At 39.3% G+C, this 144,179-nt stretch overlaps 3 protein-coding genes across 3 annotated transcripts; 2 read left to right on the top strand and 1 right to left on the bottom strand.

Annotated features, from left to right (window-relative positions):
• The first annotated feature begins 71,619 nt into the window (after window positions 1–71,619).
• On the top strand, window positions 71,620–97,918 carry LOC118809125 (cadherin-20-like). Its single transcript, XM_036572113.1, has 12 exons — window positions 71,620–71,736; window positions 82,277–82,577; window positions 84,547–84,841; window positions 85,001–85,120; window positions 86,883–87,050; window positions 88,344–88,531; window positions 90,647–90,900; window positions 92,159–92,295; window positions 93,355–93,476; window positions 94,429–94,546; window positions 95,163–95,414; window positions 96,941–97,918. Exons 2-12 carry the CDS (start codon window positions 82,371–82,373, stop codon window positions 97,459–97,461), a joined length of 2,382 nt encoding a protein of 793 aa, XP_036428006.1. The 5' UTR covers window positions 71,620–71,736; window positions 82,277–82,370; the 3' UTR covers window positions 97,462–97,918.
• A 5,355-nt stretch (window positions 97,919–103,273) lies between these two features.
• Window positions 103,274–108,299, bottom strand: buc2l (bucky ball 2-like). Its single transcript, XM_036572112.1, has 5 exons — window positions 108,264–108,299; window positions 107,831–108,111; window positions 105,093–107,099; window positions 104,884–104,985; window positions 103,274–103,422 (listed from the first exon to the last, which is right to left on the bottom strand). Exons 2-5 carry the CDS (start codon window positions 108,075–108,077, stop codon window positions 103,394–103,396), a joined length of 2,385 nt encoding a protein of 794 aa, XP_036428005.1. The 5' UTR covers window positions 108,078–108,111; window positions 108,264–108,299; the 3' UTR covers window positions 103,274–103,393.
• A 16,130-nt stretch (window positions 108,300–124,429) lies between these two features.
• kbtbd2 (kelch repeat and BTB (POZ) domain containing 2) lies at window positions 124,430–139,235 on the top strand. Its single transcript, XM_036572111.1, has 4 exons — window positions 124,430–125,115; window positions 130,287–130,936; window positions 132,949–133,114; window positions 134,442–139,235. The coding sequence occupies exons 2-4, from the start codon at window positions 130,761–130,763 to the stop codon at window positions 136,005–136,007; spliced, it is 1,908 nt and encodes a 635-aa protein (XP_036428004.1). The 5' UTR covers window positions 124,430–125,115; window positions 130,287–130,760; the 3' UTR covers window positions 136,008–139,235.
• Window positions 139,236–144,179: the final 4,944 nt, after the last annotated feature.

Here is a 144,179-nt window from a genome sequence, read left to right as displayed (position 1 = left end):
TGCAGTACCCATTTGTTGTCAGTATTACATATTGTTCCTTTAAGTTTGTTCCCAAACATGGGACTGGGGTGCCCAAACTTTTGCATTCGACTGTAGCAGTGGCAGTAAAAATTTCATATTTTACAGAACTGGGTAGGTCTGAAAGAGTTTTACAGGAGCATATAAGGTCATCTGTTTGTAAGCTGAATAAAAAAGCAGAGCAGGGTTATGCACAAGGACAACGATGCAAAACGCCCATATAAGTCCATAGGATAATACTTCAGTGTGAAGAATTCTCACATTTTCAAATGACCTTGTGAATATACAGGCTGATGTGCAATTTATAGCCATAAAAAGCCCACAAATCTCACTGAGTTAGAACAGTTCTGCATGGACGGGTGCCACATCAACAAAAGGCAAACACACCTGAGCTTGTGATTATCCTGACAGGAGAAAAAGAACGGGCGAATTCCAGCCACTCCATCGTCTGTAATTAGGGGAAATTATCTCTCAGTGTTTTGGCAGCAGCTCTCCTGCCTCTGATTCGTACTTGCTGGCAAAGAGCTGCCGCAACACCATAAATAACCGCGATGGTGACATCCATAAGGCAGTTATAGGATGAAGCGGTTGGGGTTTTTTTTTGAGAGAAATATGAGGCACTTAACAGTACAGGAAAACTCGGTGCAAAGTGACCTTGGAGAGAAAGTATAAGTGAAGAGTCGAGCACCACACCTGGCTGATGGACAATGAACAAAGAAAAAATGAACAGATGGAGAGAAATGAGAGAAAAAGTGTAAGAAAAAGGTGAAGAGAAAAGCAAAGGTAAAAAAGAGAAGTAGATGGACAGGGTGTCAGTACTCAGTCCTGACTCATACAAACCTTTGGTGTCAATGTCCTGTTCTTTGGTCAGTAAAGCCCAAATTAGACAACAGATATAGGTTCTTCCTTATTCAACCCTTATTCAGTATGACCCACATTAGTACATAACTGAAGGTTTGTTATGTAAACATCACTGTAAAAGAGACACTGTCGGTGTCTTCTGTCAGGTTTGTTTTCTAATTTCTAATTTCTTTCTAGGAGTGTTTACTTAGTAGATTTGGGCGCAATCCCATTTCACCCCTCGTCCCTACCACTTAACCCTTACCCCTCCATCTTGCACATGCACGTCTAGGGGTAGAGTGTCACTATTTTTGGTGAGATGGAGGGTTGGGCGAAGTGATAGGGCTACATGTCCCTCCAAACTGAGGTTTTTCAGAGGCACACTTCATACAGAGTGTTATGAGAAAAAAAAGAAAAACCAGCAAGATGGATTTGCAATCGACTAAACAAACCCACAAATGTGTGTATTTTTACTATTAGAAATTACAAGAACAATTGTCGTTTCAATGTATTACAGTCCTTTTCTTCATAACAAGCTAAAATATTTGGCAGTAGTATGCTGATGTCTCAGTAGCTAGCTAGCTAAATTTCCCATTCCACCTTAAATGGTGCAGCAGTTATATTTTAGTGCTTCAGGCATCAGAACTGCTGAATCATTTAAGGTGAAACAGGAAAATCCAAACAAGAAGCTGGTGAATAGCTGACTTCAGCTTCATATCACTGAAGAATTAAGCGTGGGTGATAATAAACAAAGCCCAGCAGCGAGGTTGCTGAACTTTACCCTCCTCTGCTATCACTGCAGACTGGCAGGGTCGCCTACAGAGCAGCGCTAGTAGCTGTTAATGAAATAATGTTCTTTTTATTTGAGGGTCCCTATTTCATAGTGGAAGATTTCAACCACTACCCCTTGTTACTCAGTTCCAAGGGGCAATGTCACACTTAAAAACAAGAGGTATATTATATTTTAATTTATATTGTTATTATAGTTATTATGTTGTTTTTACACAACAATTATTGTAATACAGTGTTATTATATGGTCATTACTTTGTCATTATATTGTTATTACTATTATGTTCCCTTGAAACATTCACAGAAGGGTTCCTGGTACATTCATAAAAAGGCTAATGTAGTCTAATATGCTGCCAATTTAGATATTTTACTAACAATATAAAAGATGCTGCCATACTCTGTATAATTAAAAAAGGCAAAGAATTTAAGAAGGATATCAACATGTGTTTTATTGACTACAGCAAAATGGTCAATTCTGTCAACCATGTACAGTTGTGGAATGTTTTCACCACAGCATCTCATTGTTCTAATGAATAATGTCTACACCATTGTTTCTCAACTCTGATCCTGGAGGCTCAGTGCCCTGCATGTCTCAGTGTTTTCCCTGCTCCCAACACACCTGATCCAGCGAATCCCATTATTGAGTTAAAGTTGGTGTGGTAAAGCAGGACAAGCAGTAAAATGTGCAGGGCAGTGGGCCTCCAGGACCAGGGTTGAGAAACACTGCTCTACACTGGTGGGTCAAGGCCAACCCCTGAAAAACACCCCATCGCATTATTGCTCCTCCACCAAGGTTTACGCTTGCCACAATGACGTCAGGCAGGTAATCTTCTCCTGGCATTCGCCAAACCCAGACTCGTCCATCAGACTGCCAGAAAGAGAAATGTGCAGGGCAGTGGGACTCTAGGACCAGGATTGAGAAACACTGCTCTACACTAGTTGAAAAGCCAAAATCATGATAGAAAATGGACAAACAAACTGCAACGGAGTTACACACCTACACACTATCTCCATACTTTTTTGTCCTGTGGGCTCAACATGTGATAAGAGATGCAGAACTGGAAGAAGATGATCAAAGATTCAAGACTGGAGAAACATCAATAACCTTTGATTTATAGCGAACAAGGTAGAAGACCTGAAGGTCTAAGAATATAAAGAAGAGAGTGAAAAGATGGGACTTCAGCTCAATATGAAGTATACAAAGACTAAGACAATGAAAAAGACTACAAACTTCACTACTGAAGGTGAAGATATAGAAATGGTGCCTACTCGGATCAGTTATTAACAGCGAAGGATCCAGCAGTCAAGAAATTAACCTCTTATTTTGGACCTATTGTGAGAAAAATCAGTTCACTGGGAAAAATAATTCTGTTTAGGACAGTTAAAGGTAAAAGAGGAAGAGGAAGGCCAGTGACACAAAGCGATGGATACGATCAGAGGAGTCATGAAGAAGCCTGAAGGCCTGAACAGAAGACATGGCATTCTGGAGAAACACTGTCCATGTGGTCACTAGGAGTCAGAATTGGCCTAATGGCACTTAATAATAGTAATTAACAAACTATTCAAATTAGAAGAATGAATAAAAGGATACCAGCATGAAGTCAGCAGTGTCATTAGTCAGTAGTGTTATTGTTGGCTTGGCCGCAAGTAATTAGCAAACAATTCATCCAGGAAGCTTATTGTGCAGAAAAACAAGCCTGTTCTGTTTGTTACTGAGCATTGACAGAAATAGCCACGTCAATGATGCACGGCAAAGACGGTCTCTGATTATAGTTGGATTTCTCCATGGAAATTGCACAAAGAAGCAGATCATGCTTAATAATCTTGCTCTCACAAACATGATAGGTCTGTTTTTACTTCATTGTGGAAGCACATACCTGCACATTAATTCATACAGCCTCTCCAAAACACTTTCAGAAGAAACTTACTAAGTTTGCTCTGGCTCCATCTATTTAAATACTGGAATCTCTCCATTTTTCTTTTTTACTTACTGTCAACATGTTTTCAATCCACCTAGGCTACCTTTCCTCAGGTGTATGCTTTTCAAATATGCTTCACTCAGCTGCCTGGCTTTGTGTTGTTGGTTATAGAGGCGCAAAAGAAAAAGCTTCTTACTTGCTTAATGAAACCAACATGCGTTTACATTAATCTAACACCAAAATTCTGGGGGCTGCTATCAATAATGCTTCTGTTTTGCATTCTTTCTTTAATTTACTTTTTTTTATTGCTTTCACACGGTTGCACACTGGCGCATCTAAAGCTCAGGTGTTTTTTACTTGTGTCAGCACAGCAGAACTCTGGATACATTTTACTGCATTTCTTTCTCATAAACACTTTTTTTTGCAAAGCACTACACACAGCTCTCCACTTCCAACCACAAATTTCATGATAATCTCTCCTGAAATCTTTTTCAAAGAAAAAGCCAGAAAACACCAACATTTGGAGATTACAGAGCTCAGATTGCAACAGGACAAACAACATTACAGAGCTTTTCTCTACACTTGTGCATCAAAGATAAAGTGTCATTTGCCATAAATATCAAAAAATATTATTAATATATTTTGTGGCAAATGACACTTGTAATATATATACATAATGGCAAATGACTTTAACTTTGATAAGTGTCTGGTAATGTATAATGCATGTACGCATGTTTTACTTTTTGTAGTGAAGCCACGCAGTAATGTTTTGTATGAACTGGCTACACCTGTCAGCATTCAGCCAATGAGCTTGAAAACAGCAATAGACACATGAATAAAAAAAAAAGAGCTACAGGTACTGCACTGCTACCTGCTGCATGACAAAGCACGCTGAAAGAAGGAAGGATGAAAAGAAGTATGTAGGGACAGAAAAGGAGAGGAACAGTATAAGACTTTTCATTCCAGGACCAACTAAGGCTCTGATTTACACCTCCCACCATATTCATGATACAGAGATGATTATTAAAGTTCCGGAGTAGAGTGTTATGGACTGACGATTAACCTTTACCAAAGTGATAGAAAGTGCAAAATGTGGAGAAAAGCATACAAGCTCATCAGTCAAGCATGGTGGAGGTAGTATCATGGCATCTGGAATGGGATCAGTAATCTTTTTTGAAGACGTAACTCAAAGCACAATGATGAGGGACAGTAGCAGAATGAATTCAGAAGTCATGTATCTCCATATTTTTTATTTTCATTTTTCTACATTATTTGATCACAGCACCTGCCCTTTGCAATGTCTGTAAAATTCATGGTGAATGCACCAACATAATGCTTAAAAATTGCTGGAAATAAAATTTCTTTAAGTGAGCTTACATTAGAAGTAAAGAACATTTTTGCCTTTTTCTGAAAAGTTGCCATTTTCAAGATACTTGTTTTTGTCTTGGACAGTGACAATATGTACCATACTGAATTGAAATGAAGTCAACACACTGTAGCATCCATTGTACAAGTGTTTGAAAACATCAGTAGGTAAGTCTGCAATTAAACCATCTTTACAAAATAACAGACTTACCTACTCACTTACCTACAAATACTGTCTCTGGCCTCACATAAACCCTCTATGGTTAGCAAAAGAGAACACAAGGTACTTTGCTTGCCACATCTGGTTAAAAATGTGCGTGAATGTCAAATATGATTGGTTAAAAAGTAATAACTTTATTATCACAGCATATCACTGTTCTTGGAACAAAACCTTGTATCTCCAAAATGGTAACTTTACATGAGAAGAAAAAAACCTACTGTACTTTTAATGTAAGTCAATGGAACCAGACTTTTTTCCAAAGTCATTTTGGGTCGTTTCTTTTGGTCCATTCATCATGAAATTTACACACAATGTAAAGGCCAACATGCATTTTAAAATTATCTCAAAAACTGAAAAACGACAAAGATGTAGATATGAGGTTTTGTTCCAAGAGCAACGATATGAGGTTCTGAATGTGGAATACAGTTGGCTGAAAAGTAGTAATGTACATTCTTCTGAATGTCGAAATTAGAATGGTTAGAACACAATAATTTAATTTGGTTGTTGTAGCAGTAATTTCGTTTTTGTAGCAGTACTCATGCTTATACGAGTAGAATGTGAATGGTTTAAAAGAAAAATAATATTTGATATGTTAGTACAATGATGTACGATCTTCTGTTATGAAGATCTGCCTGTTGTTGTTATTATGTTTTTATGTCAATCAGACTATAGCAAGAAAAAGAGAAAGAAAGTATGAATAGAATATTGAATTTGGCATATTTAAAGTATGTAAACTACAGCTAGATAAACCTTTTGGGAAGTATTTGTACACCATGTATTTGAAACTCATTCGCCATAAAGAGGCAGAAGAGACGACACAGTGGAGTTTGTCATTTAAGTAATCCCCTTTTACAGGGCTATTACATCATGACAGTTACCAGTAATGGTAACAAGTCACTGTTGTACTACAGAACAGAATCATATGACACCCTTCTTGATATGGTAATATCAATCTTATGTAGCAGATAAAGTGTTCACTTCTTTTTTTTTCAAAAAATGAGAGTTTTCTGCAATATGAGCCCTATAAAATATTCTTGTTGCCCCTGGTGACCCTACCTACATGATGTAACACCAAAGTAAACCTCATCTTAAAGTTCTTTGAAAGGCAGTGTGCTGGTATATTCTCTTTGGAAATCAGTTTCTAATCCTTATTTTGCTGCTTGCATGCTTGCCAATTGAATCCCCATTCAGGAGCACTATAGGGGGACCAAAGCAATCTTCTTAAACCCTGTGTGACACACACACACACACACATACACACACACGCACAAATATATGGCAAGAAGCAGAAGTAGAGTTGTGCTCAGTGGCATGTCTCAGGGGGCCATGGGTGGCAAAGGTCCCCACAGAAACTTGATTGGCCACCACGGGTGCCCCCTGCTGCAGCTGCTAGTTGGAAGGTTATTAGGTTGTCAGTCCTGCACAGGGTTGGGTGTTTTTTGCTGATGCTTATTTATATGGATCAAGAGAAATTGGCTTGATTGTACTACCAGTTCCTCATTTCACTTCTCTGCATGTGTTTAGATTCAAATTGTATGACTGTAATCTATAACAAGGGGTGGAAATGGACAAGTTTTACCAGGGGAACTTTAGGATTTTATTCCTAAAATACCTGTTTCTGTTGCATTTTGACACTGAAATATATTTTTAAATTGCCTTTTCATTCATGTATTTTTGTAATCTATCAATCAATGCTTAAATCTTGTGCATTAAAAAGTAGGACATTTTGAGAGCTGAATGCTGGACTTTTTTAGTTTTTTAATAGTGATATTTTGCCTTCGCATTCCTTGCATATACCTCTCCTACATGAATAGAAAAAATACAGTTTAGGCCAAAATCATAAAATAATGTTTCAGACAAGATAAACAACATTGAGTCCACAACAACATCAAGGCTGAGAGAAGACCGAGACTAAACCCTGGTAAAGTCAAGACTGAGTCGAAATGATGTGGAGATTAAGCCAAGACCAAATCTAAATGATGTCAAGCTCAAGACAAGACAGGGTCCACATAATAAACATAATAAACTTGTGAGACAAGACCAAGTTTAAACAATGAGAACATTTACATGCACTCAATAATAATCCGGTCATAATCAGATTCCTGCAGTTATCCGATTGTTCAAATGGTCGTGTAAACAGGATACTCCGATCTAGAAATCTGATCTAGAAATCGGATTAAGACATCAGATAAAGAGAGCTGGATTTTAGGTCAGTAATCAGATTTCTGCATGTAAACTTTTACTCTGATTTCTTTCAGATTTCTCAGTCTGCGCAAGTGCACAACAGACAGCTGTACTGGAAAATAAGCGAGCAGTTCCCACGAGATGCAGCAAAACATTTTTGGAGCGACACTGAAACCAAATACATTTTCTATGAAATAAAGGATTTAAGCATTCTTCATCTTCTAGATGATGTATTTAAATGATGTCAAGGTCTAAATGATTTGAAGATCAAGACAATACAGTTTAAACCATGTGGCAATTGAGACAAGACTGAGTTTAAACAATGTTGAAATTGAAACAAGGCCGAGTCTAAATAATGTCAAGATCAAGTCAAGACTGAGTCTAAAAAATGTCAAAATCAAGACAAGACCAAGCTTAAGTCATATTGAGAACAAGATAAGAGTCTAAACAACGTAGAGATCGAGACAAGGCTGAGACTAAATGATGCAGAGACTAAATGGTGTAGAGACTGAGACAAGACTAAACAATGTAGAGACTAAGTCTAAACAATGTCAAGATCAATACAAGACAGAGTCAACATGATGTGGCGATCGACACAAGACCAAGTCTAAATGATGTGAAGACTGAGACAAGACCGAGTCTAAATGATGTAAGGATTGAGACAAGACTGAGACTAAACGATGTAGAAACTAAGTGTAAACAATGGGAAGACTGAGACTAAACAATGTAGAGACAGAGTTTAAATGATGTGGATATTGAGACAAGACTCAGACTAAACCATGTTGAGATTGAGTCAGGACCGAGTCTAAATAATGTCAAGATCAAGATAAGAGTCTAAATGATGTGGCGATCGAGACAAGACCAAGTCTAAATGATGTGGAGACTGAGACAAGATTGAGACAAGACTGAGACTAAACAATGTAGAGACTAAGTCTAAACAATGTGAAGACTGAGACTAAACATTGTAGAAACAGAGTCTAAATGATGTGGAGACTGAGACAAGACTGAGACTAAACAACACTGAGACAAAGATCAGACTCAAGTGCTACAACGTTCATGTGAGCAAAGTGCCTCTGCTCCAGCTCATCTGATTCTGTGCCCCACTTGGTCCCCCACTCTAAAATTGGCCTGGAACACAGCACTGGTTGTGTTGTATTTTCCTTGGCTCTGTCCCCTGTTACTGCTTTTGTTTCCACACAATAAACCTCTCCTCATTTTCATCCCTCCCTCACTCTCCTCTCATCACTGTTTCAAACCACCAGCACACTGCATCTGAGCCACCACAGGGGAATACTACACTTTTAGAACGAAAAAGAAAGAATAGAAAAGAGAAAAAGAAAAGACTCCAATTAAAACCTGCTATGATTCAATTCAATCTCAAACAACTGAGGTACAATAGTGTAAATGAAAGGGAGCAGAAACACAAACAAAAGCTGGCCATTTTCTTGAGCACTAGGTCATATCTGAATTTTGTACTATGAGTAATGTGTGTTTTTCATGTACCTCCAAAAAGACTGCGGATTTGATCAAATGAAGGATTTCCCAATAAAATGTTGTAATGAAAACTATAAAGTAGGCAGAGGTCAGAGACCACTCTTCATTTTCTTAATTTCCAGTCAAAACAGCGCAAATATTCGTCAGGAGATATTTCTGAGATTAGATATAAAATAATCCACTTGCATAAGGAAGGAGAAAGTCAAAGTAAAAGGGGTTTCCAAAGCTGTAGTTCAAAAAATGTTCCAAAGATGTAGAAAAAATGGGACACCTAACAAAGAACCCAACATAGTGCAAAACCTGGTAGGCCATCAAAACTCTCCCCATCAGATAAACCGTACTTAAAGCTTTCATCTTTGAGAATAAGGGGAGGGTTTCAAGCTTTACTTTTGCTTCAGATCTGAAAAAATCCACTGTGAGAAGACGGATCAACACTCCGATTAAAGCACATTGAATGTCGTTTACAAGCTTGAAAAGGTCTGTGCTTAAGACTTCAGCACTAAGACCTTCTCTTAGTGCTAACATAGTATTGGAAAGTCCATAGGTCGCTAGCAGAAAGCAGCATTACCACAAAGGTGTCTTGTTTTGAAACTTATGACCCTTTTGGGGGCAGTCATGAGCTGGAGGTTAGGGAACCAGCCCTGTGACCGGAAGGTCACCGGTTCGATCCTCTGAACTGACAGTACATGACTGAAGTGTCCTTGAGCATGCACCTAACCCCAAATGCTCCCCGGGTGCCGTGGATAGGGCTGCCCACTGCTCCGGGCAAGTGTGTTCACTGCCCCCTAGTGTGTATGTGGTGTTTCACTGCGCGGATGGGTTAAATACAGAGGTGAAATTTCCCCATTGTGGGACTAATAAGGGTCACTTAATCTTAATCTTATGGCTCAAACTGAAGGCCAAGCTCTAATAGCCACAGCTCACCACTACTTTGAGGTGTGAAACACTGAAAGCATTTCAAAACCCCCCTGTTAGATTAGTGTGGTCAAAGAATTCAATGTTGCTGTAAAAACACACTTCATTAAAAGCTTCACTCTCAGCTGTGTGTAAAAATTTCACCTTCCACTATCAAGCCTGCCATTACACACCCACGAAGTCTGAGAAGAAACTGCACTCTTTCTTCTGCCATTCTTCTCCTATTCCACTATGCAGTGCATTAGCGTGGCATTTGATCATTCATCAGAGACACGGAGACGTAACAGATGACCTTTAAGATCCTCACAGACTTCAGCTGCTCTGATCTGACTCAAAGAGACGTTTCTTTAGTCCTGCTCAAATTCATTTGACATGAAAAGTAAATAACAGGTCCTGCATCTCATCTGAAAGTTCCTTCAGGAGAAAGAGAGGAACTGAGAATCATCATGAGCTTTGACATATTTGCTTGTGTTTTGTTTTTGCTCCATATTTACTTTTAAAAACCTGGTCAATGTGTCTGTCAGAGCATTTTCACACTTGGACTCTTTCAGCGTTTCAAGTGGCTTTACTATACTGCTGGGTCATGGTTACAAATAAGCCCAGAACCCTCTACAAAGACCCATGAATGCACCTCAGAAGGTGGTCTAAGCAGAGAATTTCTAGTGAGTAGAACTGCCACTCAATATAATGCCTTCTAGGTTTGTCTGACACTAGAGGGCGCTTCCGAGTGAGGTAAAAATGCATGGGTTCCTATGGAGATTTTGTGCAAAATCATTGATTGTAAATGTTTAATTATTTACAGAAAAATGCAGTTTCTTAACATACACTTTTTCAACATTGCTGTCATATTTTAGTATTTTAGGTTCTTTTTAAAAAGTGCCTTATGTACATTCATCATCAGTGAGCATCAGTGAGCACGAGACAATGAGCTGATCAGCTCTCTAACCAGTCAGCACTCAGAAGCAGTAATGCTAGCATCCTACTGCTCAAAACCTGTTTGGCTGTAGATTTCTCATAGAATATATCCTTCTATTTTGTGATATTACAGGAAGTTCCTGTCTAAATGGTAAGAGGTTTATTACAATGGTATCAGAAGTGGGATGGCTTGACCAATACACAGGAGGCCTATCTCTGAGCAGGCCTGTCGCAGCTATTCCTGTGTTTACACAATGGAACTAATGTTATTGAATGCTATTGAATAATAAATACATGATGAAGCTTATTTTGTTTGCTCATTTAGCTGTAACAAAATGGAAATCTTTCTTCAGGGTCAAAACTGAGGAAATAAGACAAATGTGAAATCAAAATTAACTACATAAAAATGTAAAGCGTATCAAGCAATAATTTGCACTTTATAAGCAATACTTTACGTTATAGCGCCTGTATCCTAATTTTTTTGTGTATTGTATTCTTCTCATCTGAGGTCTACTAATAATGTTTGGGTTCATATGCAAATGACCTCCGTTATGATTGGCTGCCCTGCATTGTGCCTCACAGTAGTCCAAGCTGAAACATTTCTTATAATTTCAGGGTATATAGGCGGGGCTAAACTGCTGTAGGCTTAATCCAACAAAGACAAAGTACTAACAAAGACATTACCAATCCAGAAAAGGTATTAAAACACTTTTTTTTTCTTAAAAATAGTACATTGAAAAAATTTGAGTACTAAGCAATATATCTGAATGCTTTATATTTAAGTCAGATATTTTATTTGATTTGTTGCTGTAGTGATAACAAATGAAAGCTGAAATCTAAACTATTGAGATTTTCACTGGCCTTATCATCATTGCATACTAGCACACTAAATAGTATGCAAAAATAGCACATACATCATTAGACCATTAATGAAAATTCTTATAATGTGGGAATTGGTCATAAACATTACACATGTCCTGTAGCAATCCGGCACCCATAGAAAACTAATCCCATCAGAATAGGACTTTTGTTGATACATAAACCCAGAAAATGGACCACAGGGGAAAAATAAAAAGAAGAAAAACATAGAATATGGGCCCGTTAAAACAGGCATGTCAAACTGGGGACCTTCCAGGCCAAAGTGCCGCAGAAATTAATATTTACCCTCATCTAACTCTCTGAATTCAGCTCATGAAGGCCTTGCTAATTAGCTGATGAGCTAAATCAGGTGTGTTTAATGAGTCAGTGTGCTGAAATCTGCAGTGTTTTCGCCTGTCAGGACCGGAGCTTGACACATGTTTTAAACAGTAATGAAAATATGCCACACCAACTGACAATGATTAACACTGTTTCATTTCAGGTATGAACACAAGACTGAGAAATATCTACCAGCAGCATTCCTTCGTGCAGAGAAGTGTGTGTGTGTGTGTGTGTGTGTGTGTGTGTGTGTGTGTGTGTGTGTGCAATACAGCACACCTGTCTGCAGTCCTGTTGGTGATGGCTGCTGATTTTTTTTGGCTTTTATTTGCCCTGCATGCTCTCTGGCCTTAAGCAGGTGGAGCCTGCTTGCAGAAACATTTCCACTCAACCTGAACATATTCAGGTCAAATCTAACACACACAGATTCTAACACGGACTGACAGACAGTGGTGTGCGTGTGTATGTGTGTGTGTGTGCATGTGAATATGTGCATACATGAATATAATGTGTGTGCACATATAAAGCTGTGCCACCTGAAAATAACATCTAATACTCTTTACCTGCACAGTGAATGTTAAATTGTTGGAACATGCAAGGTTTTTAATATGTGTTTCATATACAGTGTAAATATTGTTAATGTTTCCAAATATTGTTGACATTTCATTCCCCAATCCATACAGTCCACATGTGGAAATTAAGCTATAAAAATAGCCCATTTTTATGATCTCACAAAAAAACTACACACATACATACATCTGCCTATTTAGCCTGTATTGTGCCTTCTTCAGAAAGCAGTCCAGGCTGAAACAGTCCTGAAATGGATACAAATACACTGCCTGATGCCTGAGACGTTGTTTTTTTGAGGCATAATTTGGGCCTAAGTGAATTTTTTAGATTATTTATGGCAGAGAGGGCGTTAATAATGCAAAGTAGCACCCAAAGAAACCCTCTTTTTCAGATTTATCACTGTTTACCATTGTCAACATTGTATAAAAGTTCTGTAGACACATATTGGTTCACTGGTCATTTTAGATAGTAAATAAAATGGCTATGTTTGTGTTGTAGACATCACAACCCCTGGTTCCTATCACCACCACTGTAAAGCGATCCCATTCGGTAAGTTTCTCTACAATGTATTATTTCATATCAAACCACTCTGAATGACCCTGTTTACATCCCAATGACCAAATTATTATTGAAAAATCAGTGGAACTCCTCTTTAATGGAGTAATTCATTCATATCTATGTGTGTTGTCATTGATTGTGATTGGACCAGCCAGGTTAAGAGCAAACACAGAACACGTTCTTTCCAGCTCAGTGACTATCTTTACAATCTCTCGCTTTTGCTTTTGATGATGCAGGAAACACTTCACTTCTGTGGGAAATATCAGCGAACGGTGCTGAATAAAGAATGAAAGACGCTTTATCAGAGCCAGTCTGCGTTACATTCCTGCAGATGTGTTGACATCACGGCTGTTCTCTGTTATGGCAGCCCTCAGTAGCTTTAGCTCTCTTAGTTATGATACTGCTGTGCTTCAGGGCAGATCCTGTATTAGTTTCTAGACATTTTCCTCCATACTCGTGTAAGTGCTTTTATCACTGAGCCCTATAATAACTAAGATAGAGCAGACTGAGGAGCAGGAGCTTTACTCCATTCAGAATTACAGCGTGTCCGTAGGCTCTTTCAGGCCTTCCCCGGTTCGCTAAAAACCTGTTATCCACAGCTGGAGCCACAGGAGACTGGATTCAGTGTACATGGAGAAGAGCACATTGTGAACTTTGCTAGCGAATCTTAAACGCTATTATTAATGCGTATTAACACTATTTAAGGACTTATGTATATGCATATGTAGAGTTTTATGCTATAGTCTGAGCACTCCTGGCCAAAATAGTGGCTTAGGGTTGGACAGCCTACTAAGTCAGAAACACCCCTGTTGGCTGCACACACAATTAAGTAATACAGAGGTTAAGTTTACTTACTTAAAATCAACAAAGTATGTCATTTGGCCAGAGGTGACCAAACTTTTGCATTCAACTATACTAGGATACCATTTTTTTGGGTATGAGTACAAGTTTTTTTAGGTACTCACCATAACCGATGCCAGTACCTCCAAAGTTCGACGCCGTAATGAATTACCTACCTAGAATTCACATTTACAGCATTTGGCAGACGCTCTTATCCAGAGTGACTTAAAATTTGATCATTTTACACAGGTAGGTGAAGGTCGTGTGAGGAGTCTTGCTCAATGATTCTTATTGGTATAGTGTATTGGTATAGGGTGCTTACCCAGGCAGAGATTGAACCCCAGTCTACAGCATAGAAGGCAGAGGTGTTATCCACTACACTATACCAGCCACTTGATTGGAATTTAGTGTAAATGAGTGCAATGTACACCTAACAGTTAAACCATTACACTCAGATTTTAACTGATTTTAAATTACATGCATTAGCTAGCTATGCTACATTAGTTACATTGAATTGTGTAGCACCACAGTGGAGAAGAGTGGATTTTTTTTCCAAGTCATCCAAAGTGCATGTGTACAGCTGTAAATTAAGTATGTTTCATAGTTTTGATCCCTACTCCTCATCCATCTCTTTCAACAACAGTCTCTGCACACTTGAGCAAACACACTTAGCAACTGAGCTAACGTCTTGTCTAACCTGTGCACTGAAATATACTTGGTAGGATGATACGTGCACTGAAATATACTTGGTAGGATGATACGGTCTCTCTACAGCCTGTTTACAACCAAATATAGTCTTTACAAATCACCACATTAAAGTTTATACCCTTCAGTTCTATATACGAACATCGACCTTTTCACCTCCATTTAGCTAGCCTACATGTCTCTACTCATATTGAGGAAGTGGTTGTGATTGTGAGTCGGGTTTGACTTCCTACCTGGCATATGATGCTTATGATAATGTCCACATGCATATGACGGGGCCATTCATAGCCTATCCTCCTCTACTCTTCCTTAATTTTCCTCCATCTTTCCTCTGTATCCAACTTATTTTCAGGTATTTTCGCTGTGTTTTGTGATTGTGGCTGAAATATTCGGGAACAGAAATGCTGTTCGTTTGGCAAAGTCAAGGAAAGTGTGCCTACTTTTTAAGTTATTGTTTTGTCTAATTCATTGTCTGTGAGGCATTCTGGGAGCTGAGTGAAGATGAAATTATGGCAAGAATAGTGCTACAAGCATAAACAACACAGAGCTTCAGCAGATATGAATCTGTGATTCATTATGACTCAGTGTGTCTATTAAATGCAATTAGATGATAAACTGCCAGTTGAACATCACTATTTGCTCCTAACATGTTGAATGTTCTTTATAACTGGATATATTCTGCCCTCAATAGCAGGCTGGACAGAAAGCTAGCTGGCTAACAATTTACAATAATAAAACACAGACTTCAAGTTTAAGCCTCTAAATAAAGCATAACTTAAAGACAGAGACATACAAAGTACAGAATGTTACTTAGATGTCTGTTATGACCTAAAAATGTCTGCCTTTAAACTAGAGCTGACATAAAAATCTCAAATTGCGCTAAGCTAAACCCCACCAGCTTGACATTAATATAGGTAGTAACTACCATGGTGAAACTACAAGGAGAATTAGTGAAATCCTGGTTTGAAAAACAGATTTCTACATTAGATATTGCTGTGAAAGAGAATACTGTCCCTGACTCTCACTGTAAACACAAATAAAAAGTCTAAATAAAATGACTTCATTAGTGTGAATAATAGTAAAATTGGCTGTAAACAGAATTCATTTGAAACCGTTAATGTAAATTGTTACCCACTAATACAAATTACGCAATAACTAGTATAAATTATTCAGTAACTAAACTAGTGCAAATTGTTCAGTAACTCTTATAAATTACTCAGTTAGTGCTGTAAAATTACTGTGTACATTATAAACTTACAGTTATAAGAGTGAGGAAACGTGGACCCAAATATAGATCCTTGGAGTTCATGGAGTTCAAGAAGAAAGTACTTTGAAAGACTGCTAGAAAATAACACAGTCTTTAATCAAACGTATTAAAATAGTTGAGCGCACACCACATCACTAAAGTCCCTTCATTGTTTGCTCATGTGGAAATTGTGGATGTGATATTTAAAAAGGTATTATCTATTTTTATAAATAGCAGCCAATATTTTATGCAGTAGATGTGTGCAAAATTATCACAAGAGTATTATATTTATACTCCCTGATCACTTTATTTGAAACCTCTGTCTTGTAGGTCCACTTTGAAAGTGTACAGTTAGAGACTGTAGCTCATCTGCACGGCACCATCCTCTAGCTCTTCATCTAAAGTCAGTTTCTGACATGTGTGAAAACGCCAGCGAGACAGCTGTGTCTGTTAGTATATCTATTAGGTAGGTGGGACTCATAAAGTGGCCGGTGAGAGGAAGTATAAGGCTGGGGTTTCTAATAAAGTGGCCAGTGTGTGGAAGTATAAGGTAGGGGTTTCTAATAAAGTGGCCAGTGAGTGGAAGTATAAGGTAGGGGTTTCTAATAAAGTGGCCAGTGAGTGGAAGTATAAGGTAGGGGTTTCTAATAAAGTGGACAGTGAGTGGAAGTATAAGGGAGGTGTTTCTAATAAAGTGGCCACTGAGTGGAAGTATAAGGGAAAAGATTTTAATAAAGTGGTCAGTGAGTGGAAGTATAAAGCAGGGGTTTCTAATAAAGTGGACAGTGAGTGGAAGTATAAGGGAGGGGTTTCTTGCAAAGTGATCAGTGAGTGGAAATATAAGGAAGGAGTTTCTAATAAAATGGCCAGTGAGCAGACATATAAGGGAGGTGTTTCTAATAAAGTGGACAGTGCGTGGAAGTAAAAAGGAGGTGTTTCTAAAGTGGTCAGTTAATGGAAGTATAAGGAATGGATTTCTAACAAAGTGGCCAGTGAGTGGAAGTACAGGGTAGGGGTAGTGGATGGAGTTGCGTAATATCCTTACGACATTCCATGTAGGTTTGTTTGTTTGCCCCACTGGAGCCAGGTAAACATGTCCACCACAATTGCATCATATATTTGCTGCTCACATGTGAATAATGCAGGCAGTGGCCTATAAACATTTTTCACTCAGCAGTTAAAGGAATACTTCAGGGTGTTTCCAGCCTAATGTGTATCAGCACCATCTGTAGCATACGACCCATTACCAAAGACAATCATTTCAGCACATTTGAACTTAGAAAAGAGTAGAAAACCTGTAAAATGTACTTATAAATCAAGCCAATGGACAGTTGCTAAATTCTGTGAATAAATGTTTTAAAATACGTGTTTATATGACGTAAATCTGAAACTGCAGCCAGTACAGGTGTTGGGACAGACTAAGAGAATGTTCTTATGACATTTTATTTAAATTTACACCACCGGAACAACACCTTAGGCTCTCCCTACGGCTTTCTGGTGCCCATGACGATCAGGCAAGGCCTGTGAAAACTCCACCCACACCACTACACTGATAACAAGCTACCACAAATTGTTCCCCACTGGAAAAAAAAGTCCTATCTCAAATTCACAGCTTAATTTACAAATACCTTTGGCCTCATTTTTTTGTGTGGCTTTATGTACCAAAATCATAATTCATTTCTATATGAATATTTTCCAGCCTCTCTTTAACCTTTATACCTATACTTGTTGTAACTGTGCCTTTAAGATTGATATATGATATAAATTAGCTCTGTTCTGTTTGGTTGCCCTGTTTGGTGCCTTGTTCAAAAAGCAGTCCAAGTTGAAACACTCCTTATAGCTTCAGTTTGAATGGGTGTGGCTAAACTGTTGTAGGCTGTAGAGGTGGATATATCAACATGTGTCGGTTCTACAAAAACAATGAATTCAAAATAGGCTATAAAACTGTGTCAATTAAATTTTTAAACAAACTATTCTTTTAATTGTGCTAAAAGAAGAGGCCACTACTGCCCATGACTCTGAGGGACTTAGGGTGGATTGAATGTTAAAGGAGTAGATGGGTGAAAGTCCAATTTACATCATTTTACACTTACCTAAATGTAGTCAATCAGCCAAGACATGTTTGGTGTCAAATTTTTTGCTCCATTATTATTATTATTATTATTATTATTATTATTATAAGCAAATATACTTTCTCTAGATAGACAAAGCACTTTTTGTAAGTCGCTCTGGATAAAAGCGTCTGTTAAATGCTGTAAATGTAAATGTATCATTATTATTAGGTTTGTATAGGTCATCACAGTGACCAAACACATACAAGTATAATTTAAAAGGTGGGGTTTTCATGCCAGGACCCGTATGCAGAGGTGGTGTCCTGAGACCCACAAAATATTTTATGAAGTAAAATAAGACATGAACCCATCAGAAAAAAAAGGAACGATCCAGCTTCCTCACAACCCGCACACTGGGTGCCATACCGTGTCCCCGCAGTGGATCATGACCATTGCTTTGAGTGGAGAATGCCGCCCCCACACTTGTTCTCAAAAGAAGTGTGTGCTGGAGAAGTTCTAGTAGCAAGAGTCTTGAGACATTCATGTCATGGCTTGCAGTCTAGGATTACTTACCTATTACTCAAACTTAAAGCCTTTTCCTGCTAACAATATTAGCAATCGGATACTAATTTTAGGGTTTGGTTACTGTGATTACAGCTATGACTGTATTATTATTATTATTATCATTATTATTCTTATTCTTATTATTATTCTTATTATTATTATTATTATTATTATTATTATTATTATTATTATAAAGGTTAACATTATTTTAATGGATAGATGGTAATGTGTATGATTGGATTTATGGGGAATATCTGTAGTCTAGACAATCCAGTCACTGTTTTTAATTGTTGTAGCCTAGACATTTGTGGTGCATGTCTATTAAACATAGTGAGATTATCAATATCCATTAAAAATAAGAATTAAATCAGAGAATTCATAATTTAAAGTCATAAAATCACAGATAGCCATGAATTTCACTATGTTTGTTCGTCTTAGAAACAAATTTCAAGCAGGTGAGCATCAGCCTGTAGATAGATTTTGAAAAAACTGCTGCTGTATTAATTCAAATATAAAAATGTTAAGAAAAGGAGTCAGAAATGTGATTTTCTGCCCAAACAAAAGAAACCAGACTGAGCTTGAGAATCTAAAAAGAATTGAGATCATCAGTCATTCACGTGTGAGTGTAAAAGCATGTTTGTGTTAAAACAGTGTGTTAGCTTTAACGTTAGCATGTGAAATGGCATCACACTCTGGTCTCTGCTAAAAACAGTAGCAGCCTGAGTTCTGTCTGTACTTCAGCAGTTAGGCAGCAAAATGTAACTACTGCACCATTTAAGGTGGAATTGGAAGTCGGCGAACAGGATAATTCACTTTTGAGGCAACCTGTGTTTGTTTTGAGCAACTAAAATGAAAAAAAAACTGTCATGATCCAATTTTTGATTTCAAAACGGACATGGGTTATACAGAAGATGCATGGATTAGAAACGATCAGTAAAATTACCCCTGCAAAATCTCCATGTATGCTTATTTCTGCAGAAAAATTTGGTTCTCAAATTCATAATCAGATATTGTATTGATTTCTGAGTACACTCGCTTAGCTTCTCTACCTATGTTAGCCTACAGTGCGTCTGTGTTGTGAATTCCTTTGTAGCCTTATCTTTGGTCGATATTAAGATACCAATTTGTGTTCAGGAAAGAAGGGGCCCACTGTTATCTTAAATGGCTGCCCCTTCTTTTAGCTACACAGATAAGATTATTTTTCATTTTTATAGTTTATAGTGAGTTCCACTGTATTCTAAGCCACATTGACATGTCCTCACAACCTGATCTAAGACTGGATGCAGTTTGAATAGGATTTTGCAGATGCATTTACAGAAAGGTTTGGGGTGACTATTGACTTCCATTTTTTGTTAGCAATGTTATCCTTGTAGCTCCAGTTCTCAGCATGTCTTGGCTGATTGACTACAATAAGGAAAATCAAGTGAATTCAAATTATCACCCAACTATTCCTTTAAAATCTACACCAAGCTACAGTTGCTTGTTGCCTTCAGCACAACATGATGGCGTTGATCAATTGGGACCAGATAAGATTCAGCAATGCTGCAGTGGATTAAGGCACCCATAGCAGTAATCTCTCTTGTACTATGAAAGCCTTTGACAGACTGAAGGTGTTATGTCTTGAAGGTGATGGGCTTCTGAGAAAGTTTTACTCATATGAAAGTCCCGTACACCAACCCCTCAGCACTAGTGTTAGCAGGCCAAATCTACTCTTCTCTGTTTGCAGTGTCCAGATCCTCTTGTCAAGGCTTCACATTGAATCTAGGGCTTTATTTGCGCTCTCTCTCTATCTTGAGAGAGAGTCTCTAGTTCAGATGATTTGCCAGTCTGCCAAGGTGTTACCTATCTATATTCATAAGACACCATCACTTGGTCTTATGTGCCATTGTCATTTGCTTGGAAAGCCTGCAGTGATATCTCATCTTTTGTCTATCTGTGACAAATTTGGTTGTCTGGATTCAAAATGAAGTGGTCAGGTACAGGAGGATTTAGACAGATGGATTTGCCTCCTCAATTCTTTTCAGGCCCATATTTCCATTGTAAAAAAGAACGTCTTCCCCAGAATTAATCTTGTGAGCTCTGTGGTCCTTTTCTTTCCTCCAACTCCATCCTGCTGTTTCTGAAAATATCTGGATTTGCTCTAACTGTTCAAACTGGCCACTCTTCAGAGGAGGAGAAAAAATGGTGGTCAGACAGGACCTCATTTTAAATTCTACTTTTGGAGGCAATAACAATAGATTTGACCCTCTCTTGTGCATTAGAGAAAAACATGGTACACTCATGGAAACTTCAAGAAAATGTAAAATATGTTTCCTGTGAAGATCTTGTGCTAGTGCACTGCTAAAGAACCAAAAGCTTGACCAGAATGGCAACAGTTATGTACCAACAATAAAGTTTGGTGGGGGAGGGATAATGAGCTGGGGCTGTTTTTTAGGGTTTGAGCCCCTTAGTTCCAGTGAGGGGTGATGTTAATGTTACAGCATACAAAGACAATTTTGACAATTATATGCTTCCGACTTTGTGACAACAGTTTGGGAAAGATCCTTTCCTGTTCCAGCATTACTGTTTCCCTGTGCACAAAGCGAGCTCCAGACATGGTTTGATGAGTATGGTATGGAGGAACTCCAGTGGTCTGCACAGAGCCCTGACCTCAACCCCGCTGAACATTCTTTGGATGAATTGGAACATTAATTGTGAACCAGGCCTTCTTGTCCAACATCAGTTCCTGACCTCACAAATGCTCTTTTGACTGAATGGGCACAAATTTCCACAGATTATCTTCCAGAAGAGTGAAGGCTGTTATTATACCAAAGGGGAGGCAACTCCATATTAACGCCTATGGGTTTGGAAAGGGATTACCAACAAGCTTATATTGGTGTTATGGTCAAGTATCCACATACTTTTGGCCAATTAGTGTCCAATAGCCTTACAGACTTCAACTAAAACTTCAGAACATGTCTTGCCTAATCAACTATATTTGGGATAAATTTGAATTGAATTGAAATGAACTATTCTCTAGAAGCCAGTGCCAACCAGGCAGCTCTAATTCATGCCCAGGAAAGTTAATCCCTCAAGGCCTTTCTGGAGAAGGCTGGGCTCCACTGGGGCTGACCTCAGTCCATCTGCAGATGAGGCCCTTGCAGTCAGGGAATAGGAGAGAGGAAGCTTCTATAAATGTGATGCGTTATTTTTAACACATCTGTATGTCCAGCTAACATCTAATGTTCATATTTTTAAGACAAACGTGTATGTAAGAGACATGCTGTGTTGTTTGGAGGGAAAAAGAGAGAAGACAAAAACAAATTTCAATGTAGCTCCATTTTATTTTTGTGAAAAGTAGATTTACTTTTATGGAAAACAAAAAATTGTGTTTTATCACAATATTTATCACAAGTTTTATCACAAGACAAAAGTGACCTAATAAACATGTAGTTAAGACAAAAAGTGGCCCATTTAACATGTAGTTAAGACAAACAGTAGCCTAATTAACATGTAGTCTAATAAACAGGTAGTTAAGACAAAAAGTGGCCTAATTAACATGTGGTTATTGTCAGCTGGGGTGCTTTAACCTGCTTATGGGCTCTGGGGCTATAGGTGGTCAAGGGCCCTATGGGTCTATCAGTATAACTCAACATCTGAGTTCCTTCTCGACTGATGTGAGCAAATTACAGCAGCTTTGGGACAGCGGTAGGACATTTTGGGAATGGGAAAGTAGTAGGACATTTTGGGAATGGGAAAGAAGTAGGACATTTTATGGAATGGGAAAGCAGTAGGATATTCTAGGGAATGGGACAGCAGTAGGATATTTTAGCGAATGGGAAAGCAGTAGGACATTTAGGGAATGGGAAAGAAGTAGGACATTTTAAGGAATGGGACAGCAGTAGGATATTCTAGGGAATGGGAAAGCAGTAGTAGGTTTTGGGAATGGGAAAGAAGTAGGACATTTTAGTGAATGGGACAGCAGAAGAATATTCTAGGGAATGGGACAACAGTAGGACATTTTGGGAATGGGAAAGAAGTAGGACATTTTAGGGAATGGGACAGCAGTAGGATGTTCTAGGGAATGGGAAAGTAGTAGGACATTTTGGGAATGGGAAAGAAGTAGGACATTTTAGGCAATGGGACAGAAGTAGGATGTTCTAGGTAATGGGTCAGCAGTAGGATATTCTACGGAATGGGACAGCAGTAGGATATTTTAGGGAATGTGACAGCAGTAGGCTATTATAGAGTACAGGACAGAAGAAGGATTCTAGGGAATGGGACAGCAGTAGGATATTCTAGGGAATGGGACAGGAGTAGGATATTTTAGGGAATGGGACAGCAGTAGGATATATAAGGGAATGGAACAGCAGTAGAATATTATAGAGAATGGGATAACAGCAGGAGTTTGTTGGGAATAGTACAGCAGTAGAGTGTTCTTTCAAATAGGGCACTCATAGGCATTTGTTGGAAACTCAGTGAGCTATGTGAGGTTTGTACTCATGGCTGTAAGTCATTTTTTCATATGTAAATTTGCTGAAAATTATTAGTTTCTGAGTTGTATCACTTTTACAGCTGTTCTGTAAAAATACAGATCACTGTATTTTAATTACAGCTTATTACTGTAAGGGCACAGCAGAATGATCTTGTGGTGCAGGTGACTGTGAAGTCACGATATGCAGTTGCTAATTTACTGATAATTACCATTGATCTGGTATAGTAGATTATCAGTTATTTTACACTGATTCTTTTTACAGTGAAGATAATAACAATATAAACAAAGTGTGTCTGTAGTAACATTATATTTTTCTTCGAGATTAATTAAGTTTCTACCTTCCTATCAAAAGGCGTGTTCTTCTGCCAGCGCTCTTTGCTCTGCATGTGTAAGTCCAGGTTAGTGAGAGCTGCTTACAAGCACTACACAGCCGCGTGTAGGACACACACTGTTATCTCCTGCTGCATTCTGCACGCGTGACAATCAATTACACTATCCCTAATCCGCTTCAGCCACTGCAAGCCTGCACACAAGTCAGAACAAATCTCCTCTAATGTATTCTGTGGTAGCATAGCTAATATTAACTAATGTCTGAGAATAGTGCAAAGCAACAGCCATCTCAGTGTGAAGAGGAAAAAAAAACAAACTCAGAGAAACAGTGCAGCTACTGGAGAAGCCTGGAAGGGAAAGAAAATCTTCATTCCATAACAATACAACACTTATAATACATAATGGAATATATACTACATTTCATTACGTATTAACTAGTACAAGCGATGCAGAGTACAAATACTAAAGTACTATTTTTCAGGATTGTTCACAGTGGTGGTAATAGGAACCAGACGTCTGAAGAGTTTAATGTCCCTAAAAGCTCCTTCACAACAATCTACTGCATGAAATAGTTACAAATACGCTGCCTGAAATGTTGTTTTGTGACGCTTTTGAGATTGTCTTTTGGTCTAAAATGAATTTTTTTATTAGACCATTCATGGCAGAGGGGTAGAGGAGTGTGGGGAACAACCTAATGTGGGGCACAGTTTAACACAGGCTTTTTATGTTGTTATACAAGGTCAAGCAGCTTGTGCTTCTGGCCACATTATCACATTTCCTAGCCACAGTCTCTCACCAAAATTCAAAGCGATTCATCAGTGTTTTGCAGAGATCTGTAAGCTCAGAGCTTTTTCAGGGCATGTAAGTCATTTTTTTCAACACGTTTTTTTAGTTACTGAGCTGTTTTGTGTAAATCAAAAATCCAACCTTGTATTACTTTAATTTCCATCTTCTTGCCTAAAACGTTACACCGTTTTGAAGCAGCTGACAAGCTTACAGCAAGTGTTAGGTGGGCTTAAGTACAGCCTCCATACTGTGGGGTTAGCTGTAACACAGTGTTACAACTATGCCATCTTTAGTAAACAAAGACAAATAAAGTAAACATTGTCTTTTTGTTTCATATCTTTACACAGATTCCTACACTGGACAAAGAATACATTTGTCTTTGTTTGACAGACAGTCTCATGTGAGTTTTCATATATAATTTGAAGCATTTGTGTATCTATTAATTGAGCTGTCTGTGTGTATTATAAATAAATAATGTATTATGCAGTTTGGTTGGAAAATATATGTTTCTAACAACACAGAATTATATTGAATTAACTTTGTTTGCACTAATTCATCAGACTTTTCTAGCAGGTGTTAAACTGACCCTCTGTCAGTTACAATCAACCCCACCCATAGGCTGAACTGTAACATTGCGGTCCCCATCATTTTCATTGGAATTGTACTGAATGGTAGGTGCTAGAAACAAAGTTCAAGTGTTCGTTTGTAGCAGAGATGTTTATGTTGCTTGTCTAAATACATGATTATTCCAACTTCCATATTTTTTTAAATCATTTTGCAAAAAAAAAAACTTAATGTGTTCGTGGTCGTGCCCCACACTTCCCTATATGTTGGACGATGGCAAAGGCAAAATAGTTCCCTATGAAAACACAGTGTAACGTGATCTAGTTTTTTTGGATTTACCACTATTTATTTACCACCATTTAAACTCAATCCACTCTGAATAATTATGCACAAAACTGAACAATTGAATTATGCAGCAATTTTGAAAAATCAGTGGCAAAAAAATCACCAAAAATTGTAAGTGATTCAAATACGTGCCCCACAAAATTTCCCCTAAAATTTGAGTAATGTCCATGAATATGAATTCTAAATACTGTAAAAGAGCTTTCTCCAATAAATTTCTAATAAAGTGAAAATATTTGCATATGTGTCCGGGTTATTTTGTGTAGAATTCTAAGCCCAGTTCACTAAATACAGCATGATTTAATTTAAAGTTTTCTGGGACTTTTGGGTTGGGTCACAACCCACCTGACCCCCTCTTAGATGTGCTCCTGTGAGTTAAATATTGTCCGTTTTACAGAGGATATTTGGAAGTGCTACAAAGTTGTTGGGTCCAAGCTGATTCTCATATAAAATAGTTCAGATAAAATGGAAACCTCGACAGTTGACAATGCTGTCTGTTCATGGTTTGAGGAAGTATCAGTCTTTCCTGGAGTCATCTTAAGCTGTCTGAGAAGGTACGATAACTCTGAGGATTTTGGAAAACATACAACATATGGCCAAATGTATGTGGACACCTGACCAACACACCCAAATGAACTTGTTCACGTCTCATTCCAAAACCATGACCATTAATATGGAGTTGCCCAACTCTTTACTGCTATAAAAGCTTCCACTTTCCTGGGAAGGCTTTCCACAAGAGGTTGTAGTGTGTCTGTCTGAATTTGTGCCCATTCAGTCAAAAGAGCATTTGTGAGGCCAGGCACTGATTTAGGACAAGAAGGCCAGGTCAGGGCTCTCTGCAGGCCACTGGAGTTCCTTCACACCAAACATGCCAAACCATGTCTTTACAGTTCTCACTTTGTGCACAAGGGCACAGTCATTGAGGAACGGAAAAAGGCCTTCCCTAAACTGTTGCCACAGTTGGAAGCACATAAACATCTAAAACGTCTTTTAATGCTGTAGCATTAACATCACACTTCACTGGAACTAAGAGGCCCAAACTCAGAAAAACAGCCCAAGCCCATTATCCCTCCTCCACCAAACTTTACTGTTGGCACTATTCATTTGGGTAGGTAGTGTTCTTCTGGCATCTGCCTAACCCAGGTTCATCACTCCAGAGAACACATTTACACTACTCAAGAGCCCAGTGGTGGCATGCTTTACACCCCTCCAGCTGACACCCAGCACTGCACATAGTGATCTTAGGCTTGTGTGCAGCTGCTCATCCATGCAAACCCATTTCATGAAACTCCTGATGCACAGTTCTTGTGCTGATGTTGCTTCCGGAGGCAGCTTGGAACTCTTTAGTGAGTGTGAAACTCCATAGTGCGTTTACTCACTATGGCATCCTCGCTCTATGAGTTTACATGGTCTGCTGCGTTGTGGCTAAGTCTTTTTTCCCCCAGACTCTTCTAATTCAAAATAATAGCACTTACAGTTATTAGGAGTGTTTTAGCCTGGACTGCTTATTAAATGTGGCATAATACTGAGCAGCCATTATTTTGAGTGTATTTTGAAATAATTCTGAATTATGCCATAACATTTCAATACAATTGTGGTGAAATTTGAGATTCTGTGATGCACTGAATCATTTACTACAGAGTTGTTGGTCAGAGATACACACTACTAGTGTAAATATAGACTATATGGCCAAAAGTGTGTGGACCCTCCTAATTATTGAGTTCAGCTGTTTGAGCAACACCCATTGCTAACATGTGTATAAAATCAAGCACTTAGCCATGCAACCTCAATAGACAAACATTAACAGTAGAATGGGTCATACTGAACAGCTCAGTGATTATATGTGGCACTGTCATAGGACGCCACCTTTGCCACAATTCAGTTCATCAAATTTCTACCCCTGTCAACTGCAATAGGAGTGGGTGGAGCTAAACTGCTGTAAGCTGAATAGGCAGTGTATCACAAAAACACTTGATTCAAAACGCTGTTTTCGAAGTTGAGTTTCTATATATGGGATGGATAGTACAGTTAAAAACTTACTATCCCTATTATTTTAAAAAGCAAGGATAATTCACATTAAATAAAAAAACCAAACTAAAGACCCAGTCTAGTGAAAAGATATGACTAAATCTTGAAATTTTTCACTTAAAAAAGTACAATTATACTCCATTTTCTCATGAATTGAAAATAAATGACACACAGCTCACCTAATTCACCTTTGTTTAATGTGTGCAAAATTCAAGAACTCAACCAAGCAGCAGAATGAACACTGCTTTGTAGACCTTGAATGAACTCAGTGCCCGTATGAATAGCTTTGAGATTTCATTTGCTGTTTGAATGGTTTCTTTCTTTGTAAGTAAGAGTGAATGTAAAATGTATTTACATAAATGGCTGAAACTCCAGTTTGGTTGGCCAATCTCATTTATCCTCCAAAAAACTCTGTACTTCCCTTTCAAACAGTGTTTGAATGGCATTGGTAGGTGAAAGCTTCAGAAAGTAGTGGAACGGTCCATTTAGTGCATTAAGTGTTGGCCCAAAGAGTCTCTCTGGGCCAGTTTCCCAGTCTTGGACTAAACTGTAATCCTGCTGGTGATATGCCATTGAAAATCCCTTTTAGTCCAGCCTTAGGCTCAATCTGAGTGTGGGAAATTGTGGTGGTTACAAGTTTGAAAAAACCCTTTGGCATTTTTTTTAAAAAGCCCTTGCCATTCAAAACTTTCTGTTCTGCTAAAAATGATTCATGCTAAAAATGTCAGTAATTATTTTTCAGCATTTTCATAAACTCAATAACTTCTGCAATGATTATTCAGTGTTTAATGATCGATGAAATACTGATATTTGACTGGAAAAAACTGCAAGACTGACAAATTTGAAGTAAATAGAGTTCTGTGGCGACAACTCCCTCATAAGGGGAAGGGTCCGACCCTGGACTACTGTCATTTAACAAAGGCGGAGATGTTCCTCAGCTCAGTTATTGGTACGCTTAAGATGTTAATGTTACAGTACATTTCCATGACAACCTCTATAAAAATGGATGGCTTTCGTAATGAAAGCAGGACTACACCGATGAGCCAAAACACTATGGCCACTCAGAGATAAAGTGAAGAATGTTGATTATCTCATAACAGATGTGCATGTCCAGGTTTTGGACGTATTAGACTGTAAGCAAACAGTTGGTTCTTATGGTTGACATATCGGATGTGGGAGAAATGAGCAGGCGTGAAGACCTGAGTAACTTTGGCAAAGGACAAATCATTATATCCAGACGACTGGGTCAGAGACTACCTTAGACGACAAGGCTTGTGGGGTTCTCCCTGTCAGCAATGAGAGTGCGTACTGACAGTGGTCCAAGGAGGGACAAACCACGAACCAGCGACAGGGTGTTGGGTGCCCAAAGCTCTTCGATGCCTGAGGGCAACGGAAGCTTTTCCATCTGGTCCAAATCGACAGGAGGGTTCCTGTGGCACAAGAATTTTTTAATGATGTTTACAGGAGAAAACACTCTGCTGTGCATGGGTAGCCAGAGACCGATCTGAGTTCCCATCTGAAGCACTGTCCACCACCTACAAGTGCCTACAATGGGCATGTGAGCATCAGAACCGGACCTTGCAGCAAGAAGATCTCCTGGTCCAAGAGGCCTGTTTTCTATTATATTCCATGGGTAGCGGGGTAAGTGTGCAAAATTTACCTGGGGAAGTGAAGGTACCAGGATGCACTGTGATAAGAAGACAAGCCAGTGGAGGGAGTATGATGCCCTGGGTGAAGTTCTGCTGGGAAACCCTGGGTCTGGGCATTCATATGGACATCAATTTCACATTTGCCACTTACCTAAACATAGTTGCGGACCAGGTACACCTGATGGCATTGGCTTCTTTCAGCAGGATAATGTGCCCTGGGCCTTATTCATCAAGCGTTCTTAAAAAGAAATTTCTTAAAACCCACTTACTTAGGTAAGAACAGAGTCTACGCCCACTCAAGAGCACAACGGCACAAACAATTCTGCAGATTAAGAACGCGTCATGAATCTGACGTAGACTTTTTGTAAGGACCTTCTCAAAAACAAATTTAGGAACAAACTTAGGAAGATGTTGGTGAATGAGGCCTATTGTTCAAGAATGGTTTAAGGAACAGGACCAAGTGTTGAGATCATGCCCAGGCCTCCAAATTTCTCAGATCTCAGTCTAATCAAGCATCTGTGGGATGTGCTGGACCAACAAGCCAGATCTGTGGTAGATCCATCTCACAACTTACAAAGCTTACAGGATCTGCTGCAAACATCTTGGATCCAGATACCACAGGGCACCTTTAGAGGTCTTGTATACACCATCACTTGGAGACATACCATTGGCTGGATTCATTTAGAGTAGGCATTGAATGTCAAGAAACTTTCAATCCATATTGCATTTGTGTTTGTAAGTAGAAAAGAAGGTTATCATTGTATTTCTGGGTAAAGAAAATCCTCCTTTACATGTTTCCAGTAATTTGTACTGGAAGCAGATTAAGATTAATTAAGGCTTGGTGCCAAATAGCACTTGCTTTGGGTTTTGGTCTTGACCTGGTCGTGGCTCTCATTAGGATTCGGTCTTAACTCAGTCTTGCTTTCATTTAGACTCAGTCTTGCTCAGTCTTGGACTTGGTGTTGACGTGTTCTTACTCTCAGTCTTCACTCGGTCTGGCTCTCATTTGAACTCGGTCTTGACTCAGTCTTGATTCTGGTCTCAGTCTTACTTGGTCTGGCTCTCATTCTCGTTCCATTCTTGACTCAGTCTTGCTCTAATTTGGACTTGGTCTTGACGTGTTCTTACTCTCATTTGGACTCAGTCTTCACTCACTCTGGATCTCATTTGAACTCGGTCTTGACTCCTTCACATTTGGACTTGGTCTTGACTCAGTCTGGCTCTCATTTGAACTCTGTTGTGACTCAATCTCCCTCAATTGGTCTTGACTTGGATTTACTCTCATTGGAACTTGGTCTTGACTCGGTCTTGCTCTCATTTGGACTCAGTATTGACTCAGTCTGGCTCTCATTTGGACTAGGTCTTGTCTCAGTCTGGCTCTCATTTGGACTCTGCCTTGACCTAGTCTCTTTCACATTTGGACATGGTCTTCACTTGGTCTTGCTCTCATTTAGACTCAGTCTTGGTGTCATTTGGACTTGGTCTTATTGCGGTCTTGCTCTCATTTGGATTCAATCTTGACTCTGTCTCCCAGTCATTTGGACTTGATCTTGACTCTGTCTGGCTCTCATTTGGACTTGGTCTCGTTCTTGGTCTGGTTCTCATTTGGACTCGATCTTGATCTCATCTGGACCTGGTCTTGAGGCAGTCTTGCTTTCATTTGGACTCGGTCTTGACTCAATCTTGCTCTCATTTGGACTTAATCTTGGACTTAATCTCTCACTTGGACTCAATTTGGCTCTCAATTGGATCTTGACTCGGTCTCACTCTTATTTGGACTCAATCTTGACTCAGTCTTCCTCTCATTTGGACTTGGTCATAATTTGGTCCCATTCTCAATTTGAATTCAATCTTGGCTCGGCCTCGTTCTTACTTGGACTCGATCTTGACTGAGTCTCACTCATTTGGACTCAATCTTCACTTGGTCTTGGCCTCCTTTAGACTGGATCTTGACTGATCTTGACTAGTTATGGTCTTAAACTTGTCTTACACTCAGCAAAGGTGGTCTTGACTACAGCCCTATTACACTATAGCCAAGTATTTACAGTGCCCTGAAGCTGAAATATCTACAGAGTATTTACACCATACCTGCGAAGCTGAGTATTTACACTGTAGCTGGGTTTTTACAGTGTAGCCAACTGTTTACAATGTAGCCAAGAATGTTCCAGTGATATAAACCTAAAAGCATTGTTGACACTGGAGCTTAATGGACTTACATAAATAGATAAACAGACATTAGAAGGACAACAAGGACATTAGAAGTGGAAACAAGTGTTACGAGGTTGTTAAGGGGCACAGACTCTAAGCTGGACTCAAATTAGAATTTATTGCTAAATCAATAAAGTTGTTTGGAATTTGCTTTAGTGCGCTTCGCACTCAGATGCAATAAAACTACAACAACTAAAAAGGAGTGTAGAGGAGAAGTGAAGTGAAAAAGAACAAGAGAGTGATTAAAGAGAAGAGGAAAACAAATAGAGGAGAACTGATTTTGCCTTCACTGCAGCTGGGTGCACAGAGAGACAGAGAGAGAGAGAGAGAGAGAGAGAGAGACAGAGAGAGAGCATGAGCGATAGAAGGAGGGGGGGGCTTCACTGACACTTTTCACCTGAAGATTACTTCAGCTTCACACTCGCTCAGCCTCAGCGCAGACACGCAGGATTAGAGCTGTTCTTCATCAGGAGGTGCAAAGCCTTTCTCTTTCATCCTCCTCTTTTTTCACCCCTCGCTCTATCAGCACACGCGGTGGACTCAAACAGCCCGAGAGTCGGAGAGAGGAACAGGACAGACGAGAAGAGTGACGGAGCAGTGCCTTTAGAGAAAGAAGGGAAGAAAAAGAGAGAGATAAGTGGAGAACAGGTGAGGTAAGAAAGCTTTTGTTGTCTTTATTGTGCTACAGGTTACGCTCTGATAAGTGAACAGTAAGAAAGTGCTGAACACGTGAATATCGCTGTTGTCTGATGAAAACCTTGTATCTCCAAAATGGTAACTTTACAGGAGAAGGAAAAAACCTACTTTACTTTTAATGTAAGTCAATGGAACCAGAGTTTTTTTTTTCCAAGTTATTCTGGGCTGTTTCATTTGGTCCGTTCATCATGAAATTTACATGCAATGTAAAGGGCAACATGCCTTTTTAAATTACATCAAAAACTGAAAAAACGACAAAAAATGGAGATACAAGGTTTTCTTCCGACAGCAGCGATATGTTCATTCTAAATGACTGTGCATGGGTCCTAAACGTGAGTTAGCTGATTCTAGTTAAATTACAGCACAGACATGAATTAGAAGCTTTGTTTAAGCTAAATTGATCACAGTGGTAGTTTTGTGAGATTTCCTGATCACATTGGGCCTCATTCATCAAGTGTTCTTAAGAAGAAATTTCTTCTTAAAACCCACTTACACAGTTTTCACAAAGATTCTGATGTTCACCAGTATTTTCTAACTTGGGATTTGTTCTTAGGTAAGAACAGAATCTACACACATTCAAGAGCACAAAGACGAGAAGAGTTCTGCGGTTTAAGAACAGAAATCTGCTGTAGATGTTTTTTTTTGAGACCTTTTGCAAGAGCACATTTAAGAAAAAATTAGAAAGATATTGGTGAATGAGGCCAAATGTTATCATTATTGTATATATTGATGTCTAAAGTTCTTTAGTTTTGCACTAGAGGCTAATGCAGTTGCATGAAGTAGCCTTGGACTGGCTAGTAACTCACTCACTCACATTTAGCAGGCTGAACATTTTTTGATGTTCGAAGCCATTATATGTCAAATAGCTTCTGATGCTTCACAGGAGCAGTGCTTTGCATCATTCATACTTTGTGTCCTTGTTTTATTGCTTTGCCTTTAATTAAGGGGAAATTTCATGCCATTATGATGTAAACAAAGTTATTTAGAGAGTTTTGTCAATATATACAATATTTAGAGAGTTTTGTCAATATGTACAAAAAATATATTTCGATTTAGATTTACATTTCTCTTTTTTTTGATAAGATCTTTTAGAAGTGAAGTTTAAAGATTAACATTTTTTTTACATTAATTTTAAATGAAAAACTTGCTGTCCCACGTTTTCATGTCACTACCGAAACACGAAATACTGAAAGAGTTTTAGTCCATAGGCAGAGCCTTGTTTTAGCCACACCCCTGCATTTTATAGCAGGAAGTGAGACTATTTCAAGCTGTGTTGGCCAGTCAAGTACTGGACAGCATTTTTGACCTATGCTCAAAATTTGCTAAAACTGCCACTACTGAAACAGTCACTACCGAAACATTTGGTAACTCTTCGCTATAGGTAGTGATAAAATCAATTGTTTAATGATTTATTTTAATAAAATAAAACATAATTAAGGCACAGGGTCACTTACAGCAAAAGGATTTTAGTCCAAGTCAGTTCAAAGTCTGAAATGTGTTTTCAGCTCTGACTTTAAACCAATTTGGTAGAATGATCCAATGATGTTAAAATAATGGTAAATCCAAAAATATAACTGCATGAACTTTAACACCATAACTGGGTAAAAAAAAAAACATTTGAGGCCAAAATCTTATTTCAAAAATGAAACATATTTTTGAAATAAGATGTTGGCCTTAAATGGCATCAGACAGAGTATTCATAAGCATTTTCTATCATAGCTTTCTATGAGGTACCTTTTAAAGGCATTAAACACTTTGGACATCTGGTTCCCTTCATCACCATTGTGAATAAATTTTACTCTGTATGTTTCTATAGAATTATGCATTTCACATCACATGTATATAATAGAAAAGATTGCACTTAATTACAGGTTATTAAAACTGAACATCACCAACTAATTAACTACACATGTGTAGCACAGATTTTCAGAGAGGAAAATGGACGAGCTCATCCAGCATGTCAATATATTGGTTTCCAAGCTAATGAAGATGGAGGATTACTGGGTGTTAACAGTGTTACATGCCGTCTGTGAAATATATAGTTAATTATTATGAAGTAGTAATATTAAAAAGTAATATCAGTAGGTAATTATATGGTAATTATGTGACCAACAGGAAAAATGCAAACTGTGAAGTCACATGTTGTATTTCATGACTGAATTTAGACATGATACCAATTATCAAGATATGTCTGCACATGATAATCATTTGTCTAAATTCACATTATTGTCCAAGTTTTTTTTGTCAAGCAGATATTTTGTGTCTGAAATGGGATAGATACTATTAGCTGGTTGTTCTGCCTGTTGAGTATTACTTGTGTGGGTGGCAGTGATTTACTGGCAGCAAACTATCATTTTAAGTGTGTATACTGAAAATATGATTTAGAAGTACTTTTGGTAGGAAAACTGGTAGCAAACATGAAAAGAAACAAAAACCTTATTGTAATGAACTGTAGAAGAAAACATGAAAGCAAATGAACAAAAACTGACAAAACTGCAAGGTTTTGTTAGTTGAAATACATATTGATAAAAAAAAAACACAGGGGGAAATACAATATGAGAAAGTACATGGGAAAAAACTCTGTTGTAATTTTTATTTATTTCCCACTGTTACTCTCTGTTACTGGTAAACTGGCAATTTTATTCATTTAATTCTTCTGATATTGTGTTTCATGAAAAAGTGAATACAAAAATCGAAACAAAACACTCAACGTTATTTTGACTCTCATTGTCTACTTCAGTCCACTGCTGATTTATCAGTCTACCCAGGCTTTAGCAGAGCTCAGTAATACTGAGATTAATAACTGATCATCACATTGATTTATCAGTCTACTCAGGCTTTAGCAGAGCTCAGTAACACTGAGATTAATAACTGATCATCACATTGATTTATCAGTCTACTCAGGCTTTAGCAGAGCTCAGCGACACTGAGATTAATAACTGATCATCACATTGATTTATCAGTCTACTCAGGCTTTAACAGAGCTTAGTAATACTGAGATTAATAACTGATCATCACATTGGTTTATTAGTCTACTCAGGCTTTACTAGGATCTTCAGGATCAAAATATAGCTTACTCAATACAGATACTTAATTTCTGTATTCTGAGTACATATGTAATATTTATAGACTGGCTACTCAAGAAGGCACAAAGCAGTGGTGATGGTTCTAAAAAATTGTACCTGGGGTGGCAGTACGAATGTGCAAGCTGAGGGTGGGTGGCATCTGAGATGGCCAATTGGATTTCAGAGGGGTCCTGACCGTCTTGCCCACCCTCCCATTGCCATTTCCCAATATGCTTTGCAAATAACAGCTAATTACTGTAAAATTCAAGAAGCTTGACCTTTTTCTCCGAGAATGCACCACGGTTTATTTAAGGAATAGAGCAGATTAGTGCTGTAAATTTGTCAGTTCTTTACAGTGTGGAGCTTTTTAAGAAAGGAGTGAAGGAGGGCATAGGCACAAGAAGGAAAGTGGATAATGAGTCCCACCAGCAGAAGGAAACTGGACAGCACCGGCATAATTAGCATAACTAGCACACTTTGCTTTAAATGTTTGTTTGAAAGTTTCACGGCTGCTGATTTTGTCTGTAGTAATTAGGTTGTAGACAATAAAGGGCTAAAGCAACAAGGAGGAGTGAAGGGGGTGGAAGAAAAGGTGAATAGAAAGCCTGTGAAAAGTGATAGGATGGAAGGAAATTGGACGGAGGATTGGAGATGATGGGATTGGAACGAAAGCGTAAGAGAAATAGAAGGAGAAAAGAAGCAGGGAGAGCTGGCAGGCTACCGCAGCTAGGCATCGTAAACGTCTTCACCGCATGACTAGCATTGTAATATGGTAGAGAGAAAGAGTACTGAAGGTGACACACAAGCTGGGTTGTTTCTCAACATTTGGGGGCACTATGCAACTTCTTGGAAATGGATATGCTGGTCTTCTTGGCCAAAATAACAGGCCTGTGGTCACTTGCACAAAACATCTTACATGAGTTTTGGCCTTAGGTTTTCCCTTTAACGTAACATCATACAATCGCTTCAGGCACATGATTGAGTGTGGTGAGTATTTTTTTTACCATCAAATAAATTCAGTTTAAGTGGGAAATTTTTTAACCCTCTATTGCACGATGTTGCCTCAAGGCAACAAATTCATTTTCCTCCTTTTACAATAACATTATACATATTTAAAGGGAACAATAGGGTGAACAATAAAGGGAAGAGCTTGAGTAAGTCAATAAAAAGCATGTACTTGGTTATACTGTCTCCTAGTGGACACACTGAAACCTCTTTTTTAACATTCAGTATCAACTTTTTTGTTATGAGAATTTGCGGAAATACGTTTGTTGCCTAGAAGCAACTTTGTGCGACAGGGGACTGGATTTTGCCAGTCACAAGCCAGGTCTCACCACTTCAGGGAGTATGGATTTGTATCATTTCTTCCCATTGTTGCACAATGTTGTTTTAAGGCAATATGCACCAAAAGGAACCCTGCACACATTATTTCTTTTACATTTTGAATTTAATAATTGGGTCTGAAAAAAATTAACCAAGGACCATTTTTTATGCAAGAAAAGTGAACTGATTTTTTTTTAATTGTTCTCATAATGCATGCGGTAGATCGTTAAGATGTTTTCTGCATGTGGCTGCTGGACCTTAACTTATAAAAATAATTGCAATTTAAATCATAGTCACAACATTGGCCATAAAAATTGTAATTAGATATTGTCCCCAAATCGTTCAGCCCTACTTGTCACAAATGATGGTTCTTCAAGGGTTCTTCAGTAGAGAAAATGGTTCTACATAGAACCTTGAACGCTCAAAGAATGCTTTGCATGATTAAAGGGTTCTTTGCATTGTGAAAGGGTTCTTCAGATTGATGGAGAATGTACTGTAGATTGTTCTATATAGAACCTTTCTGAAAATGGTTTTATATAGCACCAGAAAAGGTTCTTCTATTGTGCTGTAGATGGTTCTATATAGAATCTTCTATTGTTACAATATCAAGCTTGTAATAATAGAAGAACCCTTTTTGGTGCTATAAAGAACCTTTTTCAAAAAGGTTCTACATAGAACCATCTACAGCACATTCGCCATCAATCTGAATTTCTAAATTTAAGATTTCTAAGTTTATCTTTCTCAAACTGCCGCTCTGTACTTGGACTGAAAGCAGTCTGGCAGCTGTGTTGACCACCCCAAAATGGCAGTGCCATTGGCATGCCTGGCTGAAGCAGACCCAGTTTAAGGGGAGTCTGGCTACTTCCTATTTCACCTGTTATGTTAAAAACATGACTGCAAAATGCCAGGGGGCACCTGCGGGCGAGTCCTCAATGAATGGGGTGAATGGAGATAAATGAATACAAACAAAAAGTTAAAATAGTTTCTAACCACTTGTCCAGGACTTTTTACTAATTTTTGAACATAGAAGGATGAATTTATTTCACTAAAAAGCAAAGAAAACCTACCTGTATGTTTGCTTTTTTCTACAGTACTGCTACTGAGTGCTTATACTGAGTGCTGATTGGTTGGCATTTCTGATACTGAGTGCTGATTTTTTGGCATTACTGACACTGAGCGCTGATTGGTTGGCGTTACTACTACTGAGTGCTGATTGGTTTGCATTACTGTTACTCATTGCCGACTGGTTGGCATTGCTGATACTGATGCTGAGTGCTGATTGGTTGACATTTCTGCTACTGCTGGTTGGTTTTTGAGCTGATCAGCTCACTGGCTGAGTGAGGTGGTTCAGGCTCACTGACTTCATGAATGAACATGAAGCACCATTAGAAAGTCCTATAACTCAAGTTCAAATGCAAAGAAAAATATAACAGAAGTGTTTTATATAACATTAACCCATTCATTTCTGATTCACTCGGAAGTGCCAAGCCAGATGACATAACTGAGTGCCAATTCTCTTCACTACACTTATTCATTTATCTCCATTCACCCCATTCATTGAGGACTCACTCGCAGGTGCCCTCTGGCATTTTGCAGTCATGTTTTTAATATAACAGGTGAAATAGGAAGTAGCCAGACTCCCCTTAAACTGGGTCTGCTTCAGCCAGGCATGCCAATGGCACTGCCATTTTGGGGTGGTCAACACAGCTGCCAGACTGCTTTCAGTCCAAGTACAGAGCGGCAGTTTGAGAAAGATAAACTTAGAAATCTTAAATTTAGAAATTCAGATTGATGGCGAATGTGCTGTAGATGGTTCTATGTAGAACCTTTTTGAAAAAGGTTCTTTATAGCACCAAAAAGGGTTCTTCTATTATATATATATATATATATATATATATATATATATATGTATATATATATATATATACATATATATGTATATGTATATATATATATATATATAATATATTCTATTATATATATAATTATATATTATATTAATCCCAGTACAGTTATAACTGTATAATGTAATAAAAATGAAATATGCATTATGAATATGAATGTTATATAACAAAGCAAATAACATATTAAATACTAGTTTTAGACTAGAATGCAATGTTAACTAATATTATAGCTAAGAACATTTAGTTATTGTCCTGTAAACATACTGTTTTGGAGATACAAGCTTGATACAAAACAGGTGCACCATCAGGTGCTTAAAGACAAAGTGCATACAAATGGAGAAAGATGTCAGTCAGTGTATGTTGTGTGTGTTTAATGTGGGGCAGTAAAGAATGTGCACTTGTTATTTTAGTGTTTCAGAATAAATAACTAAAGCAAATAAGCTGCAAATAATTGGTCAGCAGCCGATGTGAGGTAATGCCAATGAAGGACTGAGATTTTTCTTTTTTCTCCATGGGTCACATGTGCACGAACATACACACTCACACACACGCACACACACACACACACTCACACACACACACACACACACACACACACACACACACACACACACACTCACACACACATTTTCATTGCCAAATTCTCACACTCCATTCTCGCCCTGGATAAAGGATTCATTGTGGGTCTTTTTGAAGTGGAGCTGGATTCACAAACACTTTCCAGAGAAAAAAACGTAAGTAGGATCATGGGAAGTTCTTAAATATTCTATAAAGACAGTCTAAATCATTATAATAAACAGGCTTTGGGATTACTTATCATGTAGCCAGCAGTGGAAATGGCCCAAATGCTTCCAGAGTAAAAGTGTACTTAAAGGGCCCATGACCAACATTTTTCTTCTATTTTATTCTTTCTACCTGAGGTCCTCTTATAATGCTTGTGTGGTTTTATGCACCAAAAATAGTCATAATTCATTTTTAAATGGCCAAGTTACTGTGCCTTTAAGACTGATTTATTTAAATGAGCTCTGTTCCGATTGGCTGCCCTGAATTGTGCCTCATTCAGAAAGAAGTCAAGGCTGAAACAGTCCTTATAACTTAAGTGCGAATGGGTGGAGCTAAATGGTGGATATAGGGAATGCAAAGTTTGGGTGCCCATGTGTAAATTACATGATTTCCTGATTTTCTAAGTAAATATGTGCACATCCTCTACAGAGAACACATTAGGAAAAAATAAATCTGTGCAAAAGTTATGGCACATTTTATATTTTATTTTTGAACTTGTTTGAGTTGTTAAACTCAGCAAATAAATGGGAAAAATTGCCTTATTTAAGTTTTCTTTTCACTTAGAATCAACAAAATATGCAGTCTGACCAGGGGTGTTCTTAATGGCTTTTGTGCTGTTACAAAGCAATAAATTCAAAATGAGCTGTTTTCCATACTTGAAGCTTATTTTCCATACTGTACATGTAAACTGAGGGAGTTATGGCATGTTCTGAAAATGTAACTATATTTACATACTATATAAAGCTTTTATTTAAAAAAAGAAAGGAAAATTCTGTTTTCCATAATATGCTCCCTTTAAGCTAAGGAGCTTATTTACAGCATATTTAAGCCAAAGAAATAAGAGGCAGTGTGTCATCACTAATAACATCACAGCTGTGATTTGGTCGCAGGCAGGAGCCAAAGACGAGTACCGTAGATAAGCGGGTCTCAAACCGGTCCTCAGGGACCCCCAGATGGTCCACATTTCTACACTGTCTCCATGTGTTGTGAATTGGTTTGGAGCAAAAATGTGGAAATCTGGACGTATGGACATCACAAAGCACATACAGTACAAAGCACATGCACCCCAGTGAGAGCACTAATTACTGTAAAGCAGTGCCCCTGATTGAGCCCTCTACAACCGCAGTGACCTCCCCCTACCACAACCCACAAAAACCACAATCCCCCATGCCTAAACCTACTATCACAGTTACAGTGAGTGGACATGTATTTTCGAACAACCTGAGCATGAACATGTCAAAAATGCTGTAGCTTAGCTGAGAACTGAGGTGGCTTCTAGTCAGCTAACTAGTTAATTAGTATGTGATAGTACATTAACTTTAAGCTGGCCATCTGGAGCCTTAATGTCCACGTAGACTGAATGGACTGGTTACCTTACCCCTTCTTCACAAATCATTTTCTGGTTGTTATCATTACACTTTGTTCTGTGGCCGGTGGCGTTTTCAGGATTGGCCAATGGCCACATACTGATAATGCAGTGGACCACTAACATGTCTAGATATGTCCACTCCAGTATTCTCCAGACTCGTGCCGTTTGTCCAGGGCGGTCTCCCTTCATTTTGCATAGGACTACACTGAAAATGACCATGTATTTCCCTCTTTCACACTCTCTCAGTGGCCCACACACATTACCACCCACTGGGAATTGTCCCAGACCTCCTGATGGCCAGTCCGTTCCTGTTCAGTCCATTTTTTCACTCCTCATGTATAAATTAAATCAAGGCTTTCTGGTTTTATTAGCATTTCACATATTATCCCAGCTTTTTTAGAACTAGGTTAGTATTATTCAGCATATTTCTATGAATTTTAATTTATTTTAAATAGTTATGCAATGAAATTCTCTTGTTGCACCAGCAGATAACTTTTGCTTGTTTCAAAAGTGCACTATAACCTCAGTTACTGATTTCAACCATCCTTGAATTGTTTATGAGAAACTATGTCCAAAAATGAAGTCTTTCTTTTTCCAGCTAGTTAGTCTGATAAACTATCCAGCTTTTTTATTTTGTAAAAACAAAGAGCCATTTTCCCCTCAGATGTTAAAAATGAATATTCCTTGTTCTTAGTTCTGATTTTCTTTCGGACACACATAAAAGCCAAGTGTTCCTGATTAAAATGAATAGATGTCTTACAGAATACATTAGAGCCACTTCTCATGACAATAATACAGACATGGAAATAATATGAATATGAAAAAGAACTGATTAATGGCTTAGTATTAAAAGTGAATTGTTAAATATGACAGTGTTTAGAGTGCTTTTAACAAAGCTGGGCACTGTAGACAGTGTGTTCAAACTTTGACAATGGATGGCAGCTAAGGCTCTGCCCATGGAGTGGCAGGGGGGTGGGTTGTTGGCACCCTGTAAAATAAAGAAGGGGGAGCAATGCCCTCACAATCCTACCAAAAAGCTGGAGAAAAACCGTAGTGAAACAGCATAGAACAGCCTGAAAACAACCACTATAGTGAAACTGCATTTACCAGTTGTAAAACATTAGGAATTTTAAAGGGAGAATCCCATAAATTATTCTTAATGTCTTTATATTTAAATCATTAAGATGAAAAACAAAGTGATGTGAAATGCTCTGTTCTAGAGAAACATACCAAGGCAAAATTGTTTCCAAAGATGTTGAGAAATTAATTTAATAAAAAGTTTTTTTGTTTATTTAACAGCTTATTTCTGATGTTTACATTTGATCACATATTTTGGGCTACTGTCAGCTTCTGGTGGGTTTTAAGCAAACTTTGGGCTGCCCATTCAGCCATAGCCTGGCATGCCACAGATACAGCATGAGCTTTTGCTGACTTAATGTACGTTTTAAAACATAATCAGTTCAATTAATGATCGCTTTCCTCAGTATCTGACCTGCTTATTATATAATGAAACGACAGCATTGCAAAGCGATCAGATTATCTACTTTATGCCTTTGATAGTTTTTAGGCATTTTAATAGTAAATTACAGAAACTAATCAAAATTGACTGGAATTTACTTTGAATCACTTTGCTTTTTGATTCACTCTGCTATGGCTACAGTGTTGTTTTTGGTCAGGTCACTGTTGCTCCTTAAAACCAAGCTTAAAGTACCTTTTGTAGCCAAGAGGGCGAATAATGAGGGAGATGAAACTAAACATAAACCTGTGCTGTTTACTAGAGTAAAGGTGAATAGTACACAGCCAAGAGAAATCAGACTACCTGCCACTCAAACCTGAACTGGCAAGCACCAAGTTTAATGTGTGGCTCTTTCCCCATATGCAGTGCAAAGGTGGGTGGGGGAGGGGTGATGGCAGAGTGAAACATGGTGGAGGTAGTGTTACGATGTGTGCATATATGGCTTTCAATAGAACTAGTTCTCTTGTGTTTGTTGATGATGTGACTGCTGACAAAAGCAGCAGGATGAATTCTGACGTGTATAGTGCTTTACTAGCTGCTTAGATTTAACAAAATCCTTCAAAACTCTTTGGACGGCACTTCACAGTGCAGATGGACAATGACCCCAAGCATACTGCAAAAGCAACCTAAGACTTTTATTTAAGGCAAATGCAATGGACAGGTCAATCACCTGAACTCAGTCCAATCAAGCCTGCATTTCACTTACAGAAGACAAAACTTCAGAAACACTCCAAGAACAAAGAGGAACTGAAGACAGCTGCAGTAAAGGCCTGGCGGTTTATGAGCTTCATATTCCAGGCAGCCACTACTGCCAAAGATTTATTTATGATTGTTTTTATTCTGTCCAATTATTTTAGGCACCTAAAATAGGATGAAGGACTATGTATGAAAATGGTTTTAATTCTTACACTGTTCACCCAAGTCAGAAGTAAATACCTTTAAAGTAAAGCCTGCACTTTAGCTTATTTTCATTCATTTCAACCTCTGAAAAAACAATAATTTTAATAACAGTCAATGTCAAACTATTTACGGATCTGACTGTGTTTCAATATAGCACCACAAACACTGATGGCTTTTTGGCATTGCGGTCAATATAACTTTACATTACTAAAATCTGGAAGAGGAACTGTCAGAAATCTTTCTCCTTCACATTTCCCAAAACGTCTCAAAACACTGGCCAAAGGCAAAGCTCAAACACTTTTACAAAAGCCTTGTGAGCCGATTTGATAAAATAAATAAATAAATGCATTTTTTAAAAAAGCCTGATATATGATAAGCATCAAGCAGCTTTGACTAGAGGAGGAATGTGTTTGTGCCTGAACGTTACATTTCATCAGCACATCTGTGACAACCAAATCCCTCTCCCTCTCTCTCTCTCTCTCTCACACACACACACACACACACACACACAAAGAGAGTGAACTGTGTTTCAAACACATGAGGGCCAGAAGGGAATTTTCACCTGGGGAGTCATTTCTGAGGAAATACACACTGCACACTTTCTCTCTCTCTCTCTCTCTCTCTCTCTCACTCAGGTATTGTCTTAGAGTGATAAAGCAGCAGGTATAGATTCTTTTTCCTTTAATCTTTCCTTCCTTCCTTTCTTCCTTTCTTCAACACAGTCAGTAAAAGATTACATCTAATCAATTATTGCATCAGTTTATATCTTCTCTCACTTTTCCGATTTCTCTCTTTTAAAGAGTGCCAGTTGGCCTCGATCTTGATCTGGCTCTGCAGATCAGTAGGGCATGACGTGCCCTTTCCAATGAGCCCTGGTTTGCATTGCTAGGCTTCAGGGAACCGGAGATACAGACCCCGGAATCTCAAATTTGTATTAGATTTAGGCCTACCTTAGGTGGCCTTGCTGAGACAGTCACCCGCGGGGAAGGTCCGGAGAACCAGAGATATTTAGAGTGCCTTAACTCAGCAAAAATAAGAGGAACTGACTTCAAACTTCACAGGATTATAGGGCGCCATGCCCCCTCTCCTGCAATATATGACTCTGTCTTGTAGTCTTCGGGAAACTGGAGGTAACAATGTTCAACTCACGTTGTCTTCTTTGAGGCATCCATGTTGTTAGTGTCATAATCACATTATCAGTGACTAGTCGACATCGAGCTTAAAGTGTCGAGCGGTAAAGTCGTCAGTGAAACTCCTAAGTGGCACTGTTGCTAGCTTCGGTGACAGCAAAATCTATGGTTCAACAATTATTTTGGAAATGGTCTTTCATTGGTTTGGTAATGCACTCTTCCACATATTAATTGAGATCTTACACATCTCTTCTTTTGTCTTCAGTTTGAGAAATGAGTAACAATTCACTCTTTCCACCAGTCTCTTGGGAAATCAGGGAAGTTTTCAGATTTACAAATATGCTACAGGGTATTGAAATGGTTTTCAGAGGTATGTCAGGTGTTGTTGCAGTTGCTAGGCCATGGAGGACCAACTGGTGAAGCAATTGCTACAGCACCACCTTGAGGCAGCACCAATGCCAGAATATCAAAGACAGAAGCTTGCCATTTCGTGGGTGAAGCAGCTAAACAACGACTTTCCCTGAATTTGTATTTAAGCATCTGTTTTTCCCTATTGAGCAGCATATTGTCAAAATGAGTTTATTTTCTATGATGCCCCAGAATTTTGATTTTGAGGCATTCAAAGGGTCCAAGAGGTTAATTAGGGGGTCCTGGTCCTGGTCCAGCCAGCCATGTCTTTGTGCAGGTCAGACCAACACTGGGCTGGGATGAAATTCACCCTGGCTCCCCTAATTTACATTCATGCATTACAGCATCAGCTTCACCAAAAGAAATGCAAAGAATAACTGAGATAAGCCTAATTAATAAGAGCTAATGAGTCTCTCTCTCAGTGTGTGCATTGATGAGAAATATGCAGCTTCAGACTGTAGTACTTGTCTTTAATCTGCAGTGTTTGGAAATTGATTTGTGCGTGCGGCCTCTTCAGATCCGCACAGCTGAGCGGAGTGAATGAGTGAAACAGACGGAAAGAGAGAGGAAGGAGAGAGGAGAGAGACAAATACAAAGGTGGGTTTAGGAGGGTGGAGGAAAACAAGCAAGCTTCACACAATCACTGAATTCATTTTCATTTTTTAAGGGTTTTTTAGTGGCTGCTGAACAGAAAAGACGTTTTCCATACACTGCTGTAGAACTGCTGGTGCAGAGAGAAAAAGATTTTACTTATTGATGCATTTTCACACAAAAAAAGAGCTGGAAAGAACAATAATGTAAAAGGAAGTTTGCTATGGTTTCTCACAGGATTGGCCTGAATAATTTAAATACTTAATTTTTAGCTCGTTGCGTTGTTTTTCTAAACTACGGTACATTTCGTCAGCAGAAGCCTTTATACAAGTGATAGTTATACATGGAATGCATCATAAATTCATGCCACGCATCCACACCACCTCTCCTCAGAGCACAACACACTGCACAGCTTTGGATGTGGGCAATGAAGGTAAAAATGTTTTAAAACTGTATTAAATAGGGATGCATCAATGTTGATACTGGTATCGGATATCCGTCCGATAACGTGATCATCTACTCGTAAAATGCATCAATACCAACATCTGAGACCACCTGATATCATATGACAGAAGCCTAGTGTACGCTGCCGCACTAATGAACACTCAAGTGGGCAGTGAATGAGGGTCTGCTTGTACAGAGAAGTGTTGTCGTGGTCGCAAGTGTTGCCCCAAAATCACTGGTCACATTAAACATTCCTCCTTGGAGTACTCCCACACACTGTGAGAATTTAGCCCACACAAACACAATCACGACCACTTCCCCTACGTGAGTGAACACATGTAGGCAGGCCCTGATCATCAAGTTATCAGCCCCTGGGCACAAATGGTTGGTGGACCCCTACCTATGGTCAGGGAATTTTTTACGATATCACAACAGGTTGCCTGAGGGCTGTGCAGAACCACAGTACCAGCATACTTTACTAACACCCATTGCTAACAGGTGTATAAAATCAAGCAAATAGCCATGCAATCTCTGTAGACAAACACTGGCAGTAGAATGGGTCGTACTGAAGAGCTCAATGACTTTAAACGTGGCACTGTCATGGGACGCCACCTATGCCACAGGTCAGTTTGTGAAATTTCTGCCCTGCTACATCTGCTCAAGTGCGTCGGGACCTTCATGATATGGGTTTCCATGGCCAAGCAGGTGCCCAAGCTTAAAATCACCATGCACAATGCCAAGCATCAGCTGGAATGGTGTAAAGCATGCCGAAAAAAGGACACCGGAAAGATGAATCATGCTTCACTTTCTGGGAGTCTGATGGACGAATCTGGGTTTGGTGGATGCCAGGAGAACACTACCTTTCCGTTTTTCAGGGTTTGGGTTCCTTAGTTCCAGTGAAGAGTCCTGTTAATACTACAGCATACAAAGACTTTATAGAGAGTCATATGTTTCCAACTTTGTGGTAACAGTTTGGGAAAGGCCCTTGCCCAACAACCAATGCAACACTTTCTCATAAAGCATGCATCTGCTCTTTACATACAAATGAAGACAACATCAATTGAAATCAGACAGTTTGAGAGATGTAACTGCTGTTTACATTTTGTCAGAATCGCTTGTGGGGCCCTCTAGTGGTTTAGGCCCCTGGGTACAGAGGTTTATGAAACACATGGGATGATCCTGGCCTGCATGTAGGACAACAAAATGCAAGCAAAAAAGCTGGTCCACATATGCTGACTATATTCCACCACACACAATGTAAACTATGAAAACACAGTGTCATGTCGTGTCATGTAGCATGACATAGCAAAGACGATTTGAAGAGCTATACTATACAGAAGGAGTTCAGGTTCATTTTTACGCTCTATTCATATAAATTCAATGAAACAAAACGTTCAACATAAATTTTCAGGATTGATGAGATACGAGGAGAAAAAAGGCAAGTAACATAGTAACCACAGCTACTATGGATCTGTTGTCTTGATATGGCTTAAATTTAACATAGTAATTGAATATGCTGAGTAACGTGCTGTGATGTGCTGAGATATGCATCAGCATTGGTTCCGAATGGATTCGCAGTTTTGGAAGCATTCTGGATGCTTACTCTTTCTTTCTCTGTAGGATTTAATGTGTACAGCTGCATACCTTCAGTCCTGCATATATTAACAATTTTATTTTGACTACATTATATAGGGGTCTTCTACTAAAATCAAATTAGTTTGTCTCACAGGAAAAAGCTATTTAACCTCTTATTCTCCAGGGTATATTTTGGTTTTTCCATCTGAATTTACATGACAAAAATGTAAGGCAAATTATTCAGTAACTGCATGAAATAAATGTAAATTTTTATTTTATTTGGTTTTTTTTTTGTAAAAGTTCCCCTCAAATTAACAGAACATGTGTTTTATGATCACACGTATTGCTATATGCTTACAATTTACTGCTGAGAGCCAAAAATCTAACCCTAGACGCTCTTTGTATTATTTTATAAAAATAATTTTTACAGAGCAGATCACTGAAGAGACGGCATCTGTTTATAGTTTATAGCCCAGATTTTTGGAAAAATGGGTCGACTTTCAGTAGACCAAAAAATTTGTGAGTTCAGCTTCTTTTATTATAAGAGTTTAAAATTATATTACCCATCTATTTGGCTGGAAAGAAGACAGTTACAGCTCTCATATGACCCCCACCTTTTGAATGTAGCTTACGAAATATGAAAGTTAGAAGAATATGACGAAGTGTGTTTTGGAACCACCGGTGGTCTGGTGTTCGGACCTTAGATATTTATATGGATTATGTTGTGATCTGTTTCAACCCAAAGCATTAAGTGAAATAATAACAAGCAAAATATTTATCATCATTTATAGAGCAAATATAAAAAGCTTTGTTAGTACTATGATTGTTTTGGTACTGAAAAAAATGTAATGTTCAGCCAATTATTTTAACCCTAATGTTAACGTTCAGAACAATCTCAGCTCTCTCTGTAATGAGGCAGTTTTGTCCGGGAGCAATGTGTAAAAAGATAATTTGGTCCTAAGGCTACAAAGTTGAAGTCGGGTTTCAGAAATTCATAATATCTCTTGTGAAAATGTAGCTTTACTCGTGTGGACAAATTGTTTTGGTGCTTAAAATGGGTTTACCAAAGTCTTAGGTTCACAAACTTGAAATATATGAATAAAATAGTAGATAAATATTATCCTCATTGCTACTTTTCAAAACCGCTGCAGCAACTTTAGCGGCTGCAAACTTTTACACACCGTTTCATGTCTAAGGTTGAGGCAACTGAATGAAAAATGAAGTGTTTCTGGCATGATGGGTAAGTCCTTAGTGACTTCCTGAGTGTCCACTGGTCAGTTTTTATGCAAAATATTTTTTAAATTTCTGCAAATTTCTGCACTGTGTTATGGAAAAGATCATAATAGAAACACAGAGCAACATCTCACTTGACACACCAGTGCATAGTTGACCTTAGAGGGTTAATAAAAGAAACATAACTAAGGCCATTCAAAGCAAAAGGATTTAAAGTCCAAATCAAACTGTGAACCAATTCTGTAGAATCATACTGTCAATACAAAACAACACCACCACTGGTCAACCCACTTTCCTCCAAACTGTGGCCTTGTTCTACATATTTGCTAGTTAGGGCAGCATTAATGCCCTCTGCTGATAATAGGCCTGTACAATATCTAAAAAATGAGTAATTATCACAATATTTTCTTGTAAAAAAAAAAATTGTAATTTTTGATTATCACCCCGTTCCAAGTCCCTACTTTCTGTGCTATCTTTGGCTTACATGCCTTTTAACATTCATCGATTTAATGAAAATAATGAGTTAATCATACTTAATCATAGTAACTCAACATCACCTCTCATTTTGAAAGCTGTTACAGCAATTCTGTGCATTCATTTGCTCCTGCTGGTGTGAGTTCATGTGGCTTCTCATTAAGCGACACACACAAAAGCAGCTTGCGTGCCAATTTCACCCCCTTGTGGAGAAACTTCAGACTGCTACATGTGCCAGAGTGAGTTCCAGATCCATGTCCAGAAGCATTACATATTAATAAAAACAGGTCTTTTCTATCATTACGGAGGAGGGGCTCTGGAGTTCAGCCATGGATGTCTGTAGGAATCCATGAATTATTAAATTTTCATAATTCTGCATTTCATTATCACTTTGTCTATATCTGGTTAGGATTTGCATCTGCTGAATATCTCTGACAGGGTAAAGATCTAAAGCCGATGTGTAATTTTCTCTCAAGGTTCAGTAACAGATTTATTTGGTTCGTTGTGTTGTTTCGGTGTTCCACATAAGCAGTGTTCGTTTGACATTTTGGTGAATTGGAATTTGTTTAGCAGATGTGATCCGAGCTCTAAGGCTGTTAGATGTTAGATAGTTAGATGTGTGAGTTCAAAGACCAGCTGGCACAGAGGATTCGTCTTCGGCTTCAGCTCCTGGGCTTGAAGTGCTTTAAAATGGAGGGTATAGGGGCAACTTGCTTTTAGATGCACCCAATAGTTTGGTTTGGCACTGGGCCAATGGGAAATGGCTTAATTCTGCTCTGCATGCATTGCTCTGCATATATCTTTACATTAATTCTACCTTTTTTTGACAGAATTCTGCATGCAGGGTCTCTATTGTTAGCAGATTCAATATAGAGTAGGTTTCACATTAGACATGCCAAAGACAATGCATTAATAACATGTTAAAGGGAAATGACCAAAAGATTCTGAATAATTCAGTTCTTAAGATGTAAACAGAGTCATTCAGAGAGGTTTGATGTGAAATGATTCATTGTAAAGAGTTTTCTTTACAGTGGTGGTGATAGGAGCCAGGGGTCACAATGTCTACAACACAAATATAGCCATTTAATTCACTATCAAAAACCTCCAGTCACTGTGAACAATTCTGACTCACTAATTTGCTTTAGAACAAAGAATTTCACATCAAACCACTCTGAATGGCTTTGTTTACATCCCAACCATTTAATTCTGCAGAATTTTTGAAATTCCCCTTTGACACATTCTCCTAGTTTGACCCTTTCAATCATCTGTAGTAGTGCAGGCTGAAGCCCAGCTGCAGTGCACTGTATGTTGATATGATAGAATCTATGATTGTATCTCTCTGAGTCAAACACAGCTTTTAAATGGCTTTCACACAGATAGATAGATAGATAGATAGATAGATAGATAGATAGATAGATAGATAGATAGATAGATAGATAGATAGATTACACTAAGTGGTATGAGGTAGTCAAAAAACAATGGGTATAAACGTAACTAGGTGTAACAGCAGTATTTACAATGTAAAGTGCACAGTGAGAGTGTCAGTACAGTGGCAGTAATGATATATTGCACAGAGTGTTTTAACAAGAGAGGTGATGTAATGATGTTATTCAGCTCAATTCAGGCAACAGGAGATCAGTACCATCTCTGCAGTAAGGAGACTAGTTGTAGAGCCTTATAGCTGTGGGCAAGAAAGATCTTACATGGTGCTCTTTAACACAGCGCAGCTGTAACGGTCTGCACTGAATGTGCTCCTCTGTTTTTCCAGTGTAGCATGCAGGGGTGGGAGATGTTTTCCAAAATTGTTTTAAAGTGATACTTTATAAATACTTTATATTTAATTCACAATAGAACATAGACCATATATCAGATGTTGAAAGTGAGACATTTTACCATTTCATGAAAAATATTAACTCATTTTAAACTTGATGGCAGCAACGCATCTCAAAAAAGTTGGGACAGGGCCGTGTCTGCCATTATGTAGCCTCCCCTCTTCTTTTAACAGGACTCTTCACTGTCTGTAAATGTCTGGGAAGTGAGACTAATTGCTGGAGTTTTGGGAGAGGAATGTTGTCCCATTCTTGACTGATGTAGGATTCTAGCTGCTCAACAGTCCTGGGTGTTCTTTGCTGGATTTTTCGTTTCATGATGCTCCAAAGGTTTTCTATTGGTGAAAGGTCTGGACTGCAGACAGGCCAGTTTAGACTCTTCTACTGCGAAGCCATGCTGTCGTGATGGATGCAGTATGTGGTTTAGCATTGACTTGCTGAAATATGCGAGGCCTTCCCTGAAAGAGACGTTGTCTGGATCGGGAGCACATGTTGTTCTAAAATCTCTATATACTGTTCAGCACTGATATTGCCTTTCCAGATGTGTTAGCTGCCCACGCCATAGGCACTAATGCAACCCCATACTATCAGAGGTGCAGGCTTGTGAACTGTGCGCTGATAATAAGCTGGATGGACCCTCTCCTCTTGAGTCCGCAGAACACGGCGTCTGTGGTTTCCAAAAAAGAATTCCAAATTTTGATTCATCTGACCACAGAACAGTTTTCCACTTGCCACAGTCCATTTCAAAAGGGCTTTGGCCCAGAGAAGACAGCGGTGTTTCTGGATCGTGTTGAAATATGGCTCCTTCTTTGCATGATGCACCTTTAACTTGCATTTGTGGATTACACAGCAAACTGTGTTCACAGACCATGATTTCTGGAAGTGTTCCTGAGCCCATGGAGTGATTTCCAGTACAAAATCATGCCTGTTTTTAATGCAGTGCCACCCGAGGGCCTGAAGATCACAAGCATCCAATATTGACCGTCGGCCTTGTCCCTTGCGTACAGGGATTTCTCCAGATTTTTCCCCGATTGTCTCCCCAATTAAACCCACTAGTTAGGACTCCCCTAATCACATGACACCGCCACCGCTAGGAGGGTGAAGGCTAGCGCAGGCTTCCTCCAAGACCTGTGAAGCCATCTTTTCGAACTGTCGCTCATGCAACTTCATTGAACAGCCAAATGCGCTCAGAAGAAAAGCGCCAACCACCAGATCTGTTACATCAGCTAACAGACGCCTGTTTATTAGTACCACTTACTTTTCCAGCCTTTTGTTGCCCCATCCAAACTTTTTTGAGATGTGTTGCTGGCATCAAGTTCTAATTGGGTTTATGTTTTTCATGAAATGGTAAAATGTCTCACTTTCAACATCTGATATGTGTTCTATGTTCTGTTGGGAATAAAATGTGGGTCTATGAGATTTGTAAATCATTGCATTCTGTTTTTATTTACATTTATTTACATTTTACACAGCGTCCCAACTTTTTTGGAATTGGGGTTGTATATTTATATATATATTTGATAGATAACTATTACAAGAATACACTAATATTATAGTAATACTAATATTACATTTTATTTATATAGCACCTTCTCCAAGAGCACAAATCCATCTAAAAACAAAGCAATGTAGAATTATGAACTTTTGGTTTAAATATAAAACTAATACAAAGACAGACAGGTAAAATGTATATCGAAAAACCATATGCATTTCTGAGAAGACTGTAAAAACAGCTATGAGAACCCTGATGAGCATTGCTCTGATTATTATCCTTAGTGTCTGAGCTGTTATACGTGATGTGCTTTTGGCAGCCGTGGCCGAAGTCTGTGTGTGATGTTGTGCTGTTTTATGCGTTTCTGCCACACGACGGGCACCAGATGGGCACGACACCCGCTGGCACCTGCTGGAACCGGGCTGGCACTCAGAGAGGCTCTGCCAGGCCTGCAGCTCTGATCAGCAGCGGAGATATAAAACAGCAGAATAACATGCTGACAGCAGAGAGAAAGAGAGAGAGAAAGGGGGTAGGGGTGGGTGGAAAGAGAGAGGAGAGAGAGACAATGACAGAGACAGAGGAGAGATAGAAAGAGAAAAATAGAATAGACAGAACCGAATTGAATGGAATGAAGGAATAGAGTTCAATAGTAGTCTTAATATACATTGTTGTTGGAACAAAACTTGTATTGCTATTCTTGCCATTTTTCATTATTTCACATTATTTAACAACCACCTGCCTTTTACATTGTGTGATAATTTCACAATCACAAAAAAGGATAAAAACAACCAAAAACTAAATACATAACGTATAAAAATAAAATCTATTTAATTTAACTTACATTAAAATGTTGACTGGTAACAGATGAACATTTAATAATAATAATAAAAATAATTTCATAATAAGTAATACATAAATACATAAAATGTACATATATACATGTTTTGTTGTCTAAGTGGAAATAAGTTAACACACTTAAATATGGGATTTTCCTGCACATTTTACTGCACAATTTTTATTTATTTGGTGAATTTAACATATTGGAAAAAAAATAATATAATGTAAAATATAAACTGTGCCATAACTTTTGCACAGGCCACATGTTATGTTTCAATTGTTCCCCCAGTATGTTAAATTCAGCAAATAAACAGTAATTGTGCATTAAAATATGCCTCTCTCGATCTATGTATATGTATGTATAGATGTATGCAGAGCTGTGAAAAATTATTTGCCCCCTTTCAAATTGCTTCTATTTTTGCATATTTATTACACTCAAATGTTTCAGATCATCAAACTACTTTTAATATTAGACAAAGATAACCCAATGAAACACAAAGCACTGTTTTTAAATGATGTTTTCATTTAATGAAGGAAAAATGCTGTTCAGCCTTATCTGGCCCTATGTGAAAAAGTGATTGGCCCCCTTAGCTACTAGCCACACCAAAGCATGATTACTGCCAGACCTGCTGAATCTAAACATCACTTAAATAGGACCTGTCTGGCAATGTGAAGCAGACTAGCAGGTCTCAAAAAGCAGCACACGATGCCACGTTCTAAAGAGATTCAAATACAGATCCGAAACAAAGTCATTAAAATCTAACAGTCTGAAAAGGGTTACAAAGCCACTGCTAAGGCTCTGGGACTCCAGTGAAATCTTATCCACAAAGAAAACTTGGAACAGTGGTGAACCTTCGCAGGAGTGACCGGCCTACCAAATTTTCACTAAGAGCACATCAGTGACTCATCCAGGAGGTCGCAAAAGAACCCAGACGAACATCTAAAGAACTGCAGGCCTCACTTGCCTCAGTTACGGTCAATGTACACAATTCCCACAATGAGAAAGACGCTGGGCAAAAATGGCATCCATAGAAGAGTTGCAAAGCACAAATCACTGCTGATCAAAAGGACTACCTATCTATGGTATGCAAAAGTTTGTACACCCCTGGTCAAGTAACACATTTTGTTAAGTTAAGCAATGCATAGGCCGAACATTGTTTTTTTCATTTGCATACTTGCGTTGATTATGTTTCTGGTTAAGCATTCAGGCCTGTACCGTTCTTTTGGTCTACGCTACACTTGCACTTGGCCACTTGTGGAGAATATGGTGAAGAATGACTCACCCGACCACATCACTTTTTCCCACATCTCAACTCTCAAATGTCCATTTGCCTTTGTTATGAGGGGTTCATGCGCTGCAGCCTATGACTAATAGCTACCTGTGAGGAGGAACCTTGTTGATGACTTTTTTAAATTCAGTGAACAGAGGCTGGTTAAGCTAAGTTATGGCATTCTCCTCATTTTAGTGCACAGTTTCTGTTTACCCGCTGAGTTTAACATATTAAAATAAATAAAATATTAAAAGTGCAAATTGTGTAAATTGTGCAAATAAACAGTAATTGTGCATTAAAAGGTGTAGAAGTGTGTTTTCTGTCTGTTCATAGTATAGAGCTCAGTGACTTTAAAGGATGCCACCTTTGTAAAATTTTTGCCCTTCTAAATCTGCCCCAGACAACTGTAAGTGCTGTGTTCACATGTTTGTGTCAAAAAAACATCATTCTGCACCTCAAAGCAGTGTTGCGGCAGGCAGCGATGTGCAGCCAGTTATGGTGGTGACAGTGAAAATGGATGATCAGAGAAAAGCTGTTTATTGTTTATTTAAGGTGGCAAAAAGGCGGGACGACAGTCTGTATTTTTTGTATACTTTGTTGTATAATACTGGGTTCATCTATAATTCAGTGAGTCATTTGGCATCCATGGCTCCCTAAATATTCAACATCTGGTTATTTTGCTGCTGCAGTCGACAACAAAAGTTGGAAAACCTTTAACTGAAACCAACAAACCTCCCTTGCTGTATTATAGCATAACTTCGATGAAACATAATGATACATACAACTGTACAAATATTATTTTTTATATCATTCTATAATATTCTGTTTATAATATTTATTATATTATAAGTCTACTCAGACCTGCGTATGTATAGATGTTCCTATCTTCAGATGTACAGATATTCACACAACTCCTGTCACGTTGGCTCTATATTATTCTTTCTTGCTCTTCATTCTACAACCCCATTTCCAAAAAAGTTGAGACAATGTGCAAAATGTAAATAAAAACAAAATGCAATGATGTGTAAATCATTTAAACCCTATATATCATTGAAAATAGTACAAAAACAACATATCAATGTGCCAAACGTTTTCAGTGGGTGACAGGTCTGGACTGCAGGCAGGTCAGTTTAGCACCTGGACTCTTTTAATACAGAGCCATAGTGTTGTAATACATACAGAATGTGGTTTGTCATTGTCTTGCTGAAATGAACAAGGCCTTCCCTGAAAGACGCCGTCTGGATGGCAGCATATGTTGCCTAAATATATCATTCAGCATTAATGGTGCCTTCACAGATGTGCAAGTCACCCATGCCATGTGCACTAATGCACCCCTATATCATCGTGAATGCAGGCTTTTGAACTGTGCACTGATAACAAGCTGAGTGGTCTTTAGCCCGGAGGACACAGTGTCCATTATTTCCAAAAAGAATTTCAAATTTTGATTTGTCGGACCACAGGACAATTTTCCACTTCACCTCAGTCCATTTAAATGAGCTCAGGCCCAGAGAAGGTGGCAGCATTCCTGGATCCTGTTTATATATGGTTTTTTATTTGCGTTTTAGAGTTTTAAGTTGCATTTGTGGATGCAGCGACAAACTGTTTTCACAGACAGTGGTTTTCAGAAGTGTTTCTGAGCCCATGCAGTGATTTTCTACTACAGAATGATGTCTGTTTTTAATGCAGTGCCGTCTGAGGGCCCAAAGATCACGGCCAGCAAATATTGGTTTTTGGTCTTGTCCCTTTGGTACAGAGTTTTCTCCAGATTCTCTGAATCTTTTAATGTTATTATGTACCATAGATGATGAAAAGCAAAAGTTCTTTGCTATTTTATGTTGAGAAACGTTATTCTTGAATTGTTGCACTTTTTGCTCGTGCAGTCTTTCACAGAGTGGGAGTGGTGATCCCCTCCTCATCTATACTTCTGAAAGACTCAGCCTCTCTGGGAAGCTTTTTTATACCCAGTCACGTTACTGACCTGTTCCCATTTAACCACCAGGTGTTTTTTTAAGCATTACACAACTTTACCAGCCTTTTGTTGCCCCCATCCCAACTTTTTTGGAAATGGGATTGTATTTAGTGTATTTTTATTTTATTCATCCCTTTGTTTAAGAGTTTACATACTGTGCAAAATCTGTGATCCTCTGTTGCATCACTGACTAAGTTGCAAACTGCCTCTGGAAGCAATATCAGCACAAGATCTGTGCATCAGGAACTTCATAAAGTGGATCTCCATGCCTGAGCAGCTGCACACAAGCCTAAGATCACTATGTGCGATGCCAAGCATTGACTGGAGTGGTGTAAAGCACAGTCTCTGGAGCTCTCTAGACTCTAGAGCAGTTCAATAATTTTGGGAAGGCTCTGTCCTGTTCTAGCATGACTGTGCCCCTATGCCCCAGGCCTTCTTATCTGCCATCAGGGCCTGACCCCACAAAATGCTTTTAACTGAATAGGCACAAATTTTATAGATTTTATTTCTAACAAATAATACATTGTTGTAAATCAGTATCTACAAGCTTCAGCTTTTGATGTGTTCAAAGGAGCTTAAGTGTACAGGGAGCTGACTCCCCGTATTTCAAGCGCTTGTTCAGATCCAAGGTGTGTAAAGCTGTAATTGGTGTGTGAGTGAGCACTGCATTATTTCACTCACACTGTCAATAAAAATCAATAAATTCAAGAGTGTCTGTTAGCTCACATATACACAACTGAGCTGCTGAAGCGCACTGAAGGGAGCAGTGCTTTGAATTGACCTGTGTGCATCAGTCGCACATGAGGAAAACATCAACACATTCACTGTCTTTCAGTTTACTTTCTTTGCTCAGCTGCTGTGTTGCTGTAATGTATTTTATTCATGCCCAGCTCATACCTGTCAACTTAATCCTAAAAGAAGTATGAAGGTGGATGATGGAAAACCTGTAGAATTTGATCAAATCCATGAGACAACCTGCCTCCCTCAATCCCCCCAACCCTGTGCCCTGAACTATTTGTTTTTATTGTTTAGGCCCATAATAATTCAAAGGAAAGCTCAAGCAGTGTCTAATTTTTCCATGTCGTGGGTTTAAAGGTTTGACTGTACGTGTTTCCAGGCTGTTTGGTAGGATAAGAGTAACCGCACAGAATATGATTGGAACTTGTAGGACATTAGTGAGCGCTGCCTTGACTAATTTACAGTGCCAAAATGGTATTTGCATGCTGGGCTTATTGCTAGAAAATACCTGTTTGGTAAGCATAAGTCATGCCAGTTATGCTCTATACAACTTTTCTTAATTGCTTATTTTCACTCACTCATTTCAAACCCCTCTGTTTTTCTGTTCCTCACTTAACAAATCTGTTAGCCTATCATGTGTTTTACTGTGTCTCATAACTTTACCTCTCTATTGTGAAGCTACGCCAAACGACTAATCTGGTCAACTTTAATTGTAGTGGAGACTTTCCATTGACTGACATTAACACATACATAATAAATGTGATTAACTACATTTTCTTGCATAACAATTTTGGTCAGTTTCTTAGAGACTGAATAACTCAGTTAGGCTATTGCGTGCATGAACGGCAGGTATGCTTCCTGTCAGAAGGTTTTCCATGAAAAACATGGTAATAGAGAATGAAGTGTTGGAGAAATGGGAAAAGAGAGACAAGACTCCAGCATGTGTGCTTGTTGATTGGAATTAGCTTAACCTGCTTCTGTTCACTGATTTTAAAAAAAGTCATCACCAAGGTTCCTCCTCACAGGTAGCTATTAGTCATAGGCTGCAGCAACATTTGAGAGTTGAGATGTGGGAAAAAGTGATGTGGTCGGGTGAGTCATTCTTCACCATATTCTCCACAAGTGGCCAAGTGCAAGTGTAGCAAAGACCAAAAGAACGGTACAGGCCTGAATGCTTAACCAGAAACATAATCAACGCAAGTATGCAAATGAAAATAACAATGTTCGGCCTATGCATTGCACATTCTTAGGATACTGTAGCAGTTAAAACACTCAATACTCACATGTACGTGTGAGCAAAGAATATTTTTCTGCGAGAGGCTCGTTGACGGGTGATCAGGCAGTTTGAAACATTTTGGCCAGGCTTGGCTGTCACTACATTGCCCCTTGCTGTAACACTCAGAATGCAGCTTATGCTTGGTTTGCATTGTGAGTTGCATTGTGATACATTTTAGATCGCAACAACATGTGAAACCAGGTCTGCGTAGCTCAGCGTGTCTGCGTTTGCATACTTGCGTGAAGTATTTTTCCAGCCTTACAGTGTGGGGGTCCGTTTGCTTTGTTATGCTTATTGCTGGTATAGTTTGTGTCCCTCAATCAATACGTTATTCTGACTGATCAACTTCATCTTATGATGAAACATTTACATCCTGATAGAAATGGTCTCTGAACTCTTCCACCGCCATGTTTCAGATAAACCCTTTTGAGCTTAGTAGCTTTGCCCCGATGGGCTCATTGACATGTGAAAGTCTGTGAAAATGAAATGTAATCAGCTTGGAATACATTTTCAAAACTGTTTTGCCACAGAATAAGTGCCATAGTAGAAGTAGTGGAGGCACTTCTTAATATTTGAATTTTGCCATCTTTCTAGCATAGTGTTCTCTACAATAATGCAGTTTCAAATGCCTCATTAGAGAGTGCGAAAGCATAAAAGCTAAATATATGTAAAGCTTTTTTGTTGCCATTTTGACACCATTACTGCATAAGTACACACATTTTAGATATTACATGTTTGCTACTGAAATAATTCCATTTAATTGCAACCACACAGGGACCCTGTACTACTGTTTCATTTCTTGATGTATTTCTCATTGATTTTACATGGCAGTTCTCACCCCACCGTGGACCGTTTGTGACCCATAGAGATACTATCAGTGAGGCTGTTGACACTTTGTGTCATTTGTACATGGAGCCCAAAATGAAGAAAAAGCAAGCAAGGGAGAGGTTCCAGAGTGGCCACTGCCCTTTCACTCCATCCCCTGAGAGTCAACATCCTTGAACATAAACTTCAGGAAATGTGCCATTGCACCATGGATTTGGAAATGTTATGCTTTGCCATAGTGGCTGTGTCCGCTCAGTCCCCAATCCCTGAAAAGTGAGACAAAGACCTGAGGAGGCCGAACTGTGTGAAAAAGCATGACGTTCCCGAATCCATGGTGCAGCAACACCCATTTCCTGAAGCCTGCTTTCAGGGTTCCATAGCTCTTCTCCACAGCTGTCAGCCCTCCACGTAAGATAAATGAGAAATACATCAAGCAGGCAACGACTGACACAATAGCGCAGGGTCCCAGTTCAGGGACCACTATGTAATCTATTCCCTAAATTATGTTCTAGCAGATGAGAGGGTGGGGACACCTGAGTCTGCCAAAATTGTGTGTAGAGGTTTCACTGTAGAAAAGTCACTGCTTCCAACTAGGCCCTGAAGACAGATGGTGTGGCTGGGGAGTGCAGTCTTATGATGGTGTTGAAATCTATAGCAGAACCCACAGAACTTCCACACACATTCTCCATATATAGCCCAGCTTAATGATCCACAACTCGCTGGTATATAGAGTCGGCAAGTGATTGAGATCATTTGATCCAACATAGAGTAGCTAACTTTAGCATTACATCAGCAGTAACATTGATCTTTAGCATTTTCACCAGCACTTACATTAAAGCACTTACGATGAGCACACAATGACAAATTTCCCAACATGGAGATGCTAGCAGAGAGTGTATTAAATGTAGGTGACCATTTTGGTTACAAATCTATTTTTTTTTACTCATTTCTCTCACTCACACTCTTCCAATGACTCACTTCAGTAGTTCCAAAGGAATATAGGTGGAACAGACTTGGTAGAAATCAGCCTGTGGCAATTTGGAATTAGTTAGAGTCTGTTTAGACTCCAAGTGGTGCCAGTTCTAAAGGTTATGGTTGGGCAAGACCCCAGGGTCCCTCAAGTGGTGCAATATCCATAGGTGACACTAGGGGACACTGTCAGCTCTGACAGGAACTTGGCAGTACCCCCAGGGACTACGGCCAGTGGTAGTGAAGCTGGTGGTGATGGAACAGCTCATGAACAAAGCATGAACAGGTAGCACTGTTGTTCAGATGGGTACAATTGATAGGAAAAGCAATAGAATATTTTTCTTACACTGTTGGTGCTGATTACTCTGAGGAACAGGCCTCTGGAATAGGCCTTTGGCCAATTACCAGGAAACCAAAGCTTCCTCAACCTCTGGCTGGTTATTGGGAAACTGGAACCTTCTCATGCCTCGGCTGATGAGTGCAGAAACTGGAACCTCATCATTCTCTGACTGGCAACTGAAAAAAAAACTTCTGGCTGGTTACTGGGAAACTTTCTCACACTTGGGTTGGTTACAAGGAAAACAGAACCTCATCATTCTCCAGCTGAATAGCAGGAAGCTAGAACCTCCTAATCCTCTGACTGCTTACCAGGAAACCAGAATCTATTTATCCTCTGGCTTAATGCTGGGAAACCTCCTTATCCTCTGGCTGGTTACCAGGAAGCTAGAACCTCTTCATCCTCTGACTGGTTACCAAGAGACAAGAATCTATTCATCCTCTGGCTGGTTACTAGGAAGCCTCCTCATTGCCTGGCTAGTTACCAGGAAGGTAGAACCTCCTCATCCTCTGACTGCCTACCAGGAAGGTAGAACCTCCTCATCCTCTGACTGGTTACCAAGAGATCAGAATCTATTCATCGACTGGCTGGTTATCGGGAGGCCACCTCATCCTCTGGCTGGTTACCAGGAAGCTAGAACCTCCTCATCCACTGACTGGTTACCAGGAAACCAGAATTTATTCATCCTCTGGCTGGTTACTAAGAAATCAGAACCTCTTCACCCTTTGACTGGTTCTCATGACACCAGAACCTATCAATCCTCTGGCTTAGTTACCAGGGAACCAGACCATCCATATGCTTATACTGAATAACAGAAAACCAGAATCAATCCATCCTCTGACCAGTAATCTTTAACCAAGAGCTGGACTAGGCTTCTGGTCTTCCTGTTTTTGAGGCTTGCCAGTACTTTACATGCTGTGATAAACTGTGTATTTACTCTGGTGAAGTCTTGAATCTTGATTTTGACACAGACACACCTACTTCCTGGAGGGTGTTCTTGACCTGGTCAAACAGTTGTGAAGGGGTTTTTCTTCTCCAGGGAAAGAATTCCTTTCACAGGGTTGCAAGAAATAGAGGTGCTGAGGATGTGGCATTTCAGGGTTAGTTAACTGCAAGTGCTAAAAAACTATTTTAAAAAGGTCTGAACTTTAAATGAATTTGAAAGTCGTAAAGACCTATAACTGCTTGTTTTAAACATTCAGTATTTTATTAATACGTTTTAAACACCTGCAGTAGCCACGCATTAACAATGTATCTTCATTTTAGAGAGCCAAATCACTTCCTTTGCCCTTGGGTGCGTGTCGATAAAGCACCCACAGGTTGAGGTGCAAAATGGGGATGTGTGTCCAGAGCTGTAGGCCATTTCTGTGCCCCAAAAAGCAGCCTAATATTGTTTTAAGCTTAAGTGCTTTTAAGTGTTTGTCCGGAAAAAAGAGAGAGCAGAGAAACAGGGTGGGCATCAACAGTTTAATGTGTCAGGTACATTGTCATCTCTCATGCTTAATGAGATGACATGCTTTGTTTGATGTAAAATGTCAAATATTTCAAATGAAAAAATGGAAAATTATTTTGCACAAAACCACCCCCCACCCCGTCAGACATATACTGCTTAAAATTTTAGAACCCCCACCTTAAAACACCTTTCCATGTTGTTGCTCTGTCATCCACCACAGTTGTTTTCCATGGTCTTTCAGGCCTTTTGTTATTTCTGAGCTCAACAGGACATTCTTTCTTTTTAAGAATGTACCAAATAGTTTATCTGGCCGCACCTAAAGTTTGTTGCTATCTCTCTGATGTTTTTCATGCTTGTTTTGATTTGATTTTTCAGCCTAATGATGGTCTTTGGACTTCATACTGAGAGTCAACAGCGACAGATTTGCCACACTTGAAATCAACTGTATATCTTTTATCTGCCTACTTGTAAGTGAAATAATGAGGAAATAAAACACACCTGGCCATGGAACAGCTGAGCAGCCAAGTGTCCAATTAGTTTTGAGCCGCTATGTATAAAAATGGTTGTAATTGTTATACAGTTCACCTGATTTGGATGTAAATGCTCTCAAATTAAAGCTGAAAGTCTGCACATTGTGCTTATATCCATTATTTAATTTCAACTCCAAAATGCTATGGTAGACAGGTAAAATAACATTGTAAACGTCCAAATACTTATGGACCTGACTATACCATTTTAGCACTGTATTGAAACAATATGATCACTACAACGCATTTTTGGTTCTTACTACTTTAAGCACCAAACATATCATGATGCCGCATCATGCGCTGAAAGAGTCCACAATGGCTGTCAAATTATGAAACCTTACATAGAAATAGTCCTTGGAATATGCGCCTGAATAGGCCTCATGGTAGAAGAGTCTGAAAGGATGAATAGAGGGGGGAGAAAAAAGAAGGATAGAAATGTTCCCTTATTATTCGATTCCCTTTGTTCCGCAATGAAAGACTAGGTAAAACCATAGAATGTAAAATCTCTTGTTCCTTTTTGTTCCCTTTCCCAACATCATTTGCTTTTTCACCCTCCGAAGTCACAGTTAATGCAGACGATATCAAAAGCATGTTGTAATTTTGATATGAATCATTTGTCAATCATAGCTCATTGAAACGAGAAATTGTGAGGAAGGTGCAGATTGAATACATTGAATCCTCACCACATTAACGGCTGTAAGCAGAAGTGCGGATACTTTGTTATCATTTGAATTAGATGAAAACAGTCTTGTTAAGTGGAAAGAAAAAATCCTTAATCCTTAATCCTTTTTCCACATTTTTGTTATTTTTTGATGCTGAAATAAACTGAAAATAGTCCGAATTATAGACTGTCGATGCAGACACAAATCAAAAGTAAATTAAATGGGGCAAGTGTTTCCATTGTTTGCTTGTCAAACAATTAAATATATTCTAATTTTAAATTCCTTCTTCATTAAAGCTGAGTGCAGCTATCAACTACTTTTAATGACATACAGACTGCTCTGCATCTGATGCATGAAACGTGTACGATGTGTAAACGGAAAGCAGAGGTTTGAGCGCAAATGAAGAATCAGCTTAAGTGCGTGAAATCAAGCACCAGCCTACCAGCAACCTCGCTGCTGGTCTGTAGTTAATTTAGGGCATCATATGCTTTCAAAGAGGGGGGATGCCTTAATTATTTACTAACGCCCAACCCTAATTATTTGGTGATATGACGCTGAAGTCAGATATTCGTCTGCTTCTTGTTCGAATTTTCCTGTTCCACCTTAAATGGAGCAGCAGTTGCATTCTGGTGCTTCAGGAGTCAGAACTGCTGGACTACTTAAGGTGGAACGGGAAATTTTTAGAACCTTTACATTACGTAGACGTTAACACCTGTCCTTTAAAAAAACGGTTTTGTAAAGAACCATCCACTGAAAGGTTCTTTAGGGAACCAAAAGTGGTTCTTCTTTGGCATGACTCAAAGAACCCTTTATTTTTGAGTGCATAGCGAAACAATAACATCTTCTAGTTAACCCAAAAGGGAAGTGGGTTGCTTCCAATGCAAGGTGCTGCAGTAGCATCTTTTAAACAACTACAAAGGCGGTTCTAGCATTGTGATAGTTCTGCATATGCATGCGCATGTAGGCTGCGCAGGTGTGGAGGGATGTAGGGGGTGTTGTATGTTGTGAAAGCTGCAGTGAGAGTCGCGGTGGAAGAGTAATTCTGTCAGACAGCAGCACATTCCTGCCTTTCATACATACTGACAACGGCTGCTTACTGCAGGTAAACACACACACGCAATCTCAGCCTGCAGGCAGAAGCAGACAGCACAGTCGGGGGGGGGTAGATGGCGGAGGCAAGGATCATCCTTTCATTACAGAATACACCTGATAACTGGGTCAAATTGGGATTTCAGAGGTGTTTACATGCTTGTCAACAGTGTGGGAACAATATACAAACCCAGCTTCAAAAAAAATTTGGCACAGTAAGTTAAATGCAAATAAAAAGAGAAAACAGTGTTTGAGATGTGTAAATGTGTAAATCCACTTTGACCTGTATTTGAACAAAAGCTGTACAAAGACAAGATGTGCTTATCAACTTCAAAATCAAAGATCTATGCCTGATACACCAAAAACATGGGTCATTTAATTCTAGAAATGTTGTAAAATGTTCAAAAAAAGACTCTTAAACAGGTGATGCAATTATGCTTGGATATGAAGGGAAATATAGACTTTTATAAGCACTGTTGGGCCGAGGATCACCACTTTGCCAACAAATAATACAGCAGTTTAAGAGCAGCGTTCCCTAATAAGCAATTGCAGGGATTTTAGGTATTTCATCCTCCTCAGTGAATAATATCATCAAAAGATTCAGGGAATCTGAGAAATCTCTGTGTGTAAAGGGCAAGGCTGAAAACCACAACTGAAAGACCTTCGACCCCGAGACACTGCCATAAAAACTGGCATGCTTCTGTGATGGATATGACCACAGGGGCTCAGAAATACTTTTGAAAACCATTGTCAGTAAACACCGTTCATCGTTGCATTCACAACTGCAAGTTAAGACCATACTATGCACAGTAGAAGCCATTTGTCAACAGCCAGAAACGCTGCCAGCTTCTCTGGGCTCAAGTTCATCTGAAATGCAATAAATCTGTGATCTGTGCAAATGAGGGGGTGGCAAAAGAGAAGAAAATTAATGTTTATTTATCTGGTGAAATCAATTGTTAAAGTTCATGTGATGCATTATTAATGTTTTGATTGGCTGTTGAGACAGATGCAAATGTTGCGGCTGAGTTTCAAGTGACACTTTAGACTATGCAACTCAAATAAAATTTAGTTTCATGCAGGTTTCAAGCAACTGAAGCTGAATTAAAGTTTTACTGTGTTAAGCCAGCCTTTAATACTGGGAAACCCCCTCGCTGATGATGTGTTTTGAAGGTGAGGGAACCTTATTAAAAAAAACAGATAACAAGTACATCATTAACTAACCAATCCTTCCTAAACACATCCTTCCTCAAACATCTCTTGGAGATGAAACTTTCTTCTATATTCCCTCCCCTCACTGCCGCTGTTGCTTTATCTCTGCCAATGGGGAGAAATTCATGAAGAAACTCAGTGATGGCTCGCAGAGCCTGCTGAGATGTAGGTAGGACTTCATAGTGTGATTCCTTTATCCGAATGCCTCAAGATTAATCTACATCAGGACCACCTTCAGATCTTCAACAACACCCAGGATTTATCCCCTCCCCTTCTCCCCCACTCTCCCTCTTTCATGGCCTCCCTGGTGGATCTGGTTGGTGAGGGAGAGTGACAAAGAAGGAGAGAAAGAGAGAGACAAGTACACAGAAACAAAGGGAAGACGTCTGTCAAACCCTTCTGCTTAGTGGTGATGGAATTAATGACCTTGATTGGTCATGGAATTTGTTACAGAGCTTGAAATATCTGTCCAAACCTGATGGGACATAGCTACACACATTAGGTTCTTGTCATTTTTGGGACATCGGGCTCAGGTCCAGTTTAAATTTTTGGGTCAGTTCATGCAATTTCTGCCCTGCTAGATCTGCCCTGTCAACTAGAACTGTAGTGTTGTAGATATTGTGACCCCTGGATCCCATCACCACCACTGTAAAGAAATTGTGAGTCAGTAAGTTTCTCTACAGTGAATAACTTTGTTCACATCTCAAAAATTGAATTATGCAGAAATTGCAAAAAATTGGTGGAATTCCCCTTTAGAAAAGGTATTGTTATTTTGCTACACATTACATAAGTTACATAAGCTACATAATTAGGTAACCCATAAGGATATCTGATATATGGCCATTTATACACATATATCATAAAGGGGCAGGTATATATTTCAATTATATGTTATGCATTTATGTTGTATACATATATGTAAGTTTCAAATATTGGACATATATGCATGGATCATACATATATGTCTAATACATGGCTGATTAGATAACAGTACATTTATATTTGCTACTGTGCTATCTGTTTGCTTTTAAACATTAAAGTCTGGAAACATTTTTAATGTTTGTTAATGTTTAAAGTTTAAATGTTTGTATTGCATAGCTTACAACTTGCATGTTACGTAGCTATTATACTAATTTTCACCACATGTTGTGTAACCTTGAGTGATATATGCCTACTGTACATGAATAATGTTTTCTATCATACATGCATACATCATCTAAACCGCTTATCCTTCTGGGTCGCGGTGGGGTGCTGGAGCCTATCCCAGCTGTCATTGGGCGGAAGGCAGGATACACCCTGGACAGGTCGCCAGTCCATCGCATGGGCGTTTTCTATCATATATGGTTAAATATAAGTTCAAATAAGTTCACATATATGCCACACATATTTATATACATAACAAATACCAACAAAAAATATTTGAAAATTAGGGAAACGCATATGCGTCAAAATATGTCATACATTTAAAATCCACATACCTCCATATATCAGTTTTCTGTAAGGGAATCAATTACATCAAAGTACATTCAACTGACATTCCAAATCAACAGATTCCAGTCTGGACTTCCAGCTTTTTTCTTTTTGTTTCAATGTCAAAAAATGAACAGCACAAATGTAAAAGATGACAAAACCAGACTGACTTCATCAAATTCAAATTATGGTAAAAAACTCCTCTTACACCTATAACCACAAATGCAGTGTCAAATCTGCACTTTCCACACAATTCCACTGCTTGTTTCGATGAGCTACGAGTGAAAAATAATCGGCCAGAATGTAAGTGGAGGCGTTTCAAGACGTAACCCTCAAGGGGGAATAAGAGGGTTCGTGTAAGAACATTGATGATCAGCGTGTACCTTTAAAACCCATATCCTTCTGACTGGATGTGGAGTATTCTGAGCAGCTTTGACTGTAGCTAATCTATTTCTACGCTAGCTCTGGTTCTTTTGTGGCCTTCCACTGGGATCATGTTAATACTAACCCCTCCGCACCATCTACTCTCAAAGGGGCCTCAGCATTCCTATAAAATCCCGTAAAAAGTCAGCCACATTCGTTCTGCTGGTTAGCGCCACATTCGTTCTGCTAGTTAGCATCGCATTCCTTCTGCTAGTTAGCATTTTTCTCGCTAATTCCTCCACTCTGCTCAGGACGCCACGGTGCGTTTAGCTAGAATGCCATCAGAATCAGCCACACACATCACTTTTCTCTTACACAACAGGGGCGACTGTGGCTTTTCTGAGTGTTTAGCCAAGCGTGCTGTGACAGATTGGTGAGGGCGCTAACCAGCCGGACCCTCAAAGAGACAAAGCGGTTCAGAAGGTCTAGCAGAGAAGAATGGCCTGCCAAATGGGAGGAGAACATATTGAAAGGAGGGAATGGGCTGTGGGGGAGGTTTGGCGGGGGTCGTTTCAGATGGGGGGGTGTAGGGGCACTGGGCTGATGAAGAGAGAAACCTTTTGACCATCTGCTTTGACCGAGGACAATGGGCCCTCATCTGTATTTTTAGGGGAAGCTGCAGAAACAGAGTAAATTAGCCTGTCAGGAAGATTAAAGAGCCGCAGAGCGGAGGAGAGAGTGAAGAGCAGGAGGAAAAGAAGGATAAAGTGTGAGCAAGTGATAGGGAAAACTTTCTGACATTAAAGCGATAGTTTGGGAAAATACTCACAGGTTGGGACAGTATGTGAAATGCTGATAAAAACAGAACGCAGTGATTTGTAAATTCAGTTTAACCTGCATTTAAATGAAAACAGTACAAAGATGAGATCTTTAATTTTTAATCTTATCAACTTCACTGTCTTCTGTAAATATACGCTCATTCTGAAACTGATGCCTGCAACATGTCTAAAAAAGTTGGGACAGGGACAATTTAAGATTAGGAATGTTGTGAAATACCTGAAAAAATACCTTAAAAAGGTGATGCAGTCATGCTTGGGTACAAAAGGAACATCCAGGAAAGGCCTAGTCCTTCATGAGCCAAGATGGGTTGAGGCTTGCCACTTTGCAAAAAAAATGTAAGTAATCAGTTTCCGAACAATGTTCCTCAGCATGTGAACGCACTGATCTTAAGTATATCACCTTCTGTAGAGCAAAATATCATCAAATGATTCAAAGAATCAGGAGAAATCTCTGCATAAAGGTCACCACATGGGCTCTGGAATACTTTAACAAACCACTGTCAATAAATAGCATTCATAGCTGCAATAACAAATGCAATTTATGTCAATAACGTCCAGAAATGACATCTGGCAACTTCTGTGGGCTCATTTGAAATGTACTGATGCACAGTGGAAACATGTATTGTAGTCTGACAAGTCAAACTTTCAGAAATAATGGACCTCACATTCTCAGGGCCAAGAAAGAAAAGAGACCATCCAGACTGTTACTAGCATAAGTTCAAAAGCCAGGGTCTCTCATGGGCGATGGTATTAATGATCACAGAATACATAACTTGTACATTTGCAAAGGCACCATTAACACTGAAAGATATACATGGACCATTCTACCTAATTAGTTCAAATTACAAAAAAACAGATCTTAGATATTTACAAGAATTATGTTATGATCTATTTACATCCAAGGCATGAATTGAGATAGTAATAAGCTGAATCAATGCTTATTTTACTAAATTTCAACCTATGAAAAGAATACTTTGATTTGTCAATGTTTTTTAAGACCTTTTTAAATTTCTTTTAAAGTGAGTTTATTTTTTTAAAAAAGGTAATTAAAAAAATGCTGTCCCACATTTTCATGTCACAAGTTTTAATCCTTAGGCAGAGCCTTATTTTAGCCACATCCCTGCATTTTAGAGCAGGAAGTGAGACTGCATCCCTGTCCCTGGTCACATGGTGAGCGTGGTGAACAGTTAGATCTGCTCAACATGTGGCCAACATTAAGAACTGTCACTACTGAAACACATTTTCTGCAAAATCTTTTTGTGTTTTAATAAAAATATCATTTTATGTGTTCAAAGTTGTCATTGCTAGTCATGTACAGACTAGCATTTTTGCTCACTTATCAAAATTAGTTAAATCTTGACTACCAAAACAGTCACTACTGAAACATTTGGTTTAGGTAGTTTAGGTAGTGATGACTTTGAACCAGTTCGGCAGATTGAACCATCCACATTTTTGAGCAGCATAGGCTGCCTTCTAGACTCCGTCTTTTTCAGTGACATCCATGTTTTTTTCATCTTGACAACACCAAGCCATATTCTGCACATGCTACAGCATGACAGCGTAATTGGAGAGTGCAGGTGCTAGACTGACCTGTCTGCTGTCCAGACCTGTCTCCTATTGAAAATATGTGGTGCATTATGAAGTGCAGAATACATGGTAAGCCTGCTTCTATATGAACAGCAGCAGTAGACAGTCACGATTCACTGAGAGTAGGTGGACAGAACTTTCTACCTGACAAAGATGCATCAAGTGGAAGTAACAAAAATAGCTCAAGTAATATAGAAATAAGTAAGAAGTAAGAAGTAATATAGAAATGGCTAATGTAAATGATGAATGAGCCAAGCAATAAAAATGAAATTAAAGTTTAATAATAAATGCTGCAAAATGCCAAAACATTCTTATTAGATAAATGACTATCAAATCATTTCATATGTTTTTAATTTACATGCACTTTCATCATCCCTTTTTAATCAAAACATTTATTTCCTAGGAGCTGAATGGCAAACCGTGGTTCATATTTTCTTAGATCAACACTGTTTTAATTCCATAAGAGCTGATTTTATCAAAGCAAACTCACTCAAAGGTTTGACTTTTTGCCAAATTGTAGCTTTAAGCATAGAAAAACAAATGTTATTCCACACATCAAACAATAACAGCCGCTGATCGAAATGTAATTAATCCACATTACTGGCATTAATCACACAGTCACGCTCTCAGTGGCCACGGTGACACAGCCTGGACCACTTTACCGATTCCATGACTATTTTCATGTGGCTTAAGCTACACAGGTTGCTATTAGCATCAGATGTGTTCCGCATGGCCATGACAAATTGCCTGTGTTTGCTCACGCACCTCATTTCCTCAATCTTCACGCTGATTTGTGAAACTAATTGCTTTGCCGAGTCGTGGCTAATGCGCTAATCTGACGTAACTTTGAGATTCGTCCATTGTGAATCCCTTCACTCCTCTAACAGGTTCATTAAGATGCAGGAGGACCAGGTTTAGCAAGAAAGCAACAAACAGAATAACTTTTTAGCCTCAGTTTTACCTCGCTTGACTTCTTTACTCGCGCTCCACCAAAACACACACACACAGACAGACACACACACACGCACACACACACAAACTGAGACCAATACATTTGGATTGTTTATTCACTTGCAAATCTCCAGAGATGAAGTGAGTAGCTCTGGCAGCAGTGGTTGAGTGCAGGCTTTCAGTTCAATTCAGTTCAATTCAATTTCTCTCTCTCTCTCTCTCTCTCTCTCTCTCTCTTCTCTCTTCTTATTTCTCTCTCCTTCTCTCTATCTCTCTCACTCTCCTTTCCCATTCTCTCCCACCTCTCTTTCTCTTTCATTCTCCTCTCATTCATCTCTCCTTCTCTCTTTCTCTCTTCCTCCTTCTCTCTGTTTCTCTCTCTCGCACGCTGTCTCTCTGTTCTCATCTTCTTTCTTCCTCTTTTTTTTTCTTTTATCGCACCTCCCTCCCTCTCTCTGTCTGTCTCTCTCTCTCTCTCTCGTTCTCTGTCCTTCCCCTTTTCATCTCTTTTTTCCTTACTCACTCACTCTGCTTTATCTCTCCTCTCTGTTTCTTTTCTCTCACTCTCAATTACTTCATTCTCCTCTCTTTCTTTCTTTTCTCTCCCTATTCTCGCTCTCTTTCTTCTTACTTACTCTCCTTTACCCCTTAACTTATCTTTCTCTTCCTCTCCTTTTGTTTTTTTTTCTCTCTGCTCCCTCTTGCTCTCTCTCTCTCTTTCTGTTTTCTCACTTTCTCTCTCTGTCTCTCCCTTCTCTTTCTCTGTCCCTGTTTCCTCACTTTATCTCAGTCTCTCTCTCTTTTTTCCCTCTCTCCCTCCCTCTTTTTTCCCTCTCCTTCCTTTTTCTTCTTTTTTACTCTCCTGTATCTCTCTCCTCTCTTCCTTTCTCTTTCTCATTCTCTCTCCCCCTCTCTCTTTTATCTCTCTCCTTTCTCACTCTCATTTTCTTTTCTCCCTCTCTGCTTCCCTTTTATCTCTCTCTTCTTTCTTTCTTTCATTTTCTCTCTCCTCTCCCTACTGTCCCTTTTCTCAGTCTTTCTCTTTCCATTCTCACTCTCCCTGTCTTTCTTTTTCCTCACTTTCTCTCTCTCCTCTCTCCCTTTTGTCTTTCTCTCTCCCCTCTCTCTCTCCTTTATCTGACCATTTTCTCACCCACTCTTCCTTTCCTCTTTCTCTGTCCTCTTTTGCACTCTTTTTTCCTCTTTTTACCTCTTCCTCTCTCTTTTATCTTTCTCTTTTTCTTCACTTTCCTTCCCTGTCTCTCTCTCTTTCTCTTCTTTCTCACTTTCTTCTTTCCTTCTCCACTGTATCTCTTTCTCTCCTCTGTCCTTTTCTCGTTCTTCCTCTCTCCTTTATCTCTCCCCTTTTCTCACACACTCTTTCTGTCCTTTTTCTCTCTCCTGCGCTCTTTCCTTTATCCCTCTTTCTCTCTGTCTCTTTCTCTTTCCTCACTTTCTCTCTTTCCACATCATCTTTCTTCTTTCTTTTTCTACTATATCTCTTTCTCCCCTCTCTTCCTTTTTCACTCTCCCTCTGTCTCATTTATCTCTTCCCTTTTCTCACTCTCTTTCTTTCTCCTCTCTCTCCCTCTCCTCTCACTCCCCCTCCTCTCTCTCTCTCTCTCTCTCTCTCTCTCTCTCTCTCTCTCTCAGGATTCCCTTTATTCTCATTGGTTGCTGCTGACCGTAGGACAGTAACTGGGTTACATTTGACTGGGCAGTTTGAACTGAGAGTGGCTCAGAATGAAGTGATGCAGTAAAACAGGAAGTCTGACACTCTGCTGAGGGAAACAGAGAGGTGTAAGAGGCGAGACCTGTAGCACAGACAGAAAGGAAGAACAGAAGGAAAAGAAGGAGAAGGTAAGTAAATACACCTCATTTCACACACACATTCAGATTTACTGCACAGTTTTAACAGGTGAATCCAGTCTGCAGTCTATTGACTAAATGGATTAGAGGAACAGTTTGGTGAAAAAGCCAATTTAGACATTTTATATACAAAAAGTACACTTGCTTGTGTCATAAACCACATAATCAGCTCTTTTTCAGATGACCAAACAACCCAATGAATGAACCGAAATAGACATTGTAAATATATATATATTACAAATCTGGTTCATGTTCAGAAAGGTCAACATTTTTGTAAATTTCTTTGCTTATTTAGTGGAAAATTATGATAATGTATGCTAATTAACGCTTATTAGGCCTGTGCAAAGCACAACTAACGTCTCATACGTGGAATATTCTGTAAGTTTACATTTTTACTTTAACTCATAACAGAAATTATGACCCTGCATGCAGTTTGCATGATGCTAATTGGTGGACTATAAGCTTCCATGACTTGTTAGCTATATTAGCCTCATAGCTGCAGTGCAAAACTGAAGAAGCAAACTTCAGACCAAACGTTTTGGTTGACTAACGGGATTTGGATTAAATCGGGTCGTATTGTCTAAACTATCGCTTTAATAGGTAACAGTGTCCTTATACAGTTTGTGTCGTCTTGTGACCGGAATGTTTTTCTGGGTTTGTAGACTTTTAAATCATGCTAGTCATGACAGATGGCGTAAAAGGTTTCTTTTTCTCCCTCTTTCACAGCAGTTATTCGTAGTTGTAAACATCACGTAAATGTTGCCATGGTGACAGTGTTGCTGGTCTAATGTGGTGGGTCTGCCTGTGTGGGGGGCTATGATGTTATCTTACAATGTTATCTGTGAGGGAGCTTTTAGAGGTGGATGTCTGGTTCCTATCACCACCACTGTGAACAATTCTGCCACGGAGCAGTTCACAGCAAACCACCCTGAATGACTTTGTTTACATCATAACCATTAAGTTATGCAGAATTTTTGGAAAACCGGTGGAGTTCCCCTTTAAACACTAATGTTTTTATGGTGTGCTTTTGTTGAAGTTTTGTTTTGTTGTATGTGAGTGGTACAGTGGTCACCAGTCAAATATTTTTCTCGATCGTCCTGTATTTTGGCCGTCTGTCCGGGAAAAATGAACGTCTGGACATAATAATCCAAGTGTTTTCATATATTAGCGTTTCTTATTATCTTATTAACTGCTTCTTTTCGTCCAATCAAACCACTTCAAATAATTAGTTTGATCACAGCTGGTTTAAGGGAAGTCTGGCCACTTCTTGTTTTCCCGTTATATCAAAAACATGATTGCAAAATGCCCAAAGACACCTGCAAGCAAGTCCTCAGTTAATGAGAGTGAATGAAGCTAAACGGCTAAAAATGAAAAATGTAACATTAAACTTATGTAGAAAGTAGAAGGATGTTTTTATTAAAATATCAAAGAAAACTTTTATTGCATCTTTCTGTTTTTCTACAGCAAATATGTTTTGGGCCATCAGATGCTAGCATTACTGCTACTGAGAGCTGATTGGTTGGCATTACTGTTACTGAATGCTGATTGGTTGGCATTCCTGTTATTGAGTGCTGATTGGTTGGCATTACTGTTACTGAGTGCTGATTAATGAGTATTACTGCTACTCAGTGCTGACCGGTTGGCATTACTGCTACTCAGTGCTGATTGGTTGGCATTACTGCTACTGAGTGCTGATTGGTTGGCATTACTGCTACTGAGTGCTGATTGGTTGGCATCACTGCTACTGAGTGCTGATTAGTGAGCATTACTGCTACTCAGTCCTGATCGGTTGGCATTACAGCTACTAAGTGCTGACTGCTTGATGAGCTGATCAGCTCTTTGGCTGAGTGGAGCAGTTTGCACTAACGTCATGAACACACAAGTCGCTATTATGAAGTATAATTGTATATAATTATAGTTCAAAAGTGCTCAACAATATAATAGCAGGGTTGAAATATTTTATGCTGTTCTGTGTTCTGAAAATCTGTCTATTTTTAGACATAAAAATTATTTACCAATTTTGATTTTGCACAAAAGCTCCACTGGAGCCCATTCATTCAAACATCATTGAGTGGCAATTCTCCTGACCACAAATTCTCTGGTTTGATTGGTTCAGACTTCCTTTGATGTAGGGGCAACTGTGTGGGGAAGTTGCACTCCTGGCATTAGGACGCATTGCAACACAATAACTGAGAAGATTAGGTTCTGTGGCTTCTGTCTACCTTAAAATGTAGTAAGAAATCAAGTCACTGATTAAGTGTCCAGGAACTTTGCATTGCTGAAGTGGCAACTCTTTTGAGCAGGTACACCTGAACTTCAGCTGCGACCTTTCAGCATCTATGTTTCCATTAAATTTAACACCTCTATAAACTCTATATGGAACATTCAGCTGACTGCTGCGATGTGTATTAAAAGCATGTAGCCTCTATTTTGCCGTCATCTACTATCATAATGTAAACACAGCTTTAGTCTCAACATGCTTGCCAATAATGGCATATAATAGCACAACACAGCATAAGTATGCAGTGAAGATTAGCAAGCATGTAAATATATGCTGTAGAACAGACTCTTAGCAATTATTAGCATTAGCCAGAGGCCACAGACAGAAAGACAGAGATTAAATAGTGTTGCGGTGCTGATAATGATAGACTTTTGTGGATGACACTCATGCATGGTGACATCATAGCCATGCACCAGCGCACAGCGTGAATGGCTGAGTAAAGGTCCCCATAAATGACAAAACCACCATTTTACGCTAAGTTACAGAGTAATGAGAGAGTCCTGAAGGAACGAGCTGAGAAAAGGAGGGGAGAGTTAGCATTTTAGCTGCTTAGTGAACCGTGGCCACTCGAAAATGTGTTCAGAGTGGACGAATTTGCCTCTGGAAAAAAGTTTTAAGTGATAGTTTGGTGGAAAAATCACTTTGCCACAATTTCCCTCTCACCCCAAATGTAGTCGATGAGCTAAGACATGTTTTCTTCAGTTGTGCACTGGAGCTATGAGTAGCTAACAAGTAATGAAAGCTTATACCACACAATTAGCATTGTGTTTTTAGCTATGCCACATACTTTCATGGGTAACAGTATGTCATACAGTGTCAGAAACCATATAATCTATTTGAGGTTATTTAATAACTTGACAGTTTGCGGTGTAAAAGTGCAATGATTTAGGCATGTAGTCTTGATGGTGTTACATGTTGGGGTATGGGTTTCAGTGTAAAACTGAAACAGCAAACCTTTCCAAACATGTCTTGGTTGAGCGCTTTGGGTAACATGAGACACATCATCCTTGTGTATGCAGGTCGATGTTTACACATCTGCCTTCACGCTCTACTCATGAAAGCTAGAAGTGGAAGTGAAGTGAAGAATGAAGAGGAAGTGAAGGATGTGGGTGCTGATGGGAAGGTTCAGGGTTTCTGAAGTGTGAAATTTGTCTGGTAACTTATATACCAGTCTTTAACAACATAAAGGCAAAGCCGTTGCCAGTGTGGCCTTTAGCTAACTATTAACAAACACAGGTCAAAAGGAGGTCATAGAATAGAATTTTCAACTCTTCCTTGAAAGAATGAAGCATTAAAGGAATAGGTTGAAGGGCAGGACTGGAATTTTGTTCAGTAATAGTGTTATGCTACCATCAACGTTAGTTGTCATGACATACAGTCATGTAAACTCCATAGCATTTTTTTGACATATGTAGACATACTAGTTTTTGATATTCAGTTACACCAAAAACAGTTTGGAAGGTGGACTCATTAGACCACAGCACACTGTGTCAGTCCATCTCAGATGATCTTTGGCCCTGAGAAGTTGGCAGCATTTCTGGATGTTTGCAGATAGCTTAAGTAGATTCTTAATCAACTGTATTTATTGGCAAGCATTTTCTAAAGTATTCCCAAGCCCATGTGGTTGTATTCATTACAGAAGCATGGCGGTTTTTAGAGTAGTGCTGGCTGAGGCATCAACGGTCATGGGCATTCAATACTGGTTTTCGGCCTTGCCCTTAGCACACATCCTCTGAAACTTTGGATGATTTTACGCACTGTAGAGGGCGAAACCTAAAACCACCTAAAATCATTGCAAATGCTAATTGAGGAAAGTTATTCTTTAAACGTAGATGCATTTTGTGCCAAAAGGGTGAGTCCCAACACACTCCCACTCATACAGGACTCAGCCTTTCCTGGATGCTCCTTTTATACCCAATCATAATTGCATCACTTGTATAAGATGTTTTTAGTAAAATTTTACATTTCTTGTTTTAAATTGCCCCCGATTTTGGAAGGTTTTGCAGGCCTCAGCTTTAGAATAAAATAAAAGAACTAAATATTTTATTTTTATACTATTTTCATTTAAATAAAGATGAAAGTGAATTTACAAATCACCACTTGCATTTTACCTACTGTCCCAGCTTTTTTGGAATTTGGTTTGCATAAAAATGGAAAAATGGACACAAGTATGTTGCACAATTAAAAACAGTAGTAGTATACATCTTCAGGCTTGAATTTTGTCCCTACATAATACTATGTTATGATGCAGACATGCAGTTTGAATGACGCTAACTGGTGGTTCTATACTTCTGTTAATTATAATCTATATTAGTGGCGCAGCTCCAGTGCTAAAGAAGCAAACTTCAGACCCCAAACATGTTTAGGCTGATCAACTACATTGGTGGGAAGGACAGAACTGGGTAAATTTGATTTTTCTCCTAACCTCCTTTAAGGCTGAGGGACGCTACAGAGGTCAAATATATGAAGTGGCTCTCTGGTGGTGATACCGGGCACCATGCAAAATCAATTCAGGTTAACAAATTAGCCATGACACACAGCGATGTGTGTGGGTCTGAGTGAGCCTCTCTCTCCACAGCCCCCGACCTCTATAAACCTCCATTTAGGCAACAGAGATCGGAGGATACGGTCATGCTGGGTGTGAAATCAGCCCGGGATAATGCTATACAACACCACACACAGAGGCTAGCCCTTCCACCACCCACAATGCAAGGAAAACAAGTCAGGTTTTCAGTTCGGAGTGTGAGAAAAATGTGTGCTTGTGAGACACTTGTGAGAGCACACTGCAATTACAATCGACAAAAACGACTGACAAAAAATATTATATTAGATTTTATTTGTATAAATATTGTTTCATACATATATCTTACAGTATAATATATAATATATATCTTCTCCTTATGTTGAAATTATCGATGAAGGTAAAGATTTGTGTTGTCTTTCAGAGCACTGTGTGTGTGTGTGTGTGTGTGCGTGTGTGTACGAGTACTTGCAGCTGCTGAAAGAAGCTTGAAGGAACATATTGTTTAGCAGATCTCATTCTCAGTCAGCCTGCATCTTTAGGAAACCTTGCTTAGTAAGGGAGGCAAGAGAGTGCAGCACCAAAAAACACACTGCAGTACACAAATGCACTCTGTAGCATGGAACTACATACTGTAGTATTCAAACACATACTGTAGTAATCAACTAATACAAACTGTGGTACCCAAATACAAACTAGTAACTAACTACACTCTGTAGTACTCAAACACACACTGCAGTACAGAAATACACACTGTAGTGCTCAAATCTTCTCTATAGAACTCAAATGTAGTACACAGTGTAGTACTGAAAATACCATGTAGCACTAAATTACACAATGTAGTTAGTGACGGGAACAACAGCTCTTTAAAGGCAGCTGGCTCTTATGGCTTAGATCTTTTTTAATGGGCGGGGGTTAGGTTTCTCTGCAAAATAATCTCTAGGATAGGGTAAGATTTAGATCAGATTCAGATTTTTTTACATGTGTGGAATAGGACTCATATTGCCTCATATTGCCAGACCTAATGTCAATGATGTGTGTTGTAAACATTGCACAAGTTGATTCCATATCCCTCTGCTTTGTCAGTAAATTTAAAGTTGCCCTGAATATAAAGTTATAATTATAATATAATATGAATACGAATAATTATAATATGAATATAAAGTTGCCTTGAATGCAATTCTTGCAACACCTAATATTTCATTGACACAACAAAAAAACAAGGAGCCAGAAGGGCCAACTTTAAATGCCACGTTCAGCGACCAATGAATCCTACCCATTCTGCCTATTAGGACCCTAATGTGACAACACCTCTCTCTTGTGACTGGCTGGTTCTCACTGTTCAGTAGGGGGTGGAGTGGTTTAGGGTAGGCTGTAAAATTTGGGCACAACGATAGAGAGAACGACTCGGATTCCCTTGTTCTTACAGAAGAGCAGTTGAAAAGAACCGGATCGTTCAAGAACGTATCATCACTAAATGTAATACTGAAACACACAATACACAGTGTAGTATTCAAATCCATGCTGTAGCACTTAAATACATTCTGTACTACTCATACCGCCTCTGCAGTACTCAACTACACACTGCAGTACTCAACTACACACTGCAGTACTCAACTACACACTGCAGTACTCAACTACACACTGCAGTACTCAAATACACTCTGCAGCCAACAAGACTCTTCATGTCTGAAAGGAAAACTTTTGGTCTCGATTGTGAAAAATGTACTTTTTCTCAACTCATTTCCTTTCTAATTCCCACTGACCTTGTGATAAGAATGGACTCTTGTCCTCCATGAGGTAAATCTCTCTCATGTGGTCTCTCTGTCCTTCCAATCCATCATCCCCCCGCTTTCACTCACTCTCTCACTCTCTCTCTCTCTCTCTCTCTCTCTCTCTCTCTCTCTCTCTCTCTCTCTCCCTCTCTGTGTGGTGATCCACAAGTACCAGCTGCTCTTACAGACAGAAAAGAAAAGAAAAAGCTATAAGATTAGGCTCTGAAAGACGTGTGGAATGCTTAGCCACCACAACAATATAGCATGTCAGCTTATTAGCTGTGACAAAATGCTGGTGAATGCAAGTGGGTTGAGGTTTGACCCTTCATGGTCAGAAGAAGCTCATTTGACTTCATAATGGCAGCGTGTTTGCTGAAAGAGTGAAAGGAGGTCAGGGAGGAAGGGAGCATGCTCGTTTTCTAAAGAGGCCCATGGGAAACTTAAAGCGATAGTTCAGTGCGAAATTATACATTTCCTCAAACAGCCAAAACTTGTTTCATGTATAAAGTTAGCTTCGTGTTTTTGCACTGGAGCTACAAGGCTAATGGAAGTTTATACCCCACCAATTAGCGTTGTGCTACCATGCCTAAACCATCACTCACTAACTGATCAACTCACTGATTAGTGATCTCAAATAGTCTTGCTAATATGGTTTATGACATACTTTTATCTATAAACATGGACTACTGTGTCATACAGTGCAGATTTTTAGTTCCTTTAATCTTGCAGGATGCTAACTGGTGTACATAAGCTTCCATGACTTGTTAGCTGCATTAGCCTCACAGCTTCAGTGTAAAACTAAAGAAGCAACATGTTTTAGCTGATTGACTACATTTGGATAAATAGGGGAAAAGTTTACTACCAAAACTATAATTGTAAAGGCCTTATATAGCAGTAGCAATTTATTTGGACTTGAACTATGTATAATTGATGACATCTTGCACACAGTCGTAAGATTTTTCAGCCAGCAAAAATGCAACTTATTATTCATGCTCTGTTCGATCAATCACAGTTGCCTTTTCCATTGACCTGATGCTGTGTTTGCCTATTTTTTGAAGAGCAACGTATATATTTTAGTTAGCTGAAGACATTCTGCTTGTTTCTGTGTCCTTAAAGGGGAGCTCTGTACTGTGGTGGTGATAGTAACCAGGGATCCACAACACAAACACAACACAGCCATTTTATTTACTATCCAAAACCACCAATTAACCTACACATGTCTTTTGAGTTTTTATGTGTAATATTGATCCTGGAAAAATAGTAGAAAATCTGAAAAAATAAGGTTTCTTCTTGCTTTTTAACACCTTGTATCCACCTCTCTTTACCCTGAAAATACATTTTAGGCTAAAATCTTATGTCAAAACTATCAGAAAATCAATGTCTCAGACATGAAGCAGCGTATTTGTAAACACTTCATGTATTCACTTTCTGTGAGGGAGCTTTTAGAAGCATTAAACATTTCAGACGTCTGGTTCCTATCATCACCACTGTGAACGATTCTGACAGAGCATTTATATTTAACCTACTCGGAATGACTTTGTTTACATCTTTTATGGAGAATTTTTTTGAAAAAATGGTAGAATTCCCCTTTAAGACCTTAAAAAGAGACCCAGGGCCCCAATCTGGAGCCCACTAAAGCTGGACAAAAAAAGAACCAAAGCCCCCCCGACTCCTGTGCTCTTGACCGGCTCCTGTGTGTCTTTAGTGAAGATGAAGTGAGGGTTAAGAGTGTGATGGAGTGCGAGACTATACAATACACACCCCCTCACACAGAATAATGGAGTCAGGAGGCTCTTTTTTTCTGCTGTTTCTGTTTCACACAGTCTCCCTCAACAGCTCATTGGTGGTCTCCAACACCCCCACCCCCCTCCGCACACACACAACATTCTTTCCACAAAAAAAGACTTCTGTCTGTCTATTAAATTCAAAATGGACAGATGCCATCTGTCTGATTGAATGAAAAAAGAGAGTGAGAGTGACTACAGGTCAAAAGTGATGAGGCCTGCTGTGTCTGTCTTTGCTGGTTGAATGAAATACAATGCTTGGATGAAGCCAACTATGTTCGATGGAACTGTTGCATGTTGACTCACATTTTTCCGACTCGCTGACTGACTCGCAGCTCAATTTGGACTCGAGATCTGCGACTCATTTCAGCATGACTGGCAAAACTGATTAGATTAGGACCATCAATCTTAATCTAATAACTGAAAAAATCTTTTGTTTCTAGCTTTACGTTAGTGGGCTGCAGATCTTTACGTGTGATACTGTGCACGGCTGTATTTCTATGGTCATTATATTGGCAATGCTGCTCTCCAGCTGCTCACCACAGCTTCAGGTTTGATTCGGCTTAAGAAAATGAACCTGCCGTTATCGAAAAAAAACCTTCTAGTGATAAAGCAAAACAACTTGAAATGGTTGGCAAGCATGTAGTTTAGATAGCAAGTAAGGCCTATGTTAGCTAGCACAATAGCTAGTCTAGCTGAACTTACCAGAGCTGAAGATTTAGCAAGTTACAAATCACATTCCTTCAAAGCTTCAAAGCTAAAACTGCACCTGAATTAGTTATTGCGCTAGCTAGCTAGCACACTAGCATTCAGACACTGCATATACTGCATTTAGCGCTTCAGTTCTGTCCTTCAGACTGAAGGTTTCTTTATAATAAAAGACTCATTATTTAAAACTCTGTTGAACCTGATAGGTTGATAGTTGTAATTTACTTTGTACAATTCAATGCCTGCAGTTAACAATGAGACTAAACTAAACTAGACTACAACTAAAACCTCTTAGGCTTGACAAACGAATTGGGTAGTGAACATTTCCAGTGGAGAAATGCATAAGATGTTAATAGATACTGTAAATGTATAGAATTTTCCATATCGCTGCTGTCGGAAGGAAACCTTGTATCTCCATTTTTGTCGTTTTTTCAGTTTTTGACATAATTTGAAAATACCTGTTGTCCTTTACATTGTGTGTAAATTTCATGATAAATGGACCAAAAGAAATGACCCAAAATTACTTGGAAAAATGTCTGGTTCTATTGACTTACATTAAAAGTAAAGTAGGTTTTTTCCTTCTCCTGTAAAGTTACCATTTTGGAGATACGAGGTTTTCTTCCGACAACAGCAATATATGAAATGAGAAAGTCCTCTATATACTCATTTTTTAACATAATTTTACATTAAAAAATCATCACAAAAATTGTTGACCTTGCTGAAAATGAACCAGTAATACTGCCACCACAGTTTCTATATTTTTATGGAATATATATTTAAATGCAGGCCAGTAGTCTGTGTCCATATCTATTCATTAATCGAGTTAAGTAATCTAAAATGGACTTGCTTCACATTAGAAAAATATGTCTGGCCCACTTTTGGGCAACATCCTTGTGTTTGTTCTGTCCCAGAATACGGCTGGGTCCTCACCCAGATCTGGCCCACACACTGTAAAGTAAGTAGAACTAATGGATGTGGCCCAAATCTGGCCCAACTACATTTTTGGTCTGCAACATTCATGCCAGAATTGGTCCACAAATATAGACACGAGGCAAAACTGTATGAAGTAGTCTAGGTTCTGACCCCATTCTGGCCTGCATGCCTAACATCTGCCCGGTAGTTGAGTAGGCAAGCCAGAATCGGCCCAGAACTGTCTGGAATCTGGGTTATGTGGTTTCTGACACTGTATGACAGTTACTTTTTAGCCTTGTAGCTCAGGAACAAAACTAAAGCACATTTCTAGCATCAAACATGTTTTTGACTGATCAGCAAATTTTTTTGTTGTGAATTTCTGACTTTGTGTGGAAACAGTGAATTTAGGAAAAAGACATTCAAGAATTTCCATTTCTGTTTCTTCATAAAGATGGTTGAACATGTTTGTGGTGTGTAGCATCCTCTACTGAGTTTCATTATAGAAATAGAGAGCAATATATGACAGTATAATGTTTGTGTGCTTTTACAGGGAGACCCCTGAAATCAGGGACAGTTGCAATTAAGGATTTCTTTGGACTTTGCATCCAAACTGACCAGCTTCACTGAGAGATTTCTTCACTGCCATGGCGGACGTGTTTCTGAGCAGAAGGAACTTTACCACGATCATCATGCTGTTGATGTTATTAACCCTGATTGAGGACCTGCTGGGAGATAAAGTGGAGAAGGGTCTGAGAGTGAAATCTCTGAGCAGAGTGAAGAGAGGATGGGTTTGGAACCAGTTCTTCGTTCTTGAGGAGTACACAGAACAGAAACCTCTTTACATAGGAAAGGTAAGGAAGAGCCATAGTATAAGACTCTTAAGGCTACAAGCTACTGCATACCGGCACATATGGCGGACAAAATACAGCATGTAGACACGACTCAGAATCAGAATGTAAAACACGTCTCAGAATCTCTCTATTACTCTACAATATTAATCCCAAACCCAGATCCATAGTAGGTGGCTTGAAATTTACAAAGAGAAAAGTATCCAGTAAAAAGTCTTTAAGATCAAGCAAACGAATCGCCTGTTACCTCAGCTAACAATTACTAGCATAGTCACATCATAACTTACTGCACCTCATACCTCAAAAACAGTGAGTGTATGAAGAAATAGTTAGCTGATGCCATCTAAAAATGCAGTGGTGAACTGGAACTAGTAGAACTAGGCCTTCAATTTGAGCCATAAATGTCAAAACTTTGCCACACTTAAAAAAGGAACGCCTCTACATTACTACATTCTACATTCTACATACATACTACATACATACTACATCTACATTCCGCTAACATCCCTATAGGATTCTCGTAGTTTATAGTGCTAAGCTAATGGCGATTGCATGAACATTTTTTGGCCATTCTAGGTTAAAAACAAATATTTGAAGCTTGTCATTCCATGTTTTACTTAAAGCTTGTGGCAGACATATTAGCATATAGTTAACCAGTTTCACAGTGACTTCTTCATTAGAGAGTCTAATATAAAGCAACCGCCAGTGTTTTCCATTTCTAACAACCCATTGATTAGGCTGCTGCTCGTATTGGCTCAGTGATGTACCTAGGACCTCCGGAAGGCCTAGAGTTTTTTTTTTATGTACAAAATTGGTCCCACCAATTGGAAACATGATTGTTTGATTTCTCTGTCATGTCATAATTATGCTGAGGGTTAGGCCTTCTTTTCAGCTCCTCAAGTCCTAAGCAATAGGAGAGTTCATCTAACTGAATCTACCTAGATACCACAGAGAAAAATGACTCCTGACTGACCAATTTTCCAATGGATGTTTCAAGAATTTACCCCCTTAAGAATCTAACTACTTGCACGTTCATAATTATATGACAAAAAGTTAAAAAATTCATGAAATGACTGCAATATATAATGATGGGTGACTGAACGTTCTTGTGCTAATTCAGCAGTCCATGATGGCTTGCTCTAAAGGAACTACATTTCTTGGCAGAATAACAGTTTATGTAGATAATTATCAATAATAGCTTAGATTATTTATTGGAAAATTGTGTATTATGTCATATTTTATGTTGTTCGTTTCATATAAGCAATAAGCCACTTGAGGCCATGCATTACAGTCATTTTACCGTGGGTAAGGGGAATAACTATGAGTTATATAGATGCTAGAAAAGAAATCACCAAGGTGTGAATTTTAAGTGGTGTAATTCTTTTGCATTTTGGCCTCATACCTATTCAGTAATTAGATCAATGAAAATGCAGTGTGTGTGATGAGAAAAGAGTTCCTAGGGGGCACCACAGTTTTAATGAACCAGGGGCATCAGAAGATATTAATCTGGATATAAGTTAAACATAAGTTTAGATCATATGTAATTTGGCTGTTGATGATATCCACAGAACAATATAGATCTTACAAACAAAAGCGTGTTATCCTGAGTTATGAATTCTCCATGAAGTAGAGAAAAAACAGCCAGAGTTAAATGAACTACACAGAGAGAATCACACCTGCAGAGTGAATGAGTGAAGCTTATATTTGGTTGGTTTTAAAATTAGTGGTGTGAGAGTTACTTGCAATGTATAATATTCAGCTTTTACTGCATTTACATGAAGACTGCATTTCCAGTGCATGAATGCATGACAGATAATAATAAAACATAAAGATGGTAAACACACAGTGTTGGTAGATGTCCACTCACTGAAGTTAACACACAGGGCAAGCACTAAAATGTGCCGTGCAGGGTTGTGCAGTCATCGAGACCGAAGCCTCTTTCTTTTCTTACCTTTTTCAACCTCTGTTTCAGCTTCACTCAGACATGGATAAAGGTGATGGCTCCATCAAGTATATATTGTCGGGTGAAGGTGCTGGTACTACGTTCACTCTGGATGACAGCACAGGTGATATCCATGCCATCCAGCGGCTAGACCGCGAGGTGAAGGCCCAGTACATGCTCCGAGCCCAGGCCAGACACCGGGAGACAGGGCGCCCCCTAGAGCCCGAGTCAGAGTTCATCGTGAAGATTCAGGACATCAATGATAATGAGCCAAAATTCCTGGATGGACCATACAGGGCAACCATTCCAGAGATGTCTCCTGTTGGTACTGTATCCATGCATTTTACATGTTTGGGCAGATTATTGACGTATGACAAAATAATATTAATCATAACATAATAACACTAATAAATAAAATGGATTATTAATTTTACAATGTATTATTTATATGTTCTCTCTCCTCTTTCTCACTGTCTCTCCATAGGCACTTACGTGATCCGGGTGACAGCGGTAGATGCCGATGACCCGTCGTACGGTAACAGTGCTCGGGTGGTCTATAGCATTCTAGAGGGACAGCCATACTTCTCTGTGGATCCAAAAACAGGTACATCAAATCATACAGACACAGATTGCTCATGTATGTAAACCAGTTCTTACAACATACTAACTATGTTACTAACATACTACTACTTCTCATAGACAGTCAACAGTTCAAGTGGTCTCTGACTGCGGTTTCTTTTGCATATGTGAAGATGTCAAACAAACTCAGATCCTCCTAAATGGACCCACAAACAAACCAAACTCAGTACGATTACATTGTGTTTCATCTGATTCATACACTGTAAAACAAAAACAGCCCTATTTTGCTTTGCATTTTGTTTTATGGTAAAAGAACCTCAAGACTTACCGTACATACAGAGCCACAGAAAGAACTTTATGTGTAAACACTCTTAGACGCCAACACTTGGTAAATGGAGAAGGTTCAGTCTTCCAGGGTGAAAATGACCATTTGAAAGCATTTGCCCTTTACATTATGGTGAATGCACCAGGAAAAATGATTTGACAAGGAGACACAGTGTCAAAATCTACTTGAGTGCTAATAGCACCCCCTTGTGGAGAGTCTTTAGCCTGCTAAATGTGAGTGAATACAAATTTAATTTTAGAAATTAAATTTTTAAAAAAGGTGAAAGCCAAAATATCAAGTATTTAACAGTTTACCCCTTAATGCCAAATCCAGTTGATTAGTCAAGACATATTTGGACAAAAATGGTCAAAAGTATTGACAAAATTCAGCGGCAGGCTTCCGGATGGCTGCGGCTACTGTGTTCAGCAATGTGATGTAACTTTGTCCATGTTTATAGATTACAGTGTGTCAAACTGAGTCCAAAACCACATGAGTAAGTCTACTAGAGACAACTGAGCATTGCTGCCAATTGGTGGGATAAGCTTCAGTTACTTGTTAGCTGTTAACTGGTACTGGAATAATGGGAAGAGAAGAGAATGGACAAAGAAAGAAACTGCTCATGATCCAAAGCATACCACCTCATCTATGAAGCATGGTGGAGGTAGTGTTATGGTGTGGGCATGGATGGCTGCCAGTGGAACTGGTTCCATGCTGGTATTTATTGATGATATGACTGTTGGCAAAGCAGCAGGATGAATTCTGAAGTGTATAGTGTTATATTATCTAATCAGATGTGATCAGATCGTTCCAAACTGATTGGAATCATTCCAATGACCCAAAGCATACTGCAAAAGCAACCCAAGACTTTTTAAAGACAAAGAACTAGAATGTTCTGCGATGGCCATGGCAAACACCTGACCTCAGTCCACTCAGTCCATGCATTTTAACTTACTGAAGGCAAACTGAAGGCAAACGCCCCAAAAACAAGCCAGAACTGGAGACAGCTGCGGTAAAGGCCTATCAGAGCATCACCAGGGAAGAAACCCAGTGTCTGTTGATGTCTACGGGGTCCAGACAAAGGATTTGTAGCCAAGGGTTCAAAACAATAATTCGATTTATGATGATTTTAGTTTCTCCACTTAAGTTTGAGGCCCTAAAAATGGGAGCAGCTTTGTATGAAAATGGTTGTAATTCCTACACAGTTCACCCAATTTAGGTGTCAATACCTCCAAAATAAAGTTGAAAATCTGTGTTTTGGCCTCATAATTTCAACTCTAACATGCTGTGGTAGACAGCTAAAATAACAATAACTTTCTCTACATCCAAATATTTATGGGCCTATCTGTATATTTTGGGGTAAGGGGAAGAATGGATACATTTTCTGGCTGAATTATGATTTTAAGAACATTTTCCTCCTCCTCTAAAGTTCTTGGTCTGTCTGTCTGTGTGTGCCTCTTTGTAGGTGATGTTCGGGTCTCTCTGGCTGAAATGGATCGCGAGGTCAGAGAGCAGTATCAGCTGGTTATTCAGGCTAAAGATATGGAGGGTCAGCTGGGTGGTCTGGCGGGAACAACAACAGTCAACATCACGCTCAGTGACGTCAACGACAACCCACCCAAATTCACCCAGAGTAAGACCATTACTGGCTATAACACAATAGGTGACTTTACTCGTTCGTACTTAAACTGCCTGATTCTTCAGGTAGGACCCTTTCTGAATATCTGGGACCCCTCAGCAACATCTTACTTCTCTCATATCATTTTGCATCTGAGAATCAAAAAGAGTGAATATTTAATTCATTTTAAACAGGGAAAAAGGGTGTTTGTGTGTAGCAGGAGAAATACAGTTAGAGTTTAAGGCGGAACGTCTGCATCATGTAATTCCCAGTCTGAAAACAAGTCCCACTCCCTGGGTCACCAGTTTACTTCAAGGGATCTGGCTCCCTCTTTTGGAGGAAGAGTGTAGCAGCTGTAAAGGCTGTTTGTAAGGCAGAGGTGTTTCTAACTCAGGTGTAGCTGATCGTTCTTGTGTTAAGTGTTTGAGTGTTAATGAGTTGATTCCTGATAACCAATGATAAGCGAGTGTTTCTATGTAAACACATTCTCCATAGATGCATAGGTGTTCTTTTCCTAATCATACTTTACTGGTTTGACATGATGAACACCTGATATAACAAAGGATACTGGATACTGATTATACAGTCATGAGCAAAAGTTTGGGCGCCCCTGGTCAAATGAGGTTTTGTTGACTATGTGAGTGAGAATAAGTGAACACGTCTGCACATTTTAACGCACAATAAATGTTTATATGCTGAATTTAACATATTTTGGGGGTAACAAAAGAAAACACAGAATGGGGTCTGAGCAAAGGTTATGGCACGTTTTATATTTTACAAATATTATATACTTTTCCAAGCAAGTGTGTTCTCTCTCACTTCAATGATTTGCATACAGCTGTAAACATCTTGTGATGGTGTATATATATATATGCAGCTGTTATTTGAGCACTTCTAATTAAATTACAGTGAGAGAGACACACTTGCTTGGAGTGGTTTGATGTGAAATGTTTCATTTTAGAAAAAAGCCTGCAGTCTTTCTTACTGATTCTCTTTACAGTGGTGGTGATAGGAACCAGGGGTCATGATGTCTGCATCACAAATTTAGCCACTTTATTTATTGTCCAAACCCACCAGTGAACCTACATGTGTCTTAATTTTTTTTTAAATGTAATGGTAATCATGATAAAATGGTGGTTTCTAGAACTGAGAATTTCACATCCAATCACTCTAAATGAGCTTCCTATCATCTCAACAAGTAAATCATGCAGACAATTTAAAATATTCCCCTTTAATATCGAAAACATCGGCTAAATATCTCATGTCATAAGATATTTGATCTTTTTTCTCCATCTTTCTCTCCCACAGAGCTGTACCAGATGAGTGTTTTAGAGTCAGGTCCGGTGGGATCAGTGGTGGGACGAATCCAGGCTAAAGACCGTGATATAGGCATTAACGCTGAAATGAAATACAGCATTATTGACGGAGATGGACGGGACTCCTTCGACATTAGCGTCGATGCCAGCAACCTGTATGGTGTCATCATTATTAAAAAGGTAAATGTTGGCATTAAATAGTGCAACATATCCCTGAGACTGCTAACAGGGAGCAAGAGAAATGGTAGCACAGCTCAAATGCCTACTAGCTCCAGCAATCCATAACCAGCTTTAAAACGATAATGTTATGGAAAATGTGATTTACACCAAATGTAGGTGATCAGCCTAAACATGTTTGCTTCTTTAGTTTTTCACTGGAGCTACACTGGAGCTTCTTTACTGTTTTCTATTGCTTTAAGGGACAGAAATGTGGTATATTGGGTCAGTGTATGGCTCATAATGCTCACTGGTCAGTTTTTTAACATAAATATCTATATAATATCTCTATACAAATCAGGTTTACATGATATTCTATTTACCTCAAATGCAGTCCATCAACTAAGATGTGTTTGGTTTCCAAATTTTCCTTTCTTAGTTTAGAACAGGAGCTACCTTTGCTAATAAACACTGGAAGTCAATAGTCACCCTAAACATTTCCATAAATACAACCCCAAAACTTGCTCAAACCGCATCCAGGTTTCAGGTTACGCAATCAATGAATAACTTCTTTCCTGGGCACTACTTGGTATTGTTCCACGCAGGATGACCAAAGAAGGCAATTCATGACACAGATGCAGGTAGAGGAGCTAAGTGAGCGTTTGCAGAAAAGCAAAACAGCTTCCAATTATGAATTCAAGAACCACGTCTTTGTGCACAAATAAGCCTCAACTGTTATGTTTGAACCTGAATATACATGTGAAGAAATGCGTCAGTTGGATGCAGGACCCACCAGTGACTCCCCAGACCACTTCTTAGCTACTTCTTAGTAAGCATAATAAAGATGGAGAAAAAGTAAACAGCGCTGACCTCGGATTCACCTCTTTGAGGTGTCATCCATATAAACCTACATGACGCAGCTGTGGATTTCAGAATATCTCAGTAGAAATCTTCTTTGATATTGTCAGGTGAAAATGATCACCACATGCACAGAGATTTAGCAGCGTAACTTTACTGAATGCCTCTGTTGCTGGTTTGTGATTCACTGCTAAAAGCCACAGTTTGCATGTGTCTGCATTAGTAAGAATCAGTGGCTACAGATTTAGCACAATCGTTTTTGAAGGTTTATTGTTACTCGATATGAAAACTTCTCACTCTCTCGCAGTAAGAAAGCCTTAGGTGTTACTGTGCTAATGGGACGTTTTTAGGCAAAATAGCCCAGGAGAGCAGGACATTATGTGAATCGTTTAGTTCCAGTTTTAGTTTAAATGTGTAAATAAGGTCCATCACTGCCATTCTGCTATTTTACATAGCTTATCTGTGTGATCTGAAGCAAATGTATAAGGCCTTGGAATGTATTTGTGGAAACAATTTTGGTGACTGTTTACTTCCAGTGTTAGCACCTTTAGCATAGCAGCTTCATTTCTTAACTAAAGAAGCAAAAGTTGGACACTTTAGCAGATCAGCTGCATTTGGGCTAAGTGGAAAACCATTTGGGCTAGGTGGAGAACCATTTGGGCTAAGTGGAGAACCATGTGGGCTAAGTGGAGAACCATTTGGGGGTAGGTGGAGAACCATTTGGGCTAAGTGGAGAACCATTTGGGCTAAGTAGAGAACCATTTGGGCTAGGTGGAGAACCATTTGGGCTAAGTGGAGAACCAGTTGGGCTAAGTAGAGAACCATTTGGGCTAAGTGGAGAACCATGTGGGCTAAGTGGAGAACCATTTGGGCTAGGTGGAGAACCATTTGGGCTAAGTGGAGAACCATTTGGGCTAAGTGGAGAACCATTTGGGCTAAGTAGAGAACCATTTGGGCTAGGTGGAGAACCATTTGGGCTAAGTGGAGAACCATTTGGGCTAAGTGGAGAACCATTTGGGCTAGGTGGAGAACCATTTGGGCTAAGTGGAGAACCATTTGGGCAAGTGGAGAACCATTTGGGCTAAGTAGAGAACCATTTGGGCTAGGTGGAGAACCATTTGGGCTAGGTGGAGAACCATTTGGGCTAAGTGGAAAATTAGATTTTTCTCTGAACTACTGCTTTAAATGTTAGCCTCTTGCTAAAACATAGACCAGCTAAGAAATGACTGAAATGCTACTCTGCACAGAGCGTGCTCATTTCTGAGTTTATATGTGTTTCAGCCTCTGGACTTTGAAAGGAAGCGCAGCTACACTCTAAAGGTGGAGGGCTCTAATGCTCACGTTGACCCTCGCTTCGCGAATAAAGGTCCGTTCAGTGACGTGACGATCGTTCATGTGAGCGTAGAAGATGTGGATGAAGCTCCAGAGTTTGACTCTCCGTTCTACTACGTAGAAGTTCCTGAAGATGCTGAAATCGGAACAGTGTTTAAAATGATTTCTGCCAGGGATCCTGACGCTGCAAACAACTCTATAAGGTGAGTCCCAGATCAGCTAGAAGTCCTCCTTCTGATTCTGATTCTCACAGTTCATTGGTGTGTTAAGAATGAGAATCAGAAAAGGTTTATATTGGCCAAGTGAGATACCGACTGATCTATCCATGCACACAAGGTTGGACAGGCTTTACAGAATGCTGGAAAAATCACACTGAACCTGATTTGAACCTGATTTAGCTTAGTGTTGCTACATAATTTTAGCTAGCCAGTTCACTAGCTGTTGTTAGCAATGGGGGAAATCACAGCTCAATGCAGCCTTTGAAAAATGGAGAAGTGTGAACCACCAAAACAAAAATACAGCACCTGGCTGAATATCAGGCATGATGATAACACCGGATAACAAATATTAAAGTATTAAGACTTTAGACATTTACAAGGATTGTTATGATCTATTTAAACCGAAGGCATTAATAGAGATATTAATAAGCTAAATATACACAAAATCATCATTTATAGGGTACTTTGTATTGGAAGGTGGCAGTTAAAACCCTAACCCCTAAATTTACACTTGTACAGATGATGTTTTAAAAAAAAAATTAAAGATCCTCTTTTCCTTTGAAAAAAATGCTATCACACATTTTCTCGTCACTACAGAAACACAAAAAGTTTTAGTCTGTAGGCGGAGCCTTTTTCAGCCACGCCCCTGCATTTTAGGGCAGGGAGTGAGACTGTATCCCTGTCCCTCATGGCCACATGGTGAACACTTAGATCCCACTGCTTTGAAGTAAATGTGTCCCAAAGTCCCAAATCAGTGTGTAACATTAAGAATTTTCACTACCGAAATAAATTTTCTGCAATCAAGCAAACTTTTTGTTTTCATGAAAAATATTTTGATGTGTGTGCAACTGTTAAAATCGTTACTGTTATAACAATTCATTACTGAAATATTTAGTCAAGTTTCAGCAGTATTATGATTTTTTGGTGGTGACAGAATGGAGTGTTTAATAAGAGTGAAAGGATTTTAGTTCAAGCCACTTAAAGGCCCCAAATGAATTTTTTAATCTGACTTTGAACCAGTTCGGTAGAATGATCCATTTTATTTTTACCTTCTGTTTAAATAAATATTAAGATAATCCCCAAAGCTTCAATTTTCAGTTTTACCAACTTCAAACATTTCCTGGTGGACTTTGGGGAAACAAATTAAGTACATGTAGTTCATGTAGAACATGGGCTCTTTAAATGTAGTATAATAAAGAGAAAGATGATAAATAATTTCTTCTTTCCTGGGTATGTTGGTCAGGTATTCTATAGAGCGTATGAGTGATCCTGAGAAGTTTTTCTACATGGACATTACCAGCGGCTCTCTGATGACCCTACTGCCCTTGGACAGAGAGGAGGTCAGCTGGCACAATCTTACTGTGTTGGCCATGGAGATGAGTGAGTACACACACACACACACAAACAAACACACACACACATCTGTCTGTCTGTTTACAATTGTTATTCTATTTTAGCAGTATTTATATTCAGATGCCATGTTTAAAAGCTTGAAAAATCTTGAACTGAATTAATATAATGCGATAATAATATACTTAAGGCCAGGCCTGGATCAAGTTATCAGTCCCTGTTTGATAGGAACCTACCTGGCTACCATTTTAGGCCAGGAAATTTTTATTATATGACAGCAGGTTACATGAGGCGTATGCAGCATCATGACAGCAGCACACTTACTGTGGTGTTGGTCATCACTATAAGTGCATATTCTTTTCCCAATTGGGACATAACAACAGCAACATTATGCACACATTAGAGAGAATACAAGCTAACATAAACCCAATAGCACTTCACATGTGCTCCTGACAAGCACAACATTTACCCTGATACAGATGACATAAATTATAATCAAACAGCTGTAATAGAAGACAGCAACAACATCCTAAGCTAAAGCATACTGCCACAGCAGTTTTTCTATTTATATATTACCTCTGATGACTTTATGCGTAGAAGTAGATTGCCTGACAAGGACGATGCAACATTTTTCTTTGACTCGGGTGGCTGACATATATTTAAAGTACCTTGCCTCGGCACATCTTTTGAATATCTGCAATTCAAACAAAACTGATTAAACCCTATAAGCTTAATAGTGGTGGACAGTGTAACAGTTACTAAGCAGTGATTAGAGGTGAAAATGATGTGGATGTTAGGAAAGACACGGAGAGTATCAGGATTATGATTGGCCAAAACACAAAGACAAGTTTGAAAGTAGTTCATTTTTTCCAGCTGTGCTACTAATAAAGTTCAGCATCAAAACAGCTGCTTAGATTTTCTCATAATTGCTCTTGGAGCCCCCCTAGTGGCTCGGCCCCTTCTCCTGGGCACACATCCACAAAACCCATGGTGATTTGGACTTATATGGTCTTTATGGTAATTAATTACTTTATGGTAATTAATGTGTGAAATAGTTATTTATGCTGTGTATATGTGCGTCTGTTGCAGATAACCCGTCAAAGATCGGAAGCGTGTCCGTGGCCATAAAGGTTCTAGACGTAAATGATAACCCACCATCACTGACACAGTACTATGACGCCTTTGTGTGTGAACATGCAAAAGCAGGACAGGTAAGCAAGCAGCAGTGGCGTAACAATGAATTAGTATTAGAATTCTACACACAATTCTTATAGTGGATTATAAGTTTGCAGATTCAAAAGCTAATTAGAAAAAGCGAATTCAGTCAGTTTCCCATGTGAGTGTACACTTTCTGAAAGGCTTTTTGGTGCAGTGGGTTTCTTGAGGCCTTTGTCCTTCAAGTCAGCAAATAATCTGGACAGCCAGAGATTTACATTGGCCGTCTTTTTTTGTGAGTCCTCACTTCCTTCTAAACCATACCGCCTGACCCGTTCAGCTACATTAGATGAGGCCGCAGCCTCTGGGCCTTGTTCATTGCAACAGGTCGTGGAGCAGCTGGTACTGGTGGCGTGAATGACTGTAACAATTTCTATATTGCAGTAGTGTGTGATGGTCGAAGGCACGAGTGAGTGGGATGCACCTATGAGATAATGAAGTTGGCTTGTTGTTCAAAATTCCTGATCCACCTTAAACTGTGCATCTATTACATTCAGGAGCCTGTACAGGTGCCAGAGTGTAACTGCTGCTCCATTTAAGGTGGAATGGAAAATCTTAACAAAAACCTGGTGAAAAAGTAGTCAACTTCAGCTTTGTAGACATTTAGCATCATTTTTGCCGGGCCCGTGGGACGAGTGTTAGACAGCAATATCAACGTAGGTTTATCTGTGCATTGTTCAGTTTTGTTTTTACTTTTTTTGCACAGTAAATTATATTTCACATTGACTATGATTGTAAAAAGTGAAAGTACGTCCCAAAATAATATACTGTTAACTTACAAAAATGCATTTTGCTTAAGGATTAAATATGATTTCATTAAAAAAGTGTCATGTGTCTAAATGTCAGATAATGCATGCTCACATAGGAAGTGTAGTTGCATGGTATGTGATTGAATTAGTGCTAATACTACAGAATGGGTGGCTTATGTTGTTGTGTGTTTTTCTCAAGCTGATCCAGACAGTGACAGCGGTAGATCCAGATGAGCCCACAGGGGGGCAGCGCTTCTATTACAGTTTAGCTCCTGAAGCAGCTAATAACCCCAACTTTACACTGAGAGATAATCAAGGTGAGAATGAGCACAAACAGAACCCCACTAACTGCAGCAATGCTAAAAATACACTGACCTCACAGACATGATATTCATTTAGTCAACATCTTAACTGAAATTCCCCTTTGTTCAATCTAACTTTCTTCGTATATGAATTCTGATATTGTTTTATGACTTTCAGGACATAATTGAAGATGTTTTGTCTGTGAGCTCATTGCGAAATTATGCAATATTCTTACAGCAACAGATTCCAAATACAAATGCCACACTTGAAATCAGGTCTAGACCTTTTATTTGCTGACTTGTTAGTGAAATAATAAAAAAAACACACACCTGGCCATGGAACAGCTGAGCAGCCAACTGTCCGATTACTTCTAAGCCCCTAAAATGGGGGGCTGTGTATGTAAATGGTTGTACTTGCAATCTAAATACCCTCAAATTAAAGGTGAAAGTCTACACTTTGAGCTCATAGACAGCTAAAATAATAACTTTGTTGAGTATTTTTACTTGCTTTCAAGGAAATTATCACTACAGAAGTGTTACACTTAATTAATCGGACATATTAGGCACTATACCACCTCTATCTCTCCTTCCTCTACTTATCTGTCTCCACCATCTCCTCTCTGTCCTCCAGATAACTCAGCGTGGATTTTAACCCGGAGAGGTGGCTGGTCGTCCCGGACCCAGAGTGTGTATTATTTGCCTATTTTTGTGTCCGATGGAGATCAGCCGGCTCAGTCCAGCACCAGCACCCTCACCATACGCGTGTGCAGCTGTGATGCGGATGGTAACGTTTTATCCTGCGACGCTGAAGCTTATACACTGCCGGCCAGCCTGAGCAGAGCTGCGCTCATAGCCATCCTCGCCTGCGCCTTCATTCTGTTCGGTAAGAGACAAAGCTGCTGTACACAAGTCTTTAACAGACAAAAGTAATGAAGCAAGTAGTGGTTTTGTAAAGTATCAAAGATATTTAACACTAAAAACAGCGCAGGTTGTATCGCCTGTAATGATGTACAAACTACTCAGCACGAGATTTGAACACAAATGAAGAATCAGCCTAAGTGCGTGAAATCAAGCACCAGCCAACCCTCACCTCATTTACATATCATTTACATTGACCAGTGTATATTTTGATTTGTCCATCTGAATTTACATGACCCAAATTATTTAGTAACTGCATGAAATAACAGTAAATGTTTATTTTATTTATCTATTTATTGTAAAAGCCCCTCAAATTAACAGAAACTGTGTTTTATGATCATACTCATATTGCTATATGCTTACAATTTACTGCTGAAAGCCAAAAAATATTAGACGTTCTTTGTATTATTTTATAAAAATAATTTTTACAGAGCAGATCACTGAAGAGACGCCATCTGTTTATAGTTTGTAGCCCAGATTTGTGGAAAAATGGGTCGACTTTCAGTAGACCAAAAAAAATGTTCAGCTTCTTTTATTATAGGGGTTTAGAATTACATCAGCCATCTATTTGACTGGAAAGAAGACAGTTACAGCTCTCATATGACACCCTCCTTTTTAATGTATCTTATGAAATATGAAAATTATGAAGAATATGATGAAGTGCGTTTTGGAACCACCAGTGGTCTCAAAGAGTTGAACAGGTTCATTCATGCAGATGTTTTGGTAGGAAATCAGTAAAATGGCACCATTCAGCAGCAAGTAAGCCACAGGCTGTGCTCTTAGGTGGACTGCACTGACCAAACTTTAACGTGTTAAAATGACAATACAACGAGTGGAAAGAAAAAAAAATATAAAATAAAGATTTTTTTTTTTTTAAGATGGTAGAATGATGTGATAGTGTGGTGTAAAATAACATATTTATACACTGTATTATTGCAATATGAGATGCTTCTGCACCAGCTGTGTGAATTTGTGAGAAGCAGAAATTGCAACCAGCTTTTAAGACTGAACTTTGGAGCTGTGGAAAAATATCCCTGCAAAGAATGGAATGCTGTAATAAACATTGAAAATATATACATTTAGTAGTTGTATAATTGTATAATTTTGTTTTATAATTTTCTGTTACGTACATGGTTTCTGTTTTTTTTCTCATGTTGAAAAATAACTTGCAATGATAGTTTATAAGGGACTGTCAAGTCAGTTTGTTACATATTTCAGCTCAGACAGCTTTTTGAAGGAGGCACAATACAGGACAGCCAATCAGAACAGAAGTCATTTACATATATAATACATGTGATCAAGAATTGTGTTTAATTGTAAGGGATAAAGAAACGTTTGAAAATGGCCATGTACAAATTAATTTAAATACATCAAAAAAGTCAAAGTGAAGGAAGCATTTAAAATTCAATCTGAAATTCATACGTCTCTATCTCTCTCGCTCTCTCTCTCCCTCTCTCTCTCTCTCTCTCTCCCTCCCTCTCTTCTCCACAGTGATGATCATCCTGATGCTGTCGCTTCGCAGACAGAGCAAAAAGCCCTACCTGACCAAAGAGGAGGAAAACGTGCATGAGAACATTGTGCGTTACGATGATGAGGGCGGAGGGGAAGAGGACACTGAAGCGTTTGATATTTATGCTCTTTGGAGCCCCCGTGTGGAACCACTGGCGAACTACAGTAAACTACGGCAGGACATGCTGCCGGAGATCCAGAGCCTTTCGCGCTACGTCCCTCAGCCCTGCGTTAGCAGAATAGGAGAAGACGGCACTAACGTTCACGGCTACGTGCTGGCCAAAATTTACGAAGCCGATTCAGACCCGTGTGGCCCACCGTACGACTCGCTTCAGACGTACGCATACGAAGGTGAGGGGTCTATAGCGGAATCTCTGAGCTCTTTACAGTCTCCTGCATCACAAACCGACCACGAATATGATTACCTGAACGACTGGGGGCCGCGATTCCACAAACTAGCGGAAATGTATGGGGTTTGCGACGAGAACAGCCCAATGTGGTAGAGATTGGACTGGGTTAGGCCTCATAAACAGCGGGAAGCATGCTGTCTGTTGGACATGCAGCAAGTGAGAACGTCATGTTGATCTGTAATGGACAGAAGGATAGCAGAAAAAGAAAACGTTAGTTAAGGAATTTGATGATAGCACTGAGGAAAGAGTGGTCCTCTGGAGTGGAACCAGGCCTATACATTGTCACAAGGGAAAGAAAGCAGGAACCACAATGAAGAACAGACAGAAAAGGGAGAGTAGACAGGATTCACAGACTAAGGACATTCATAAAAGGAATAAAAGGAGTGCTGCATATAGCCACATTCTCCAATATCACTGCCGCTCGGAATGTGTCCAGACCGAGCCCAAGACGTCTGCCATTGTAATCCAGCCATTCCACCATTTCAACTGTAAGGCACGGCTGAACAATTTGGGGAAAATATCCATCCATCCATCCATCCATCATCTAAACCGCTTATCATCCTGGGTGGGGTGCTGGAGCCTATCCCAGCTGTCATTGGGCGGAAGGCAGGATACACCCTGGACAGGTCGCCGGTCCATCGCAGGGCGGGGAAAATATCTAATTGCGATATTTGTATATCCAACTACTGAGCCTACAGCACTTTAGTGCCACCCATTAATATATAAGGAGAGTTTCAGCCTATGGTTTTTCAGCTAGGCACAATACAGAGCAGCCAATCAGAACAGAGGTCAATTACATATTTAATTCTTACTGGCACGGTAAAGAAAACAGCTTGTTTAATTCTAAGATAAAGAGAGGCTGGAAAATGGTTACATTACATTTGCATTTACCTAATGACTTTGGTACATAAACCCCAAAAAGTGTCATAAGTGGATCTCAGGAAAAAAATAACAAAACAAGAAAACTATAGAATGTAGGGCCTTCAATGATCAGATTATTAACCCTTTGAAGTTGTGTCGTCATTTTGTAAGAGGCATCATGCCCATAAGGAAAAACTGCAGATACATTTTTGTCCTGTGTACATTTTTCCCCCAAATATCACTGGATCCTTGGAATCTGGAGTCTGTAAAGGAGTCGACAAATGAACGATGCTACATACATGCTACAAGCAAGCTAACACTGCTGCACAATGAAATGATGTCACGTGGAAGTGTTATATACAATATATGGGCAAAATCTGTGTAGACACCTGGCCATCACACCTATATGAGCTTGTTGGACATCCCATTCCAAAGCCATGGGCATTAATATGGACTCGGCCCTCCTTTGTGGCATTAACAGCCTCCACTCTTCTGGGAAAAGCTGTCCACGAGATTTTGGAGTGTGTCTGTGGGAAATGATCTCATTCAGTCAGAAGAGCATTTGTGAGGTCAGGCACTGATGGTGGATGAGAAGGCCATCCAATTCATCACATTCCAATTCATCTCAAAGGTGTTCAGTGGGTTGAGGTCAGGGCTCTGTGCAGGCCTGTAGGTCTTCCACGTCCAAATCGTCATACCATGTCTGGAGCTCACTTTGTGCACATTATCCCTCTTCTACCAAATTTTACTGTTGGCACTATGCATTTGGGTAGGTAGTGTTCTCCTGACATCCACCAAACCCAGATTCGTCCATCAGACTGCCAGATAGTGAAGCGTGATTCATCACTCCAAAGAACACGTTTCCACTGCTCCAGAGTCCAGTGGCAGTATGCTTTACACCACTTCATCTGACGCTTGGCATTGCGCATAGTCATCTTAGGCTTGTGTGCATCTGTTCGGCCATGGAAACCCATTTCGTGTAGCTCTGGCTGCAGTTCTTGTGCTGATGTTGCTTCAAGAAACAGTCTGGAACTCTTTATTGAGTGATGCAAGAGAGGACAGGCAATTTTTTAAACACTATGCATGTCAGCACTCAGTAACCCCACTCTGTGAGTTTGTTCTACTGCTTTGCGGCTGAGCTGTTGTTGCTCCTAGACACTTCCATTTCAAATTATAGCACTTACAGTTGTCTGGGGCAGATCTAGCAGGGCAGACATTTCACAGACTGACTTGTGGCAATGGTGGTAGCCTATGATAGTGCCTACTGCCAGTGTTTGTCTATGGAGACTGCATGGCTATGTGCTTGATTTTATACACCTGTTGCGATGAGCACAGTTCTTTGTTCCCATAAAGAAAACTAGCTTAGACTTGGGGTTGCTTATATGAAAATGATGCACACTACAAAATGACGAAACAACTTCAAATGTCTATTCAGTTCCGCTGTGGAATTATATTGGCTCTCAACAACCATGTGGATTTTAACATGGCCGTTACCAAGACACAAGGACTCAGTAACAGGTTTGCATGTAAGAGAGCAAAATTTACTTTATCATGCATTTTCTGGAGCCAGATAAAACTCTGACTCTTCATTCTGAGGACTTTGTGTTTGTATAATCTGTTTGATCTCTGTTGTGGTCTGTCTGTCAGAGCCTGGCACTGAACAGCATTTGAACCTTCTTTTCCTTGTCATCATTTTTTTCAGGAATTTATTTATACTCTCTTTGTGCTGTTATTTATTATTTTTATAAGTTATCTTTGAAGTATGTTTATCAAAATGTGGCATTCGCTATGTCAGATGCTGTTCATTTATTACACTGTAGAGATCCTTTTAGCAAGTCAGTGGTTGATATTCAATTGTATTGATCTTTTAAGTTGTTATATTTGACACTTACTTATGTGGCTGTGGTCATACAGTTTGAAGAAAGTAGCCTAAGACAAATTTTGATGGTGGAATCTGTTGAAGCAAACAGCCATTCAAATCAGTTTATTATTTTTGATTACTTATGGCTCGGAAAAGCTAAAACACTCAACATCCCACTGGTTAAACTCCTTTGTACAAAGATACCTGCATTAAGTGCCAAAACAACAACAAAAAAACTAAAAAAAATACTGTTTTGATCAATGCCAAATATCTGACATGAAAAGAGAGTTCTGAAAATAGATAAATACAGTGGGTTGTCTATTATTGGTGGAAATCTACTTGAAATACTGTATACTGTATCAGTCACACCATGTGAGAATTTGAATGTACATATTTTTTGTATGCTTATTAATAAAAGGAAGAATCTTTTCAAACTTGTAGTGCATTATTTGTTTTATCTCTGGATAAGGGTCTGGGTTAGGTGGTCAATTCAGGATAAAATTCACACTAACATTAGTTCCACTTAACACAGATGTATGAGGGTGGAGTTAATGTCAATAAAATGCATATGAATGGGAATAGAGTGATAAATGATGGTGTGAGTTCATAAAATATGATAAAATCAACTGTTATTTGATTGAAAGTGTGGATTTAATCAAATATGAACCACGTTTTGGCATCTCGCAACATTTATTATTGGACTCAGTGGTGAAGAACAACTATTAGAGCTAGGCCTTTAACTTTGGTTAGGGCTATAGGAGCTGAAGAGAAGTCCTAAAACATTAGATTAACTCAGATCAGATTAATATAGATCAGCACAATTATGAACAGACAGGGGAATCAACCAATTACATGTTGATCTCCAGTGGGCGGGGCCGGTTTCTTGAGAAAAAACATCACTCCAGGCCTTCTGGAAGTCCCAGATACGTCACTGACTGAATATGAATATCTTTTTGGAACTTCAATTGTCTGTGTTTAATCCAGAACACCTTAAACAGCAGGTGCAGCAGTTACATTGTAGTGCCAATGAATTTTCCATTCCAACTTAAATATTTAAAACGAGCCTTGACATCTATGGCCAAAGGAAGAGGTCGCTTAGCGACAGTGGGGGCTAAAAGTCTGAGACTTGAAAATCTGGGATCCTTTTTCATTAAACTTGGAAATAAACAGGAGGTTTTAGAATGTAAAGTAATATTTTCAAGATTCTGCTCTTTTTTTAGGTCAGTCTGTTCACATTTCAATAAATTTCTGACACTGACAATGTTTGGGCCTTTGTGCAAAAAGGTCAGATATTTTTTAGTCTTATCTCTTATTTTGAAGCAACTCTCAGGTGGATTTGATCTGCTCATATTAGGCTTTTGCGCAAACTTGTGAAGTGCATGCTGTCATTAGAGCAAATGCAGTACATACAGTACCAAATTCTAATAATTTATTATAGATTGTACTGTTCACTCGAATTCCTATGCTGATAATATAATTCATCATGAAAAACATAATTAGAAAAGACATCTACCTAGACACCACGGAGCAAAACAATTCCTGATTGGCCAGTTTCCACTGGAGGTTTCAAGAATTCAATCATTTTGTTTCCATCCAAAACATTACAATAAAACAATAGTACTGCAATACTTTCAGAGATTAAATTGAGCGATGATTCTATTGAATATAAATGACCCAAAAATGACAGACGTGCAGTTTTTAGTTCCCAGAAATCATGTCAAAACACACTCAACAGATATTTGAGACACCACTCGATTTACAGGCAAAAAAATATTTATTTTCACTTTCCAAAAACCAACTAGGTGATAAAATGTGGTTCATATTTTATAGAATAAACACAACCACTCAAATTTTCAATTTCCATGGATTTTATTGACTATACTTAATTCACATACATTTTTCACCACACAACCAGTTATTTGTTTGGTACGTCCACACCTCATACAGATCAGCCATTACATTTCTGGCATCCAAATTTTGAAGTCAGTAATCACCCAAATCTCCAAAACTTCTCTCAAGCAGCTCAAACCACATCCAGGTGTTCATTAAGGTCACGCAGACTTAATACGCTTTAGGACAAAGTATGACGTACAAATGAACACTGTGAGCAGCCACTTTAGGAAATAGGCCTTGTGCCAGAACTCAGCTGCATGTCGTGTGCACACAGATGTTAACTTCTTTCTCCAAGTCTTGAAATTTCTAACTGAAGGTGTCTGTTCAAAAATAAATCAGCAATCTAATTTATTATGCATGTGAAGGGGAGCAGATTCTGCAGAGGAGGCAGCATTCAGCTGAACACTTGTCTAAAAATCATGTCATGCTTCAACACTCAACTTGTTCATTTTTATAGGTCACAGCAACTGTCCTAAACCACACCAGTGAGTCTGTGTAACCCTTCGTGAAGGCAGACAGTTTCAGAGCAATTTGGGGGATGTATTTATAGGAAAGATTTGGGTGAGTATTGACTGTGTTAGCAACATCAGCCTCAAAAGATCAAGTCCTGAATTTAGACATCAGATGAGCCTTGGATGATCCACTACACTCTGTGTAAGTGGAGAACTGTGTAATCCCTATTCTCCAGGGTCACTTATTGTTGTGCAGAGCATGTACACTCAATAAGCAGCTCTGATCATTTGTTAGAAAGTTAAGAATTTTTATTTTTTGCTAACCTTTTTGTATTTGCAGAACATTTATTCAAGCATGAAGTATTAGGACAGTATTTCAAAGTCTCTACGCTATTGGAGGTCAATCATGTTTTGTAATTTGCAAAAGCACACCATGCATGTTTGTCAGGCTTTGTATTTGCAAGGCATGCTGTGGGTGTTCAAACAGTAGGGTTTACAAAATTCATTCTGTTTGGCACCAAAATAGCTCTAAACACATGAAAGCTCATTCCCAGGGAGAAGCTGAGCCATCTGTGCCTAACAAAGTTAGAACAATACAAAATACAACCATCTACTCTGACCAAGAGGACACTGATGCAGTCTGAGGGTAAAACATAGGGGTTCAAGACCCCAGTGGGAGATTTCTAGCCGCCCCATGCTGAACTTTGCAATAAGGTTCAGCAATGAATTAAACATTAAAACAAACAATATGCAAGCCAGACATCTGGGCTACTGTCCATTTCTTAAGTCGCTGCACATATGGAGATGACACAGAATGGAAACATCAAAAGTGCTTTATTCAATCACTGTATAAAATAGTGAGCTGTGATCAGTTTTAAAGGGATCAAAATCATAGTTGTGACATTAAAACGTGATTATGAAGTGGGCTTATCCATTTGGTTACTGTGCAATAGTGTCATCAGCATCTTGTGTCTCTTCTGTGAAGTTCTGTTAAAAAAAAAAGCAGAGCATTAACAGCAGAGTATGATTTAATTAGCACATCGGAGCACAAATTACAGCAAGAAGAAAAATCTATGGTAACAATAGAAGAAACTAAGATTCAGTGCACAGTATTCCTGTAGAACTGTCTTACGAAGCCAAGACGCTGCAGTATCAGTTTACCATCTTAAGTCATACAATAAAATGGTTTTGGAATCCTGCAGAAATCCCTATATTACTTAGAAAGGAGCTCATTTTTCAACTCTGCAAGTATTACAGTACTACTTGTTTCATTAAGTACAGGATGGAAATAGGCCAATTAGTAGTCATGGTTTGCCACTGGTACTACAGATCTTGAGACCGGAACCTGCAACTATTAATAAGGTGGACACAAATTGGGGTACGCTTCTCTATTAGCCATCATCTGTTTTCTTCATTTTGTGCTGAAAGGTTTAAACTAAATATCAAATAGTCTGATACAAAATGTAAAATATTGCAAATACAAGCAAGAGAAATCCAAAAAGCTGTTCGGGCCCTTTACTACTCATTTCACCTTTTTTCTATTTGGGGATTTTGCAAACATCCCTTGGCTTCTCGAATCTCACTTTTACTTCTGCAATCATACTTTTACTTATACACTGACATTTGAACAGGTGGGTGGATCTTAGATTGTGACCTTAAGTATTTATTGGTCCACTTTTGCACTGACCGTCAACCACTCAACATGGCAGAATCATGAGTGCAGTGTTGCACCGGCATGTCTGATGTTTCTTTAGCCCATTTCCGGGTTCCAGATTTACAATTAAACATGAAAAATGGAAGGAGGAGGGAAAAGAAACCCATGTTAGTGCAATACAACACTTTGTCCAATGCTTTAGTGGAGGGTCTTTCCATGGGTGTGGTTAAGGGTTAGAGGACCTGTCTCTGAATGAGTGGACCAACAAATGCTTAAAGTAAACACAAGACCCACTGACCTATTAATATAAAAAAAGCCAAAATTCTGAAGCAAAATGCAAAAGGGGAAATTCTGGAAGCAAAAAACATTTTTGCAAAATCTACCAAAAAAGTAGGAAAAACTGACAAATGTGAAAATTCTGAAATCATTTGAAGAAATTCTGTATTTGCAAGTTCACAATTTGACCATTATACAGATATTACTCTTTACATTTCAGAACATTAGGCATAAAAACCTTAAGAGACCTTTCACTGACATTTCCAAGTCATTTTAATGTTTAGTCTGATTAATGTGAGATGAGCAATGTTAGGGGCTCCATCTATACAAAAGTTATAAAATCTGTAGAAATCAAAAGAAATAAGTGGCCAACTTTAACACCAAGACAAATATACACCATTATGGGTAACATCTAGGAATGCAACACTAAATTTGGAATGGAAAAAGGTCAAAGCACATGAAATTCAGAATAGTTTGTAAAAAGTGAGCTGCTTTACAGATTAAATCTGACAACCTACCTGGTGTCGGTGCATATTGCTTTTGTTTGTGGGTTCTTATCTTCCCTGCACTTTTAGTGCTCTCTGTATCTGATACTTGCATACCTCCTTTCCATGACTTCTCTAGGGAAAAGAAAAACAAATGAATAACAAATCAAAAGCATCCTGTGTCATACTATAGGACTCCAGCAAAAAGTGCACAAAAGGGGAAGAGATGGAAAAACATTTACCTTTCTGTTTCTGTGAACTTAACCTCTGTTCAGTATCTCTCCACCTTTCTGTTGCATATAGAGCCATGTTTATCTCATTCTTTTCCAGAGTGAGATCATTATGCTGGCCATATCCATTGCTGTCCCATACTTGAGCAGAACTGGGGACACCTTTAGGACCCTCACAGGAGCAATTTTGCTCTCGAAGCTTGGACTGGCGAGCCATGGGGCATTTCTCAGAGTGTCTGCCTGAAGACACTTTCTGGGAGTTATTATGTAACATCTTTTGGCCATCGGCAACTCTCTTCTTCGGTCCTGCTGTAGGGTACAAGCTGTTTTCTGAGACTTCCCCTTCAGTTGTTTCACCATCCACACTAGCTTTGCACCTAGACTTCTTCTCAGGGTCACACATACAAACTGCACACAAGTGAACTTTAGTTTTATCTCCTGTCGAATGAGAATGAGCAACCTTGTGCCGTTTCACACAGTTAGAGTTGGGGCTTGGACTGCCAGAGATGTTGCGTGCCTTTTGTTTCATCAGGCAACTCTTACAGATCCGCACTTTGTGTTCAGGAGAGTGAAGCATACCTAAATGCGATTTAACCGGACAACCATCCTGATGGGAAGGGCTGAGCCCAGCAGTCCTACTTCTATGTCTGCTTCTTGGCTCTTTGAATTGCACAGAACCAGATTTAGGGCAAACTGATGATTCCATGTTGGTATCTTGACTGACTTCAGACTTTTCGCCACGTTGCCCCTCTGGCCAGGTTCTGAGGTTCCCAACCTGTTGAACATTTGAAGGTAGTTTACTGTAATAAACATTACTGAAATCAGCCAACCAACTGGCTGCAGGAAGGTAGGGTGGGAGAGATTCAAGAGAGGTCATTGAGTCTTGGCCATCCAGTTCAATCGCTCTTTCAGCTTGCAGGTTTTCCTGTGGAGTTGAAGCTGCATCTGCTGCAGGTTGGCTGGCCTCTAGTGGAACCTCAGATGGAACCTCCATCACTGTGGTCAGAGATGGCCTCTGAGGGGTTAGCAAACCATTCTGGATCATCCACTCAGTAGAGGGAACATAAGGTACCAGCGATTCAACAGACCAGACAGAGGCTTCCATCTGACGCAGCTCATCCAAACACTGCAGGTCAAAGGGCAGTCGTAAGATTTTGAAGTGAAGATTCTTAGAGTTACCACAGAAGTCATCTTCACCTTTGACCAAGCTGGGATCCCCTTGGACCGCCAGAGTATGTATCTCTGTGCTGTTGCCTGGTTCAACTGGAGTACTATCTGATCCTTCCAGTGAGCCACTAGAGGGGCAGGCTCCAGTCATTAGAATGTCTGGACAGGCCGGCAAATACTGCTCATCAGAGTGGTTCAGATCATCTAAAGGTTCCCTCTGCTTGTTCTCCCCAAATGCTAGAGGCTGGTAACACCTCAAGACCACATCCTCTGCAGAGTGCACAGATCCCATGTTGCACTGCAACAGCTCACCACTGCTGGCTAGCTCAGTGGTCTCCTTAGCATGAATAAGCTTGAGCCCAGCACGAGTTCCGCTGCACTCAATCCGCACTTCTTCAGCCTGGAAGACGATTTCACTGTTTGGAACCACAGATGAAACATTACTTGTGGAGTCAACTGTATCTGCAAGGGATTTGTTTGAACTTATCCCAAAGGCCTCTTCTGGACAAGCTGATGTGTCTGCATGTGGCTTGGGGGATGAAAGGTTGCTGCTAGAGGCAGTACCCCTCCCTGATTCAGAATTGGTCTGGGAACTCGTTGCACCCTTACAGTCATGCTGGGGGGACTCTGTACCAACAGGCTCAGTCTGTACTTCTGAACTGACCATGACTCTGCCAGAAGGCGTTGTGTGCTGGTACCGGAATCGGCGGGCTTGGTACGCCATTGCAGGAGCCAGGTGAGGGGCCATCATGCGTCTGTAGTCAGCCATGTGCAGCTGGGCATGAGGAAGGATGTAGCCAGGTGGTTCCACATAAGAAGCAGGGGGGAAAGGTTGCACCACCATACCATAACCTTAGACAAAAAGATTGACATTATGACCATCATTTATAGAGGCAGACAAAAGCACAGCTAAAAACCCAGGTTGAGTTATATCAACTACTTTTGTCCATTTTTGCAGGTAACATTACATCACACCACTTAAAGAAACCAAGTCCAACTAAAATTACTGAACTCTTCATTTTGAGGCAGGTATGCAGTATAGGGAGTCACATTCATTTAAAAACATACTACAGATATCAAAGTCAGTTTTACCATGCAGTTTTCCTCAACCTAGTAATTGAAAACAAATTTACCACATCTGGGCCTCTTATTAGATATGCAAGTGTTCAGGGTGTGGCCCACTCTCCAATACTTTGTTACTTGAAGCTACGTTAGCCTCATACTTGCAATGAAAAACTAAAGAAGCAAACCTCAGACACCAGTCAAGTCTTGGTTGAGCAAGTACTTTTAGAGAAAGGGGGAATTCTGTTTGTCAAATCATTCTTTTAATGCAAAATGTGCTGGAGTACAGAACCAAAGCAACAAAAAATTGCTCACAACGGTTCAAGATGCAAATCATCTAGCTGAAAACACCTAAACCAGGGGCACCCAGTCTTATCCAAAAGGATTGTTCAGTCTTCAAAGAACTCGTGTGCCCCTGCTTTGACAGAATGAAAACCTGCACACATAGGTCTTTTGCAGATAAGACTGGACACCACTGACCTAAACTGTGCATCAAGGCCAAACAGACAAAGCACACATACCCATCCCAGGGAAGCCACCATAAGGAACATAAGGCACAGGCATGGGCCACTGGTAAGGCAGGTAGGGCTGTGAAGGTGGGACACAAAAGAAAGGCCAGCCATTCTGTTGTTGCTGGCGGTCTGGGTATGGCCCTCTAAAGGAACCAGGAACAGGGGGTCTAGGGCCCTGCACAGGAGGGGGTCCATGAGGAATATTCTCAGCTTGGGGCCCTACTCCTGCTGGGTGCTGGGGAGCAGCAACAACCATACCTTCTGCTGTCTTTCCTGAGGTAAAAGAAAGACTGAGAAAACAGGAAGCTAATTGTTAGCACTTTCACAACTTTATGTAAGCTTTAAGCTAACAAAGCACATGTAACCAAGAAGATAAAGTCTAAACATTCACAAAACATCACATTAATGTGCTACATAAGAGTCTCAGCAATATCACACTTACATGAACAGATCACGACTCAAACAAAGACAAAAACAAAATGGCTCCCTGACCTGAGTTTAAATAAGTCACCAAGATGCACCACAATTAAGGGCTTCCACAAGCAGTTTGATTGGCCAGAATTAAATCAAACAGCAACCAATCAGAATGGCCACAGCTCCAATTAATGCAACTACCTACCACTAGTTGGCACTGTGAAGTGACTTATAAGGAAAATGGATAATCTTACAGCCTTAGCAAAATCTTGTCGATTTGTACTTTTCTTTCAACTTAATGGGTTTATCTGTTATTTTCTGTGTAATTCTGCTCATGAAAAATCTAATTTGAACACAATAAAATGAGTTTATATGACTGTTATTATAGGACACTGTACATTCAGTTATCATATCTGGTAGAATAAAGGTAATGAAAGAATGAACAAGAATATTTTTGAAAAACTTTTTCATTTGTATGCTTTTTGTGCCTCAAATTTCCTCATGCACAGCAAATTACAAGATGAATAAACAGTTAATAATTGTACCTACACTTTTTACTTATAGTTCCCATAGCAATAATACTAGTAAGGCTAGTACTAATAAGGCTGTCTCTCTAGACCCAGATTATGCATTAATCTAGACATGGCATTGCAATATAATCCAATATTATAATATAGGTTTAATCCATGCACAGGAAACCAACCCATTAATTACTACGTGACAAATAATGTCATTGGTAATATAAATAATCATTGAAAATTAAGACAAAAAACCTTTTATTAGTAAGGTTCAATTCAAATGAAAGAGGCTGGGAGAAATTAGCAAAGGATAGGGCTTAATTTAGCACACTGATGTCCTAAAACAAAACCAATAATGGTTACCTCATTACATATAATGTGAAATGGTTATTTTATGTACATTTTTATGCACAATTTCTGTTTACTTACTGAATTTAACATACTGAAAAAAACATCAAATGGGCCCTGTGCAAAAGTTATGGCCCACTTTACATTTTTTTTATATTCCCCCCCCAATATGATCAAATCTACAAATATATAGAAATTGTGCACTAAAGTGTGCAAAAAAGCTATGTATAGATGTGTTCACTTTGAAAATCAAACACAAGCTGAGGTATTAAAATTCTGCATATGTTTGTACTTATTTCAGATGCACAGCACAGAGCCTATAAGACTGGCAACCTCACCAAAATACCCCACACAAACCAAAGATGTTTTTTCCCTTGCTACATCAGAACCTATCCCAGGCTGGATCATAATGGTCTAAAGCACTCTCATCCCAACACTACACAAACAGAAAGGCTGCAGGATGTACACTGCTCATCAGAAGTACGTCTAGCTTTTCAATGATCAGTTTGCAATATTGTGCAATATTAAGAACAGACAGGTTTCCAACATATGCAAGAATATTAGACCAAAATAAGAGAAAACTGCTCATTAAACAAACCATACAGCACTTTTCTGCCATTTTATTGCTTTTCCTGAGGTTCACTTCTAATGCTTGTATGGTTTCATGTAGCAAAAACAGTAATAAATCTTCTTACAGGCCAATTTTCCAACCTCTTTTTATCCATTAGAATTAAACTGGTTGGTTTTGTCACTGTGCCTTTATGACTGATATGTAAATGAGCTCTGTTCTGACTGGTTACCCTGTGTCGTGCCTCAAAAGCTGTCCAGACTGAAACACTCCTTCTAACTTCAGCATGAATGAAAGGAACCAAAGTGCTCTACGCTGAATAGGAGGATAGATGTAGTCCATATTATATAATATATATATAAAAAATAAATATAAACACACGCGCACACACACACACACACCATTTGTACTAAAATTTTACAAAGCTAGATCTTTTGACATGCAGTACCTCTCACACAAAATCTTTGCTTTTACAAAACAACCACTTACATAGAAAATTATTTTAATATCAGTGGATCTGAACAAATCAGTATGAAATTCATTACATGCAGAAACACCAACTAAGCATTTAAAGTATCCAAGTTATACCCTATTTCCATGTAAACAGTTCCTCCAAAAGATGTGCAAAAAACCTGTACAAATGACATTTTCCTGGCTGAATGAAAGGTCTAACTGGTGTTATGTTCTATAAATTAATAGTCACTGAAGTCACTTGATCAAGAAAGTGTATCAAATTGTTCCAAAAAGAGGACTGCAACATTTTTAATATCAACACAACTTCAAAAGCATCCAGCATTGTGATTTGCATTTACTTGTGAAACATGTTAGTGACTCTAGGAAGTAGCCTGTACTGTAAACTTTAAGCAATGGACTATTCAAAACTCAAAGTCCTCACTGTTTACTATAAATACAAAAATAAATAAGTGTTTGGCTTTTTTCCATGTTGTCCCGTGGCAGATCACCGCTGACACTGTGCATTGTTGACTCTAGCATCTCGCACCACCTCTTTTCGTAGTCCCTGTAAAGCAGGAAAATGCAACAGGTTAAATTTGTCATTGTGAACTGGAAATCATTCTTTCGTACCACACTTCGGTAAGAAATACAGCATTGGGGTTGGGCGGTATAAGGGTAATAAGCTAGACCACATTATTTAAAAATGATGACTATATTTAAAAGTTTTTCCACATCTGAATGGCCAAATAAACATATTCCACCCATTGATATCTTAGAGGAGCTCAGCAGTTGGTGGTTTGGGAGCACTGATAGAAAGAGAGAAATGAAATAACTCAGAATAACTAACCGTGATGGCAGCACAGCAACAGCGAAAAGCTTCACAGAATATGTTCAATTTTGTCTTTCACTATAGCAACCAGTCACTCAACTTCTCAGAAATCCGCCAAAACGAATGGGCATTTTAGCATCAGTTAGCTGGAACCAAGCCTGTGCTGTGGTGTTTTGCTTGGCCTGCTAACTAAACTATCGTCAAAATGCCACAGTCCCAAACACCACAGAACAAGGTAGATGCCTGCTTTGTGTCACTCCAACACCGGTCACTCGACTTTTACTCTCTCCAACATCAGTTTTTATCATCTACTTTTAATCCAGTAGAGCGGCAGTTAGTCAGAATCAGACCTGTACTGTGGCGCAGGGGCACCGTGTGTCTGTAGCCTGCTCACTAAGCTAACGCTAAGCACAGATTCAAACACCACAGAACAGTTTCTGTTCCTTCAACGCCAGTCACTCGGCTTCTCCCTCAGATCAGCATCATTATCATCTAAACTTGTGTCAGTTATTTAGCCAGGATTTAACATGTTCAGTGGTGAGCAGAGCTGTTATGCTAGCCAAGCTAAAGCTAACATGCCCATATCTCCTAGTTGGCAGCACTGTTTAACATTTATCAGTTGTTGGATAGATGGTTTAACTTTCATTGACTGTGTGAAAATCGAGCACAGTTTTCTTTACGATTATTTGATTTTGAAGTAATGCAGGACGAGATGGAACAAAAGTGGAAAACACCTTTACAACATTTTCATGTACTAAAATGTTTACAATCAGACATTTTATCTGGTGTATAGTGTTGTAGTCAAAAATCTGAAGATTATAGAAAAAGAAGAGTATTTTCTTTTAAACATGAGAATTGTGCTAAATGTGACAAGGGACAGGAACTAAAAGTAAAAAAGGTCACTTTAAGCACCATAAAAAAATAAAATAAAATAAAATAAATAAATAAATAAATAAATAAATAAATAAACGTATGGTCTCGAGGTAAGGTAGACCTAGTAACTGTTCTCGAGACCAGCCAAGGCAATGCCTGTCTGGGGTGACTACAAACTGAACTCTGTTTTTGTCTCCAGTCATTAAGGAATATCAAAAATACCTTCAAACAGACATTACTTTCTCTACATGTTTAAATAAAATCTGTTCTCTGCCAGTTGAGGATCTAATTGATCATTTATATGATGAATTAACTGTATATCATTTGTCTCTTGAAGGCAGATCAGAATGTTATTACTATGTTTTCATGTAATATAAAAAAAATGATGTATGTTTGGTTTATGTTCAGTGAACTTCAGGTGTTGATTCTGATCAATGCAAAGCTGGGCTAAGACTATAATAATAATAATAATAATAATAATAATAATAATCATAATCATAATTTTAGGTTAAATATTATTTAATGTTCCATTTTACAAAATATATATTGTTTTATCATGTACAATGAATGATAATGAATTTAAAAGACTAAAGACTAGCATCAAGACTGAGTGCTGTCACAAACGTCCACTAATTGTCTAAACAGCAGTCCTTCACGGTCTAAACACTGACTGAAGACCCATCTCTTTAAACGAACACCAAATGCTGTAAATATAAATACCCTAAAAAGCCCAGAGCAGAAATGAAGGATGTGGATGTTGGCAAGAAGCCTCATCTATTAATCTATACAACTCCACCTGTTTTAACAGGTTTTCCCAATCTTCCCAATTCAGTGAAAAGCACTGAAGCATTCTTTCAGAAGTTTAGTAAAAGTGTTTCCACCTTTTCCCCTGTGGAACTGAAGCATCTCCTGACTCGCCTCTTCACCTTCATCCTCTTCATCCTCATCATAATCCTCTTCATCGTCACCACCATCACCATCATCAGCAGCAATGCTGTCATTTCTGGATCCCTGAGGCTTAAGGCGAGACTTCCTCTGGCCCATTCTCTCTGCAGAAATAAAACATACAATTTTGGCTATAAAGAGTTTTTGAAAAAAAGAACAGCTGATGTTAACAGAGAAAACATCTTTATTTTTCCAAGAAGTGTTATAATCATAATATGGCACTGATATTTCTTACATGTATAAAGTCCACTTCCAGCAATGTACATCATGAAAAGACTATTATCGAAAGGCTATGCAAAATTCTCTAAAGTGCGTTTTGCAACAAAACTTAATACTTCATAAAATTGAATCAATAGGAATTTTTATTAAGCTAATCAAGGTATAATTAGTATGAAATGAGGTTATGAAGCACTTGCACTTAGCATTTTCCTTGGACATTTAACAAATTTCTTTATCCTTCGCACAGAACACTTATGAGAAAGGTCTTAAAATGCAAAATACTCTTTTACATTCCCCATGTGCGATACGAACAAAAAAAGGGAAAGACTTAAACCCCTCCCACATTTAAACTGTTACCATAAACAGTAGGCTTAATTATTTTATGCTTTTCTGAGATCTGTGTTGTTTAAAGCAGTGGATCTCAGTTAACCTTAGTGAATCATGCGGTCGGAGTGTGCCACATTTTCAAGAATGATAAAAATGAAACCAAAAAAACATCTTTCATGAATGAGAATTCAACACCAGAGGCTTCTTTTCTCAGTGCACATAATCTGCCTGTTTTAGCATTTTACAAACTGTCAGTTTCTGCAACAAGAGCTGCTGATAATAATGACAGACGAAGGCTTAATTTTGGCATATGGATCGCAGAACATATTTTTGGTCAAGCATCAGTGATCTGATTTGTTTATACCGATTTGAATTCATCATAAAGAAGCAGATATCAAGTAAAGTTTATTACTGCTGGTTAGTTTTGTGATGCACAGATGTTCGGCACCTATTTTCTATTTTTATATTTTCATGGTGGTGAATGTGAGAGTAACAGAGCACCCCTGCAAAATTTCTGACAAATAAACGAACAGTCCTATTTTAATTTGGTCTACTTCAGCCACTGCAACGTGAAACCAACCAAAGCAACCTTATAGGGAAATGTTATTAGCATGACAAAGGTCATTTTAGTTATTCAGTGAGGAAACTTTTTTTTTTTTTTTGGAAAAACTTTGCCCCACCACTTTTGGAGGTGTGGTTCCACACCTGGGTAAATTTGTTAAATGATACAACATTGAGAATGAGGACTGATTTGGCTAAAAGTAGATGACAAAACAATGAAGAAAAAAAAAATACAATAAATAAAACAAAAAATATAAATATTGCAATGGTTGTTTGGGACAGCTGTGCAAGAAAGTCATGTTAGAAAAACTTTATTTTACCTTGTCTTTGTGGTAATGGTTGAGCTCTGCAGGCCTTTGGTCTGGCATTAACTCCCGCACTCTCCCACACAACCTGATCTGACATTCCCAAAGTCCTGCATCTTCTCTCTGTAAACGGACAGACACAGATCACCTACAAGCGTAATCTGTAACAGCAGAACTTCAGTAGGGAAGAAGATTAATAAGAAAGAAGGTATGTAGGTAGCTGGTAGGTAGGAAGCAGGTATGGGAGATAAAACATCAAGATACCTGAAAACATTTTAAAATGTGTTTATCTGAGGTTCGGTAGGTTGGAACAGACAGAAAGGCAGTGCCATTAGTGCCATTGTACTAAAACCTACAAGCACACATACCGCACTTAATCCAGCAAAAAAAACTCACCTCTCTTTGAAATGGAATATGCAACTGATGTGTTCTTTTAAGGTCCCATATCATGGAAAACTGACTTGAGTGTAATACAGTAGGTAAAGGCTGTTAAGGGTTCAAAACATACCATTCACTCCCCAGTCCATAAAGTCCATATATGCAAACTAAACTCCAAAAAAATAGCCTTTGGTTCACTGTTGTTGTGAGGACATGAAAACATGTTTACATATACACCTACTCAGTCTACAGTCTGTTAAGCTCCAACTACTCACACTGAAGTTATAAGGAGTGTTTCAGCCTGGACTGCTTTTTGAAGGAGACACATCAGAATACAGCTCATTTATATACACCAGTCTTTAAGGTACAGTAACAAAAACAGCCTGTTATGGTTCATATAAGATGGTATAACTGGTATATACACCGACCAGGCATAACATTACAACCACCTCCTTGTATCTAAACTCATTGTCCATTTTATCAGCTCCACTTACTATTTACTAATTGCTACTAATACTACTACTAGTACTAATTACACTTTGTAGTTCTACAATGAGTGGATCAGACACAGCAGTGCTGCTGGGGTTTTTGAACACCTCAGTGTCACTGCTGGACTGAATAGTCCACCAACCAAAAATATCCAGCCAACAGCGTCCTGTGACCAATGATGAAGGACTAGAGGATGACCAACACAAACTGTGCTGCAGAAGATGAGCTATCGCCTCTGACTTTACATCTACAAGGTGGACTGACAAGGTAGGAGTGTGTAACAGAGTGGACAGTGTTTAAAAACTCCAGCAGCACTGCTATGTCTGATCCACTTGTACCAGCACAACACACACTAACACACCACCACCACGTCAGTGTTACTGCAGTGCTGAGAATGATCCACCACCCAAATAGTGCCTGCTCTGTGAGGGTCCATGGGGGTCCTGACCACTGAAGAACAGGGTAAAAGGGGGCTAACAAAGTATGCAGAGAAACAGATGGACTACAGTCTGTAACTGTAGAACTACAAAGTGCACCTATATAGTAAGTGGAGCTGATAAAATGGACAATGAGCGTAGAAACAAAGAGGTGGTCATAATGTTATGCCTGATCGGTGTATATAAAATGGTATAACTGGACCTTGGAGGAAAATATAAAAAGCAAGGAAAGTGTAGGAGTGTATGAGCCCTTTAAGCAAGGACAATATCCATAAAATACTCAGAAAATCATACTGTGATGTAATTTACCATAATATATATTGTCAGCTAATATATATTAGGCAGCTAGGTAAGCAGGTTATAAGTGAGGCAATTAGGTTAGGTACATTAAGAAGTTGAATAGTTAATTAAGAAGTTAGGCAAGTTAGAAGTTAGGTATGTAAATAGGTTTACAAGTTAGTGAGGTAGGTAGAAGGTTAGGTGGATAGGATGTTGTGTAGGTAAGATGTTGGGTATGCAGTTTGATAGTTCAGAGCAGAAGTTAGGTGGGTAGGTAGGTAGGTCAGACATCGGGCGGGTCACTAACACATATGGTATAAAGTTAGTTAGGTAGGTATGAGATTAGGTAGGTATGTTAGTAGTTATGCATGTTGGAAACGAGGTACGTAAACACATCATGAGCTTTTCTTGTCAATATTCGGGCAGCACAGTAGACAGTTACCTTTAAAAGGCCGAGCGTTGATTACTCTGGCAAAATGACCAGTGCTCTTCTCTGGTGAACTCATGCATTTTTCACAGCAGATGTGTTCAGTACAGTGGGCTTCTGTATGGCCTGGTTTCCCCTCAAGCTCCCCAAGCTTCTCTCTGTGCTTCTGCCTGTGTTTTGAGAGTGGGTAAGTTTTCTTAGCAGCCTGAATCTTCACTGTGGTGCTTCTGAGACAATGCTTGCACGTTCTCCCCGTTTCCCAGTCTGCACTTTTAGCTTCAATGGCTTCTTCGTCAGAGTCATCCATATCTCCATAGCAGTGTGTCTCACAGTGGAAAGACTTGGGCCTGCTGCACTCCTTGAAGGTGTTTGACCCACATACAGCACAGGTAAGCCTCTTTGGATAGAGTACACACATATCTGCATGGATCTCTCCAACAGATGGATGAGTTTTCCTCGATGCAACCTCAGCCAGTTTTCCTCTGGAGTAAATCCGGGTTGGAAACAGGCCCATATCCTCTGGGTCAGTGGACAGAAGCTCATCATGGGATGAAAGCTCATCCAGTGATGGGCTTAGGACACTTACACGCTCGTGAGATAACTGAGGTGGGCAGTAGCTGTAACTGAATGGGGATCCAAGAGATCGGGGGGTACAGCCAGGTCCATAAACACCAGCATTCAGAACCTTCTCAAATGGCAAGTGGAGGATACAGCAGGAGTAATCGCCTGAAATACCTGCTGGAGGGTTCCGAGCACTCTCAGTAGCCTGGGATTCAGTTGTTCTGGCAGAAGAAGGATGAACTGGTGAGGACTGTGATGAAGGCCAATGTGTGTTGGGAGCGTCCCATTCCTTTTCCTCATTGGGAACAGGCACTTTTCTGTCTGGAACCTTCTCATCCTGGTTCTTCCCTTGACTCTGTACCTCCACATCCTACCAGATAGGATTACAAAGGCACAACTTAGCAGGGCTCTGGTGTGGCAGGTTTCATTAATGCAGCCACAATTATACTGAGAAACTGAAATAAATGCAATCACTCCTTATAATAAGGACTAGATCAAACCTATGACTGCTACAGTAGTCATCATCAGTTGGCATGAAAAACAGGGTTTTTCCCCCCTCAAGTTTTTTTTTTTCCAAAACCACACGCACCACAACTACTGTCACTCCTGCATTTAGTACTTTAGCAAAGAATCCGAGACCCTTCTTCAATGTAGAATCACTCCAGATCCTACATGCTTCAGTTACATTTTATTCATAAGAAAATTTAGAGACGACAATGACCATGACAGTTTCATTAAAAACACTGACAAGATGTTTCCTCTCTTCCTAGACTGGATTTACTTCAATTAAAAGACAAGACTGTTCTGTCCTATGTTCAGAAAGAGAACAAGCCAATTAACCACAAAAAGCATTTCATGAAGTTTACTCATCTTTACCAAAGGTCATGTGGAGTCCTGTGTGCTGTATGAGTAATGAAGAGGGTGCTGCTGTTTTATGATGTGCTGATTTTGTATCTGTCCCATGTGTTCACTATTCTATTGTATTTTTAGTGTTTTTCGTTTAAGATCTAATTTTTTGTAACAAGAAACAGAATATAAAAACCTGGTACCTCAGACTTGTTTTGAGACTTGACACAGAAGTCTTGATGTGTGTCGCCAGTTTCCTCTTCTTGCACCTCACTGCCCTCCTCTTGCACAGATGAGTTATCCACTGATGACTCCTTTCCTGACCCCACTTGCCCATCCTTCAAGTGCTCAACCCCACTACAGCCAGCCTTTGTATCTGGTTCAGCTGTGTTGGAGCCACCAAGCATTTTTCCTACACATGCCCGAGTCTCCTCCTCACTCTTCTCCTCCTCAGCTAGTGGTGAGAGTGTCCCCGATGTTTGGGAATTCACACTAGAGTGCAGTTCCTCTCCGGCACGAAGCTGATCCAGACACTCTATGAGTTTATTCAAGGCTTCGCAGGGGTCAGTCTGCGCCCCTGCACACGTGGTCTCTCTCTGGGCACCTGCGTGCTGGTGCTGGCGGAAGCTGAAGTCATAAGCGGTGGCTGAGGCAGCAGGTGGAATGTTGCGCTCGTAAATTCTCCGATAATCCACAGGGTGCACGGCAGCATGAGGCACAACATAACCGGGATACTGCAAGTAGGAATAAGGCATCATGCATGGGCGACCAAAATGGAAGCCTGTAACAGAAATGATAGCAAACAAAGACTTCAGAATACACAATAAAACCAACATGAATTGTTATTCACAGGCATTTTCCTTCTGTACCGTGAGTGAGTCCTTCATGGTATCAGGAATACCATATCAGGAATCTGAGCCAGCTAAGCATTTTCTTTCAATGATAGTCTGGGCATGGTGGGACACAGAGGTCAAACATGATGTTACTGGTTTATATCTTTTATCTCCACCTGCTAATGTACGGTGACAGAACACATTTTAGATGTGGGGAAAAAAAAATTAATGGAAGATGAAAGGGAAGATTGGGGGAAAAAAAAAAAAAAAGAAAAAGTCTTTTTGGGAATCGGAAATCAGAACACAACTTCATTCCTTAACGTGACGAATGTATTCTTCAGGGTTTGATTAGATCGTGAAAAGCAGGTGTTTGTCAACGAACATGGAATCAGACTTTGAAGGTCACTGCACACTGGATTTGCTGCATCCTGCAGCGTCCAAAAAGTTACAGCATGTAGCTCTGCCTTCTACCATAAAAAGATTAAATTAAAGCAATATTGAGACCACAAAGCCACAGTAGATTGTGTGTGGCTTAAAATTTACACAGAGAAAGGCAGTCAGTGTTTTAGGTAAACAGACAAATGCTAGGGTTACAACTAACATTACTATCCAAGCCTTTTTAAGCTTGGAAAAAAGACAGTTTGTGAAGAGGTAGTAAACGGACATTTAGTAATGCTGAAAGCTTTATTTCATTCTATTTACATGAGCAGCGTGTAAAAACTAATAACTCAAAATGGTTAGAAAATGGTTAAAAAAAAAACACAAAATATAACAAAAGTTTTGCAAAACTGAAAACCTGAGGTATATTGAAGAGGCGGTCCACAAGGGAGACCCTATTAATATTAAAGGAACTGGAACGTTATGCATGGAAAAGTGGACCAAGATACCTCAACAAGTGTTCTCCAACCTCAGTGCTGTTATTTGTGCCAGGCAAGGCTTTACCTGTATTATTAATATTTGGTACCAATATTTTGGAAACCTAGGTTTTCAAAAAAAATTGATACTAAAGAAAACTTTTTGTTCCAAAAATCCAGTTTGCAACCTACTCATTTGTTGAAGCTACAAATGTCCCGCATTGCATGTGTGGTTTATTAAATATACTTATTATCGCTAATTTTTTTTCATGAAAGGAGCCAATAATTCTTAGAGTTGAATGTGTTGCATATAACTTGTTGAACATATAAAAATAACAAACATCCTTTTGGCTTCTTTAAATTGTGTGCTATTTCTTGATCTCCAATTATCTCAGAAGCTTGAGCCTCATGGACCTAAATACCGTCCACAATCCTAGTGGGTGACCACAGCACGACAGATTGAAAGGCTCCCCTTGAGAACTATTTTGCCTTACAACATCATGCATATATCCCTCTGCCATAAACGGATTAAAATACATTTTAAGCCAAAACTATTATAAAACAATGTGTCAGACATCAGGCAGCATATATAACCATTTCATGTAATAACTTTCTGGGAGGGAGCTTTCAGAGGCATTAAACTCGTCAGACGTCTGGTTCCCATCACCTCCACTGTGACCAATTCTGAATGGCAAGTTTCTCTAGAGCAAAGCGTTTCACACCAAACCACCCTGAATGACTTTGCTTACATTACAACCATTTAATTAAACTGATTAATCAATCTTAAGCAGACTTGCATAGGTGATTTCTGACACTATATGAGACACTTATCTACATATCTATCTATATATGAATGAAAGTATGCAGCATTGCTAAAAACAGTGACATCTCTCACTTGCTGCTTAAACACAGTTCAGTCTTACCTGCTCCGGGGACGCTGTGGCTGTAGGGGCTGTTCATGTGCCATTGGTAGGTATAAAAAGGCTGTACAGGTGGTTGAACATAGAAAAATGGCCTGGAATGGTTAACTGGACGCTGATGTGATTGTCCACTTCCTGCTGACTGTGAAGCTTTGCTTGGCTCTGTGCACAAATAAGAGAACAATAAAGGAATCTATCAGTACAAAAAAGACACGGTCATCAAGGTGCACATCAGAACACAGATGGAACCTATTCACTGCTTCTGGGACTTGACTGACCAGGCATTCTAGTCAGATATACTTCAAGAAACAGACAAGGCTTTAGCTGTTCACTGTCCCTTGGTCTTAAAGGTTTACTTGGTATTAGAGATAAGCTCACCTGTTCATACATGCACATTCAAATACAAATTGCTCCAGTTGATAAGAGATAAAAGTCCTTCAGTTTCCCCTTCAAATTTGAAGGGGAATTCCAGTGAATTTTCAAAATTTTGCATAATTTAATGGTTGAGAAGTCATTCAGATTGGTTTGATGCAAAATGGTTCATTAGTACAACAACTTACAAACTACTACTTCCTAACAGTGGTGACGATAGGAACCAGGGGTCCAGTTGTCCACATTGCAAATACAGCCACCGTTTTACTACCTAAAACCACCAGTGAACCTACAGGTGTCCTCCAAGCTTATATATGTAACGTTGACGATGATAAAATAGTGGTCAATATGAAAACATAAGCTTTCTTTGGGCACTATTTTGCTTTAGATCACCCTTCACCATCAATGGATAAAACAATGTTGCAAATATCAATGACAACTTTGAGGGAGCTTTTAGAATCATTAAACATCTCAGACGTCTGGTTCCTGTCACCAACACTGTGGACAATTCTGAGTCGGTAAGGTTGTCTAGAACAGAGCATTTCACACCATACCACTCTGAATTACATGGTTGATATGTCAACTGTTTAATTATGCAGATATTTTGAAAAAGCTGTTAAATTACTAGTTTAATTCTCTGTGAAGCACCATTTCTCATATCATCAGTAACGTTACTTGTAGAACACCGACCAACTGCATGTTTTATTATAATGAGAGCAAAATTTGTCCTGTTTAACTGGTTTTAGTGTAATACTGTTTGCAAAATCATTGCGTTTTCAGTTTTTGACAGTATTGGCTCATTTATCCTTTGTTCCAACTGACCAGATGTCTGAAAAAGTTAAGTGACCTATCGTGTAGTTTTGAAGTATCGCGATATTACGTTTTGCCATCATCCACCTCTACCAAATATGTACGTAAGTTACTGCCTGCGAACTAACAGACATTTTTATTTCTTTAATTTGTCCTATATATAGGACAAATTAAAGAAAGCTTGCACTGTAACGTTACTTTAAGTCATTTCTCTACTGTACAAAACGTAATGAATATTAATAGCTAGCATTTTGTCTGAAACCATTAGCACAGCAGCGTTTGTTAGTCATTAGCTACAACAGGAATCTCAGCACGAGCTAATGTTAAGACAGTAACTGCTAAAACCAAAACACAACCCTAAAACAGGTATCATTAACTACCTTCGGGGGTTCTTTAGCCGAAAACGACTTTCCTAACATCTCCTGGTTCTAAACAATGCCAAGTCAATGTATTTACCGTCCATTCTGATGAACTCACAAACTCCAAAGCCACCATCAGCCGCCACACACGAACGAAAACCTCTCACTTAGTGCGCACACTCCCAAAATATCCCAACCCAACTAACCTAAGCTAGCTAGCTACAAAAAAATGAAGTGTTTTTAACATCGTGTAAAAAGAACATTCACTCGTCAGGAGTGGAAGAACCCGCGCGCTTAGCTACTCCGGTTGACTTTATCGTTTTCACCTGTGAGCGCTAATTAGCCAACTCATATTAAAGAGGCACTTCGGCCTACAGGGATGACCTAAAAACCTTAACTATAGATGTAAATATCTGCCCTCTCACCTCCTAGAGCGGTGCTACACAGTCTCTAAAGTAAGATTTTACAGTGTAAAGACTAGGAAAATCCCCTTCTGATGATGTATCTTGAAGGTGGGAGGTACTTAGGGCACTTTTCTCTCGGCTGGCTACTTAAAAAAGTAAGCTGGATAGCTAACATTACTCCTAGGAGGCCAAACATCATGTCTAGATGTATAGCTTTTATATCAGTGGCTCTCCCTGCTAGAAAACCAGCATATCGCTGTTGTTGAAAGAAAACCTTGTATCTCCACTTCTGTCGGTTTTCAAGTTTTTGACATAATCTGAAAATGCCTGTTGTCCTTTACATTTTTTTTTTTTGTAAATTTAATGAAGAATGGACCAAAAGAAACGACCCAAAACGGCGTGGGAAAAAGTCCGGTTCCACTGACTTACATTAAAAGTAAAGTAGGTTTTTTCCTTCTCCTGTAAAGTTATCATTTTGGAGATACGAGGTTTTGTTCTGAAAACAGCGATATGTGTCAGCAGCAATGGAAGCTGTTATGCTGGTCATCACCAAAACCAGCATATAGGTGCTGAAAAATAAATATCTTCAAAATGGAAACTTTACAGGAGATGGCAAAAACGTTCTTAATTGTCAGTGTAAATTATTGTAAAAAGTAATACATTTTATCAATTTTGGAGCATCTCTTTTGCTCCAATCATCATGAAATTTTCACACTATATAAGGAAACAGCCCCTGAGCTCAAATTATGCAGAAAACTAAAAATAGCAAAAAATGAAGATTTTTTGGACAGCGACAATATGTTGTTTTGAATGTTGGTGTGCTGGTCAACTGGCATGACCATGCTGGGTGATCAGCTAAACTAGCACCAGACCAACATAAACGGAATGCATGCTGGTCTTTTTTCTCAGCAGGGTTAGCAGTCGGAGTTTCTTTATCACAGAGCAGTGTATTGACAATAATGTTAGGTGCTAGTTTTATGGTAAAATGCCCTTTAAAATTTGCTTAGTTACTGCAGACAAACTTGATAAGACTGGATTAAATAGTACCAAATTATTTCTCAGACAAACACTAAGAACAGATAAACAGAATAACTATGTACAGATAATGCTTAGTGCAGCGTGCTGAGATTTCAGAGGCTTTCATCGGTATGTTGAAAATAGCCCTCATCCACGGTTAGCAATGTGATGTGCAAAGTCATATGCATTTACTATATTAATAATTTTTTCAAAATATCTGAATAATTTAGTCCATGAGATGTAAACAGTCATTCAAAGAGGTCTGATGTGATTTGGTTCATGGTAGAGAAACTTGTAGATTCAGATTTCTTTACAGTGGTGGTGATCGGAACCAGAGATTGCAATGTCTACAACACAAATATAGTCATTTTATTTACAATCCAAAACCACTGGTAAGCCTAGATATGTCTTCTGAGTTTTTAGATGTAATATTGATGATGGTAAAATAGCCATAAATCTGAAAAATTTAAAAGGTTTTCTTCTATTTTGCCTCACAACATCCTGCATGTATCCCTCGGCCATGAAAGGATTAAAATAAATGGATTAAAATAAATTTTAAACCAAAACTTTATCACAAAACTATCATAAAACAGTGTGTCAGACATCAGGGGGGTATATATCTAAACATTTCATCTGATAACTTTCTGTGAGGGAGCTTTCAGAGCCATTAAACTCGTCAGACATCTGGTTCCTATCATCCTAGAATTTTTGAAAAATCATTGGAGTTCCTCTTTAAATTGTGTAAAGAGCCAATGCAAGTTTTTAGGTTGATACCAATTCAGACTGTGTTCTGGGCCTTTATATCATCGATGTATTTCTTTTAAAAACAGGCATTAGGATATTCTATTTTGTTAAATTTATTGTACTCCAGTTTATTTTGTACCAGCTCAGTTTTTAATTGTTTAATGATTATTTATTTTATTTAATTTATTTAAATTATTAGTTTGAGTCATCAATGCAAACGTTTCTTGTTTTGGCCTTTTATGTATTGTCCTTTTTTTCTTCATTAATTTTTTTGTAAAGTTGTTTATGAAGGTGTTTAAAGAGATTTGACAGTTTTGTAAAACGTCTATAAGCAGATTACAGAAACATAAATTCTTCTCACTTATTTAATTATTCAGAAAACCCAGAACGCGACCTGTTCGGCTGAAAGTGAATTCCGCAACAACATTCGGTTCGTCACTCGAGGAATCGATTCCTCTTCTTCGGGCCCTTGGAAATGGGAACCGATTCGTTTTGTTCAGATCGCAGGTCGACACCGAGTCTCCGCGTCCGGTTGAATCTTTTTTTGCTGGCTCACTTCCGTTCCGGAGCACTTTAGAATGTACGGTCTGGAATATAAACACTAAAGTGAGGTCAGCGGTTATTGATTAGGTTATCGACTACTGATCGTATAGGTTTGTTTATGGCACTCAGACTAACGTCGGTCAGCTAGTCACAGCAATGCTGTAAGAGGTTAGCTAGGTTAGCTAACCTGCAGCCTATGAGCTAACAGGCTGACGGTAAGGCAGATGGCTGGCTAGCTGGCAAGGGAGAGGGGAAATGTTGAATCGTGTGTTCTGACGGACGGTCAAACATCAAGATGAGTTATATATGTAGTTTTAGCAATAAGTACACACAGCAGTGTTATTTGTGTAGCTTGTAGCAGTATTAAAGGGGAGTTTATCCGCCAGCAGTTACCCAGCTAGCGTTAACGGTTCTGCAACGTTTCTAGCTATTACAGCAGCTAGCACAGTGCGGATGTGTGGGTGTGAGGTGCAGCCTTTCAGCCCATGCAGAAGAACGAGAACCCCGCATCGGAAAGGAAAGGAAGAACAGCTGCTTTCTCGCTTTCGGTGTCCACAGCAAAGTGTCTGCAGTCGACTGTTTGCTAAGGTCTGAACTGGCCACATATTAGCCATTCGGTCAAACCACGGCCGGCTTTGGATTTGGAAATTAGAGCCTTGAGGTAAGGTGACCGCCAAGTAATTGTTGGGCCTTTATAGGAACCCTTGTTTGTGGGTGAAAAATGGGTTAACGCAACACGGAGCTAAAGCTGTTGGCTAGCTAGGATGGTATCAGACAAGCTAGTTAACAGCTAGCTAGGTTAACTAGCCCCAGCTCTGTACTGTGACTTCGTAACTTGGTTAAAATTAGAGATTTTCCTTTGTCAAAATGTGTTACAGTTTGTTGTTATGCCTTTCTGAGCTCATTCCGGTGCGTTCATGTTAGGCTTATACTGTCTCAGTATGTTCAGGTTTGCTTGCTAGCATATTTTAGCTGAGGGTTGGCTGAGAGCAAGTCTGCGGTGCGTTTAACGACAACCTGCTAAAGCTAAGTAGGTCATTAGGAAAAGAAAAACGGGCACATTGAGAGACTGAAACAGTTAATATACCATTATTTTAACTGAATGTGTATTTCAGCAGTGTGATGTTATAATGAACGCTTTTTACAGTCATCACATGGATCTGTGTAGGTTGGCTTAGCTACCGCAAAACTTAAGTGTGGTTAGTAACACTGAGAAGCTCCTCAGTTTCTGCAGTGCTGTTTAATATTCTTTTATAATATGGATTTTTTGTTGTAATATTGCAGTATACTACAGTATAATCTACTGACTTCCACTAATCTATAATGCGTGCGCGGAATCCTGTAAAACTACAATAATTTTCTAAATTTACTGTAAGAAATTGTGTCGTCAAGAAATTCCTGTAGTAGTAATATACAAATTTTTCATAAGAGTTGTAGTGTTGCTGTAGTGGAGTTTTGTAGTAATCTATAGGGCTTTTTTAGTATTCTGTGGTAAATAAAAGTAATAGTTACGTAAAGTAATAAAAAGTTAATATAAAGTAATATTGTATGATAGGACTGTTAAGGAAATCCTGCAGAAAGTTTGGTAAAAAGTAAAATACATCTTAAAAATAAAAACGCAAACTGTGCTTCATTGTCAGAGCAACATTCACTATTTTTTTTACTTTGGCAACAGTGTCCAAACTTTTTTCAACGCGGGCCAGAATGGACCCTATCAAAATACATGAGGACTGGCTATTTATTGCCAAAGTATTACTCATAGGTTATTTTAAATATTCTGTATTCAAAATATGAAAAAATATATATATATTTTTTCTTTTGGTCTTTTTTTTTCCTGTGAATGTTTATTGAAAATCAATTTATTGTTTATTAAAATCAATCCACAGGCCACATTTGGCCCTGGGGCCGGACTTTGGACACCTTTGCTCTATGGTTTATGTTTAATACTTCAGTTTCAGGGTAGGGATGCAAAAATGTGTGAGTTCTGGGCCAATGCCGATATCCGATTAATTGTTTCTTACATACGTGTCTGCCAGTGCTGATGCATAAACAAGATCTAGAAATTAGGACTAAATCCACTTGAAACTGTGTTATGTATTTGTAACCTTACCTTTAACTTATTAATGTATGATCACGAATGTAGTGAAATAAATAAAATATAGACATTTTTAAAAGAAAAGAAAGGGTGCTTTTCCCACCTGCGGCTTAAGCATCAAGCTCATTGGTTCATTTCATTGAAGGTTGGGACTTGTAAACAGATGCCATATTAAGCGTTACAAGCTTTCCCAGTCATAGTTTAACTAGTGATCCATCTCCTCCTTTGTAACATTTCTGACTTACAGTAAAAGTCAACCATTGTATTCATGAAAGAACATGCGTACTATATTGTTTTGCTTTATGGTGTTTTTCTTTCTGGCCATTAGATAATTTCAGGGGCGCTTGAGAGTGAGAATATTTTTTTTACAAAATATACAAAGTATACAGGGATTTTTTCTAATTGGTGCAAGAAAAAAATACAATACGTAATATAAAACAACAAGCAACATCAAGAATGCATGCGTAAAGTAATCAGCTGTATTCAGTGAGCCGTTATAAATAGAGATGACCCCGATCTGATACCAGGTGTCAGTATGAGGCTGATATCAGCAGAAAACGCTGGATTGGATTTCGAAGGGTTAAAAATAATGAATCTGATCCAGTCCTTTAACAAATTTGTCCTGAAATTGCACACACTCACCTTGTGTGATGTCATGTTGTTAGCTGTGTAGTTCTACCTGTGGAATAGTAGAGTTGTTGAGAAGTGCTTAAATTATTAATAGCCCATATTGGATGAACAGCATTTTGCAGGCTTCAGATACTCACAGATATTTCTCAAGAAGTGATCCAGTTCTTGCTTTCAAATCCACCCTTAAAAGCAGTGACATTTGGAGCACTTTTAGTCATTCATCTAACAAAACAGATAAGCTCCTGTTTTAATCAGTGGTCCAGTTCATATTGGCTGTGCTAGACGTGCCTCTTACATCGATCAAAACGCAAGCCCATTCTTTTCTCACTTTTGTGTGAGTGAAGTGTAAAGATTCAGTCAAACCACACGCTTCCGTGTGTTAAACTATATTTAAAACAATAATTTACTTAAATGTGGAAATCTTATTGGTGTGGTAGTTTCAGCTGCGCTGTACTAAGGGTTTGTGGAGGAGACACTTCACATTGTAAAAAGTGTGGACTGGACGCAAGGCAGTACGGGGATAAGAATCACTGTGCTTACGTTTTTTAAATGATTCACCAAACGTGTCATGCTTCTCTGCTATATAAATTGACACAATTTGACCTATTTCCAACTTTTTTGTATTAACAATAACTTTTCTATCTAAAGGCATTTGCTGATAATTTATTTGTGAACAGTTACTAAGGAACGTACATGCTTTGGGGTGGGGGGGTGTAGTGGGGAGGCGATTAAAATCAATGCACAGGCCACATTTGGCCCTGGGGCCGGACTTTGGACACCTTTGCTCTATGGTTTATGTTTAATACTTCAGTTTCAGGGTAGGGATGCAAAAATGTGTGAGTTCTGGGCCAATGCCGATATCCGATTAATTGTTTCTTACATACGTGTCTGCCAGTGCTGATGCATAAACAAGATCTAGAAATTAGGACTAAATCCACTTGAAACTGTGTTATGTATTTGTAACCTTACCTTTAACTTATTAATGTATGATCACGAATGTAGTGAAATAAATAAAATATAGACATTTTAAAAAGAAAAGAAAGGGTGCTTTTCCCACCTGCGGCTTAAGCATCAAGCTCATTGGTTCATTTCATTGAAGGTTGGGACTTGTAAACAGTTTTTTAAATGATTCACCAAACGTGTCATGCTTCTCTGCTATATAAATTGACACATAATTGATCTATTTCCAACTTTTTTGTATTAACAATAACTTTTCTATCTAAAGGCATTTGCTGATAATTTATTTTAGGCTACAATTTAAAATAACAAAGTGTCCAAACACGAATGTAAAGAAAGGATACCTAACTATTCAGATTATTCGGGCTAGCCTTAATATTGGCAGATGCTCAAGGTTTCAATGTCTGTATTGGAAAATAAAAACTGGTGTTGTGAAATATTTAATTATAAATGCTGAAATCTAGTTCCGTATAACAGTTTTTGGTTGTAACCTGATACAGCAGGGCATTTACTAAGCAATATAACAGTGACTGTATTCTCAATTCTTGCCGTGGACACAGCTCTGCTGCATGGTTTTATGGTTTCTCTGCTCTAATGTATCATGAAGTCAGTTATAAAGACCATTGTAAGTTGAGCTATTGGATCAAGTAAGATATGAAACCCCAGTTCAGAACTGGAAGACACTGTACATTTTATTTATGTTGTTTTCTGAGGGACCTATAAGGTTGGGTATTGCCTGTTGATTGATATGAGGAACTGTGAGAAAGTGGTTTGATTCTAGTACAACTGAATTATGTTATGCGTTCCGACTCCTCGTTGCGGTTCTCTGAATGTGTTGATCTTTTATTTCTCGCATGACTGTGGAAGTGGCACCGCGTGCAAAGCAGAATGTTTCCATGATTCAGACACACATGCAAAATACCATGGGCGGATTTTATATGTGCTTTTGCAGGTATGATTCTTATGAACCGCAGCAAACAATACACTTCAACCCAGTTGCGTGAGAGGTGCTGCACATGGCTGGTGTGAAAGTGCACTCGTTGGCGTGTTTTTCTCTTGACCTGAGTAAAATCGCAACCAGGCTAAGCCCCATTATTTAGTTTCGGTTTCGGTTTCTGAACATAGGTTGAGTATGTAGTCCATAGATTGCGTTGCTGCAGAGAATGTGTATATATATGTAGTTTATGTGGTTAGACTGTTAGCAGATGCTTTAGCTGCACTAAAATTGAAAGAAAAATAGAATTAAAAGAAGTAGCTAAAGAAGTTACTGAGTCAAGAGGGGAAATATATATATATATTTACATACACGTGTGTGTGTATATGAGTGACCCTGAAATATTTTAAGTCAGAGGTTTTTGTGTTGAATTTTGTGTTTTTTCGGACCACATCATACATCTTTACATATTAACGCCACACACAGGCTCAAAGATTATGTTTAGGTAGATGAAAGACCCGGTTATATGTCAAATTAACCTTCTGCTTTCAAACTGTTGATTCAGCATTTGTTGATTTAACTACTGGTCATAACTTTGAAGACTAGCTGACTAGCTTTATCTTTGCCAGACACTGTAATGAATCAGGACATCTCTATCCCTACAGCCTGATCTGGTTGGACTATTATTTGAGTATTATTACTAACAGGGTTACTGTTAGATTGCAGTTTCTGATTTGCGTTATAAGGTAATTCCACTGATGCTTGAAAAAGTCTGCATAATTCAACTCAAGCATAACCATTTAATTTACTGTTCAAAATGACCAGTGAATCTTTACATGTCTTCTGAGTTTTATAATGTTCTATGGTAGAACATTATATTATTGTGGTAAATCCAAATGTTTGGCATGTTACAACACTCTTATAAAGCTTATTGCAGAAATATCAGAAAAAAGAAATCTCAGGCATACTTTTATTTGCAGACAGTTGGAAGGTATGACACCAGTGAATACTGCCCAGCCTTAACAGTTTATTCACCTGCCTCTGTAATGTGATTAAATATCGATTTACTCTGGATAAGAGTGTCTGCCAAATGCCATAAATGTAAATGTAATGTGCTAAGCTGTCTTTCTTTTGATTCAGGTTTTATTCACTGTGACAAATTCGGTTTAGCATAAGTGTGATTTTTCTAATGATTTTTTTTTTCTCCTCTTTGCAGACACACTGGACCAAAGACAGCACTGATGTAGAGAATCCTCTGACCTGTCCATCTCACCCTCTACCTCAAACCCAGGGAAAGAGAAAGAAAAAGACCTCATTTTTTCGCCTACTGAGGAAGTCACATGAGATAAAGACTGGAACCTCCTTCAGGCGACTGTCCAAGCACTAATGACTCCTGTAGAAGAGTAAGAGGATGGAAAAAGAATTACATCTTCAGTCTCTAAAATCTCTTGCACATTCCCTTAGGAACTGTTAAAAGAAGCATCCGCATTCGTAAATCCTATAATTAATTAATTGTGTTTTTCTTGTATTCTCCCCATCTTGCCGGGTCGGAGTTCTGCAGGACTCTTTAGAACTTTTTCTTTCTTTGCTCCTTGCTTCCTGCTGTATTTGTTGTTTTTGTTGTTGTCGGGACCGGTTGAGCCGGTGGTTGTATGAGTTTTTGAAGCTGGGGTGCGACTCATGGGCTGCGATGATGTCGGAGGCAGGAGTTTGCCGTCCGGTGAACACGGAGTATGCCGTCTCTGTGCTGGAGCAGCTCAAGTTCTTTTATGAGCAGAAGTTACTGACAGATATCACCTTGCTGGTGGAGGACAGCGAGTTCCCCTGCCATAAAATGATCCTGGCCACATGCAGTTCTTATTTCAGGTGAGAAAATTTCCTTCACAGTCTTGCAGTGGAAGCTAAGTGCACTAGAAGTTTGTTAGCAGCTGTAAACTAAAATGTGCTGACTAGTTTTGATATACAAGTATGTTGTTAAGGAATGCAGTTAACCATTGGGAAGAAGAATTAGTAAAACCTTTACTGAAATTTTGTTAAAGGAGAATTGGTAGGTTTGTGTGTCAGCTGAATAGCAGAGACTGCCTCTTCAGATGAGCTAATGGGTTAACACTGGGGCAAAACAGTATAACATTGGATGCTGATGAGGACTCATCATCTTCCAGGTCTTTTCTCCTCTGTGGATGAGGTCCCAACATATTAGTCAGAAAAACAGATTTTCACTGTTTCTGGACCTAGATGCTAACTGCTAGAGTGGTTAGTTTTTTTAATTTAACCCAGTTTTTTCCCTCAGTTTAGTCGTAGCCTTTCCTACCTGGGCCTCTTCATATCACATGATACTGCCAAGCTGGAAGTCTCATGCTACCTCAGTCATGTCCTTGGCAACACACCCACGTTAAGGCACTTGTTTTGGAGAAGCAAAATACAATACTGTATACATAATTAGCAACCTCACTACGTTTCACAGTCCTGTTAAAACATAGAATAGGCGTGTTACGAAGCTGTTGTAATGTTGCCATAACGAAACATACCAAATTTTTCACTATTCGTGTACTGGCACCTCGAATGGTTAAGTGAGAGTGGTTACCACATCCTTAGTAGCAGCAGCAGAATTGTACCACAGAATGGACTATCAGCAGCCTTTTGAGGAATACAGGATGCAAAGATTTTAGTAAATGTCAATTCTTAAGGCTGGAACAGTGAAAAATAGATTATAAAAATGTCTGTTTACTTAATGTACTGCAGTGCTCTGTAGTGCTCTCTAATATTGATGTGATTGACAATCATTTTAGCAACCTATGGGAAGTGTATTGGTAATATGGTTTCTATTGCCTTACTTAGAAAAAGATGCTACATCGGCCCTACATTTCTTGTAGTGTATGCAGTCTTTCCAAATTACATGTAGATCATATAAACATTATAGAGCATGGCTCTTCAACCCTGGTCCGGGAGGGTCGGTGTCCAGCACAGTGATTTCCTGCTCAAACACATCTTGCTCAGTTCCTTTGTTAATCAGCACACCTAGCTGGACTTAGCAGGGAAATCACCAAACTGTGCTGGATACCGACTGTCCCGGACCAGGGTTGAAGAGCCCTGCTCTATAATGTTCATATGAGCAACATGTAATTTGGACAGATTGCAGTACAGTACAAGCAATGTAGCGGTGATATAGCTTCTATTGTTTCATTTAAAAAGTGTTCTATAATGTTCTATAACATTTACATGATCCGCACAGTCGTTCAGGCAGATTATAATATGCTACAGGAAGTGTAGGAGGTTATATGGCTTCTATTGTTTCATTTTAGAAGTGCTCTGTAATGTTCCTATGATCCACTTAGTCATTTTGAGAGATTATAATACACTGCAGAAAGTGGGTGATATGGCTTTTATTACATGTCACGCTAATCACTTAATTCGTTCTGTATCACATCAAAGAGTGATGTTAGCCAGCAAGCCAGCTTTGTTTAGGTAGAAACATTATCGACTAACTGCCAAGTTAATACTGTTATGGAATGTTAGTGAACTTCCGTTAAATTAAGCGAATGTTTTGAGCTTTCGTTTGCCTGGTCTGGAATCAAATATGGATTATCTTTTTCATCATTCATGAAGGAGACTTGAGAACATTAGCAGCTATGAGTAATTAGCAGGACAGCTTGCAAGCTTACAGAAGGAATAACTAGGCACTTTTTTTTTTTTTTCTTTTTTCAAAAAGATGGAAAATTAGTCAAATTTTAATGTCAGGTGTTTAAGTTTGATATACAGTAATGTGAGCCCTATTTTCATATGGATAATGTCATTTAGCTAACAGACTGTAGGGTTTTTAAAAAGCTAAGATATACCAGTGTTCTGATCTCCCCCTCCTCCCTCCTTTTTGTCTTTAGGGCCATGTTTATGAGCGGACTGAGTGAAAGTAAACAGTCACATGTTCATTTGAGGAATGTGGATCCTGTCACCCTGCAGACAATCATCACCTACGCCTATACGGGCCATTTGGCCATTAGTGACAGTACTGTGGAGCCTCTCTACGAAACTGCCTGCTTTCTACAGGTAAGAATCACACACAACAAAGAATGGGCCTCGATCACCAATGCCTTCCTAACTTTTTTCTTCTATGTGTCTTTCAGAAGTTCTATGTCAGATTCCTGACATGTTCTTAAACCGCAGAATTGTTTGCCCCTTTGTGCCATTGAGTGTCTGTAGGTTCTTTTCTCACTTAAGAACAAATCTCTAATCAGAAAACATTGGTGAATGTCAGAATCTTCATGAAAACTGCATATGTGTGTTTTAAGAATGTCTTCTTAAGAACAGTCCGGTGAATGAGGCCCAATGTGGCTAAAACTATTATCAAAATCTGGATACTTAAAACAGTTCACAAGGTGACCATTACTGACTTTTATTTTCATCAGCATTTTTTGCTTACAACAGGACTGCAAACCCTGGTCCCTCTCATCAACCCTCCTACAGAGTTTTGTGCAGAGCTTACCTTAATACATCTACTTCTTATATTCTGGACCCTTTGAGTAGATAGATTGAGTTTGTTTTATATTAGGGTTGAAACTAATCTACTCTGCAGGGTGAATAGATTACCAGGAGCAGGGTTGGACATCATTGGCCTACGAAGCGTACTCTATCTTCTTTTCTTTTTCAGTCTCGCATTCCATGCCTCTTCTTTCTTCATTTCAGATGATTTCTGTTCTGATTTCTAGCTAGGGTTGGGTACTGGTCACATTTGGTAACAATACTGATACGGGTACCTGCATTTCAGTAACAGTACATGTTACCGTTGTCATGTGTGTCTCAGAGGAAGTACATGTGATATAATTTTCAAAATGTAGGAGTCATAGCAGCAAGGATAGTTTAGTGGGATGTTTTCTCCAACAACAATTTATCCAACTAGCAAATGAATTACCTGAAGATCTCAATGAAGTTGTCAGTGCCTGCAGGCGTGCTGCTAACGTTAGCTGCAGCTGCTGTGGCCTTCAGGCTATCAAAAATGAAACACTCTTCAGCTTATAGATATATTTTGTGTTTGAGTTTTGCATTACAGATATTGCAGAAGGCATTGTCTCTGTCAGGTTTTGAAAGGTATAACACGAGACCTCTTTCGGCTTGCCATTGCCCTTACTGTGTGTTGGGTTTAAACCGAAATTTGGAACCAGTTGTTTTAACATGAATCAGTACTCAGTAGTACAGACATAGTTTGGTGGGTACCCTTAAAAATACCGAGTTCAGTACCCAACCCTAGTACTTATTTACCTAAGCCAGTGGTCCTGTGGTAACATATGCGTAAGCTAAATTACACCCTGGAAAGGAAAAACTGCGATGCTGTAACTTTGGGATCAATCATAATTTTTCTTCCTTCCTTTCTGCTCAGGTTGAAGATGTGTTGCTGCAGTGTCGCGATTATTTAGTGAAGAAAATCACAGCGGATAACTGCGTGCGGATGCTGAGCATTGGTGACCTGTTCAGCTGCACCGAGCTGAAGCAGAGTGCAAAGCGGATGGTGGAGCACAAGTTTCCGGTGGTGTACCGTCAAGAGGCCTTTCTGCAGCTGTCTCATGAGCTGTTGCTGGACCTGCTCAGCAGCGACAACCTGAATGTGGAGAAAGAGGAGACAGTGCGGGAGGCAGCCATGCTGTGGCTGGAGTACAACATGGAGGCTCGCTCGCAGTACCTGTCATCTGTCCTCAGCCAGATTCGGATTGATGCGCTTTCTGAAGTCACCCAGCGTGCCTGGTTCCAGGGCCTTCCTCCTAATGATAAATCGGTGGTGGTGCAGGGCCTCTATAAGTCCATGCCCAAGTTTTTCAAGCCTAGGCTGGGTATGACCAAGGAAGAGATGTTGATTTTTGTGGAGGCGGAGTCTCCTGGAGACAACCAGCCAATGGTAGTCGGTCCTCGTCACACTGTGGTGTGTTATAGTCCGCAGGCTGAGAAGGTCTACAAACTCAGCAGTCCACCTGGAGACCTGCAGAAAGTCGGTACTTTGGTCACGCCAGACAACGATGTCTTTATTGCTGGCGGACAGGTACCACTTAAAAGTGCATTGGCAGCAAGCCATGGCAGCAAAAGTGGCAAGCTTCAGGCCGCTTACTGCTCAGTGGACAGCTTCTACTGGCTGGATGCTCAGCAGAATGCCTGGGTGGCCAAAACGCCCATGCTCTGTGCCCGCACCAAGCCTTCCTTGGTCTATTGCCAGGGATTTATATACGCAATCGGAGGCGATAATGTGGGCGGAGAGCTTAATAAGCGTACAGTTGAGCGCTATGACTGTGAGCGAGATGAATGGAGCATGACGAGCCCACTGCCCTGCGCCTGGAGCTGGAGCACAGCCGTGGCTGCCCGAGACTGCGTGTACGTCATGAGCCATGACCTCATGTACTGCTATTTCCCTCATGCCGACACGTGGGTGGAAATGGCCATGAGACAGACCAGCCGCTGCTTCGCTTCCGCAGCTGCGCTCGGTGACCTCATCTTCTACATCGGTGGACTCCACGTAGTGGGGAACTCCAGTTTGCGGCTGCCCACCAGCACCATCGATGGTTCCTCTGTTACCGTGGAGATTTACGACGTTAATAAGAACGAATGGCGGATGGCCGCTAACATCCCAGCTAAGCGCTACTCCGACCCTTGCGTGCGCGCCGTGGTTTTGGTAAATACGTTATGCATCTTCATGCGCGAAACTCATCTTAACGAGCGTGCAAAGTATGCCCTCTATCAGTACGACCTGGAGCTGGACCGGTGGTGCCTGCGACAGCCTGTGTCCGAGCGCGTGCTGTGGGACCTGGGCAAGGACTTCCGCTGCACTGTGGGAAAACTGTACCCCTCCTGCCTGGAGGAGTCTCCATGGAAACCACCCACCTACCTCTTTTCCCCCGATGGAGCGGAGGAGTTTGAAGTGGACAGGGACAGGGACATGGTGGCACTGCCGCATGTATAGCTTTAGAGCTCATAGCATCCATCCCCTTATCCCAGGGGTGTCCAATTCCAAAACTTAAGGGCCTCAATCCGGCACAGTTCAGTAAATTCTGCTCTGATACACCAGATTAAACCTGGTTTTCAAAGGAATACAACCCGTTTTCCTGTAGTTCCTGTTCCTGTAGTTACTGTAAAAAAACATGAACTGTTATCTCCAAACTCACTTAATAGAAGCCACTGGACAGTTGCTTAATTGTCACTAAATGAAACATGAAACAGTTTTGTGCATTTTCAAAGATAACTGTAAAAAGATAAGCTGTAAATAAGTATTTTTGGTTCTTGCATAGTTGAGACTAATTTCTCGAAGGAAGACTTAGTGGTCATTTCTTACTGGTTTAGTGATCTGAGCGGAGTTTTTACAGGCTCTACCAAATCACTGATACTAGAAAGCCTTAGGAAAAACGGAAGTAACCTTTTTATTTTAACTGTTTTTTCAATGTTGGAAAGTTAGATAAAATGTCATAAGAACAGTTTGGTAAGACGTTCTTTTAGTCTGTCCTTACCGAACACCTTTTGGAGTTAAAAAGTGTTTATTTGTGGATTTCAGCAGCTGTCCATCAGCTTTTATTATCAGTGCGTTTAAAATTAGTGGGTTTTGTATTCTTTTCTAATTCAGTGAATCAGTTGTGTAAGAGCAGGGAAAGCACTAAATCATGCTGGACAGTGGCCCTGCAAGACTGAAGTGGACACTCCTGTATTAGCTTATTTGCTTATCTGGAACTTTTTTAATTCTCTGAATTCAGTTGACTTCCTGTAGGAGTTTCTGGATGGTTCTGAGAGGAATAAAGGGTAGGAGCCATTCTGGACAGCCAGGGTGTCAATATTGGTCGGACTTCCATTTGGAATTTAAAGACTTTACTGTGGAAAACGGGGTGATTTTTATTTGTTTCCCCCCTTTAACCTGCCCTTCCCGTCCCTGGAGTCACCACTCATAGCTTACTATAGCATATCCATTATAAGCCTCAAAACAGCAGTGATGATGATGATGATGATGATGATCCCTCAAAAGACTAGCATAAAGGGTTTTTTTTTTTGGTTGTTTTGCTTGTTTATATCTGTTAGACATTATTGCAGGTTTGACATACTGTTTGAACAATGTGATAATGTAAAGAGATTATGATTTTCATTGTGGATGATGATGCACTTAGAGGTAAACCTCCTACAAACTGACATTAGCTATAGACCTCCGGGATTGCACGTCACTTTATAGTCGATGACCTGCCCATGTAAGGAACTCTGATTCTAAGCTAGTTTTGTCTATGTGGAACAACGAATGGAATTTTGAAAATTGCCGCTATTGCGCTCTATGGTAAACGAAATCATTCTACAGCTGATACGTTTATCCTGTGCATCATAACTAACCGCTCAGGCGTAAGTCACTTGCTCTCTAGACGAGAGAGCAGGGATCAGGCCCAGCACAGGGAAGCACTTGTTGGGTCTAATGCTCCTTCAGTCTAATTCAGTCTGGCACTGCGTGAGGTACTTGTGTGAGATCGGATTCGACATTGCAGCTCCTAACTACTTGTTTATCCTGGAAACTCATACTGTGATACCAGTAATAAGATTTAATGTGCAGCCCTAGTGTGGTTTGTTACAGGGTTGCTGATATTGGACCGACACTGATACCCACTGATGATATGCCTGCTCTTGTTGCCAGTCTTACGATTTTAATTCAGTGCACAGTGTAGTATGCATGTAGCAATATTCTCATTTCAGCTTGTTAATGACCTCATAATTCTGAGAATCCAGTGATATTTTGGGAATATATTAATACGACAAAATATTAGGGGTGGCGTATAATGGTAATAAAGTATACCACGGTATTTCAGATTTCTATTCTACATCTGAAACGGCTAAAACAAACACGTTGCACTTATACTGTAGAGGGGCTCACCGATTAGGTGGCGCTGATGAAAAAGAGGGGAAGAATCAGAGCAGTGTTAACGATGGCTAAAAACTATACACACCACAGAACACATTCAACTTCATTTCGACTCCAGTTCGACTCCGACACCACTGAACTTGTCAGATATCCTCTAAATGGGTGTCATTTTAGCATCAGTTAACTGGAACCAGGTGTGTGCTGTGGTGTGTGGCACGTTTTGCCTGCTAACTGAGCTATCATTAGCGCTAAAACGCTACAACCCCAAACGTCGAGATTTGGTTCGAGTTTGACCAGTCACTCGACTTTTGCTCTCTCAAACATTAGTTTTTATCATCTACATTTGTTTTAGAAGAGCACCAGTTAGTCAGAATAGAACCTGTACTGTGGAGTGTGGCACTGTCTGGATCTATAGCCTGCTAGCTAAGCTAGCATTAAGCTAGCCAAGCACGCCACACATCCAACTATCATGGAACAGGTTTAATTTCACCCTTCTGTCCCTTCGTTATCAGTTGCTAGACTTCATTTCCTCAAATATAAATCATTATCATCTAAACTTGTGTGCTTTAGTTAGTCAGAGTTAGTCGGTTCTGCAGGGAACAGAGCTTTTATCAAGCTAGCTAAGAACTTAGGTAGCAGCACTGTTTGACATTTAGCAATTAACACAATAGCTACATTTACTGTTTTATTGAATGATGGCTTGAAAATCATGCACTGCGTTCAGTTATTTGGGGAGCATGTAAGCAAACTAAACTGTTTTGAAATGACGCAAGATTTTTACTTTTACGCAACTTGCGAAAGATTTAACCAGAGCCGGTTTAGGAGGAGCCTGGCCACTTCCTATTCGTCCAGACCTCATGGACGTACATGAGGTGCCGTTTTAAACTCCTATATCTCGAGTTTAAAAGCTCTTAAAAACATAACACCAGTGTTAAAATGTTCTATGCTGTTCTGTGTTCAGGAAATGATTATTATTTTACATTAAAAATGTTTAAGCATTTATAAACTATGATTTTGCTCAGATGCTCCATATAAACCCATTCATTTTGGACTCGCTCAGGAGCGCCCTCTAGCGTTTGAGAAACCCGGAAGACATTACAGAGTGGGAATTCTCCTCTGATTTAACCCGCTTAACCACCCAACGCTACGAAATGTATCCGCTTTGAAATACACAAAAGTGAGAACAGCGATTGTCAAAAACCTTCATTTTCACCATAGCTTGTTCCTTATTTGGGCATGTCACTAGCTACAAACTGACACCTCTTCAGAGGGCTACGGCACCAAAAGCCCTGTTTTATTCTATTCTTGCCTTTTACCCGTTTCTTTCCTCTCTAACTAACCGTAGAGTGCAGTTCTCAACACGGCGGCCATGTACAGTAACCATGGGCGCGTAACGCGTGTGCGCTGGGCACACGTTGGTGTGTGTGTGTGTGTGTGTCAAGTGTGTTTAGATTTTTAGGAGCTGACTGCTGGTTCGGTCGATGGCTCGTCTGTGCTTTTTATACATCTCTCAGCTCCAGTCCTCGCTGCCTCTACAAGACTACACGCACACACAGACTGACCCCTCCACACAACGGGCACTGAGTCATCTCCTCTATTGGGTTTGCTGGAATTTAAATATAAACAAGATGTTATTTTTCTGAACTCTCTTGTTTTACCTCTCAAACATACTCTTCCTCATTCGTACAGCGTCTCTCACATGCACACACTCATACCCAACACACAAACCCCTCTCCACTCTCAGTTCAACAGTGAATTGGGCTCATGCATTATTTCCTAGCTGCTGAAATGTTAATGTCTTTTCTTTTTCTTTTCAAATCACCTTTCAGTGTGGGGGAAAATGATCAGGTCTATTTTGTATTTAGTACCTTTTATATTATTTAATATCAGCCATTACTGTAGTATGATTGTGTATGGATATCTATTTTTCCTCCTTTTGTTTTTTCTTTATTTTGTTAATTTTTGAGTGAGAATTGAGGAGTCTTGCTGCTGATTGGTTCTTCGAGGGGGAAATAAAGGACACGCCCAAGGCTGTTGCTATGGCAATTGTCCCGGCAACCACTAGCAGTAGGGAGGGGGTGGGTGTGGACGGGATTCTTGTACCTTATCCATTCGAGCACAGGTGCTATCGGCAGATTCTTTACTAGCATGTTCAGCTGCATCCTGTTCTTTTGGCACTGTATTTTGAATGAACATTAATTTATTAAAAACCATATCAAAACATTTGCTTTGGCTTTTATTTTATTTTTTTACTTCTGTTATATTTTAGTCTATTACATTGTATTTTTGGGGTAATTACAGTATGTTTTGCCCAGGAGCTACAAGGATAATGTAGCCAACAAGTAATGCAGGGGTAACAAGTAATGCAAGTTTTCCTTCCAACAAAGCGGAGCAGTCAGATGAGTTCCTGCTTGTTTGGAATGAAAACCTGCAGCCACGCTGGCCCTTTGGGATAAGATTGGACACCCCTGAAGTAATATGAGGTTATGCTGTATTCAACTTGGCTAGGAAGTGGGAAGTTGGAGCTCAGACTTGCATTATTTTCAAGCACGTTCAAGCTAGAAAGTAGGGGGGGGGTCAATAAGGGCAAAATCATGGATGCCTTCATGAAAGCGAAAATTGTTAGCAATAAACTAGCCAGCTAAAGTTACTGATATGAGTGGTAACATGAGTGATGTATTTACCTTCTCAGAACAGTAAACTTTGTACAGACATACATACTTAGATTATTGTGTGTGTGTGTGTGTGTGTGTATATATATATATATATATATATATATATATGCATATACATATTGTCCATTTTATCAGCTCCACTTACTATATAGGTGCACTTCGTGGTTCTACAGTTACAGACTGTAGTCCATCTGTTTCTCTGCATATATATATGTTACATATATGTTTATAATCTGTATATCTGGTTATAAAATGCTACGTTCAAAAGCAGTAGCGGTACACTATAAAATGATTACTATTTCAAACCCCGACATTTCATTCAGTCCATCAGGTATGTATGACTGCTGATACAACTTCATTACTCTACTAGCTTGCTTGTTAGCAAGCTAAAGGCTACACAGCTAACAAATCAACAAATAAAAGGCACAATGGTTTTAGGCTTATTGCCAGACAAAGCAAATATTCACAAGTTTGATTTACATTATGTATGAATTTCCTTCTGAAAGTTTGTTAGCCGTTTAGCACATGAAGCCAACCTAGCCGAGGGCAAGTATGTTCTAACTGAAAAGTCAAGGCACTTTAGGGAGCTTATAGGTAAATTCATTTTTGCTGTGTTCATTATTCATTTATAAATTCATGTACATATCAACTCTAATGATTAGAATTATTAATAGTATACAGGCAACTAGAGGTTTTCCACCATCTCGAAATGATGTTGAGGATTGGGTTTGGTTTTTTTCAAACAAATAACTGGCTTTTCAAATACCCAGAGCAGGCTGGACTGTTCTAGTTTGAGACGTTCCTCCATAGACACTCGGTTACCAGTCTCAATTATATATTTTATACAAGCAAAATTAATCATTAAAACATGTTCATTTAAAGTATCTTCAATTTTTTAGAGTAAAGAAGTGTCACTTTAACAATACCACATGAAAGAATTCAGTTAGGTCAAAGGCAGTTCCAAGAAGAGTCAACTTGTCTTGATTTTAGGCTTTTTATAAAAGTATCTTTTTTATATATGTCAATATATTTGAAATTTGAATAACTTTATTCACCAAATGTACAAAGTACACAGGAATTCAACTTGGTAGGCCATCACAAGAACATACAGGGCCAGAACATACAATAAATAAAGAGCAAATACAAGTTCACCATACAAAGTTAAGGCTAAGATAAAACATTCTTAAAATTCATTTAAAAATGCATGTAGTAATGGTTGTAGGAGTATACAATGAATGCAGTCTGCTGTTTCTACATAGAGATGCAGTGAATGATTTCAGACAGTAGAGGGTGCTGTAAGTTCTGCAACGCTTCACACTGGGACCAAAATGATGTGGGGTACCTTGAGACATTCAGATGTTTGATTCAAGTTATAAGTGAAGAGCTGAATGTCATTCTTATATTCACTTTCCCATTACGAATTTTTCTTAATTTTACTTAATTACCATTTTGTCAGCATTATCCAGAGGTGGAATTTCTTAAAACCATCCCACTTATGTCTGTCTTTTTTTTCTGAATATGCAGCTGAAGGCCGCATTTCTGACTCAGCAAGACAGAGGAGGGCAAAAATACCTTTCTTTATTGTAACTGAACCTATTTACAGTATTTTCTCTTGCTTGTGTAGAAGGAATATACTAGTAAGCATCCATTGGAATAAATAGAAATTTCTGAAAGTGGCATTTTGGCCTAAAACTAGCATTTAAAATGTGATTTGTCATGTTATGTAATATTCTGTAGCGCAACACTGCATCTCTGAGCCTAACCGCATTTTTGTCCATTCGTTTTTACTCATTACAATACCCAGCATACATTATGCAATTCCATCACACAATACTGGAAATCCCCCCCACTGCCATAAAGAAATCCTGATAGCCACTGATGTAGAGGCTATACAAATGTGATTTATGGCTTCCTAGCAGTAAAATTAGTTATCACGCTTCATTCTGCTTGCCCACCCTCAAGAATCCACCTCAAAGTGCTTCTCATTTGCCAAAGGTTCCTCCCACTTTCATGATACATCATCAGAAGGGGGTTTTCCGAGTGTTTAAATCAGATTATCGCACTCTTTAGTAACTTTTGTGGAACTACTGTGTAAGGCAACTACAGCAAAGATGTCTTTTTTAAACAGTCTGTAGACACAGTAGATTATATAGCTTCTCCATGCTTTGCAATGGCAATAATGTGCAGTGTTGAAAGGCTCAGAGTAATAAAAAACAATTGTATTAGCTAGCACCTGGATGAATCCTGGGTTCTAAGCCATTTTTCTCTATGGGAAAAGGAAATGCTGTTTTGGGAATTGCAGCTGTCGCACTCTATAGTAAACTAAAATGTTCCACGCTTGTGTAGCATCAATATTAGCAATTTCACTACTTAAAAGAACAGCTCACTGAAAAATCTAATTTACACATTTCACCTAAATGCAATACGTAGTCGATCAACCAAGACATGTTTTATAAATGGGCCTGTAAAGCTTCTCAGAGCTAAGGTGCTGATCTAGGATAATTATGATTTTTAATTATGATGACCTTACTAACAAGAACAGATCCTAGATCAGAACCTCTTTGTGAAGCTTCAAGAATTTCGAACCCTGAACTGTTTCTGCTGTCTCAGATTTCTTTGCAATGGTGGTGATAGGAACCACGATTTCTACAATGCAAATATAGAAATTATATTTACAGTCACAGCAGCCCGCCTCCACCACTGAACGAACCTGGTTGCAGCTTGCATATTTCCCCCCAGGCAAAGTGGCTCTGCTAGCTGCAACTGTTCCTGGAGCCTTACTGGCCTTACCAGCCTTACCACCCGTAGGAACGCATCCAACAACAAACTATCATGGGCTGTGCAGGCGAGTCTCATCCTATTCTCTCTATGTTGGCTGCAAGTGGACCCAGCTCCTGGTTGAGTCTCTCTCTAATGTGCACGGGCCACATATGCTCACTAAACTGTTTTCCCAGGCTGGCTGCGAGGTTGTGCCTAGTTACAGTAATGTCAGCAGGTAGCGCTAAAAGTACCTGCAGGGCTGGCCCTTCCGCCGCTGAGCCACAACCATCTCAAATTGAAAGTAAGCTGACCAACCCCCTGTACCATCATAACATCTTACCTCGGGCAGATGCACTGGAGTTGTAAGGGTGGCTTTGACCGTGGTGTTCGCCAAGTCACATTGGGCTGGTAACAGCATTGGGCAAGGAAATCATGGAGGACATAAATTCAATGCCTGATTGTCCTATAAGCCGCCAGAGGGGGGGCAATTTTTTCTGCTAACCTGCATGTGGGGAGGGGTGACGCACCCCTCCACCCACCATGTCACGAACCTTCAAGTGAGTGTCCCTTACCTGACGCTCCATCGAAGCCTTGGACCGACCTCTCGTCTCATCTTGTCTCTGGTTCTTGAGCCACTTCTGACACCAATGTGACATGGGGAGTTCTACCATGGACAGCTTAAAGTTCTTGTCCATAATGTGGCTTCATTTAGAACTTGGCACAGCAAACAGAATACAGGAGGAGAAAGTCACCTTCAGCCTAGCTCATGGTTCCTGTTGTTAGCTCTCTCACTAGCCTGCTACAACACACAGCCCGA

The sequence above is a fragment of the Colossoma macropomum genome, unplaced genomic scaffold (assembly GCF_904425465.1).
Source record: "Colossoma macropomum unplaced genomic scaffold, Colossoma_macropomum, whole genome shotgun sequence".
NCBI lineage: Eukaryota > Metazoa > Chordata > Actinopteri > Characiformes > Serrasalmidae > Colossoma > Colossoma macropomum.
This window is presented reverse-complemented; position numbering and strand designations above follow the sequence as displayed.

Coding starts and splice junctions, on each gene's coding strand:
- LOC118809125 (XM_036572113.1), top strand. CDS start 82,371: ATGGCGGACGTGTTTCTGAGCAGAAGGAACTTTACCACGATCATCATG. Junction 92,296..93,354: donor TGTGTTGGCCATGGAGATGA/GTGAGTACACAC, acceptor CGTCTGTTGCAG/ATAACCCGTCAAAGATCGGA. Junction 95,415..96,940: donor CTGCGCCTTCATTCTGTTCG/GTAAGAGACAAA, acceptor TCTTCTCCACAG/TGATGATCATCCTGATGCTG.
- buc2l (XM_036572112.1), bottom strand. CDS start 108,077: ATGGTTGTTGCTGCTCCCCAGCACCCAGCAGGAGTAGGGCCCCAAGCT. Junction 104,986..105,092: donor AAGTTCACAGAAACAGAAAG/GTAAATGTTTTT, acceptor TCTTTTCCCTAG/AGAAGTCATGGAAAGGAGGT. Junction 103,423..104,883: donor GCAATATGCACCGACACCAG/GTAGGTTGTCAG, acceptor TTTTTTTAACAG/AACTTCACAGAAGAGACACA.
- kbtbd2 (XM_036572111.1), top strand. CDS start 130,761: ATGATGTCGGAGGCAGGAGTTTGCCGTCCGGTGAACACGGAGTATGCC. Junction 130,937..132,948: donor ACATGCAGTTCTTATTTCAG/GTGAGAAAATTT, acceptor TTTTGTCTTTAG/GGCCATGTTTATGAGCGGAC. Junction 133,115..134,441: donor AAACTGCCTGCTTTCTACAG/GTAAGAATCACA, acceptor CTTTCTGCTCAG/GTTGAAGATGTGTTGCTGCA.